The sequence below is a fragment of the Monodelphis domestica genome, chromosome 8, assembly GCF_027887165.1.
Source record: "Monodelphis domestica isolate mMonDom1 chromosome 8, mMonDom1.pri, whole genome shotgun sequence".
In the NCBI taxonomy this organism is placed as follows: Eukaryota; Metazoa; Chordata; class Mammalia; order Didelphimorphia; family Didelphidae; genus Monodelphis; species Monodelphis domestica.
The window spans coordinates 94,369,331-94,513,509 of record NC_077234.1 but is presented as its reverse complement, the minus strand read 5'-3'; the positions used below and the strand labels follow the sequence as shown (position 1 = coordinate 94,513,509).

Genomic DNA, 144,179 nt, shown 5'->3' with positions numbered 1-144,179 from the left:
CTTTTTGTTTTCCTGTTGTGGCAGGGTTTAAGGATTTTCTTTTGTTTTGTTTTGAGGGAATGGAAGGAGGCAGTGGGTGGACCTGGACTCTTGATTATATATGCATAGGGATCCTCTGGAATGGAAACTCCATTCATCAATAAAGATTAGCAACCCAACTGTAAACTATAATCTTTAAGAGCTGCCTGAGGCTCTGAGAAGCTGTAATTTGTTCATATCCACACAGCTAATATTTTTCAGAAACTAAAAGGGAACCTATTAGCAAGACTCTAGGCATTATGTTATGCTGTCTATATAAAGCGCTATAATTTGTGATGGAGGTGACTATATGGTATATCAAAGATGCAAAAAGATAATCACTGAAGGGAGTAAGCAGTTTTAAGGACTGTGACTCCTTGGCCAAGGGAGGAATGATAGCTACTGTAATAGAAGAATGAGAGGGGCAGAACAGGGGGAATGGAAGGAGAGAAAGGGAAATGGATGGGGTGAGGAGATTCTTCCCCTCTCTTTTCTGGGAGAAAGGTAGCCAAGTCTTGTCCCCCTGACAGAGGGAATATGTCTCCTCAGAGGATAGTTCTGGGAGATGGAGGACAAAGACCTGGAGAGATTAGCTTTGGTAAAATGACCCACTGCCTCCCCTTTGGACCCAGCTATTGTTGAGAGGCAGGATGAGTTCTTCTGCCTCTGGTCTCCTTAGGGACACCCACTGTCCCTTCCCTTCAGAAACCTGGGATCACCCTACTATCAAGAAGAGATGTTGTTCCTTGGGTTAGGCAGTTTGGATCACTGGGATCCTGAGCTAATCTTCCCTTTTTGGGGAAAGATGTGATTCTCCCCAAATTTTCTTCCCCCTTCCCAAGTATCAGAAATCAGTCAGACCTAATTCTAAAGTAGTAAACAACTGATTTGGGTTCACACAGGGAAGGAGAGGTAGGGGTGTCAGGCAAGGAAAGTGGGGGAGCAGGAAACCCTAACGCTTGTCCCCTCTGGCAGACTGCCAGAAACTGAGGTCCAAGAAATAGCAAAAGCAGTAAAAGACAAAACAAAAATAATGGTTTCAGAGAAGCCTAAAATCTTGTATGAACTGATGCAGAATGAACCCTAAGAACAATTTATAAAATAACAACTCTACAAAGACAAATAACTTTAAAAGACTTGGGAACTCAGATCAATGCAATAACTAACACTGATTCCATAGCACCAGTGGTTAAGCTTGCTATTCCCCTCCTGATGGAGGGGCAAATTCAAGTTGCAGAATAAGATATACATTTTCAGATACATACAATGAAGGAATTTGTTTTTCTTGACTATCATATTTGGTACAAAGGTTTTGTTTTTCTTTTTCTTAGTGTGAGGATGGAGGAGTAGGGACAGATAGAGGCTCAAGGGATAATGTTACCAAAACAAAAAAAGAAAGACAAGCAAAAAAGGGGGTCATTGAAGCACATTTTTTAAATGCACAGAAGAGAACAGAAGGAAGGTGAGAAGGAATTACAAAGAAGTGTGATAGCTTTGAAAGAAACACACTGAATTTATTTGTATTTTTTTAAAGCAAATTGTAGAGAAAGCAAGGTTAGTAGAGATTATCAGTTTCATGCTCATCCCTCACTGTCATACTGTGTATGAAGAAGTGCTCATTTTAATTGAAACTTGTTAAATTCTAAGTTTTTTTAATGGGGAAAAAAGAAGATAAATAGATAAGAGGAAATCGAATTCTCATAGTAACTAAACCAAGAAACTAAGAGTTTCTATGAGAATAATGGTTTCCCTACAAACTATGAATAAATGGCCCCTTTACTTTGTTTTCTTTGGGCTAAATACAATCATATCAATCTTTCTAATCAGTGTGACACCTTTGAAACCAAGGCCCCATATTTTTGGCCTTAGTCCTTCCCTGGATTGACTTCCTGTTTCTTACCACTGATCTGCACAGGCATCTATAGATTGGTCAGCCTTAATAACAATGGCCATGAAGAGCACAGAAGGAACTCCAAAACATCATGACTTGGAGCTAACCACAAAACATACTCCTCAAGGGCACTGTTCATAATGTAGTTGTGTTGCTCTCTTCCTGCCCCTCTCCAAATTCTGTACTTACATCTAAATCATGCATTGTAACAGTCAAATTGTGCCCTACATGGTCCCCTGGTGACTTCAAAGACTGGATGAAAATCCATGGCTTCATTCCTGTCCAAACCACTCAGTGAGGAATCCCTTTTAACAGATCAACTATCATCTGCTTAAATGTCTCCAGTGACAGAGAACTCACTTTTTCTTGGGGGAAGCCTGTTTCAATGTTGGAAAGTTCAACTGATCCTTTATGTTGAAGAAAAATCCATCGCTTTGAAATTGCCACCTCTTGGCCTACTGGAGCAATTGGAAATGTTTCTCCTTTAACATGAAAACCCTTCAGATATGAAGAGAGACATCCTGGGTCTCTTTAGTCTTCTATCCACTAGCCTAAACATATCTAGTTCTTTCCATAATGTTTTAGAAGTTAAGGTTTCCAGCCAATTCACCATCCTTGTTACTTTCTCTTGAGTACATTCCAGCTCTCTCCTTTGTTGGCCTCTCTGCCCCTTCATTGTCTTTGTTTTGGGGTCTCTTTCTACCTTTTTTGTATTTTTGACTGCTCTCTCCCTTCCTTCTATACCCTAACATAGGGCATACCTTATATGCCCCTCTTTTTTTGTTCCTCTCTATTTCTTTTGTTTGTTTGACATAATCCTTCAACTATTACAAGGCTGATAATCTCCAAATCAATATTTATTCCTCCAATCTCTTATTTAAGGTTCAGTATCACCCGGTCACTACAGCATACCTCTACTTGGTTATTCCATTGTCAGCCACATTTTGATGTGACCAAACTGAGTTTATCATGTTCTTTTTGCATACCCCAACTTCCCTGTTTCTTTCAATATTACTACTGTTCTCCCAGTCTCTCAAGCTAAAAGCATTATCAATTTTTTAATTTCCCCACCCTTTATCAAAAATTCTGTTGAGTTTATACCCCAAAGAGATAATAAGGAAAAAAGGCTTGTACAAGAATAGCTGTGCTCTTTGTGGTGACCAAAAATTGGAAAATGAGGGGGTGCCCTTCAATTGGGGAATGACTGAACAAATTGTGGTATATGTTGGTGATGGAATACTATTGTGCTAAAAGTAATAATAAAGTGGAGGAATTCCATGGAGACTGGAACAACCTCCAGGAAGTGATGCAGAGCGAGAGGAGCAGAACCAGGAGAATATTGTACACAGAGACAAACACACTGTGGTATAATCGAGCGTAATGGACTTCTCCATTAGTGGCGGTGTAGTGTCCCTGAACAATCTGCAGGGATCTAGGAGAAAAAACACTATCCACAAGCAGAGGACAAACTGTGGGAGTAGAAACACCGAGGAAAAGCAACTGCCTGACTACAGCAGTAGAGGGGACATGACAGAGGAGAGACGGAATGTTCCCAGGAGTTGGCAGTTTGAGCTGACAGGGGGAAGGGACTGCAAGTTACTCTCTTTCCCAGGAGGTTTGAACTGGCTGAAAGACTCTGGTGGGGCTGACTTGGTTTCTTGAGGTTCTCTGACTTTGGACAGTTGAAATTGACAAGAAGGAGAAACCTGACTGAAAGACCCTGGTGGAGGCTGGGTTTCTCTGACTTTGAACAGTTGAAGTTGACAAGGAGAAACTTGGTTTTTGAGTTGGTGGTCTATTTGAGAATTGAGCTGGCCAGGAGAAACTTAGAGACTGTGAACTTTTTTTTCTCTGGGGTTGAAGCTGAGAAAGGAGACAAGTCAGGCTGAAGAAGAAGCTTTTCTTGGTGGAGAAGAAAGAAGATTCAAACAGTTGTCCTCCATCTCCCTAACTGTCTTAGAGTCACGGTTTGTGAATGGAATATTTCCTCAAACTTTCCTAAAATTATCCCCATAGTTTAGGGAAATCTTCATCCCTCTTACCTCAGTTTCCCATCCTGTTATCCCCCCAAAAACCCTTAACTTGAAAAAGGAAAGGAAAAGAATATCTTTATAGTTTACTCAAGTGGGGAGGGGAGGAGCCAAAGGCTTCAAGAAGAACTGGGTGGAGAGGGTTGGTTAAGGGAGGGAGTGAGGGAGAAAGGAGGTTAGGAAATATACTGATCCATCAGCTGTCAGTAGGGATCAGTAGGCAAATCCCAGAGCAGATCCCAGAGCAGTCCCTGTGTACCAATATCCCTATGTGGCATCCCTCAGCATTTCTCATTTCTACCTCCATTACAAATAAGCAGCCTTAGGTTCCTGTAGCAGCCCTATAGTGACAGCCAGCCAGAGAACAGTTTATCCTCTTTATTTCAACAAGAAACAGTTTCCCTTCAGTTTACTTCTTCTATTTCACAATGGAACATATGCTCTTTAAGAGTAGACTAGTTTCCATTTTTGTATTTGTATCTTCAGTCCCTAGGACAGGGTCTTAGGAACTATAGGGTCTTAATCAATTGAATTGAATCCAAAACTTGCCTCAAAATATCCCCTCATTTAGAATAGTCTTCTGTCTCCTTTCTTCTTATCCATATCTCACCCATTTTTGGAGGCATACCTGAGTCACTTCCTACCTCCTCCACAAGACCTTCCTCTGTGTCCAGGACAAGTGAACTCTTCTCTGAGCTCTTAGAGCACTTTTAATCCATGCTGTTCACTCAGCTTTTATACATATGCTACTGGGCAGTGATGTTTAATTGTGGTATATCTGTATGTCATGTCTCTCTGTGACATTTGCCATCCCTTTATAGGTGGGGTTTTACAAGGTTAGCATTTATGAGGTTGCTTATTTCCCCCAAGGTATTTGCTCTTACAATAGGGAAATAATAACTGACATTTATGTAATAACTTGCAAGTTTGCAAAGGCCTTTATATCTAAAATCATATTTGATATTCAAAATAGCCCTGTGAGGTATGTAGCACCACTATTATTATATCAGTTTTACAGATTAAGAAACTGAGGTTCAAAGAGATTACATGAGTTGGTCAAGGACATAACTGGACATTGTGGGAGGTGAGATTTAAAACCAAGTCATTTTTGCCTGCAAAGCAGTATTCTGTCCACTAAGGCTTGTGTTTTGAATCCCTAGGCTTTCCAAAGAGTGGCTAACTAAGTCTTGCTTTTTATCATCAAGATCAATCTCTTGTGGTTCCCAGCGCTCTTCCTTAGTCATTAAGTTTAGCTAGGGGCCGTACTGAAAGGAAGACCTGGATCCTCTTTTCTAATAATAGCTAGTATTTATGTAGTACTTTAAGATTTACAAAGAGCACTTGAGAAGTGCTCTTTTGATCCACACAATAACCGCATAGGGTAGGTACTATCATTATCCCCATTTTACAGATGAAGAAAATGAAGTCCAAGTTCAGTGACTTGTCCTAGTTTGTCTACCTAGTAAATGTCTGAAGCAAGGTTTGACCTTAGATCTTCCCCCCTCCGAGATCAGTGCTGTAGAACTTATGTTGCCTAGCTATTCCTTCTTTATCTCTGCTCCAGTTGGCTAGTCATACCCATGACTGATTTCCTAAATAATACATAATTGATATTGTGTTTACTTTTTCAAGACAAGTATCATCCCTGTTGACTCACCTTCACCTTTTTATCCTAGTAAATCTCTAGATCTTGGTCGCCCTACTTCAGTACTGCCTTGAAGATGTTTGCATGTATTTAACCTCTCCTCTTTGATTTGTTCTTTAGTGACCTCTAAGGGCCTTGCCAGCTCTAAATCTCTGATTTTACCACTTCATTCCAGGTCAGACTGCATCAACTTCTCCAATCTGTTGGAGGTCTTGAGTTCTAATCCCATCCTCCTCCAACATTTTCAATACCACATTTTCCTCTCCTTTGTCATCAACTTAATGTAGTAGTGAGATCACTAACTTAAGCCAAATCATTTGAAGGCTTTGAGTTTGAAGTCAAAGAGTTTGAATGAGGGCTCTGTCAATTACCAGCTGGTAACCTTGGGCGGTCAGTCAATAAATATTGCATCTTGACTTGTGAGGAGTTCTAAGTTAGAGAAAGGAAGATGAGATAGAAGCATCAAGGTATTTATTTCCTCATCAGTTTGTGTTCTAGAAACTGTATAATTTTGTTTGTAGCTTTGTAATGCAAGCTCTGACAGAGTTTCAACTTGTTTTAATCCTAATCCAGTGTTTTCTAAGCCTTGTTTTTTGTTCAGGACTCCTGAATGCTGTTTGCCAATCTGTTTCCCCTTCTGTGAGATATTGATTCTCTACCCCATTTTGTGAAGTTATGGTTTGGTTTTCATTTGTGTAGAATGGTATTGTATCAGGTGATGTGGTCAGTGGTGTGCAATCTTCTGCATTTATGTCTGTGCCCCTTGTAGGATCACTTGTGTGTAAATTGTCTACTGATGGGTTTTTCTGGTTTCCTGTTACAGACTGTGACATAGCTGCTTCCTGATTTTGAATAAGCTCTTGGTTAGTTTTCTAGAGAAAGTATAACTGTTTGATCCTCTTTCTTTCCTCCCTTGCCAATCTCCCTGGAGTTTGTGGAAGTTGTTGTTTCATGGGAAAGCATGTCTTTTTGGTTTGGAGCTTGAACAATGCCCTCCCCTTCCCCTTTCTTTCTTTCAGTGGTCTCTTGTGTTGGTTTGAGACTACTGTCTGCCTACTGTTTTTACTTGAGGGTTGTAGATCAATTGTTGTTTTGGGAACAACTTTTGTTGTTTTAGGATTTAATTTTGCTTTTTTTTTTTTTGCTTTAGGATTTAATTTTGATTTTTGTTCAGTCTTTTGGTTCCCTCTGTGCAGAAGCTTGCCCTTGCTCTTTAGAAAGTGGGGGTATGGAATTTTGCATATTGTAACTCTGTTCTTTTCTTGAGTTGTCTCTTGCTTTTTGCATATTCCCTTCTTTTGGGGGTTTGGAGAATTAGTGAAATGTTTAGATTTGTTCATGTTTCTATTGTGATGCTGGATTTGACTTAAGGACTTGCTAGGAACTCCTGTGTTCCTTGTTTCCAACCCATATTTTCATATCAGGAAATTTTCTAGATCTTTTTTGATTTGCTCCTTATTTTTCCCGTTACTCTCTTCTGTGCCCCTGAATGTTTCAAATATTTTGTTTTTTATGTCTAATATGTCTTTTTGTATCTCACTCTCTTCCTTTACTTACTCCAACTGTTTTGGGTTTCTGTTTTTGAACTTTCTCCCCAGATTCTATCTCTTCCACTAAGAATTCTCTCAGTATCTTATGAGCAGTAGCCACAGAAGTACATCCCTGTACCCTTTTTGGTGAAATAGCCCTTGCTGTGCCTCCTAGCACCCCTTTTGAACTAAGTATGGCATATTCCTGACTATATTCATATTCATATTCATAAGGTATGCTGTGAATTTCCCTGAGACACTACAGGTGCATATTTAGGCTTTGTTCTATCACTGATTAGTCTTTGCATTGTTTTGAGATCTGGAACATTTTGATTTTTCAATTCACAGTGTTTGTAACACTTTGGTTTGTATGAATTGTAATATGTGTTTTCCCTGGGATTATTCCTGTAGCCTCTATTCTGGTTGTAATGGTTGTCTTGTGACCCCCTATTGTTCCCCTGCTCATATCATGACATCATGAGACAAAATTTGACTATGTGCCCTATTCTGTTGCAAAGGAAGCATCACCTAGCATCCCCCTGACCTCTCTGTTGGTATTGGGGTCTTTGTTGTGGGAAAGTGCTAATTGTTGCTAAATTTTTTACTTCTTCTATTTCCTTTTGTCTCAATGTCTCTTGTTTCCCCTAACTTTTCCTTTAAGTCCCTAATTTGGTCATCCTTCTCCCTTTGTTGTTCTGTGTTTGTGTCAAGCAAGTATGTTGCAGAATCATGCAATTCCTGTAGGCAAAGTGATTCGAACTGTAGGCAGTAATGTTTGTAGAAATTCTTGAACATGTTACTGCATCCCCATAAGAATTGCCTCTTGACATGAGGAATGGCTTGCTCGCTATCCTGAGGTTATCCCAAAATTGCCTCCACATTTTCCAGGAGCCTATCGAGGTATAATTGAGGGGTGCTCCTTGGGGTTCTGCCTAATCCTTTCAAATTTCCCCCATGCATTTCAGCAGACACAGAATGGTTTTATAGCTTTGAGGAGGTCTTCTTGAGCCTTTCTTAAATAACTTAAATTTTGTGGCCTAGAATATTCCACATCTCTGTGAAATTCTGGCCAGCTGGTTAAATTTTCATCCTCCTTTAAGGAATTGGGCCTGTTCTTGGGGGTTAAAAAGTTCCCCAAGTAAAAGTTCTACATCCTCAAAACTGGGTTCAAAGAGCCTAAAAGCACGGTTCAGCTCCCATAAACACTTGAAAGGCTTAGTGCAGAATGTGGGCATTCTTACAGAGTGTTTCCAAATCTTGTGCAGAGAAAGCTTTATGCATTTTCATATGGATGGCCCCCAAGTCAAGTATAATCTTTGCAAAATCTCTGAGAGGTATAATCTTTTGTGCCTCTGCAACTCCCTCAGCATGTATGGCTTCTGTATTAGTACACCTCTCCACCATTACTTTCTCTGGGAATAGCCCCACAGTCAAAGCTGTTGATGTCCGTTGCCCCACTGTCCTTATTCTTGTCTGTGCTAGGGTCAGTGTTTGTATTTGTATCTGTCATATTTTCCTTTCCCATCCCCAGTTTCTCCATCTTCGTCATGAAATCCTAGTATATATCTGTCATGGCTGCCATCTGGGAAAATACTTTGTCTAATTTGCTGTTCATGTTGTTACAGTCACCCTTACCCAAGATCACTTTGAGTCCCTTCCTCGTTGTTGAATAAAATTGCCGTATCATCACAACAGATCCATAGCTGATGGGAACATTGGCCATAAAGCTGTCGTTTCCATTTTCATTTGTTCCCAATACTTACTGCCTGCAGGAAATCATGGAATATGGTGGCAATTGCCCCAAAGAGTGAGAAATACCAATGGGCCAGTATCACTAGCACCAGGCTAACCCGCCTGGTACATTCTTTTGGTACATTCTGCTTCTCTCTGTACCCCACGTTCACCGCGATATCTGTCAAAGCATCCCCAAAGAAAAAAGTTGTCAGTCTAAATTTGCCTCCTAAGCTGGGCTCACAGAATTCTAATGTATAAGATGGCTGCCTCTCCTCCCAGGCACTCTCAACTGTCAGTAACTTCCAGTTCTAACTGCTCATGGTGGATTCTTTTTGTCCAGTTACCTGGGGTGCCACTGTAATAGAAGAAGTAAGAGGGGGTACAGGGGAAATGGAAGGAGAGAGAGGGAAATGGGGAGGGAGGGAGAGAGAGAGAGAGAAGAGGAGAGGAGAGGAGAGGAGAGGAGAGGAGAGGAGAGGAGAGGAGAGGAGAGGAGAGGAGAGGAGAGGAGAGGAGAGGAGAGGAGAGGAGAGGAGAGGAGAGGAGAGGAGAGGAGAGGAGAGGAGAGGAGAGGAGAGGAGAGGAGAGGAGAGGAGAGGAGAGGAGAGGAGAGGAGAGGAGAGAGAGAGAGAGAGAGAGAGAGAGAGAGAGAGAGAGAGAGAGAGAGAGAGAGAGAGAGAGAGAGAGAGAGAGAGAGAGAGAGAGAGAGAGAGAGAGAGAGAGAGAATTTTTCTTCCCCTCTTTTTTTCTGGGAGAGAGGCAGCCAAGTCTTGTCCCCCTGACAGAGGGAATATGTCTCCTCAGAGGATAGTTCTGGGAGATGGAGGACAAGACCTGCCTCCCCTTTGGACCCAGCTATTGTTGAGAGGCAGGATGGGTTCTTCTGCCTCTGGTCTCCTTAGGGACACCCACTGTCCCTTCCCTTCAGAAACCTGGGATCACCCTACTATCAAGGAGAGATGTTCCTTGGGTTAGGCAGTTTGGATCACTGGGATCCTGAGCTAATCTTCCCTTTTTGGGGAAAGATGTGATTCTCCCCAAATTTTCTTCCCCCTTCCCTAGTATCAGAAATCAGTCAGACCTAATTCTAAAGTAGTAAACAATTGATTTGGGTTCACACAGGGAAGGAGAGGTAGGGGTGTCAGGCAAGGAAAGTGGGGGAGCAGGAAACCCTAACGCTTGTCCCCTCTGGCAGACTGGTGCCCCAAGTTCTCAGGGTTCAAGGCTCAGAGCCTGGTGAAGGTATTTTGGGGTCCCAAAAGGAATAACAGGTCTCAAACTGATAGGCTCTTTCTCAGCTTCCAGGAAAACCACTTTCCTCCTTCACCTCCCAGGTTGGAAGATCGTTGACCATTGGCTTCAGAGCTCTAACCCCTTTAGAACTTCCAGGCTTCTCTTTCTGCCCCTCCTTCACTGCTCTTTAGCTGATCTCTCCTTCAGCCTGGCTTCTCCTTACAACCTCCTGGATCTCTCTTTCTTACATTACAGTACCTAGTATGTGCCAGGCACTGTGCTAAGAACTGGAGATAGGAAAAAAAGAAAAAGACAGCTCCTGCCCTCAAGGAGCTCACAGCTAAATGGGGAAGAAAAGACACAAAAATACTGTGTACAAACAAGCTAAATACAGGAAAAATTAGAAATAATCAACAGAGGACAGACATTAGAATTAAGGGAGATCAGGAAAGGTTTCCTGTAGAAGGTTGGATTTTATCTGAGACTTTAAGGGAAACCAAGTAAAAAACCAAGAAGAAATTAAGAGAGTGTACATTCCAGGTCTGGGGGGATAGTCAGTGAAAATGCCTGGAGTTAGAAGAGGGAGTTTTTTTGTTTGTTTCAGGAATAGCAAGGAAGCCGTATCACTGGATCAAAGAGAATGTGTGTTGGAGAATGAGCATATGGGGAATTAAGGAGTAAGAGGCATTAGAGTGCCTCATTTCCCAAAATATGGATAATATTTTTGGTGCTACTTACTGGGAAGTTTTGAGAAGAGCAATTTCCAAAGGTGAAAGCACTACATAAACATGAGACTTAATCACTGTCTATAGAAGAAACAAGGCTGCTTTCTAGTTCATTATATATGTCACTGAAGAAAGAAATACTATTAATTTAAACAAAGCAGCTCTTTTGTTATGATCTTGTTAAACTGATTAAATATTTCTTGTTAAAAATTTTACAGAAGAGGTTTTTGATATTTCATACAATCTTCTTTAATTTTCCTCTTTGTATATTAAAATGTTTGTATTTGTTGACAGTTGGTAAGTTCCTGCGAAAATTTTTTTTTCTTTTAAAGAAAAGTAATGCTAGACTTAGAAGTGGCCATGCCTTGATATTCCTTCCAAAGCTGGCCCTGAGTCTCTCTCTTTGAGTGTCACTCTTCAATTAATTCCACATCTATCTACTACTGTGCCTGTCATTTCTCGTTTATTTTCTTATCTTAGGGACACGTGCATGGTGAAGTACAAAACCCAAACCTCTCCTAAAATCAAGGTGGATTGTATGTGCTGCTTCTCCTAATCTTCCATGCTTGTCGCTCCATCACAAAAGGAAATTAGATTCATCTGCTAAGCTTTGTTTTTTTCTCAAAGCCATAGGTGTTTGCAAATTGATTTTTTGACTATTTGTTCCAGTGTTTTTCCAGGTATCCAGTGTTTTTCCAGCTTTCCCATCTGTGTAAAATGGGTAAATTACTTCTTATATTTTTGTCTTTTCCTTAGTCAGTGTTCATTCATAATCCTAATATTGCATTTCTATAGGGGATTTTTAGAAACTGTAAATCTCCATGGGGATATAGACATATCTGTGCCCAGACATACGCATGAACATATGTGCCTATACAAATTAGCAGCCTGTGTTTTCAGTGAGATACACAGAATTCTATGTAGCTGTATCTCAGGGGCTCGTAACTGCACCCAAATCTAAAAGCATATTGAAAACACCTGAATATTCTAGATATTGCCAATAAATTGGGTTTACAGATTTCCAGAAAGTGTTTATATAGTGAAAAATAAAGTGTGGCTTCAAATGAGAGAATTATTGGCTTCCAAGCCCACCCAAAAAAGTTGGAATATCTTATATTCAGTCTTCTTTGACTCAAAGACTGTCTGAAAACAATACCCTACAAAAGATGTAGCAAAATTTTAGCGTTGACATATCCCAGATCCCATTCACTTCAAACATTTTAAAACACAAGAGGAACCATTAAGATTCCTCATCTGTACAATGAGAGGCTTAGACTGTCAGGGAATCTCAGTTATTCTTCACACTCTTGAGAGCCTTTGACTCTTGAGAGAGATCCTGTCCTGGAACTCAACTCCTGATTCTCTTGACTCCACTCCTTTGTCCAAGGACTCCCAGTCCAAGTACCTTTCTCTCCGCCTCTCTCTTCAGCTGACCAACAGACATTTTAAACTCAACACGTCCCAAACCAAACTCGTCATCTTTGCTCCTAAACCCTCCCCAACATACTTTCCCTATTACCAAGGAGGACTTTATTCTCCAAGTCACTCAGGCTCAAGGTGTTATCCGTAACTCATGACCATCTCTCACCCTCCATATCCAATCTGTTGCCAAGACCTGTTGATTTCATCTTTGTAGTATCTTTCAAATATACCTCCTTCTCTTCTCTGGCACCACCACCACTCTGGTATAAGCCCTCATCACTTCACATCTGGACTGTTGCAATAGCCTGCTGGGGGACTTTGCCTGCCTCACATCTCTCCCCACTCCAATCCATTCTCCATTCAGCCGCCAAAATGTTTTTTTCCTTTCTTTCTTTATTTGATTTCCATCATGTTCATTTTTGTAAGAGAATACCCACATAAAGCCAGAACCCTAAAATAAAACTGTAAATAAACTAATGTGGAGGGTTGTATGCTTTGATCCTCACCTGATTCCAACAGTTCTTTTTCTGGAGGTGGATAGCATTCTTTATTTTAAGTCCCTCACAATTGTCCTGGATCATGTATTGGGGAGAGTAGCCAAGTCTATCACAGTTGATCATCTCATAATATTGCTGTTAACAAGATGATTTTCTTAAAGCACAGGTCCAGTAATGTCCCACATATCCCTCCATCTCCTACCACTCAATAAATTCTAGTGGCTTCCTACATCCTCCAAAGTCAATACAAAATCCTCTGTTTGGCATTCAAAACCCTTCATTGCGGAGCCCCACTCTTACTGCTCCAGCCTTCTTACACCACCTTACTTCTTGCTACATGCTTTTTGATGCAGTGACTCTAGTCTCCTCATTGTTTCCTGAACAAGATACTCCATCTTTTGACTCTGGGCATTTTCTCTAGGTGGTCCCCATGCCTGGAATAGTTCTCCCTCCTCATTTCCACCTACTGTGGTCCCTGGCTTTCTTTAAGTCTCAACTAAAATTCTATCCTTTATAGAAAGCCTTTCTCAATCTCTCTTAATTTTACAGCTTTAAAGTCTCTCCAGCCATAAGCGCATAATGCCTGGCCAAAAGAAAAAAAAAGTAGGCACTTAATACATGCTTACTGACCAACTAATATAATGTTGTTTTCCCTCGAAGAACGTAAGTTCATTCAGGGCAAGATTGTCCTGTCCCCCAAGGAAGTCACATTCTAAACTTGACTGAGTGGTAATAGGGACAAGGATGGTTGGAAATGGACTGGAAGCAGGAGACCTTGGTTCTAGTCCCAGCTCCACCACTTACTCTGCGTGCCCTTGAGTATGTTACAGTCTCTCCATGCCTCAGTCTCCTCATTTGTAAAATGAGGAAGAGCTCACAGACTTGATATGGGAAGAGCCCTTTGGAAACCTTATGGTGGTAAATAGACAGGAGTTCTTAGGGTATATAGCCAGTTTTCTTGGTGCCATCATAAGGATGGTCATTTTGGAACAGGTCTCCCACTTCAATGATAAATGAAATAAATTTTCATGGATAAATTATACCTGCAGAGTTTTAACCCCAATTGCCTAACCCTTACTGCTCTTCTGCCTTGGGACCAATAAGCACTATTGATTCCAGGATGGAAGGTAAGGGTTTAAAAAATAAATTTAATAATTATTAACAAACATAAAAATTTCAATATACAAAGAATAAAAAAAGGTTTATATAATAATCTATGGCAGTTCAGTGGTGTGGTGGATAGAGCACTAGGCTTGGAGTCAAGAAGACCTGAACTCAAATCTGATGTTAGACAATGACTAGCTGTAAGACCCTGGGCAAGACACTTAACCTTCTTTGTCTCAGTTTCCTCAATTGTATAATGAACTGGAGAAGGAAATGGCAGACCACTCTAGTGTCTTTGCCAGATAAAACACAAACGGGATCATGAAGAGTCAGACACAACTGAAATGACTGAACAACAACAATATAAAAATAATCTACAATCATCTGTTACATGCAAGTTTTGGGGTTCTCTTTGGAATTAAATTTATTTTCTTCATCCTGGTTTTTTTCCATTGGTATGTGGCAAAACAATCCTAATCTTACTTCCAGGTGACAGGCTATTTGACATCATGGTAGACAGTCTAGCTCCCAATTCCATATATTTCACAATCCCCCATACCTAAAATACACTCATTCCTCAACTCCAACTTATAGAATCATTAGTATCCTTTGAAACTCATTTAAGCCCACCCTACGAGATTGGATCCTGGATCTCCTAGTTGCTGATGCTCCCATCTTATACCGAATTTACATTGTGTCTATTACCTATGTGCATATGTGTTGTTTCCCCCAGTAGAATGTAAGCTCCTTGAGGGGAGGGACAATTTTGTGTTTGTCTTTGTGCTCCCAGCACCTAACACAGTGCCTTGCATACAGTAAATCCTTATGGATTTAGACAATTCCCAGCTCCATCTCCAGAACTATGAAGTGTAAATTCTGTAGCTTATAAAATAAACAATGAGAGAATTTAAGGAATAAGAAAATGTGTGGGGAAATACAGGGAAAAGATAGAAAATCTAATTTTTAAAAAGTCTTCCCTACCTTCATGTGCAGTTCCTGTTCTGAACCAATGGTAATGTGAAATAATGGACTTTTGATACCTCACATTCAGGGCTACTTTGAGGATCCAAAGAAGTTGTATAAGAAAAGTAGTTCGCAAATTATAAAGTACTATGCAAAAGCCAACTAGTTGTAGCAGTATTTTTGTAAACATTTGCTTTCTGTTGTAAAGATAATTTTAGGGTTGTGACTTAAAATCTAAATTAATTGGTCGCCAGGGAAAAATCCCAAATAAAATACCCAAGTCAGTCTGGAAATTTATGGTAATTTTAATTAATATAGAGGGAAGAATTTTAAGGAGAAAGAGGGAAGAGGGTATAGGATATCTCCCGCCCAGCTTATGCCAGGGGGAGTTCAAGATCTCCACCACTAGGTCTCTGAAGAAGATTAGAGGCTTCTAAGAGGATAAAGTTTGGAAAGTAAAGGAGGAAAACTCAGCCGGAAAACTTACCACCGAACCAGACAATAGCTGTAGCCATGCCAAGATGCCGAAGGGCCCAGCACGCTGCCACTAGCCATCTCTCTGCCGCCAAAGTGCCAGAGAGAGGAAGTGATACTCTTGTGTCCCCTCCTCTAAATTTTCACGTCTACCAATCACATCAGACATTTTTCTCCAGGACTGCCCATTCTTTAGTTCTCATCTTCTTTGGTTAGATTATATCTTTTGGAGGCTGGGAAGAACTAGTCTGAAGCAACCTAAATTCACAGAAAAACCGCTCTTATAACCCAGACCCCAGACCAAAAAGGAAAGGGAAATAAAACCACCAAAGGGATGGCTCACATGGCCCAAAATCAAGCCTCCAGGAAGAAAGGGAAAAAAGTGACTATTGAAAACTTTTATGGTGGAAGTACCCAAGGAAAAGAGGAGAATGAGGAGGAAATCCAAAAAAATTCAGAACACGCCTCCCAAAATGGAAACTATCAACAAGCTCTGGAAGATCTCAAACTGGAACTTATCCAAAAGATGGAAACCTTCTGGAAAGAAAAATGGGAGAAAGAGATTAGCTGTCTGACAGATAAGAATGCTCAATTGGAAAAAGAACTCGAAGCATCCAATAGAAGGGCAGACAAGGCTGAAAAGCAAATCCAGTCCCTAATGACCAGAATCAAGCACCTCGAAGAAAGTGAGATGATAAAACAGCAAGAATCAATAAGCAAACCCAAACAATTAATGAATTGGAAGAAAACATAAAATATCTCACTGAGAAGGTCACGGACCTGGAGAACAGAGGAAGACGAGAAAATCTCCGTATCATCGGTCTCCCAGAAAAACCAGAGGTAAACAACAAATTGGATTTTATTCTAGAGGAGATTATAAAAGAAAATTGCCCCCACGTTCTGGAGCAAGGGGGCAAAATAGAAATAGAAAGGATTCATAGAACACCTTCTATACTAAATCCCCAAAAGACAACGCCTAGGAATGTAATTGCCAAATTCAAGAGCTTCCAAGTAAAGGAGAAAATCCTACAAGAAGCCAAGAAGAAGAGCTTCAGATATAAGGGGGCTCCCATAAGGATCACACACGACTTAGCGGCTAACACACTAAGAGACAGCAAAGCATGGAACACGATATTTAGAAAGGCAAGAGAGCTGGGTCTCCAACCAAGAATCAACTACCCAGCAAAACTGACTATATACTTCCAGGGGAAAGTATGGGCATTCAACAAAATAGAAGATTTCCAAGCATTTGCTAAGAAAAGACCAGAGCTCTGTGGAAAGTTCGATATCCAAGCACAGAAAGCAAGAGAAACATGAAAAGGTAAATATGAAAGAAAGGGAAAAGGAGATAAATCTTATCTTTCTCTTTAAGTCAAACTCTCTTCTATAAGGACTACATTTACATCTAATTATATATATTAATATGTGGGGAAAATGTTTTGTGTAACTCTCATAAATTGTATCATCATAAGAGTAGTTAGAAGAAACATGCATAGGGAAAGATTGGGGAATCAAGAAGATTTGGGGAAAGTTGGGGCAAAAAAAGGAAAAGGGAGGGGGGAACCGTGATAATACTAAGATTAACTTCAAGAAATAGGGGGGGAATCAATAGAATAAACTTTCCCATATAAAGATACACATGGGAAGGGGAGGGGAAGAACTCTCATATGAGAAGGAGAGGAAGAGAGCGTGAAGTGGAAGTACTTAAACCTTACTCTCAGTGAAATCAAATCTGAGAGGGAAGAACATCTAGATCCAGTGGGATCCTGAATTCTATCTTATCCATTAGGGCAAGAAAGAAAGGAAAATTAAGGAGGGGGAGGGGGGAGGGAGTACAAAAAGGGAGGGAAGGAGAGGGGGGAGGGGAAGGGAGCATAAAAAGGGAGGGGCTAGAAAGGGAAGCATCTCAAGGGAGGGGACTAGGGGGACTGACCTAAAGTAAATCACTGGTTCAAAAGGAGAAAGCTAAAGAAGAAAGGTCAGAACTAGGGGAAGACATCAAAATGCCAGCGAATCCACAAATAACAATCATAACTTTGAACGTGAATGGGATGAACTCACCCATAAAACGCAGACAAATAGCAGATTGGATTAGAACACAAAACCCTACCATATGTTGTCTTCAAGAAACACATATGAGACGGGTTGACACTCACAAGGTTAGAATTAAAGGTTGGAGTAAGACCTTTTGGGCCTCAACCGATAGAAAGAAGGCAGGAGTTGCAATCATGATAGATTATATCTTTTGAGTTACTTAACACTTCTTTGTTAAGTTCACCCTTTGTTAGTTACTTAACCTTTTTGTGATTAATTTACTCTTTATAGTTACTTAACACCTTTTTGTAGTAAGATCTAAAAATAGATTGTAGCTTAAAGTTCTAGCTTCACTATAAAGTAAGAGCTAAGTACCTTCATTGTTCAATCAGGAGATTACAATTTTATCTTCACCATAAAGTAAGATCTAAGTATCTTCATTGTTATAATCAGGAGATAGCTAAAACCAATCTTTACATTGACTTAGTAAAAACTTTAATATAAAAGGGCAAGGACTAGGCAAATGGGGTTAAGTGACTTACCCAAGGTCATATAGCTCAGAAGTGTCTAAGTTCACATTTGAACCCAAGTCCTCCCAACTCCACACCTGACTCTAGTCACTGAGCCACATGATGTCCCTACAATATAGTATTGTTACTACATAATGGATAAGGTTTCTTCCGGCTCTAAAATTCTGTGAGTCTTCTGTGATTAGGAATAGGAAAAATGAAAATATGTTGGGAGATTTCTTCTATGGCCAAAAGATTCTTTATTTCTTTTTGTTTTGGTGTAGGTTCTTTGTGAAAACTTAGAGGCAATAAAGCATTGTGAAGAGTGCTAGGCTAGCTTGAAGTCAAGAAGACTTCTCTTCACGTGCCATCTCTGGCATTGACTAGCCTAGGAGTGATGTAAAGAATCACTTCTAACAATTTGAGCTGTATACAAGTAGAATGGAATGTGTCCGGAAGCCATGGTTTCCCCCTTTTGGACTATAGAACTTCAAGTAGAAGCAAGATGACAATTGGTGGGGTAGGCTATAAAAGGATTTCTTGTTCATGGATGGGTTAGTTTGCAGGGTTACTGATAGTCCTTCTAATTCTAGGATTTTGTGATTCTGTGAGTCGAGAAAAACAATGTTAAAGATATTCAACCAAGTCAACAAGTATTGATTAAATGGCAGGTATTTCTATTCACCCAGTGAGATAGAAATGACAAGGACAGATAGTAAAAAAGAACAGAGACAAGAGATGGAGTGTCCTGTCCTGGGTGAGGAACAGAAAGGCCAGTTTGACAAAATCACATAGTGTAGGGGGATGAGTAATGTCCATTAAAACTGGAAAGATAGGGGGCAGCTGGGTAGCTCAGTGGATTGAGAGCCAGGCCTAGAGATGGGAGGTCCTAGTTTCAATCTGTTCAATAGTTTAAATCTGGCCTCAGACACTTCCCAGGGTATGAACCTGGGCAAGTCACTTGACCACCATGGCCTAACCCTTACTACTCTTCTGCCTTGGAGTCAATACACAGTACTGATTCCAAGACAGAAGGTAAGAGTTTAAAAAAAAAAGACTAGAAAGATAGTTTGGGGCCAGCTTGTGTGGGGTTTAAAGCTAAACAGAATTTATATTTGGTCCTACATGCAGTAGGAAGCCACTAGAGTTGATTGAGAAGGGGAATCATATGGTGAGATCTGCATTTAAAGAAAAATTAAGGGAAAGTCTTTTTTCTCTTCCTTTCGTCCCTTCTTCCTTCCTTCCCTTTCTTCTTTCTTTCTTTCTTTCTTTCTTTCTTTCTTTCTTTCTTTCTTTCTTTCTTTCTTTCTTTCTTTCTTTCTTTCTTTCTTTCTTTCTTTCTTTCTTTCTTTCTTTCTTTCTTTCTTTCTTTCTTTCTTTCTTTCTTTCTTTCTTTCTTTCTTTCTTTCCTTCCTCTCTCCCTCCTTTCCTTACTTCTTTCTTTTTTCTTTGTTTCTTTCTTTCTCCTATGATTTCATTAGGATATCTGTCCTTATTTGTCTATCTGTCTTGTGTTCCCCTCCCCCGGCTCTCTCTCTGTCCTACCCTGCCCTTGTCCCTTCTGCAGACAGGAGGGAGCCACACTAGTCTCTTTCCCAAGCAAACATCATCTTCAAAATAGTTCTGCAAACCACTGAAGAACACCACTTCTATTCCACAGAGGGATGTTTCCTTATCTACCCCTTAGGGCTAGAGAAATCAGGCAGTAGTATGAGTGCTTCTGAGTCCTTACCTTCCCCCAATATCCTAAGTATCAGCTCACAGCCTGAGCATGAGGTCCTAGGAGTTTACCTTTCTCTCTACAAATGCCTCAACCAAGGAAAGCCAAGAGCCAGAGCTGGCCTTGAAGCTACTGCCACCACCTGTTTAAAGTCCTTTCTCTTCTGCAATTCAGCTCAGAACAAAAAGAAGGCCTTTTTGTAACCCTAGCTTAGGAAACTGGAGGCCCACACTGGGGCCGGCATTTGTTATGGATGGCCATGCCTGGGATTTTCTAAACAAACCCTCAGCTGATGTTGCATTTCACCAGAGACCATTTTGGTTTCATTCATGTAGCTTTGAAAGTTGCTGTGCTCTGGTCATTGGAGTTCTGATTTCCCCATTGGGCCCCAAGCTGTAGGCCAGGGGACATCAGGAGCCCATCTTATCTCCCTCCCTCCCTCCCTCGCTCCCTCCCTCCCTCCCTTCTTCCCTCCCTCTCTCTCTCTCTCTCTCTCTCTCTCTCTCTCTCTCTCTCTCTCTCTCTCTCTCTCTCTCTCTCTCTCTCTCTCTCTCTCTCTCTCTCTGTCTCTGTCTCTCTCTGTCTCTCTCTTACAGCTAGTATGTGTTAGAGGTGAAACTTGAACTTGGGTCTTTCTGACTCTGAGGCCTGTTTTCTATTCATGAAAACAGACTGCCCCAGGGCACCTAAGTGTCTCAGTGGATTTCCTACCTGTGTCACCCTGGGAAAGTCTCTTAACCCCAATATTTGCTTCTAAAACAGAAGGTAAGGGTTTTTTAAAAATTGCCTCTGTTGCCACACTTGTTATGGTTTTTTTTTTCTTTTGCCTAAATAAAGATAATTGTGTTCTCTCAGCTGCACTACAAAATGTTTTAATGTTAGTTGCTAGGTAAAGGGTGTCAGTTTGTCATTCATCAAATCCCTTTGGAATGTTCAAAAATGACTTTTGCTTTCTGATTACCTTAGAAATAAAAGACCATATTCTGCACAGAAGGCATCTTCATCATGAAACCAGTATCTTTTTTTCCACTTTCCTATCATTCTCTTCATCTCAAATTTCTTTAACATTATGCCCTGTTCTTACCTCCTTTCCCAAGTTCTTGATGAGGAGGTGGCCCTATTCCTTGCAAAGGCATTCTACTATATGTGCCTTTGATACCATTCCCACCTGTCTACTCAAACATTCGAAGGAATTCTCCCTCTCTTGATTTGCCAATCTCTCCCCATCAACTGGTTCCCTCTTGAACCTCTTCTTTTAAATACATCCAACTCTCTCCCATCCTTAAAAACCTTCACCTGACCCTACCAACCATTCAAACCATTAACTTTCCTTTAGTAGGCAAACTCCTTGAAAAAACTGCCTCCTCATCTAATTTATTTTTATCCCCTTGAATCTGGCCTCTGACTTGATCACTCGACTGAAATTACTCTTTAGCTAGCAATGATCTCTTCAGTGCCAAATCTGATGGTTGTTTCTCAGTCTGAATCCTTCTCAATCTATCTGTTATATTTGACATTGTTGACCAATCTTTCTTCCTAGATATTCTCTCCTCTCTAGGTTTTCATGATATTACTCTTCTGATTAGCTGACCACTACTTTTTCATCTCCTTTGCTGGCTTATCATATATGCCAAAGCCTGTAAGTATGTTGCTCCCCAAAGTTCTGTCCTAGACCCTCTTTGTTCTTGCTCTACACACTCTCTCAGTAACTTTATCAACTCCAGAGGGTTTCACTATCATCTATAAAGCTGACTTATTAATGCTAGCTTCTCCCCCAAGTTTCAGTCATATACTACCAGTTGCCTTTTGGGTATTTCAATCTGAATGTCAAACTCAACATATCCAGAACTGGACTGCTCTTTCCTTCTAAACTTTCATCTCTTCCAAACTTCCCTGTACCTGTAGGAGGTACATATATCTAGTATCCAGGGTTAGTAACCTCTGACATTATCCTGGACTCCTTACTCCCTTGACCCACATATTCAAATAAATCTTGTCACTTCTACCTTCACAACATCTCTTAACATTCAATCTCTTCTCTCCATTCACACAACCACTCTGAATTCAGTCCCTCATCATCTCTCTCCTAGATTATCTCAGCAGCATCCTGACTGGTCTCCCTGTCTCTAATCTTTCATTGATCCATTCTATTCTTCTCCAAATTGTGGCCAAAGTAAACTTACTTGACTCCTCTATGTAATCAACTCCAGTAGCTTTCTACTGCCTATAGGATGAAATATAAATTCCTCCATTCAGCTTTTAAAGCCCTATGCAAATAGTCCCAATATCTCTAGCCTCTTTGGACATTATGCTTCCTCCCTACACTCTGTGATCCAGTAAAACTAACCTAATCTCCTTTCTTCCCACTTGACACCCTATTTTCCAGCTCCATGCCTCTGTGTTGGCTCCCATGTTTAGTTTCAGGTCCAGAATTCATTCCCTCCTTGCCTTCACCTCGTAGAGGCTTTCTTTCTTAAGACACAGTTCAGGCATAATCTTTTACATGAAGTGTGTCACGATCCCCCAGCTGTGAAGGCCCTCCCTGTGAAATATTTTTTTACATAACTACTTTGTATATATTTGCATTTATTCATTTTATATTTATGCCATATGTAGTTTTGACTCAAACATTAGAATATAAGCTCTTTGCAAGTACAAATTGTTTCATTCTTTGAATTTGTATCCACAGCACCTAGTACAGTATCTGGCACATAGTAGGTATTTAATAAATACTTCTGATTGATTGACTGATTTAACAGTTGATTATTATCTAGATTTCAATGGAAGTTTTGGTGGCTTTCCTCCAATGTAATGGAGGTACTGGCCAATGAAGACTCAATCCTTAAGAGTATGCCCAATATGCTCTGCCTCCTTCTACCCCATACCAAAGTTTGGTGAGTTGGCTTCTGGGCGTGCATAACAGAGAGACCCCTCTTCCTACATCAGAGCACCAGGAAGTATCCTCTGACTATTTACTATCAGCTTACTGGGGTATAGCAAAAAGCTATTTAACTGGCAGCCAAACTAGAACTGAGTTATGTCTACAAAATGTTCTAGGAGACTACTCTCTTCTCTAGTGGCAAGAATTGCTATGACCTTCCAAATTGGGGAGCCACTATGCCACCAGGTAGCCATGACTGCATGGCAACATTGCTTCTTCTATCTCATGTCCTTATTCTTTCTTTATCTCAGGTAATCTGGTTGTGTCTTCCCATTTTTATTCCTCTGAACATGCCTGAAAGGATTTACAATGGACTCGTCCAAGGAGTAGCCTGATGAAGTTCAGAGAGACATCCCTAGAACATTCAGGATCACTATATAGCCATTTTGGTCACAGCTTACTCATAAAGTCATCTACTAAAAGGGTGGTAGGGATTCAAGTTGAATTTATAAGTATATACAATATGATGAAACCAAGGATCTTTGGAGGAACTGGACAATCTCTATTGTGACTTATGATCAAATCACTTCTCATGTTATAGCATTTGATTCTGATGACAACCTATAAGGTAGGCAGGGTTAGTATTTGGAGGAGGGAATTGTTTGTTTTATGTTTTTTGTTTGTAAGGAATTAAAATTTAGGGGCTTGACTAAATATGTGAGAATTCTAAAGTAATATGATGGTCACCAATTTAAAATATTATAGCTCAAGTCAAAATGACCTTTATAATAGCTTTTGTTTACAAAGGGGTGGAAAGAGTGAAAGTAGAGAAATACAAAAATAGGGTAGAGAAGATGTCTCCCCTATCACTAAATACTGCTCCAGTGCTCAGCTCAGCCTGGCAGGGCTTGTTAATCCTTGACCAGAGGACCTAGAGTTCCACCCACACAGCCTCCTCCAAGAAGGAAAGGCCTCTCCAAAACTAATCTCTCCAGAAGCCAGGAAAGGAAGGCCAGCTACTCACTCACCCAAGAGGCAGTCCAAGTCCCAAGTTACCTCCAAGAGGCAGGTCACCAGTCAAAGATGATTATCAAAGACTATCTCCAGAAGATTGCTTGCAGAAGAGCTCTCCAGCCAAAGAAGTTCAGGGCTTTTTATAGTTACTTCTTGTCCCTTCCCCTCTTCACAGGGGACAATTACAGCTTCCAAATTGCCTAGCACTGCCCAGGGGGGCAGTGTCTATGGGATCCATTTCTTACCTCTTAAGGTGTTAACTCTTATCATAAGCCTCTGAAGGTTCCAACCTTTTATCATAGACTTCTGAAGGCATCAACTTTTATCATAAGATTCACAAGTTTCTGTCTTATTGAGTTATTACCCACTTTAGCAAATGACTTTCAGAACACTTACTTAGTGTTAAGTAGGGGTGCTTTGAGTTCTGGAGTTATCGCTCATTTTAGTAAGTGACTTTCCAATTCTCTTACTTCTTCAAGTAAGTGACTTGTGAATTCTCTTACTTGATGGCTAACAAAATGTTAACTCAAATAAGCAAAATAAAGAATTCCCTTTCACATGTTGTTGTTCAGGACAATGATTTTATCTATCATCTACCAACAAAGAAGTGCACCTTCTTTGTGTGTAAATGAAATTATCTTCTTTTTTTTTAACTTAAATCAATCAAGAACTTGGAGTACCTCTCCTTTCACACTTAGTCAGTAAAGCACTTGAAGAACCTTTTACTAGAAAAGGAAGTTCACACCCTCAAAGACCAGAATAGCTCCCACAAGCAGTGCCCAGCCAAATTAAGGAACTATGATTGGTTCCTGAGATGTGATGTGAGAGAACTATTGGGTGGAGAAAAGTGCTTATAAGGTGAGACCCAACAGGATTTCTGGCATTCTGATTCCCATTTTGGACACTGATTTCAGATTCTCATTTCAGATGTGGCTTCTGATTTTGGCTTTCTGATTTGGACTTTGGGTTCTGATGGACTTTCAGATTTGGCTTGCTGTGTTGGCTACTTGGGCTAAAGAGGGATACTTACTCTGGTGAGACTCTTGCCTCCTTGGCATTAGAGACGGCCTTTTGAAGCTCAGCCTTTTTGGTGCGGGTCATTTGTTTGGTGATATGCTTGGCTGGAGATACTCTTGTGGACTGCTGAAATTCACATTTGATTTGCATGTGCAGTCTGGAGACATGCAGATCTGGACTTAGGGTATTTAGCTAGGCAATAATGTCTACCTCCTTCCTATATTTCCTCCTGTCATTTTCAGTTATGTCCAACTTTTTTTTTAAACCATTACCTTCCATCTTGGAATCAATACTGTGTATTGGTTCTAAAGCAGAGAAGAGAGGTAAGGACTAGGCAATGGGGGTTAAATGACTTGTTAGGAAGTGTCTGAAGTCACATTTGAACCCAGGACCTTCCATCTTTAGACCTGACTCTCAAATCATTGAGCCACCTAGTTGGTTGGGTCCAACTCTTTGTAATCCCATTTGGGATTTTCTTGGCAAAGATACTGAAGTAGTTTTGCCATTTCCATCTCCAGCTCATTTTAGAGATGAAGAAATTGAGGCAAACAGCATTAAGTGATTTCCTTAGCATCACGTAACTAGTATCTAAAGCCAAATATGAGTTTACAAAGATGAGTTCAGGCCTAGCACTTTATCCTCTGTACCACCTAGCTGCCTGAAGGAAATATAAGTCAGTTGCTACACATTTTTTTATCACTCACCTAGAGCAGTTAGAGAGCCCAAAAGATAGAGCACTGAACCTGCAGTTGTACAGACCTGAGTTCAAAGCCTCAGACACTAACTAGGACCCTAGATGAGTCATTTAACCTCTGTAAGTCTCACTTTTCTATTCTATAAAATGGAATAATAAATTCCTCCCTGCACATACCTCCCAGGATTGTTGTGGTGATTAAAAGAAATATTTAGAAAGAGCTTTGTACATTCTAAAGCACTGTGTAAATGCACTATTATTAATAGAAAGATTTCAATGCAAAAATTTAAAATATCTGAGTTTTGCTAACAATACTAAGGTGGCTGCCTACCCTCTAAGGATACCTATTTTAATATGTTTTTGTTTTTTAATCACACAGGGACATGGGGATTCCAAAGGCAATCATACCAACTCACGAGATGGGACAGTGACAAGGAGAATATTCTGTCATGTTAAGCAATGGAAACATAGAATTTATATGATCATAGAAACTGAGGCCTGAAAGAGACCCTCCAAGGTTTTTCTGCCTCCTAACCTGCTCCACTTAGGTCCCTCTGGTCAGATCCTAAAGATCTTTTTTTAAATGCCCTCCAGGAGATACGGCACCACCACTGCCCCCTTGGGAAACCAGTTTCAGCACTTAGCTACCCTCCTCAGTTCTTCCTATCTAACTTGAACCCTTCCTGCTGCACTTCTATGTGGAAGCTTCCACTCCTTAGCCAGCAGCATGAACACCGTGTTCCTGGAGGGAGGAAGCAACATGAATTTTTGAAGTTTGGCCAGACTAGTAAGAGAGCTGCATTTCTTTAACACTGCACAAAAAAGCTTTCTCTTTGTTGACACAAAGAACAGCTATTAATTCCCATGTGTCTAAAGCTGAATCTATGCTGGGCAACTATCCCATTTTCTTCACTGTTTGATCTTTTTTTTTCTTCCTCCTTAAGAAAAAGAAAACACATTGTACTTACAGGGCATCTATATTAGCCAAAGAGATTCGGTGTGTGATTCAAGTTCATGACAGCCAGTCAGTCATTCAAGGGTTTGGACCTGGTTTCCATTTCAGCAAGCAAAACTTGGCTCTGAGTCCATTCCTTATGCAGACATCTAAAACAATGGCCACAAGGCTTGGCTTTCCCAACCAGAACCAAATCTAAAAGAGATAGGCATCGTTCTTATCAAACCTTTTTGGGTAACACCACCTACCACTGTTGCCCAGGCATGGCAAGTAGATGTGTGGGGCTCACTGCCAGACTCAGGTCCTAAAACGGAGCCTGCTTACAGAAAGCAACTAGAGTGGACAGGATTCCTCAAGAGATTACTTGGATCAAATCTACTTAAAATAGCTCAGTAGGACTGCCGTCCCCCTGGGAGTTTCCTGTAAACAAGGTGATATCCCCCCTGAGATGGCTTCTTAAAGCCAGAACTATAAAAAGAAGAAAGCAGAGGATCATGGATCCTGTAAATTATGTTATGAGGATGTCTTGGATTCAGCCCCCACCTCAACATCGGAACCATTTTGGGTTGGGGAATCGGGGCTTAGAGAGCCCTAAGTGTATTGCTTTGACAATTTCAGTGTGGATTGCATGGTACTGACAGTACTAACACCTGTAATTTTTCTCATTTCCAATTCAGTTCATCTGTCTCCCCATCTCTTTTTCATACGACTTCATGAGACAGAGGAGACAGAGACAGAGAAAGATGCTATTCTGTTAGCACACCGAGTCTTCTAACCCAGAAGGCTGAAGAAACATCCAACCTGGATCCATCTGCATGTTCCATTCCAATTGGCTTCATGTCCCAGATAAAGTTATTGAAGATTCCATTTAAGAACTCCAGATGGGAATATTTCTTGTATCTAGTCAGTCAATGAGTCAACAATCATTTTATTTAAGTGCTAAGTGCTGGGGACACAAAAGAAAGGCAAAAACAGTCCCAGCCCTCAAAGAGCTTGCCTTCTAATAACAATGCAAATAACGAGGCATATATAAGAAATGTATAGAGTAGATGGAAGGGAATGAGAGTCAATGGTACTAGCATAGTGAAAGTCTTCATTTCTTCCAGCATAGACTATGATAAAGGCATCCTAACTAGTCTTCCCACCTCAAGGCTATTTCTTCTGCAATATCTGTCCTCCCAACTGTTATGCAAATAATCTTCCCAAGGCACTGCTATAACTAACACCTTGCATAAAAACCTGCTGTGGCTCCCTATTGCCTACCAAATAAAATACAAATGTATGTATTCCATATTAGATTAGGCATTGGGTGCAATCTACATCCTCTATCCAGTCAACAGATTTAGAATACTCCCATGTTATATCCCTTTTCAAGTCTGTTATGTCCATTCTCCATCTCTTCCTCTCATTTTCCTCTCTCCCATCTCTGTGGTGGTGTCCATGCTGTCCCTCCCATGCCTGGCCAGAATGGCCTCTTTCTTCTCTCCTATGCTTCAATCTCTGTTCTCCTTCAAGACCCTCCTCAGATGCCTTTCTCCATGATCCACTTATAGCTCCAGGGGAAATGGTCTCTTCTTCCTCAAATTGCTTTCCTTGGACTGCTGTTAGAAAGTGCTCTCTGCACTCCTCACTTTTACCATATTTGTGGACTTGTCTTTCTTCTCCCTGCTGTCACCTATTAGACTTGTAGATTCCCAGAGAGCAGGACCCATATTCCATCTTTTAATCTCCAGTGCCTCACATAGTATCTTGTGTGCATTACGTGTTTAATAAATATCTGTGGCATTGGAGTGATTGGAATTGGAAATGCTTCTTACTCCAGAAACATGAGTGGTCTGGTGAATAGGCTAAAATCCAGCTTCTTGAAAATGAATTTAGCTAATCTGGGGGGCGGAGTCAAGATGGCAGCTTAGCAAGCAGCAAAAGTTCAGACCTCGTGGAAGACCCTTCCTTACCGATACAGACTGAATACTCCTAGGGCACCGAAATTCAATCTGAACAACAGGACAGAAGCGGGGAACCCTCCTTCTGGACTCAAATCAAAAGGTACGCCCCCCAAAAGCTGGAATCCGAGAATACTCAGAGCTAAGGGGAAGGCAGAGCGACAGTCCCAGGACCCCTCCCCGACAACCCAGAGGGCTGAGCCCCCAGCAGCAGCAGGAACCTCTGAGCGGGCAAAGGTGCTGGTTTGCAGGGTCTACCTTGGGAGCAGCAGGTCGCCGGGCTCGGCGCATCCAGCTTGGACAGTGGGGAGGAAGCCAGGGAGAAACAGGCCTTGGCTGGGTCCCTCCATCTGGCTCCAGTCTCACCCTTGCCTTGGGCACATCCAGACCAATCCAGTTGAACTAATCCCATCAGAACTCCTCAGAGTTTAGGGAGGCGGGCAAAGGCACTTGCAGACAGTGGAGAAGCAGCTGGAGAGAACTGGAGAGAGCCTGTGAGGCCCAGCCTTCCAGGAGTCTTCAGAGCCTCAGTGCTTCATACCACATACAGCCCAACCCAATTGAACTCAATCCAATCAAAAGCCTCCAGAGGACAGGGAAGCTAACATTCCTCCCCTAGAGACTGTACCAAGAGATCTGACAAAGCTCCAAGAGGGGAGACTGACAGCCCCAAAACCAAAACAAAATGAGAGGAGCAAGAGCACAGCCAAATACGGGGAGCAAAGAAGGGATAAACTCGAGCAAACAACAGAAAAAGAAGAAAGAAATTACAATAGGCAGCTTCTGCACAGGTAATGAGCAAAGTGCAAATGAAACAGAGGGGGAGGACCCAGCAAAGGAAAAATCAGAAATCCCAGCGAATTGGATACAGGCTTTGGAAGAACTCAAAATGCAATTCAAACACAATTAAGAGAGGCTGAAGACAATTGGGAAAAGAACTTAAAAACTAAGATAAGTCATCTGGAAACAGAAAATAGTGTCTTGAAAGCCAAAATCAACCAGCTGGAAAATGAGGCAAAGGAGATGAAAGATGAGGCAAAGCAGATGAAAAATGAGGTGAAGAAGATGAAAGATGACCTCCAAAGAAAATCCGACCAAAAGGAAAAGGACGACCAAAAAATTAAGGATGAAATCCAGTCTTTAAGAAACAGAATACAACAACTTGAATCGAGCGACCTCACAAGGCAGCAAGACACTATAAAACAAAACCAAAAGAATGAAAAAATTGAGGAAAATATGAAGCATCTCATTCACAAAACAGAGGATTTAGAAAATCGTTCAAGGAGAGACAATTTAAGAATTATTGGCCTACCAGAAGACCATGACAAAAGAAAAAGCCTGGACATTATGTTACAGGAAATTATCCAGGAAAACTGCCCCAAAATCCTTGAACAAGAGGGAAAAGTAGAGATTGCTAGAATTCACAGATCACCTCCTGTACTTAATCCCCAACTGACAACACCCAGGAATGTTATAGCCAAATTCAAAAACTATCAGACCAAAGAAAAGATATTAGAAGCTGCCAAGAAGTCATTCAGATACCAAGGAACCACAGTGAGGATAACTCAGGATCTGGCTGCATCCACACTGAAAAAAAGAAAGGCATGGAATACGATATTCTGGAAAGCAAGGGAACTAGGTCTACAACCAAGAATCAACTATCCAGCAAAACTGACTATATTCTTACAGGGGAAAGTATGGTCATTCAACAAAATAGAAGAATTTCAAGAATTCGTAAAGAAAAGACCAGACCTGAACAGAAAACTTGATGTCCAAGCACAGAACTCAAGAGAATCATCAAAAGGTAATTAAAAAAGAGGGGAAAAAAGAAAAACAAAAAAAAAATTTTTAAGAGACTCAATAAGTTAAAATGATATGTATCCCTATAAGAAAAGAGGTCATTGGTAACTCTTAAAAACTGTTGTTATTAGCTGGGCAGCAAAAAGAAGTATACTTAGAGGGAACAGCAACAAACTGTATAGGATTAAAGGACAAGACATAAATAGGTATATAGATATATGCATGCAAAAATACATACACATGAGTATGCATATATATGTATATATGTATATATATAAAACTAGAGCTTAAAAATAGGTTAATATTAAAAGAAATGGGAAAAGAAACAAATGGGGGTAAATTTATATGTCATAAAGAAGCTCATGGTGGGAGGGGGGAGAACATCAATACACTGGAAGGGTAAAGAGGTCAGAGACAGGAAATACTCAACTTTTACGTGCTTTGAAAGTGACTCAAAGAGGGAAAAACAATCCAATCCATTGGGGGCAGAGAATAGATTTGCACCCTATAGGGGAGTAGAAGGGTAATAAATGGTCTGGTGGGGAGGGAAGCAGTACAAGAGAGGAAGGGAGTGGGGGATTAATTTTAGAAAGACTACAGGGAAAATAAGGGGAGGGATAAATAGGGAGGGGGGTAGAAAGGGAAGTAAAATAAGGGTGGGAACAAGGGGGACTGTTCAAAAGCAAACATTGGTGTAGAAGGAAATAGTGAAAGAAGAAAAGGCAGGTAAAGGAGCAGAAATCAAAATGCTGGGAAACGCACAGCTAGTAATCATAACTCTGAATGTGAATGGAATGAACTCACCCATAAAACGCAAGTGAATAGCAGAGTGGATTAGAGTCCAAAACCCTACCATATGCTGTCTACAAGAAACACATATAAGAAAGGTAAATACACATAGGGTGAAAGTAAGAGGGTGGAGCCAAATCTATTGGGCATCAATTGACAAAAAGAAGGCAGGAGCTGCAATCATGATATCCAACAAAGCCAAAGTAAAAATAAATCTAGTTAAAAGAGACAGGGAAGGTAATTACATCCTGATAAAATACAGTATAGACAGTGAGGAAATATCTGTACTCAACATGTATGCACCAAATGGCATAGCATCCAAATTTCTAAAGGAGAAACTAGAAGAAATCAAGGACAAAATAGATAGAAAAACTATACTAGTGGGAGATCTGAACCTTCCTCTATCCGAACTAGATAAATCAAACCAAAAAATAAATAAGAAAGAGGGAAGAGAAGTAAATGAAATCTTAGAAAAATTAGAGTTAGTAGACATGTGGAGAAAAATAAATAGGGACAAAAAGGAATATACCTTCTTTTCTGCAGCACATGGTACATTTACAAAAATTGACCATGTATTAGGGCATAAAAACATTGCAAACAAGTGCAAAAGAGCAGAAATAATAAATGCAACTTTCTCAGATCACAATGCAATGAAAATAATAATTAGTAAGGGAACATGGAGAGGTAAATTGAAATTAATTGGAAACTAAACAATACAATTCTCCAAAACCAGTTAGTTAAAGAACAAATCATAGAAACAATTAATAACTTCATTGAAGAAAATGACAATGGTGAGATATCCTTTCAAAACCTATGGGATGCAGCCAAAGCAGTACTCAGGGGGAAATTTATATCCTTGAGTTCATATATTAACAAATTAAGAAGGGCAAAGGTCAATGAATTGGGCATGCAAATTAAAAAATTAGAAAGTGAACAAATTAAAAATCCTCAGATGAAGACTAAGTTAGAGATCCTAAAACTCAAAGGAGAAATTAATAAAATTGAAAGTCAAAGAACTATTGATTTAATAAATAAGACTAGAAGCTGGTACTTTGAAAAAACAAATAAAATAGACAAAGTACTAGTCAGTCTAATCAAAAAAAGGAAAGAAATAAACCAAATTGACAGTATCCAAGATGAAAAAGGAGACCTCACCTCTAATGAAGAGGAAATTAAGGCAATCATTAAAAACATGGCAATCTAGGTGATATGGATGAATACTTACAAAAATATAAATTGCCTAGACTAAAAGAGGAAGAAATACATTACCTTAACAACCCCATTTCAGAAAAAGAAATTGAACAAGCCATCAAAGAACTCCCTAAGAAAAAATCCCCAGGTCCAGATAGATTCACAAATGAATTCTATCAAACATTCAAAGAACAACTAATCCCCATATTAAACAAACTATTTGACAGAATAGGCCAAGAAGGAGTTCTACCAAATTCATTCTACGACACAAACATGGTACTGATCCCAAAGCCAGGCAGGTCAAAAACAGAGAAAGAAAACTATAGACCAATCTCCCTAATGAATATAGACACAAAAATCCTAAATAGGATACTAGCAAAAAGACTCCAGCAAGTCATCACAAGGGTCATCCACTTTGACCAGGCAGGATTCATACCAGGAATGCAAGGATGGTTCAATATTAGGAAAACCATCCACATAATTGACCATATTAACAAGCAAACTGACAAAAATCACATGATTATCTCAATAGATGCAGAAAAAGCCTTTGATAAAATACAACAACCATTCCTATTGAAAACACTAGAAAGTATAGGAATAGAAGGGCCTTTCCTAAAAATAATAAACAGTATATATCTAAAACCATCAGCCAACATCATCTGCAATGGGGATAAACTAGAAGCCTTTCCAATAAGATCAGGAGTAAAACAAGGATGTCCATTATCACCTCTATTATTTAACATTGTACTAGAAACACTAGCATTAGTAATTAAAGAAAAAGAAATTGAAGGTATTAAAATTGGCAATGAGGAGACCAAGCTATCACTCTTTGCAGATGATATGATGGTTTACTCAAGGAATCCTAGAGAATCAACCAAAAAGTTACTCGAAATAATCAACAACTTTAGCAAAGTTGCAGTATACAAAATAAACCGGCATTAGTCATCAGCATTTCTATATATCTCTAACCCATTTCAGCAGCAAGAATTAGAAAGCGAAATACCTTTCAAAATCACCCTAGACAATATAAAATACTTAGGAATCTATCTGCTGAGACAAACACAGGAACTATATGAACACAACTACAAAACACTTTCCACACAACTAAAACTAGAACTAAACAATTGGAAAAACATTGATTGCTCATGGGTGGGACGAGCTAACATAATAAAAATGACAATCCGACCCAAATTAATTTACTTATTTAGTGCCATACCCATTGAACTACCAAAAAACTTCTTTACTGAATTAGAAAAAACCATAATTAAGTTCATTTGGAAGAACAAAAGATCAAGGATATCCAGGGAAATCATGAAAAAAAATGCAAAGGAAGGAGGACTTGCAGTCCCAGATCTCAAACTCTACTATAAAGCAGTGGTTATCAAAACAATTTGGTACTGGCTAAGAGACAGAAAGGAGGATCAGTGGAATAGACTTGGCATAAATGATCTCAGCAAGACAGTTTGTGACAAACCCAAAAACCTCAGCTTTTGGGACAAAAATCCATTATTTGATAAAAACTGCTGGGAAAATTGGAAGACAATGTGGGAGAGATTAGGTTTGGATCAACACCTCACATCCTACACCAAGATAAATTCAGAATGGGTGAATGACTTGAACATAAAGAAGGAAACTATAAGTAAATTAGGTAAACACAGAATAGTATACCTGTTAGACCTTTGGGAAGAGAAAGATTTTAAAACCAAGCAAGACTTAGAAAGAGTCACAAAATGTAAAATAAATAGTTTTGACTACATCAAATTAAAAAGTTTTTGTACAAACAAAACCAATGTAACTAAAATCAGAAGGGAAACAACAAATTGGGAAACAATCTTCATAAAAACCTCTGACAAAGGTTTAATTACTCAAATTTACAAAGAGCTAAATCAATTGTACAAAAAATCAAGCCATTCTCCAATTGATAAATGGGAAAGGGACATGAACAGGCAGTTCTCAACCAAAGAAATCAAAACTATTAATAAGCACATGAAAAACTGTTCTACATCTCTTATAATCAGAGAGATGCAAATCAAAACAACTCTGAGGTATCACCTCACACCTAGCAGATTGGCTAACATGACAGCAAAGGAAAGTAATGAATGCTGGAGGGGGTGTGGCAAAGTAGGGACATTAATTCATTGCTGGTGGAGTTGTGAACTGATCCAACCATTCTGGAGGGCAATTTGGAACTATGCCCAAAGGGTGATAAAAGACTGTCTGCCCTTTGATCCAGCCATAGCACTGCTGGGCTTGTACCCCAAAGAGATAATAAGGAAAAAGACTTGTACAAGAATATTCATGGCTGCGCTCTTTGTGGTGGCCAAAAATTGGAAAACGAGGGGATGCCCATCAATTGGGGAATGCCTGAACAAATTGTAGTATATGTTGGTGATGGAATACTATTGTGCTAAAAGGAATAATAAAGTGGAGGAATTCCATGGAGACTGGAACAACCTCGAGGAAGTGATGCAGAGCAAAAGGAGCAGAACCAGGAAAACATTGTACACAGGGACTGATACATTGTGGTACAATCGAAGGTGATGGACTTCTCCATTAGCGGCAATGCAGTGTCCCTGAACAATCTGCAGGAATCTAAAAAACACTATCCACAAGCAGAAGATAAACTGTGGGAGTAAAAATACCGATGAAAAGCAACTGCCTGACTACAGGGGTGGAGGTGATAGGACTGAGGAGAGACACTAAATGAACACTCTAATGCAAATACCAACAACATGGAAATGGGTTTGAATCAAGAACACATGTGATACCCAGTGGAATTGCGCGTGGGCTATGGGAGAGGTGGTGGGAGGGAGGGGAGGGAAGAAAAGAAAATGATCTTTGTTTCCAATGAATAATGTTTGGAAATGACCAAATAAAAAAGAAAGAAAGAAAGAAAGAAAGAAAGAAAGAAAGAAAGAAAGAAAGAAAGAAAGAAAGAAAGAAAGAAAGAAAGAAAGAAAGAAAGAAAGAAAGAAAGAAAGAAAGAAAGAAAGAAAGAAAATGAACTTAGCTAATCTGACCAGAAAGCCTGTCCTTGGGCAGGACAATGGTTGTGGGAATAGGCTAGAACTACTTTCTTGGCTGAAAAGCAGTTTTTGTATTGTCTGTGAAGTTATAATGTTATTCATGTTCTCTCTCGTCTCTCTTCTCATAGGCAGTCCTTTTCCTAACTTATTCATTCTTTCCCTATGAAATTTATATCTTATTTCAATTGTATCAGAAAACCTGAGGTCAGAAATCATATGTAATATATAATCCAGATCGAATTGCCTGCCAGTACTGGAAGGGGGAAAGGAAGGGAGAGAGGGAGATAAGTTCAATCGTATAACTTGGGGGAAATTGTGTGGAAATTTGTTATAACATGTAATGGGTAAAACAAAATTTAAAATAAAAAAAAAAACACATAAGCCAATATTCTATAGGCCACTTAGCATATTTAATATGTGCATTTTGAATAAAATTAAAATGACTTATTCATAGCAATGGGGATACTATCAGTGATGATGATCCTGGACTATCAGGATAACCTACTGCTTGGTCTCCCTTGCCACATGGTCTCTCCTGACCCCAGTCCATCCTCTACTCCTCTGTCAAAGTGATTGTCCTATATATAGCACAGGAGGGGCCATGTCACTCTTCTCAATAAATGTGTTCTTGGACTATGTGATTTAGGACATGAGTTCTGATTAAGAGGATGACTCTTCTGCTTAAGAGAAATTATATTGAAATAAATATTACATCTCATACTATAAAAAATTTTCCCCCTATTATTTCTAGGATCAAATATAAAATCCTGTTTGGCTTTTAAAGTCTTTTATAACCTAGCCCATTTTACCTTTCTATTCTTGTCATACTTCTCTTCACATGATCAGCAATCCAGTAACCCCAGCCTTGCTATTTCTCACACAAGGCATCTCCTGATTCCATGCATTTCATCGACTGTCCCTTTTAAGTGAAAAAGGAGTTGGACCATCCAAGTACGGCCAACTGGTACCCAGGAAAGGCTGAAAAAATTCAGGGGAAGATTTTTGATGTGTTGAGCATACTGGCTTTGGAGGATGTATGGGGGGGTATGGTAAGAATCACAAAGAGGCTAGCCTGGAATGCTCTTCTTGTGAGGCTGGTGATGGCCTCTCAGTATCTTCTGCCTTTTCTTATTTTCTTGAGAAGATCAGTGTGCTTTGAAGAAATCAAGTTCTGGGCAGACCACTGTGCTGAGGTGAGAGAAGTCCCTGCTCACAGGAAGGTCTGCAGTTTCAGCTAAAATCCAGTTTTTTCCAGCAGCCTTTAATGGTCCTCCTTAATGCCAGTGTGGTCCTTCTAGGACTACCTTCCTGCTATCTGATATGTACATAATGGCGCCATTAGAATGGGAACTCCTTATGAGCAAAGACTGATTTTCCCTTCCCTAGTATTTGTACTTAGCCAGGGTCTGGGGTATATAAAGAAGTGAGTAAATAATTGTGGATTGACTGATATCCATTTTGAGGTCCAGTGGTCCAAGATATGGAAATGAAGTACCTCCTCTAATTGCTAAAGCTGGCATTTCTAGCCAATATTTAAATAATAGTGGTGATAATGGGCATCCTTGCTTCACTCCTGATCTTATTAGGAAGGCTTCTAACTTATCCCCATTGCCGATGATTTAAAATAAATACTAGTTATTATTTTAAGACCCTTTTATTCTGATGCTTTGTAGTGTTAATAGGAATGGGTGTTGTGTTGGGAGTTTTTTTTTTTTACCGCATCTATTGAAATAATCATGTGGTTTCTGTTGGTTTGATTATTGATATGGTCAATTATGTTGATAGTTTTCCTAATATTAAACCAGCCTTGGATTCCTGGTATAAATCCCTCTGTTCATAGTGAATAATACTTGTGGCATATTGCTATAGTCTCTTTACTAGTATTTTATTTTAAGATTTTTGCATCAATGTTCACTAAGGAAATTGGTTATCTGTAATCTGCTTTCTCTGTTTCCTGGTTTAGGAATCAGCACCATATAAAAAGAATTTGGTAGAACTTCTTTGCTTATTTTGCCAAATAGTTTATATAGTGTTGGGATTAATTGTTCTTTAAGTGATAGAATTCACTTGTGAATCCATCTGGCTCTGGGGACTTTTTCTTGGGGAGTTAGTTCATTGATGGCTTGTTCAAGGCAAATGAGGTATCTATGATACGCTTCCTTAAGCAAGAGAATATACACTAAAAAAATTTTGGGACCTCAACTGACACTGACCCAGAAGTCTTTCAGGGCATCTTTTCCCTATTATTTATGTAGAAGGTGGCTTTTTATAATAGAAAGTAGCACTAGGAGGTCTGAGTTCAACTCCTGGTCTTGATACTTCCTTAATTATATGACTCTGGGTAACTCTTTGACTTTTCATGTACTTTTAAAACTCCAAAACATTCTATTATATTATCATTAGCATCATAGTCATTATTTATAATAACAGAGGCAGCAGAAGATACTGGAAAAAGCCCTAGATTTAGAATTGGAAGACTCACGTTCACATTCTGTTGCTCAGACATAATATATGAATGACCTTATACGAGTCACCATCTCAGTGGACATCAGATTCTTCATCTATAAAATGAAGAGGTTGGATTTGACAGCCTTTCAGTTCTTTTCCAACTCTAAGTCTATGATGCAATGATCATGTTTATTATAACCACACTCGAGTCCTACTTTGGTGGATCGAAGGTCCCATCTTTCCACTGGCATAGATTCCAATCCATTCTCACCTTCCTCACTCTTTGGGATTCTCGGCATGCACTTCAACATACATGCTCCAGAGTCTATCTACCCAACACATCATCAGAGTTCGTCCTCTGAGTTTTTCAGCTTTCTCTGTATGAATGGTGGCACTTGGGTTGTCCAACTGTTATGTTTCAGTCTTGCTGAATGCCTGCTGTGCCTCCTTCTCTGATCTTGAGCAAATCTTTCCTACCACTTCTCGTATGCCAGTCATCATTAGGCATACGCCACAGCCTATTAGAGATATAACAATGAGAACAATATAAGCCTATATACTGAATGAAGCTTTCTGGAATTTAGTAGAGAAACACTGACAAGGTTATTACAAAAACTAAATGATCCAGAAAGCAAAAACTTATTGTCAGTCTTATTTCACGAGAACAATTACACCCTTTCTTATCTCAATGATGGCTAGTATTTATACAGTACTGGGTGGTTTGCAAAACTATTATAAATGTGGCCATTCGAATTAGGGGAGGGAGCATCAGGATTTTGAAGTGAATCAAGGCCAATGATCTGAATAACTCTGGACAACCTCAGTGTTGATGATATACAAGGGAGGAAGAGTAGGGAGGTAGAAGAGATTGGGCAGGATGTATTGGGGTCCCAGGACATCCTATAGAAGTTACTTTTCTGGAATAGATTCCAGGTAGCAGGTTTTTTCTTTTATCACTTGCCTTTTGCTCCTAAAAGGAGAGTGCAGAGGAAAAAGTAAGGTCAAGTCCTCCATAAACAGCATAAGTAAGTTGAGTAAGTCTCCATTAGGTCATAAACATCTCTTACATCCAAGATTACCTCTCTCACCATTCTCAACATCAACATTACCTCTCTCACCTTCCAACATCCAGTCTTGCCCCACCTCATCCATATACCTCTGCCAGTAGAGAATTTCTGGATGTAAAAGAGGTCCCCCACCCCCATCTGTCATCTAGGTTAAGAGCCAGCAAATTCAACCATCTTATTGTACTACAAGGTATAATAGGAACTGAGCTCCTCTAATCCCACCACCATCTCCAGGGAAAAAAGTAAGGTAGCAAGGGAAGAAACTTCATGGGGAATGTGGGCGAAGAGGGCAGCAGCTGGACTGCCTGTATTGTAGGATAGGTGATTACTCTGCTTTTCTATTTATAAGTGATTGGTTTTGCTGCTGTTGCCCCTTCCCAGATAAGTCACATCCTTCCTGTCACAAATTCCTTCTAGCCCCTGCCTTCCCTTGAGAACACTTGTTTGACTGTTCAGATATCATAAAGGAATTGCCAGAATTTTTCCAACCAGTCTTTCTTTGGGGTCTAAAACTTCCTTTGTGTCAGAAGGCCCCAAGTCACTTGAAAAAATGAGTTGAGGTGCCTCACCACTAGTATATCTTCAGTTGTTTTATTTTTTTAAATAAAATTTATTGACCTTTTATTTAAACCTTTAGCTTCTATCTTAGAATCAATACTTAGCATAAATGCCAAGGCAGAAGACCAGCAAGGGCTAGGCAACTGGGGCTATGTGACTTGCCTATGGTCCTACAGATAGGAAGTGTCTGAGACCTGTCTCCAAGCCTGGATCTCTATCTGCAGAGCCACCTAGCCAATATCTTTTATTTTTACATCACAATTTCCAAAGCTATGGCTCCCCTCTCACCTTGTTTTTATTGATGGGGCTTGCCATTCCTCTAGCAATTGGGAATCTGGGGTACTTCTGACTCATGACAATGACTAGGCTGTCATCTTGAGAAGCTGAAAATGCATCCATGAGTGATCTGGGCTGCTGGATAACGACAGCTCCTGAAGATATTTCAGTAAACTGATTCACTCCATAGTTCTGCTTCTTGTGAGCCTAAGTTATTGTCTTTATTAGCATTTATCTGTCCCTTCGTAATATGCTGCAGCCTGAGGAAACAGTCTGTTATGATATAATCTATCAAATCTAATAGAATGAAAGCTTAATTCAAGCTCAAGTATTTTTGCTTTCTAAAACTAAAACTAAAGGAAATGCCACCTATGTAGCTTCTATCTAGTCTTATTCAGTTATGCTTAAATTCAGAATCTTCTCATTTTCCCCAATTCTTTTTTTTAAAATAGCATTTCTTAGAGATTTCTTAAGTTTATATTGATTGCTTTTTAAAATGACACCAGAAAAAAATCTTTAATTAAAAAAAAAATGACACCAGAGAATGTCCTCTCCCTCCAAACAATACAGAGTATATTTCCTTGTCCCATTTCTCTGAAGCCACCAAAAATAGTGTGAGTGCTAAGTTCTCACCTAATTTGAGGTCCTGGTATTTTTAGCTTTGATCCAGAAATCAGTTTTTAAAACTTTTCCCAAACTGGAAACAAGGAGTGAGGAACTTACAGTCCTATACAGGATGGATGGCTTGCAGTCAGTACTTTTCCCTTCCCTCCCATTATAGTATATATGATCTCAGTATGTTCCTGATAAAATAAATATAACACCAGTCGAAACACATTATGCTTTTAAAAACTTTATTTAAAGAACAGATTTATTTCCACTTTTCTCCTCTAATGTTTAACATTGACACACTCTAACATACCGCTGTAAACAGTGCTGACTGATAATTAGTTTGTTAAGTGTCTTCCTCTTCATTTTAAGGAGGCACTGAATAACTAAGACACTTGCTTCCCCAAGGCCACCAAAGATGCAGAGCAGAGCTCCCACAGTGAAACTGAGATGCAAAAGAGCCAGAGACTCCTTTGACTTTGAATTTTAAGAATATCAAAGATAAGTCTTGCTGTATTCCTCTATTTCAGGTTAGGTCAGGGGGCAAGGCCAGGCAATTGTCTCATGATGGATCTGGCTGCACAGGCAGAGTAAAATTTTAAAAGGATTCTCAGTTGGCTGTTGCCACTACACTGCCTTCTAAAGGAAATACATTTATCCTTTAGTAAAGCTAACTGAATAGAAGGCACTACAGAGAAAAAAAGTAACATAAATGTCCCTTAGCTAAAATGAATTACTGATCTGGGATGTGAGGATGGAGGTAAGGAAGTGGCTATCTCCTTTAAAATTTTATTTAATTAATCAGACATTCATGGGACCCCTTACTCCTTTATTGAGCAAATTAGGGGGAAAAAATCCAAACAATAAAGCTTCATTACATAGCTGCAAAGTCTAAGAAAGCAAATCCCCACACTGGTCATGTCAGAAAGTTCCTATTTCTTTCTGAATTGTGAGTTTGTCAGGAAGCGAATGTCATCTTTCACCTTTCTTCTGGATTCTTGAGTTTATCATTGTGTTGACAGGATTCTAAAGTCTTTCAAAGTTGTTTTTCTCTATCATGTTATCATGATTAAATTGTTTTCCTAGTTCTGCTCACTTTGTTCTGCCATCAGGTCAAAGAGATCTTCCTAGTTTCTGAAATTACGCATTTTATCAATTCTTAGGGCACATTAATTACATTCATATTTCATTATTTGTTAACCAATGGAATTTTTTATTTTTGTTTACCAAGAGCTGCTACAAATAATTTTGTATGTATAGATTTTGTTTCCTTCTTTCCTTGATTCCTTTGGGGTATAACTGAGTCAAGAGTAGGCACAATTCAGTAACTCTTTGGGAATGGTTATAAATTGCTTCCCCAAATCTCAAGATCAATTCACGCATGGTTCCACTAACAGTGTACATTTATTGCCCGTTTTCTAACAACTCATCCAACATTTGTTGATTTCTTCTTTTTATCGTCTTTGAGGTGATGAGGTAGAATGTTAAGTATTTTAAATTGGATTTCTCTAATTAATAGTGATTTACAGCATATTTATATGATTTGCTGATAACTTGTATTTCTTCCTTTGTAAACTTCCTGTTGGCATCTTTTGACTTTTTATATCTTAAGTCTTATAAATCTGAATCAGATCCTTATATATCTTAGTTATAAGATTTTTATTTAAAAAATGCACTGCAAATATTTTCCTGTAGTTACCTGTTTTCATTATAATTTTTACTAGTTTAGATTGGTTATATATAATTTCATATGATAAAAATATTTCTATCTTGTGTGATCCTTTCTATTGTTTAGCCATGAAAAATAAGTTTTTTCTTTGCTCCTCCAAGTTGTTTATTATTGAATTTTTATGTCTAATTAATGTATACATTTGGAATTTCTTGGTGTATGGTGTGATGTATTTCAGTCAGACTGCCATCTAGTTTCCCAGTATTTGTTTTTGTCAAATAATGAATCCTTCCCTTGGCAAATGAAGTTTGCAAAAGACTCAAACTAAGTCACTGTGTTACAACATGTTAATGTGTTTGCTCCCCTTAATCTGTTCCACCATTCTTTTTTTAAAAACAATTACCAAATGATTCCTTCTTTGTAGTATAATTTGAGATATGGTACACATAGTTTTTCTCTTCTTTCCCATTTTTATTTTCCATCTTTCATTACTGTTGAGATTCTTGACTTTCTGAATCTTCATACGAATATCATTATTATTTTTTCTAGACCTATAAAATATCTATTTGAGAGTTTGGTACAGCTCTGAATAAGTAAATTAATGTAATATTGTTATTTCTATTAAAATTGTCTCAACCTACTTGTGAGCTTCTAATTTTCTCTAACTACTTAGGTCTGGATTTCTGCAGAATATTTTATACTGAATAATGTATCCTTAAAGATACACTCCCAAATATTTCATAGCTTCTGTATTTACTCAAAATGGAATTTCTCTTTATAGATTTTCCTGGTTATATATGGGAATCTGAAGACTTAGGAATATTTATTTCATATCTTTAAACTTTGCTGAAATTATTTCAGCGATTTTTATCTGACTTTCTACTCAAGGTTCTCTCAGTATATCATCAAATCAAATGGCAGAAATTTTTCTCTTTCACTGTTTATTTCTTCATTTCTTTTTTCTTATTGTAGCTAGAATTTTTAGCACTATGTTAATAGCGATGGTAATAACAGGCATCTTTGTTTTACCTCTGATTCTATTAGAAAGGTCTTTATTTTTCACTGAATGTAGTATTTGTTTAAGTTTAGGTAAACACTACTTCATATGGTAAGGACAGATCCATACTTCCTATTATTTCTAGAGCTTTAAAAGAAACATATTAGCTTTTGTCAAAAGCTTTAATAATATCTATTGATATAATCATATGATTGCTATTATTAACATGGTAACATGGTTTAGTCTATTATCTTCTTTATGTTAAACTGACCTTTTTGTTCTTGGTATAAACCCAACCCAGTCTTGGCATATGCCTTTCTAATATATTGTTATAGCCTACTTGTTAATATTTTATTTAAAATTTTGCATCAAAGGTTCATTAGAGATGATGCTCTATAGTTTTCTATTTTGACTCTCACTAATTTAGATATTAATAATATATTAGTATTGTTCTTTTATTATTATTTTAGTCATTTGAGTAGTACTGGAATTAATTGCTCTTTCAGAGTTCATTTATATCTTGTTCAACTTTTTTTTTCTAATACTGCGTTACTTAGTTAATTTCTTTTGCTGCAATTCATCTGGGCATATTGTATTTTTGTAAGTATTTATCTACTTTGCCTAAATTATCAGTTTTGTAATATATACTTGGGCAAGAGTTGTTAGTAATGTTCTTTATTTCCTCTTCAAATGTTGAAGAGTTCTTTTTTTCCCCATTTTTGAAGAGAATAATTTGGTTTTCCTTTCCTAAAAAAAATTAGCTAGCTATTTCATTAGCTTTTATTGAACTCTTTATTTCAGTCTAATGTTGTGTTTAGTTTTATTTGTATTTTTTTATTTTATAAAATAAAATAAAATTATTTTGTTTGTATCTTTTTAATTTTCAGAATTTCAACTGTTATTTTCTTGAGAAAGTTTTTCAAGCTTTTTAACTTCCATATCCAATTCTTTGCGATTTATTTTTTTTACTCATAAAATTGCTTAGAAACACAAAATTTGCCTTCAGCTATTTTAATTAATATTGTATAGCTTTTGGTCTGTTATCTAATTATTTGATAAAGTTTTCTATTATGTCTACAAGCTGTTCTTTGACTCATTAAATTTTTATTTAGTCTCCAATTTTTTCTTGATTTGTGCTTTAAGGACCCTTTATCTAATAAAATTTTGTTGCATTACAATCAGCAAAATGTTTAGTATTTTTAAATACATTTTTGAGGTGTGTAGTCTTTATGATTTAATATTTGGCTACTTGGTAAGCTGCCATGTACATCTGAGTAGTCATCCTTTCTATTTTTATGCAGTAATAGCTAGTGTCAATTTGGAATCTGGAGACTCCAAGTTTATCCCTGTTCCCCCAAGATTCCAAGTTGACATAAGCAATCAATCATCTCAAATTTTTCTACAATTCTATTCAGGTTCTTCCTTTTTTACCTTTTGGTTAGATTTGTCTAGGTCTGAAAGGGGTGTATTATAGTCTTACTGTCTATTTCTCTCTCCATTTTGATTAACTCATCTTTTAAGTATTTAGATGCTATAATATGGCATAGCACATATACATATGATCAAAGGTACATACATATTAAATACTGATATTGAATCACAACCTATGCTGCCTTTAATGTATATTGTATACATAATGTAATTTTCCTGTTTATCTCTTCCTAATCTTAACCACATTCTCTCTGGCTTTATCTGAAATCTACCCCTGCCTTTTTAGTTCATTTGAAGCATAACAGATTTTGTTCCTGCTTCTCATTTTAACTCATTAATCTTTGTGTTTCAAGTGTGTATCTTGTAAACATCTCATTTTCGGGTTTTGCTGTCTAATCCATTCTGCTATCTTCTTACATTTTATGGCTGAATTCATCCCCTTTGCATTTATAATTGCTAATCGTATTATTTGCCTCCATTCTGTTCTCTTATATACTTTTTCTGAGAACATGCTACTAGGTCCAGTCTTTCTTTGTTCAGAGGGAAATTCAATCTAAATATTCAGGTAAAAACTAAAGGATGAAACACAATACTCCAGATGAAGCCTGATAAGGACAGATTACAGGAGTACCCTATTCCTGGAAAGTATGTATCTGGTAATGCAAAGGTTTGATGAGTTTTTTTGGCTAGCACTTCACACTGCTGACTTGTCAGCTTACAATCTACCATTTTATGTTTGTGAAATTGATTCTTTTATATCCAATTATAAAATATTATATTTATTTCTATTGAATTTTATCTTAGTTGTTAAATTCACTTCAGTTCTCTAGACTGTCATCTAGTATACTGAATATCCTTCTTAACTTTGTGTGATCTACATATTTGATATACACATCATCACATCAATTTTTATAGGATCATAGATTTGATTTGGGAAGGGATCTTGGACTCTAGTTCAATCCTCTTGTTTTTACCAATAAGAAACTAGAGACTAGATATATTAAGCAATTTTTCCAAGAACATTCAAATTAAGTAATAGGGTGGATTTGAACCACAGTCCTCTGACTCCAAATCTAGTACAATATTCTTTCTACTTACTACTTCCCTATCATTCTGTATCTCTTCTGTTCAGAGTCAAACTGCTAAAAAAAAAAAAGTTTATAATTACTGCCTTCCATTTCAGAGGTAGCTAGATGGTGTTCCAGTAGAATACTGGACCTGGCTTCAGGAAGGCTTGAGTTCAAACCCAGTCTCAGACAGTCACTGAACAATCTTGGGAAAGCAGATTATAAAATGGGGATGGATAATAATAACACCTACCTCACAAGGAAGACTTTGTAAACCTCAAAATGCCAACTACTATTATTGTTACAACATTCTGCAACCTTAAAGTAATAGTTAATAATATTAATGATAGCTAACATTTATATTAACATCTGCTATGTGCCAGGCACGATGTTAAGCACTTTACAACTATTATCTGATTTGATCCCTGTAGCAACCTTGGGAGGTAGATGCTATTATTATCATCCTCATTTTATAGATGGGGAAACTAAGGTAAACAGGCCAAATAATTTGCATAGGGTCACACAGCTAGTAAATGTCTGAGGTCAGATTTGAAGTCACGTTTTCCTAATTCTAGGCCTGGCACCTGAATCACTCACTACATCACCTAGTTGTTCCCATAAGCACTAAATAAATCTTATTATTATTAAAGCACTTTGCAAACCTTCAAGTGCTACATAAAAGTTAGCTATTATTATTATTATTTCTTTTGCTCTTTCTGCTTAGATTTGGAGCGACTTGTTAAACAATTATCAATTAAGTAATCTGTTAGAATAAAACTACTGCATAAGACAACATAAAACCAGACACGGCAAAGGAACTGAAGCATCTCAACACAAAGCAACTTAAAAATGGGACAGAGTCACTTTGGCATGACAAAGTTATTAACCACTACAGCTGAAAGTTCAGGGGTTTAATTTCCCACTGTAAAGTATTGGTAATTGCAAGAAATATTTTTAAACCTTCTTAACAAATTCTAGAGGTCAGGACTATGAAAAAGAATGGAAATAGAAGAAAATCAAAGATGAAGCAACTAAACTGAAGGTCCCTGACTCCAGAGTATAGGAAATACTAATATATCAAGAGCTAAAGATGAAGGATGCTCATGCTGGGATGTGAAAATCCCTATGACCCACGAAAAGGGAATCAAGAGAAGATACTTGTTTCACTCCAGGGGGAAATTGTTGAGACTTAGCAAAACACAGAGGTTCAGGAAGAGATGTCTACTTGGTGTCTTTATGAGAAGACTCAAAAAATGTCAATAAAATATGTATTTTATAGAATGTGGTATACTCCAGGGTGCAGCATATGGCAAGAGTGATAAAGAACAAAAATGGGATTTCATTCTTGATTCTGAAATTCCAGCCTGTTAAGCCTCTTTGTGAAAGGCTCAGTACCACAACAGAAATACAGCATAATTAATCTCTGTATTTATTCACATTATTTGCATTTTTTCCCCTTAGCTAATTTCTTCATCTGTACTTTTAGTTAACAGAAATATTTAACATATTAACAAATTGTCCCGGTCAGATCTGATTTGGAATACAAAATTTAATTCTGGCTGTCATATTTTAGAAAAGCCATTGGATTATAGATTTAAAACTGGAAGAGACCTGAGGCTATCTATAGTCCAATATCTTCATTTTATAGATACTGTATTTAAGATGTATTTTTTAGTTAAGTCTTTAAGTGTTCATTAAAATTAAGATTGTATTAAGATGTATTTAAGAAAGTGGGTGGCACTTTTCAATGTTTCCTGACATTGAAGCCCATCTTTTTATACTAGTATTCTCCCAGTGCTGTTCTAGTATCTCAAATGATAGAAAATCACCATTTCAGAGGAATCAAAATTACAGGTGGCCCAAAGAGCACTGAAGGCCTCCCCTTCCCCCCATGACAAGTGTACATTTGTGGTAGTACTTTAGCAGTGATAAACTTTGAACAAGAAATACTATAAAAGATATCCCTAGGCTTAAACACTTACTATGTGCCAGATAGCATACATGTGCTGAATGAGAATACAATGACTAAAATTAAGCCTTCCCTGCCCCCAAGGAGCTTATTATGATTGATCAGAGTAGACAACATGTTCATAAATCAATAAATACAAAATAAATACAAGGGGGAATGATCCAGGAAGTGGATTAGGGAAGGAACAAGCAACTGAAGGGGATGGGGAAAATGTTGCCTGAATGGAATTTTGATGAGAATACAGGTTTTTAAAATGGGCAGTGAAGTGAGAGTACATTTGAAGCATGAGGATTAGCCAGAGCCAAGGCATGGAGATAAGGGGTGTAGAGTTGTATTTGAGGAGCAGCAAGGACAGTTTGGAAAAATGAGGAAGAAAATAGCATGTATAGAGTGCTTATTATGTGCCAGGAACTGTGCTAATCAATTCACAAATATCTAATTTGATCCACACAGGTGTTGCTGAAACAGAGGTTAAATGACTTTTTGAACTCATGTCTTCCAGAAGTCAAGCCTTGCTCGAGGGAAGGAGGGAGGGAAGGAGGGAAGGAAGGAAGGAAGGAAGGAAGGAAGGGAGGGAAGGAGAAAGAAAGGAAGGGAGGGAGGGAGGCTAGGCCACATGTCAGTGCTCTCAAGATGTCATTATGGCTACTGTTGGAAAAAGTTGACAAAAGCATCCATCCAGACATCTTGCCTCAATGTTATCCACTACTGATTAATAAGACCCTAGAGTCAGGATCCTCTCAATCAGATGATGTAAAATGTGGTCAACACCTTAATCTTAGAAACAGAATGGTCTGTTGTGAGAATCAAATGAGATAAAAACTGGAAAGTACTTAGCATAGTGTCAGGTACATAGTAAATAAGTGTAATGTAGATGTTAATTATTATTATTTGACAACATATTAATCAGAGAGCAATATCACAGAGAACAAGAAGGTAAAAACAGATTAAATAACACAAATTATTGTGTTGGCAATCAGATATCCTTTAGGTTGTTTTTCTACAGAATGCAATGAATGTGAATACATTTCATTTGAATCCCCTCCAGTGTGATTAATATTTGCTTCTAACTTAAATTTTAGGTTGAAATTTTCCTGTGGTGTTTGTCAATACAGTAAATTTCATCTTTGAGGAAACCTCTAATGCAAAGCTACTGGAGTCAAGTTTGGGGAGTCCTTTAGGGGGTGAATAAATCAATCAATGAACAAGTATTTATTAAGATGTGATGTGCAGATACTGTATGAGTTGCCAGGAATGCCAGGTCAAATAAAGAGTCCCTTACTTCAGTGACCTCAATGACATCCTACTACTGAAGGAGACAAAATGTATATTATATATATACACATATAGATAAAATATATAGAGCAGGTACAAAATAACCTTTGTGGGAAAGCTCATATAGATGCTAACCAGGGATTCCAAGAAGGGGAAAGAGAACATTTCAAGCTTAGGGAACAGCTAGTGCAGAAACACTGAAAGAGAAGATGGGAGTATTATATTCAAAGAACCCCAAGAGGGCTGATGTTGCTAGATCTCAGGTGCTGGGGAGCAAGTTATAAGATGATTAGAAGGTAGGACAAGGTCAGGTAAAGGCCTCTGATGGGCATTCAAAGCCAAAGAGAGAATTTTATGCTTGATCCTGGAGGTGATAGGGAGCCATCAGGGTTTCCTGGGGGTGGCAAGGTCACAAGACCTATGCTTTCAAAAAAGATTGCACTGAAAGCTGAGTAAAAGATAGGCCAGATCAGCAAGAGACTTGGGGCAGGAAGACTCACCAGCAGGTAATGCCAGAAGTCCAGGTATGGGTAATGAGAGTCAGTAACAAGATTGAGGGCAGTGTCAGAGGAGAACAAAAACTCATAGAAGAGATGCTGTGATGGTAGAACTGACAGGGTTTAGAAAGAGATTGGATATGGGGGATAAGAAAGCAAGAAGTCAAGGATGACACCTACATTGTAAGCTTGGATGACAGAGAGGGTGGTGAGTTTCTACAGTGAAAGGGAAGTCAGGAAGAGGGGATGGTTTGGGGGGAAAGGGTAATCTGGATATGTTGAGTTTAAAGTGACTATGGGACATACAATTAGAGAAGTTCCATATGATCACAATGATACAAGGCTGGGTCAGAAGGAAAGTAAGCCTAGATGAACAGATCTAAGAATCATCAGAAGAAAGACAATAATTAAATACATGGGAGCTAATGAGATCACCAAGCAGAATACTATAGAAGAAGAGAAGCAATCCCAGGACAGAGCTTTGGGGGCCACTTATGGTTAGGAAGTGGCCTAGATGAAGATACAAATAAGGAGTGGTCAATTAGGTAGAGAACAATGTCACAAAAACCTAGGGAAAAAAAGTATCAAGGAAAGGGGGATGACTGACAGTATCAAAGACTGTAGTATGAAAGACGGTATCAAAGGCCAAGAAAGCGAAGGATTAAAAAAAGGCCAGAAGAAGGGTAACAGATTTATTTTTCTGGTCCTTTCTAACCTTACACTAAAGTGCAGTCATATATAATTAGTAAATGTGATGTAAAATTAAAAGCACACACAAACAAAAATCCCTGTTATTTTAAAAGGCAAAGGACTTCAATGGCTTTATTCAGAGAAGACATTTCTTTAAAATAAGGATAAAATTATTATCTTTAGGATGAACTAATTGAAACTTAGGACCTAAGCTTACATTATTTCACCAACATTGCTTTTTCTATAAAATGAGTTGAACCTCATTGAATATTAGACTTTACATGCTTTTTCACTAGAAAAAAACAATGGTCCAATCTTGAACAATAGCAAAGGACACTTCAGTTGAATCTACAGTATATAAATTGAGACCATGTCTACACAAGCATTGCATTTCCAAAGTGCAACATCTGATTGAGCACAACTGGATTTGAAAATATGTGCTTGGGACTAAAACAGGTCCATCTGAAGACCCTTTTACAGTATTAATTGAATCTCATAATTTTTTATTGTCACCATCATCAAAAGCCAAATAGCTATGTTCTCTCTGTGTGCAGCAACTGACAAAATCTACAATTGTCCTACGTGCCCCTCCATCTCCTACCTCTTGGTCTCTGCTTAAATGAATTATACATTTTAAATTCCATTAGCATAATGTCACCTGTGGGGTGTCTCTGAACTTCCCCAGACATCGAAAGTGTAAGTAAAAAAAAAAAATTCTGCCAGCAAACCTTGTACATCATGCTGACTGCATAAGCACAGATCCAAAGAGTCTGAGATCATATCTTACATGAGACTTATCACGCAGAATAAAAGTTGTCCCTTCTGTCTGCGCCTCCTTGTAGGAATGGCCTCCAAGATGCCATAGCGGAGACTTCTGATAGGTACATTCATGATTCTGAAACTTCAGACACCTGACGATTCTCAGTTTTTTCTAGTGGCTCTGCCTTGGAGTTAAGTCCAAAAAAGTCATTTTGGATGATGTATCGAACACACTGCAAAATCACATTTCTTTCATGCCTTATGTCTTGTGCTAAAAGCTGAAAACAAAAGAAAAGATTAGTCAGTGAATTAAAGATAAATGAAAAACAGTCCATTAACTCCAACCAACAGAATGAGTTATATATATGAGCTACAGGTAGAGTCTTTGAAAACAAACCTAAGTATATTATAGTTTTATTTACACCATGATTTATTCATTTATTCAACCATGAATTAGATGCTACTTTGGACTATTACTATTAAAATGAGTTTCTTTAACAGAAAGCAACGTAGTACATTATGGAAGTGAAACTTTCTGAATGGCTTTTGGGTATTTTGTCCCAAAGGAAGGACCCTAGTGATGTCACTTTTAGGCACATCATAAAATTTAAAGAGGACTAGATAGACACCACCTAGAATTTGGCATGACTACTTCATTTGAGGTGGAAACTGGAGTTTTGTGGAGACCACTCACTTTGTACCCAATGACTTAACTACCACTGGGAAGGCCCCTGAGTGATCTGTGAATGAGCCCTACCAGCTCTCAGTACTAAAGTTCTGAAGGAGGATATAATATAGTCTCTTAAAGTCTCTTGGAAACAAAACAGGCAAAAGAGATTGAGTTCACTTGAGATTCACTTGCCATGACAGAGAACTCATCCCTGGGAATCAATCAATGTTTTAAAAGAGTCTGATTTGGCTGGAAGTGGAGAACTGTCCCAACTATTAAATCACTCCAAGTAAGCTGTGAGGGTCCCCCAGGCTCTGGAGGCTCTTAGCACTCACTGACCCAGGTCTGCAAACTTGAAAGAAGAGAGCTAGAAAAATGAGAAAATGAGGAAGAATGGGAGAGGGGGAAAAAACCCAAGAAATCGGTCCTCTTTAAGGGGGGCAATTAAAAAATTAAAATGCAGAAATAGAATGAAGATGGAAGTATAACATATGTAGACCTCTAAATAACTAGATTTTAAGAAATCAGTGCTATCACTATCATTAATCTGGGATCATGACTGGAGAGGCTGAGAATTCCTGATGTTCAGAGAACTTTCCCTTCAAGAAGCACTAACTGCCTTCTTTAGCAAGAGGATGATCTACCATTTGAGCAAAGGAGGCACACTGGCTCTATCAAATCTCATTTCCAATGTTAAATAAAAGCAGGGAGACGTGATGATCTTTTAGTTACAAGAAATAGGGATTTAACTTGGTTATAGTAATTTAGGATACATCAAAAAATACCCTAGTTTTATGCTATAGTTTAAAATTATAAAGTAGACTAATATATATAGCACCTTTGTTCTACTCTTAAGTGGCAAAATTACATCTAAAAATATATTAATTGTATGCAGTAGTAAGGGCCATTCTGGCACTGGTAAGAGATTACTTGCCAAAGGAAACCCAGATTTTTCATAGACCAACAAATGAAGGAAGGTGAGAAACCTATTATATGCCTGGATCTATGTTAATGGCTCTTACAAATATTATCTCATCTAATCCTCAAAATAATCCTGGGATGCCCCATTTTATAAAAGAGGAAAACAAGAAAACCAAAGATTAAGTGACTTGCCCAGATAGACACAGTTAGAAAACATCTGAAGTCAAATCTGAACTCAGATCTTCCTGATTCCAGGCTCAGTGCCCCATCCATTGTGCCACTAGCTGCCCAAAATGATTGTTTTTTGGCTTCATGACAGAGATCTGGAAATGCGTTCCACCCTCCTCAAGTCAAGAGGACAATGTTCTTCCTAAGCAGTAGACAGATTGAATCAATGGTGACGTTCTTTCTCTCCAATTTCTGAAGATTCTGACACCATGCAAGGGACTGTTCACCACCAACAACTGGTGCCATAATAACAATATCTGGGCCATAATAAGGAATCCAGATAGAAAAAGGGCAGAAAGGACCCAGGAGTAGGAGTGAGGAGAGGGGATGCATATGAAGATAGCCTTCAAAGAAGACAAATTGCAATGGCTGAGGGGAGTTTTACTGATTTTCTTTTTGCAAAATGACTCTGGTTTGGTGGTGGTGGTTACCAGAATGTGGTATTGATCTCTCTTCTGTCTCTTGTCTGATTAAAGATATGTGTCTTCTTTTTTAGCTATCACTGCCTCAGTGAAATTTGTATTTCCCTTCCACTTGTCATGCCTAACTCTCATACTGCCGTCAGGCTCAGTTTAACTCTGATTATTTATTACTCTTTTAAAAAAGGTCAAGCCTTCTATCCAATATGGCAGACCATGAAGAGAAATCACTTACCATTTCTAGGAGATGTGGACGCCTTTTCTGTGGTTCTGATACTGGCTTCTTTCTGTAGAGGCCTCTCTTATACCTACAATTTTTTCTCATCCAATTTTTCCTTAAACTCTTGGTCTTGGCCACAGGGGAATTTCTTTCCTGTTTCTTGATATCCTCACTTTGATTCTGAGGGACATCACTGAGGATGACCTGGTTTTCTCCTGGAGGGTCTTCTTCTGTCTTGATGGGAGTTTCTAAAACATAAAGCAAAACAAAACTGACAAAATTTCAGGGGGGGGGGGGGGGGAAGAAATAGGCTCTGAGATCAATGAATTAAGAATTTCTTATTAATTTCAAAAAATAATCACTATACATAGATTTTATAAGGTTCTTTAATTGTTATCTAATTAAGGACTATGACAGATGGATGAATGGATGGAATGAAAGGAAAGGGCAGGGAGGGAGGAAGGAAACAATCATTTGATCACCAATTATGTGCCATGCACTGCACTAAATGCTTTACAATTATTATCTATTTTAATCTCATAACAACCCAAGTGGTTAGGTGCCATTATTACCTCCATTTTACAGTTGAGGAAAGTGAAGGAGACAGAGGGTTAAGTGATTCTCCTGGGGTCACACAGTTAGTAAGCATCTAAGATTTTAAGTCAGGTCTTACTAACTTCAGGACCAACACTCTATCAACTGTGTCATCTATGATGCAAAAAGTCATGGAAACCTAACACTTTTTGGCCCATAGCAGCTGGTTTATTTGTGACCATTCTGCATAGTTCTTTCCAAACTCTCTGGTCATGTCCTTCTCCCTCATGTGCATGTAATTCCAGATCTAACATCCTTTTCTCTCTCCCAAGTCATGGGATCATGGGTCTCTTGGTAAACAGCATACGCTGGCTGATCCCCTTTGCTCCATATAGAACCCCAAACAAGTGGGTAGAGCTGCAACCACAACTGGCCTATGAAGCAAACTTGAATGGAAGCAGGAGAAGCAGAGATTTGGGCACAATCTGCTACTAAGAATTCAAAAGCCAACCCCAGCTTGGCTGGAACAAAGGCATTCATTGAGGAAGGATGATGTAAGATTAGCCTTGGTTAAAGTCAAATTATGAAGGATTTTTAACTGCCAAAAAGAGGAACTTCTAATATATCCAAGAGCAGTTGGGACCACTGAAACTTCTACAGCAGTAGAGTGATGAGGTCAGCTCTTATAAACAGAAGAGACTGAGAGCAGGGAAACCAAGTTTACACTGCCTCTCCTCACTTCATCCAGACATCTCAGGCTGTTGTCTAATTTGAATGAAACTATGACCATATTGAGGATGGAGTTGGTGCCCAATCTCATCCCTGTCTACAAAGCTCTTTCTATATCTTAGGATACAGTCCAACACATAGTATGTGCTTAATAAATATTTACTGATTGATACCTATGTCAGTTAAAATTTAATGGCTATGTTTTCATGTTCCTCACAGGTCCCAAAGCAACTATCCATTTAGGGACAGAAGTAGAAATGCTTTTCTGGTACAAACAAGATCATTCTGGACATAAAACTCCCCTGTCTCTGTTGCTTTGTGCTCAGTTATGACAGAAAGGAAAAGAATAGGACAAAAATAGATGGAAGGATAGAAAGTGTGCTGATAGAATGATAGAAAATGGTTTCAGATTCACAAATGGAGGGTTGGAAAGGAAGAATTTCAGTCACCAAAGATTTGGGTCACTCAGTGCTTTGTATCATTCCCTACCTCTTCAAACACTGGTCTCATTCTTCTAAACCAGATGCATGGATAACAGACCAAAGCTTACTGCTGAATAATACTGAAGTGCATAAGACTACTAGGACCTCTATGCCTCTTTCTTGATTTTTGCATCACCTCCTACTCTAGTCATTTTCCTATCTGCCATTAATTCTTCCAATCCAATTTTATAGTTCTACGAGTTCCTTCCTTACCTTAATTACTTTTTGTTTATGCTTTTAACAGCAATGGCCTCAAATTGGCAACTTTGAATAGAGAGATACTAAAGACAATGTACAAGATAGAAGAAAGCATCCTATTAATAATACCCCTTGTTTTAATGGGGATTGGTAACCTTAGGGCCAGCTTTTTTTTACAATTATCCATCACAGGGCTGATAAAAAAAATCTAAGATATTATGTTTAAATAATCATTTCACTTTCACTTGGGCATATTGGATATAAGAGTAACAAAGCCTTTGTTCTTTAGGAAGTGAATAAGGAAACCAATCATCTAAAGGATCTTCTATTAGATTAAAAACAGGGTGGTCAAATTTCAACTGAACGAGTTGAAAATAATACAATTTTGCATGATTACAATACAATTAATATCAACCCCCCACCCCCTTTTCTTTTCTTTAACTAAACTATGCTTTCATCCACATAGGGAATTTTCTCTGCCAATTGGGGATGGGAACTTTCTCTGCAATTTATAGTTGTGAAAGGTTGGCTGACACCCTAAGAAATGAAGCACCCTTGGGCAAGGCGACAGAGTCATTAGATATCAGAGGTAGAACACAGGTCCTCTTGATTTCAATGTCAGCTTTCCATCCATTTGGCTGCTTTTCTAAATGTCTTCTTTTACAATGGAAGACTCCAGCTCATCTCCAAGTCCCAAAATTCTAAGCAAGAAGAGGTCTGAGCCCAGTCAACTCCAAAAATGCTGTGACTCTTCGAAAGTGAGGGATTTTGTCAAGGATCATTCTCAAATGGGTCTCAAAGTTTTCATCAACCTCGCCAACTACATTCAGACCCTCTTTTCATGATACAAACATGAATTTTCTTGTTCTAAGTTCTCATCCTTATTACAGCCCTCTTTTTGATTAAATAACCTTGCCGTAAGAAAAAACATATGAACCCTCTCAGTTACGTATTCATGGCCTCCACTACTGCAGGAAATCTCCCCTTGTGCTAAAATTCTCTCTAGTTATTCACATAGTATTTTTTTTCTTTTTTAAGCCCTGACCTGACCTTGTGTCTCAGACTTGATACTAAGTATTGGTTCCAAGGCAGAAGCATGATAAGGGCTAGGCAATGAGGCTTAAGTGACTTGGCCAGGGTCATACAGGTAAGAAGTGTCTGAAGCCAAATTTGAACACAGGACCTTCCATCTGCAGGCCTGGCTCTCAGTCCACTGAGTCCAATGACCCTCACATAGTATTCTCTCATAATTTACATCTACATGGACAGCAAAACTGTTATACTGGGTCAGTCCAATGGTTCATCCAGAGGATGGGAATAAGCATTTATATAGTAACTATTACTTGCCTAGCATTAACCTAAGTGCTTTACAAATATTAACTCACTTGATCCTCACAACAACCCTGGGAGGTATGTTCTGTTACTATCCTCATTTTACAGGTAAGGAAACTGAGACAAACAGGTTAAGTGACTCACCTTGAGGTGAGAGAGCTAGTAAGTAGCTGAGGTGGAATTTGAACTCAGATGCAGTGCTCTATCCACTGTGCCACCTCTAACACTGGCATTATAAGAGATTTGTTGCCAAGTTGTTTCAGCTATGTTCAACTTGCCATCCCATTTTGGAGTTTTCTTGGCAATGATACTAAAATGATCTGCCATTTCCTTCTCTAGCTCATTTGACAGATGAACTGAGGCAACCAGGGTTAAGTGACTTGCCAAGGATCACACAGCTAGTAAATGTCTTGGGCCAGATTTGAACTTAGGAAAATGAGTCTTCCTGCCTCTAGGCACAGTACTCTATCCTCTATGCCAACCTAGATGCCCATTATAGGAGGAAAAGTAGTTATTACCATGATGAAGTGTAAGAGAAGGAGAGAAAGAAGAGAAAGATGATGTTCACAACATTATATAGACAGAATGTCCCAAAAGTCTTAATAGAGTTATAGAGTTAATGTATTAAAAAGGCTCTAAGACTTTTGGATATTCTGAAGTCATCTTATATATAAGTAGCACTTTACAGTTTTTGAAATAATTTCACATACATTATTTCAGAGTTCCCTTCATGATCTCATCCCTAAAGGCTAAGAATTTATGCCTCATATCTCTGAGTCTTCTAGAATGACTCACTTCTAAATAAAAGATCACTCCCATTTCTGAGGGCATATGCTTTCCTAAAAATGAATGAAGCAAAGCCAAGTTTTCTTTAGTGGTTTCCACCACTCCAGCCTGCCAACCTTTGTAGGCCAATGTGAAAAATTCCTCTCCACCCATAAGAGGTGCTGTGCGTCTAAGGGGTCATTTAAGCTGAGTACCTTTCCAAGGGGATATGCAAAGGGAGTAGAGAAAATGATTCTTTACATTATTTTGCATTCCCTTCACATTCTTTTTATTCTTTGGCTATAATTTTTATCTGTCTACTCTCTTCTTTTTTCTTCCTTCTTTTTATCTAATATACACATCAGGCATCTAAGTGTGTTTATATCTGCATACAGAGATATAAATATAAGATCAGTCTCAGCTTCTTCAATCAGTCTCACTTTCATCCTCCCAGTCTGTTACCACAATCCCCCTTGCCTCCAGGCTTTCTCTTTCTCCCATGTTTAACTTTATCTCTCATGCCAAATTAAAGTGGAATTTTAAAGTCAAAATAAAGGATGTGAAGCCTGGATGCATAGTCCAATCTGAAAGGGATTTAATAAGTGGATTTCATACTGTAGAATTATATTTATTACAAGCAAAAAATCTGATGCAATTAAGCAGGAAGTACTCACCCTCTGGCTCACTCTCTGACCCCGACATGTTCCCATAGTTAGTCATCAACAAGCCCAGAGCTGATGTGACTTCCTTGGGTATGACGACATTTTCTGGCTTCTCTTCCTTGTCAGATTCTGAAAGAGAAGTAAAATAACCTGAGCATCTTGTTGCGATTACCATCAAACTACTAAAACATGAAGTCTAGCCTCCTTCAATGAATTCTGCTTTAGGAATACCATCTAAAATGATTTTAATCTAACCCAGCAGTCAGTGGAAGGCAATCCAGAGAAATTTCGCCTCTTTGAAGGACAAACTTCCAAAGAAGTAGCAATTTTCTCTATACTTGATGCTTTTTACCAAATGGAAGGGACAGAAAAGCAAATGGATATCACACACAGCTTAGGTACACCTCATATAAGGAGGATGTTATAGACTAATTATAGACTTTGCTATTAATCACAGGTCATACAAATGATATAAGAAATGTATTTAACATTATTGGAACAGGTCTTCTCTTCCCCTCCCTCCAGTTAAAAGCAAAAACACAATTCCTATCAAGGAATGCAAAAGTATTTCTATCTTAAAAAGATTTGTTTAGAAGAAACCATAATATTTAAACAATGCTTGGAGTAGAATCTTAGTCAAGGAATTATGTAGAAATGAAGACCTTTGAGACTTTCCATTTTCAGAACTTCTGAAGACTGAGCAAAAAAGCAAAACTTTTTCAAGGGGAAGCGACCAAATCTGGGAATTCGGTAAATATGCAGGCCTATATCAAAAGATGAAGCACTTGCATTGAGTCAAGCAGCAAGCTTGTTGGCCTGGGTCAATAATATCTATGTTCCTTGGCAACTCTGAATACATCTTATTAAGTTTATTCTGGATGACTAGCAAAAACTTGAAGGCTGACAAAAGATTTAAACATAATAACTCACTTCTCTAAGATGGTGCCAAAATCCACAAGAGACCCCAACACTCACTACAAGGGTGAACACCTAATGGGAAAACCCAACTACCTGAAGGAAGAGAAGGATTCCATGACATGAATGCAAATCACTGCCCTCTCCTGGATGGAAAAAAGCAGAACTGTTTGTCAGGTACAACTATTTCCTCCAGAATTTATGCTCAATACAAACTGTTCTCCTAATTCAATGAAAGGAAATAAAAGAAGAATCTGCTGTTTGGAACTTTAAAGAGATTCCACAGCTATGATATTTATATAGACAGTTCCAGGGAAAATAATCATGAGCATAGCTAAGATCCCAGATGATCCCAGATGGGAGAGAAACAAGTAAAGGTCAACCATCATTCCAGTGCATGACAGTGTCATGTCAGAGACAGGGTTTTAAAAATTCTCTATCTTCTCTTCTACTTCATTTACACTTATCAAGAAGTCCACCACAGATAACACTTTCCCCCCATTACACAAGTATATTTTATTTTACAAGTATATATTTAGGGGGCAGCCAGGTGGCTTAATGGATTGAGAACCAGACCTAGAAACAAGATGTCCTGGGTTCAAATATGGCCTCAGATACTTCCTTCCTAGCTGTGTGACCTTAGGCAAGTCACTTGAAAACCATAAGTAGCAAATAACATGCCTACCTGCAATAATTTCTCATCTGAGGGGTCCCAAAATCAATGAATTTACAATCTAGTCCTTATTCCCACATTTGAAAATTATAAACAGGAAAAACAAAACAAAAATAACAATAAACTTCTTCATACAATGTTGAAATACTGTAGATAGAGAAGACCAAGAGGCAAACCTAGGAGAAGGGACAACTTCACAATAAGTAAAAGAATATCAGGAAAAGACAATGGCTCAGCCACAAGGCCCAAAAATAGATATATGAAACAAGAGCAAAACCGGAAAAGTTAATTTTCTAAAAAAAATTTCAAAAATAGGAAACATGAACCAAACCACTTGTTTTTCTAATGAAAAGACTGAGGCCCAAGAAGGCTAGCTAAGTGACTTGTTCAGTCACATAGCTTGCAAATATCTGAGGGAGGATTCTAACCTGCATGTCAGTTGACTGACACGCAAATTAAGCAAGCTTAACTGGGAGGTACAAAGCAAACCAAAAATACAGTCCTGCCTCCAAGGAGATCACAATCTAATGGAGGAGATAGCACAGAAACAATTGTGTCCATCTAAGACAGAAACAATGTGAATGGAAGGCAATCTCAGAGAGAAGACAAAGTTTGTGCAGGGGACTGGGAAAGGTCTCTGGGAGAAGTAAGATTTAAGCTGAATCTTAAAGGAGTCCTGAGAAGTTAGGGTTGAAGAGGGAGAACATTGCAGGCACCAGAGGCAGACAATACAGCAACTGTCCTTGTGGTCAACTGTAGCGCCTACATAGAGGGCAAATGACTAATATGGAAGAAAAGTCTACAATCTATAGACACTTATGTACCATAGCCACAGATCCTCAATTCAACATTACTTTTCTTCTGAGTTGGACAGCATACTAATATATATGGATTGGATGGATAGATGGAGGGAGGGAGGGAGGGAGGGAGGTAGGAAGGAAGGAAGGAAGGAAGGAAGGAAGGAAGGAAGGAAGGAAGGAAGGAAGGAAGGAAGGAAGGAAGGAAGGAATGGAGGGAGGGAGGGTGGGAGGAAGGAAGGGAGGGAGGGTGGAAGGAAGGAAGGAAGGAAGGAAGGAAGGAAGGAAGGAAGGAAGGAAGGGAATTTTGGCACTGATCTAAAAAAATCTCCAAGGATTCTATGGAAAAGCTTAAAAAAGGAGATGAATATATGTAGACAAGTTAACCCTCTAAACTGCCCATGAGGAGGAGGTGAAGGTTTGGGTTGCCAGCAAACCCTATCCCCCATACCCTATCCAGCCCTCTGGACTTCTATGCCTACAGGGAGCAGAGTCCACACTCAGTTCAGAGGAGCTTGCCATGTTACCCAAGCTAAATCTACTTTTCCTTTCAAGTTGTTTGGACACTAAAATGTGAATATGCATGAGTGGGAATAAGGAAATCCACTTTAGGGTGATACTTGACCAAAGATATCACATATCATAATGAAAAACACTAAGCACTCTATTAGCAAAGAGATTTTGGCAGACTCTGGTACTGGTGCAGTAATTCTATAAAGTACCATCTAAGGACAGTAACTTCTAGATGATCCGCATGCTGGTCCAAACTGTGAGGATCAATGTTCTTAAAGCCTGGATAAAATTCTCAGTCAGACCAATTAGAAAAGAGCTTGAGGTAGGGAATGTCATGATTAAAATTCCTTGGAGGATTTATTATTAATTATTAGTAAAAATTAGAGAGAGAGGGAGAACGAGAAAGATCACTAGGCTGCCTTAACTAAAAAAACACTTACACACTTCCTCTACTCCAGCTCCCAGTCAATGCTCAAGCAAAATGTTAAATACTTAAGAAAATGGAGCAGGTCCCATGTCCAGTGTATGATTGAAAATCTGTTACCCTAAAAAAAGAACTACATATTCCAAGAGCCCACTGACTTCCTGTCATTATGTACTTCCTGTAGACAGAGGATAACGGGCGTGGGCTTTAGAGGCTCCTCCTCTCTGAGTAGAATCAGCAGTGACGGTGGTGAGTGGGGATGGCTAAAAATGGCTAACCAGCCATGGGCACATGGTCTTTATTTTGTAGCTTCTTTATTCCTTGATTTCTAATGATCATTAATAAATCTCTTAAAATATAATATTATTGAGATTTAATTTTAACTTTTACACCAACCAGAAAGAGTCTTGAGTGAAACACACCTTTTCATATGAGGTCAATAATGTCCCTCCTTCACACGGGGATAATGCCATCCCTTTCCAGAAATCAGAGCTCCAGGTACCCAGATGGCACTTTTAGTCACATGCCTCACTGGCATCCTGACTCAGGACACATGCATGGGGAAAGGGTACCTTTTGTATTGATGTCACAAAAGAGGAGATTTTCTCCTGGAGTGATTAAACTCTATACTGTGGTTTGAGAGCCCTGGGCAAAGTTAGCCTGACTGCAGCCACTGCCACCAACAATGGCACCAACTAAACAATACAATCACATCACACCATAGCATCATCTCATCATCTCTCTTGCCCTTGGATCTGGTGGGGGATAGAGGAGGAGTCCAGAACAAAGCCTCTTGGGTAGAATATAATTCTGGCAAAGCCAGGATTCCCTTTTCCTCTGCCTATATGCTCCAATGAAGAGTCTAGGTCCCTCCTTCACTCCTAATTTATCTATATTGCAAAGAATATGGATCAGGTCACAGAGTCTCTGGGTTAGAAAGAACCTTGAACACTGACTAGTTCAGTCTGGGCCAATGCATGAATGCTTTCTACCACAGGCCCCACAAATGACTGTCCAATGTCAGCTTTGCTAGATTGCTGTTCCATCTATAGTTATGGAGAACTTATTCTTTCACAGAGCAACTGAATTCCATTTTTTTTTTGTTTTCTGGACAGTTTTACTTGTCTTCTTAATACTGAATTTAAAATGTGCCCTCCCTCACTGTTGTGTTTATACCTCAAAGAGATAATAAGGAAAAAGACTTGTACAAGAATATTCATAGCGGCGATCTTTGTGGTGGCAAAAAATTGGAAAATGAGGGGATTCCCTTCAATTGGGAAATGGCTGAACAAATTGTGGTATATGTTGGTGATGGAATACTATTGTGCCCAAAAGAATAATGAAATGGAGGAATTCCATGTGAACTGGAATGACCTCCAGGAATAAATGCAGAGTGAAAGGAGCAGAACCAGAAGAACATTGTACACAGAGACTGATACACTGTGGTACAATTGAATGTAATGGACTTCTCTACTAGTAGCAATGATCCAGGACAATTCTGAGGGACTTATGAGACACTAGCCACATTCAGAGAAAGAACTGTGGAAGTAGAAACAGAAGAAAAATAACTGCTTTATCACATGGGTCAATGGGGATATGATTGGGGATGTAGATTCTAAATGATCACCCTGGTGCAAACATCAACAACATGGAAATAGGTTCTGATCAAGGACACATGTAAAACCCAGTGGAATTGTGGAATTATGTGTCAGCTATGGGAAGTGTGGGGGGAGGGGAGGGAAGGAACATGATTCTTGTAACCAGGGGAAAATGTTCTAATTTGACTAATTAAATGAAAAAAAATGTTTTTAAAGTGCTCTCCCTGAAACTTCCATCTCCTGGATCCCAATTGCATCTTCTGGAGCTGAGTTTAATAAACCAAATCCTTTAGCACTTCAAATATTTGGGACAAGATTCTTGGATCTGTCCAAGTCTCCTAGAATCCCCCAGGGTACCCCTGACAGATATTTCCCTTGCCTTCCAGTGAACAATTTTATAGGATTTAGAGCCGAAAGGGTCCCTGAAGATCATCATTGAGTCTAAACTGCTCCTTTCACAGATGAGTAAACTAAGATAGTAAGTAGTATGTTTCCCTTAAGTCTTCTCTTCTCCAAGTTAAGTATTCCTAATTTGGCTAACTAATCCTCACTACAAATGGTTTTGCTTCTCTTCATACCCAATAGTTCCCCTTAGTTTGCAAACATCTCCCTTAAATGTGACATGCAAAAATGAGTATAATGCTCTGGCTATGGGAGACCGCCATTCTTGTTCCAGATAGTATGCTTCCATTGACAAACTTTTAACCTATCCATTCTTATCTCCCCATATTCTTCTTTACCACCTACCCTTTCACCAAATTGGATAACTCTCTGTCCTCCAAATGGAGAGTAAGAACAACAAACTTAAAGGTTTGTAAAGTACTTTTATATTTATCATCCATTTGATCCTCACAACTACCCTGAGATAATCATTTTACAGCAGAGAAAACTGAGGCATGAAGAGAGGTTAAGTAATATGCTCAGGATTACACGGCTACTAAGTGTCTAAGGAGTTAAACTTGGGTCTTTCTAAATTCTAGAAGCCACCTCGTCCCACCACCTCATTATTATAAATGAAGAAACTGTGGTTCTGAAGGATTGCAGTGCCAAAGGTCACACAGGTGGTACTCATCAAAGGTACTCATCAAAGTTCTCATCCGAGAACTCTGTCCACCAGACTTCACTGTCCTCCTAAGTTCTTGAGCCTTTGTTTACTTGGTTCCATGTCTATAAACCTAGAGTCAGCCTCACTGTCTTCCTGGGCTCTCTGCATTAGGATGCTGTCTCAATCCTCTCAGAAGGTGAGCAGAGAGCCAGGGAGCCCAGCCATGAACAGCCATCAGGGTATCCACTAGAGAACATGGGGAAGGGGGGGGGGGTTCCCCTCAACTCAAACCAAAACTACCCGTTTCTTGGGATCATGTAAAGGGCAGAAATTCCAACAGGAATACAAAACTAGATCTTAAGGCTTCCATGTCAGAGCCTCGATGAAAGGTTCACAGATTTAGAACTAAAAGAACCTTGGGTCATCTAGTCCAATGCCCTCGTTTTATAAATGATGAAATCGGAGGTCTGTAGAGTCGGGGACTGACCCACAGACACAAAGAGAATGGGGATTCAAACTCAGATCTACTAACTCCAAATCCTGAGATGTTTCCCACTATATCACAAGGTCTAGTTTCACACACTAAATAAATATGAAAGAATAGTTCTGTTAGGTGGCAAACAAGACAGAGAACTAAAATTGGGGGTCAAGGAGAACTGAGTTCCAATCCTGCCTCAGATACTTTTGAACTATTGTGGACGAGAGAGGTACAGACTACACAACAAGGACTTGATTTACAAGGAAACCTCATGCAGGAAGGAAATGGAACTTTGGCTGACAATGGGGGATCGGGCTAGAACCTCCAGCCAAGAAAAGCATATGGACAATTGCAAAAGAGTTCTTTTCCCTTCTGAACTGAGAGGGGGAAGAGCAACCTCGCTGAGCTTAACCTGCTGTGATCCTTCATTGATCTAAAGACATTAGATTAGCCATCTTTCCTCAAAACTGGTGGATAGAGACTTTTTCCCTTTGGGGAAGATAAGAGACTATCCACTGTAATAGATGGTATTTTGAGGGTGTATAATGAGGGCATACTAAATAACTAATGGATCAAGTTTTGCCTGCCCTCCTCCCTATTCCTCCCTTTTCAGAAGCCTTTCAGCTTCCCTACCCCCACCCCCCTTCTTCTGTGAACCATGAGATTTCAGAGGAAATACCCCTTTCTCTTCTTTTCTCAAGTAAGGGTTTATTTGGGGAAGACAGGACAAGGGTAGAGGATAAGGTAAGAGGGGTAAAATTTCCCTATTCTAGAAGGACAACTGTCTTTCTTCTTCCTCCTCCTTCAAATCAACCAGCCAGCAAAAGCCAAAAGCCCTTCAGCTTCAGCCACCATCATCAGCCAAAAGCCTCCTAAACAGTCACCGTTGGCTTGGCTCCAAACTGCTTTTCCCTGTCACATTCCAAATGGAATATTCATTTGACTGACAGATGCTCCATCCTCAGCTTTCTGTCTCTTGCATGCATTTTCTTATAATTTCTCTCTTCCACACCACCCAGAAGATTTTCCATTGATATCTTCAAAAGCTATATCTCTCTATATTAAGAAATTACACCAGCCTGACTCCACAACTTCATCAGGGTCTCAGGTCCCCAGACCTAAGCCCTCAACCCCTGAAGGGAATTTAGGTTGAAATAGAAATAAGAACTTCCTAATTTTTCCCTCTTCCCTAAACCTACCAATCCTGAATCTCCAAACAATAAATAGATCTTATAAATTACAGAGGAACTAGATATCTCATTCTTTAAATGTACTAAGTGTTGGTTTACAAGTTCTCTCAGTTTCTCTCCATGCCTCTACCACATAAGGAGATCAAGATAATATCCACCCAGGGAAGAAAACTGAAACCAAAGACTGAAGGGGATTTCCTCTTTACCTTTCAGCTTTAGACATAGATCCAACTTCACCTTCTCCAGGGCAGCTCTGCCTAAGAAAGGAAGTGGTGCTTCTCTTTATCTATTCCCTCCCTCTCTGAGACCTGTCAAGCTTTGGTTCCTGATCCCCAGCTAGTACACTGTGTGTCTCTGGGCAAGTCCGTCAATACCCTCTGAGTCTCAAGTTTCCTTATCTGTAAAATAGAGATAACAGCACCTACCTCTTTAAGGTTGTTGTGAAGATCATGAGATAGCACATATAAAACTCTTTGCAAACCTTAGAGCCCTATGTAAATGCTAGCTGTGATTATCATCAACCTTAATCCACTAGCTTAACAACCCACCCCCCAGGGGTGATGACATTCTCCTGGTCCTCCAAGATGTCCCTGTAACTGACATCTACCTAGCCTTTTAGAGAATGATTTAATAGGATTTAGAGCTGACAAGGCACCAAGAGATTCTCTGGTCCAAACTCTCATGGCACAGATGAGTAAATGGAAGACTTGTGAACTTAAAAGTATTCTGAAAAGGGCTCACAGGCTTCCCTAGACTGATTGCCAAAGGGGTCCAAGACCCACAAGAAGATCAAGAAGCCCAGATTTACCCTGGGGTTTCTGAGAACTGGAATAGACTACTGAGTGGGCCCAGTATACATTGTCTTTTGAAACTGATCACCTTTAAACTCATATGCGGTTTTCAATTAAAAACAAAAACTAGCATAATTTGGTCCAGCAGCAAAATAAGCAATGGAATAAAAGCCAGAAAGTAAAAATAACCCAAATCCTTTTTATATGTAACTTGAAATACAGAGTGACTCTAAACAAGAGTTAGAGATGGTTTTGGACAGGACAGCCTAAAACACATAATTCAACAAAAAGGGCATTAAACCCAGGGTCAGCAGTCTGGTCAGGGTCAGCAGTCAGAAACTGGCTGTCTGACCTGATACCAGTCTGCAAAATGAAGGAGGTGGATAAATTACCTCTGATAAATGATCCCTAAGATCCCCTCTAACTCCAGAATCATACTATTTACATCTTAAATGTCAACTGACAACTTTCTTCTGCTCAGAATATTTTAGAGAGGGATGCCTAATGACAACTCCTGGCAACACATTCTTTCCAAGAGCTGCACCCTTCTGCCTTGAACACAGCAGCTGGACTCACGCTGTGTGAGCATGGGCAGCTGCCTTGTCCTCTCTGTTCCTCAGATCTGTAAAATGGAGAGTAGACTTGAGCTCTACCTAGACTCATGATCCTGTGTGCAGCAAGGACAAGCAAGGTGAGGACTCAAGGGGTCCTCCCCAACTGGTGAATGGTTGAACCAGCTCTAGCATACTAACATAAAAGAATGTTACTATGCAATAAGAAATGATAAGAGAACCTGGTGAATATGGCCTGATGAGGAATGAAGGGTGGGGAAAACCAAGGAAATTCTTTCTACAATGACAATGAATTGGAAAGACTAAAGAATACTCCATTCAAAGCAATGACCAAGGACAATTCCAGAGGCCCTAATCATGAGTCAGGTTCCCTGTCTCCTGATGAGGTGCAAGACCCACAACCATCTGACAAGGGGCAGGAAGTATGCAGATGGCACTGAGGTGCTCCCGCATTTACCCTCTGACTACTCACCAGCCTCACTATCAGCCAGCATGCCCAGGGGATCAACGTCTTTCTGGTAGACTTCCGTCTGGGCCACAAGTGGCTCAGGTGCTTGGGAATGGTCTGGAGGAGGGCCTATGGTCATGTTTTCATGCATTTCTGGCATTTTCCGGCCGCCATGCCATTTCTGCCACTTCTGCCACTTCCTGTGCTTCCCATACGGCTGCTTTCCAGCCACGTCACTGTGCGGCTGTTTCCACTTCCTCTGCATCTTTCTGTAGATAAGAAATAAGAAACTTCTTAATAGCCAGAATTTTGTTTTCTAATTCTCTAAAATGAAGAAATGCAATACAGAGCAATGGGTCCATGTGGCATCTGATGCCCCACTCCCTGAAAGACTGTAAACCTTTTTAAGAGGAGGGACCTTAACTCACCTCACCTCACCTCAACACGGTGCATGGCACAGAATTTGATTTACTAAAGGCACACTGATCATCTCAGGAACATATGAAGGGCAGAAGATGCACAATGCTGGCTTATTTTAAAGTAACTGTTTTTTAAACACCAGTAAGACAGATTAGTGAAATCCAGTGTAATAAACATTAAGTATTTACTGTAGGAGGTATGTACCAGGCCAGGAGGTAGGAAGTTTAGATATGATACAATACATCCTTACAAATTTTAGAGTGCACTGAAAAAAATAAGCTTTTGCTTTGGACTCCCCTTAGGAGCAATGCCTAGTTTACTGAAATAGGCCAACAAAAATAACCCCCAAACAAAGGGATCTATGAAGAACTTGTAAACAATCTAAAGTCACAAAGTGTTACAAGCAAAGTTTTGTTTTGTTTTTTAAACAAATATCCATTACAAATATTTTCTATAATGAAAAAGTGGCACAGATTTGCAATAAGGCCTAAGGATACCTGTGCAATTTTGTAGTAGTATCCAATGAGGAACCTTTCATCCTTAATACTAATGAGTATCTGATGCACCTTTTTTTTAAACTGTCACCTATCTATAAGTCTTCCTTTTATGAACCCCAACCATTCATCGATCCTATGGTATTTCCTTGTCTCCAGACAGTCACAAGAAGCAAGGAAAGGGCAAAGCACCAGCAGAGAAAGCGAAAAGCCTGCTCTCTATCCTAGGAGAAGCAACCTCTAAACAAGCAGGGTAGGAAACAGGCCCTATTCGCAGCCTGATCCACCTGACATGCTAAGAACAGCTTCTAAGATTGGTCTATCAGGGAGACCTACAGTCTCACTGAGTCTTGTAACCTTCCCCAACTGCCTTGGACATCCTGCCTGAATGCTGGACACCTGAAGCTCACTTCAGTCGTGGCTGTTCCTGTCATGACCTCAGACTCTGGGATCGGCTCACATCCCCTGGAACTGAGGAGCTGCTCCTGCTACAGAAGCAGAGTAAGGACCTCCTCAGGAGCTACATCACCCAGCCATGGCTTTGCTGAGGCCAACATGCCCTGTTAGAGGACACAGAGAGCCCCTGGGATGCTTTCCTCCTGATCTTGGTCTATATATATTGACTTTGAGCTTCTCTGGGATAAAAGATAGTCAAATGGTTAGCACGGTCATCACTGGACACCAGTCCAGGGGGCTCAGGTGGCTGAGGCTCTAAATGGTTCACCCTGAGCTCAGCACATAGCCTGGATCATAACCCAAATGCAGTAAGGCCCCAAGGATCTTACCCAGCTTCCTCTTTGATGAACATGCCATCACCTGGTGAGGCCCACCCACCAAATTCTAAGACTACCATCTCCAACCCTATCCTACAACCACTGGATCTAACAAGATGCAGCATCTATTACTGTTGTAGCTGAGTCACGTCGGACTCTTTAAGACCCCATGTGGGGTTTTCTTGACCAAGATACTGTAGGAGTTTGTCATTTCTTTCTCCAGCTCATTTTTACAGATGAGGAAATGGAGGCCAACAGAATTAAGTGATTTGCCCTAGGTCACAAAAGGTAATACCTCCCTGAGACTGGTTTTGAATCCAGGAAGAGGAGTCTTCCTGACTCCAGGTTGAGCACTCTATCCCACTGTGTCACCTAACTGCCCTAAAATATGATGAGCAATTCACTATATAGAACGATAAAAACATAGGATAAATTTTATCCTATCCTACTCATCAGTAAATAAAGCTGCTAAATAAGTATAGTAAACGGCTAAATTCTCCAAGTGCAGAATCTTCATTTTTTTCTCCATAACCTAAGCAAAAATCAAAATCTGATGAAAATGCCAGGTTGAATTCATAGTGCTGCCAAGAGATAAAGATGGGATCCTACATGCCTAAAATTGTCACACTAACCAAGGCTAAAAATCTATCACCACACATACAAGCACATCTATCACCACTGTATCTTATTTTAAAAAATCATACTTTGAAATTCAACATTTCAAACATTTTACAATAAAGAAAACTGGATCTAAGGAATTTTCTAAATGACTTGCCCACAGATACACAGATGAAACAGGTTGGATCTGAAGTCAGAGGACAGGGCTAGCTAAGTGACTCAGTGGACTGAAAGTAAAGCCCAGAGATGAGAGGTCCTAAGTTCACATCTGGCCTCAGACACTTCCTAGTTATGTGACCCTGGACAAGTCACTTAACCCCCACTACTTAGCCCTTATTTCTCTTCTGCTTTGGAACCAATACAAAGTATTAAATAAAAGACAGAAAATAAAACAAAACAAACCGAAGTCCAAGAGCCTAGATTCATTTCTACTCTAATCATTACTATTTAACTCCAAATAATAATAATAATAACCATAAATATTGGCAAAGCACTTTAAGGCCTATGAAGTTTTTCAGAACAATTATCTCATTTGATCTTCGCATCAACTCTGGGTGATAGTTGCTATTATTACCATCCCCATTTTACAGATGAATAATCTGAGGCAGGAAGAAATTAAACTACTTAAGTGCCTAAGGGCACATTAGAACTCAAGTCTTTACGATTCCAATCCCGTGCTCTATGCACTGAGCCCTCTGCTACCTATCACTTAGGTAAAACATCCCAGTAAAACAAAGGACTAGATGTTTCCCCTGAAAGTCCTTTTAGATTACGAATGGAAATAGTCTGCCTGGTATAGTGGATAGAGCTGAACTTGGAGGCAAGAAGGCATGAGTTCCAATCCTTGGCCTTTATGAGTTATCTAACCATGGGGAAGTAACCTAACTTCTCTAGGCTTCATGATCTTTCTCTATAAAATGGCAATCAGGTATAGAGTGGAGTACCTCCTTCACAGAGCTGTTATGAAATTCAAAGGAGATAATGTAAAGCCCTCTGCACAGCTTAAAGTATACCTGATGTTATGATCATACATGGTCACTTTAGGACACACAGCATGGCATTGAACAGAGAGCAGGCCTTAGATTTAGGAAGAGCTGAGTTCAGGTCCTGCCTCTGGCTCTAACTTGGTTGGTTAGCCTTCCCTAAGCTGCTGACCTGTATTAGGGGAGGGATTTTCCGCACATGAAAGCAAAGATCTAGACCAGTTTTTAAAGTAATTTAAAATTCTACAATCTAAAAATACATACATATCTCATAATCCTTATGCTTTCTACCAATGACCAAGTAAGATGGACTAGGGTCCATCTAAGGGACAGAGATGACTTGCATTTACCTAACTGGGTTATGCTAGTTGAAAAACTTACTTTTTTTAAAACAATAAATTAAGAATAAGATCTCCGTAGTTTCAAGAAAGATGTTCTAATAAGCTGAATGGCAAAGGTAGGTTTTTGATACCATTAATTCAGCAAACAGGACCCTTACCTGGCAATAAGGTTCCCTTACTCCATAAACATTAACTTTTTAAAATGAAGGACGTTCCAGGAAGTCTTCTGGCATCCAAATCCAATGTTCTTGCCAAGAATGAAGATGTAACCACTTTTGAGTCAGTAAGGAAAGTTCCAAGAGCAAGGACCAGAGAGCTCCTGGCGCCCGAAAATGTTATGCTTACTGTTTATAAATACATTCTGTTAAAATAAGCCACAAAAGAATACAAGGAAGTAAAAGGAGTTGAACGTCTAGGCTCACCAGAAGAAAACTTACCCAAACTGTTTGGTTGTCAATACTTCTCCCCTCTGCTCTTTCTCCTCCTGCAACATTTTCTTCTTTTCAATATTCGCCCGGGTTGGAAAGTTTCTACAAAAGAATTCAAATTATTTCTAAAAGATGCCTAGTAATTCCAGTTAAGCCACTAAGAAATTTCTTAATTTAATTATCATTTATTTCAATCAGAGGGAGACAACTAAGTCATAGGCTTTCCTTTCTCTTTAGGAAGAAATGGAAAGCCTATGACTTAGTTGTAAAAAAAGAAGAGTGAGAAGGCTATGTTCTACACATAATATTCTCTTCTCTGATAGACAAGCTTCTCAAACAAGGAGGAACTGAAAAGTATGGCTTTGTGAACTTAGCTTCTTTACCTGCAATAATTTTGGGGAAAGGACTTCTAAAATCAACTCAGTAGCATCTTTAGGACACAGTGCTGTTAAAAAGAAAATAAATCTTGCCTGAATAACTAACCTGCCATGATAAAGGGCAGAGCTGATGGATCAACAAGAGAGATAGTAAGATTGATATTGACTTTTGGCAAAGTGCCACACAAGTCAAACTAGACAAATGTGAACTGGAGCACAGAACCATGGATGGAGTGAGGGCATAACTGGTTATATGACAAGGTTATCAATAACTAGGCATATATCTAAAGACAGACCCACCAAGCATTGTCCCTAAAGATGTGGTCTTGAGTCTAGGTTAATTAGAATGATGAAACATCAAAATATATTCTTTATAGAAAAAAATTGAGGCCATTCATATAAGTACTCCCTTCTACCATCCTTTTTATCTCCCAAACCAATGACTTCATCTCCCATTTTCCCCTTTCACCTAGACTCTGATGAAGAGGTGGCTTGTCTCCTTGTGGAATCCAAGCTCTGTAGATGCACACTCGATCGAATCTCCTCCTTTTTTCCCCAGCAGGGCATATCCTGAATTAGTGGCTTTTTCTTATCAATCTTCAACTTTTCTTTCTCTACTGGTTCCTTCCCTACAGCCTTTAAGCATGACCAAGTTCTCCTATCCTTAGAAAAATTACCCTAAACCCTATCTATCACCCTTTTAAGCTCTCCTCCCTTTCTCAGCTAAACTCCCAGAAAAAGCTGTCTATACTTGCTACTTTCACTTCCCGTCCTCTCACTCCTGAACCCTCTGCTTCTCCCCCTCTCTTTCCCCAAAGTGATCAACAGCCTCCCATATCTGACAGTCTTTCCTCAACCTTCCCTACCTGTCTGCTACAACTGATGCTGAGGATGGCCCTTTCTTGTTAGCACATGCTCTTCCTGCTGAGTTCTCTGAAGCTGCTCTCCCTTGTTTCTCCACCTACCTGTCTAGCCCCCAATTTGCTGGATAATCATTTGGAATGCAGCCCCTAACTTGTGGGGGATTCTCAAGGTGTGTCTTAGCCCCTCTTCTTCTTCTCTCTTCCCCCCCCCAAACGCTTATTGTCTTCTCCATACCAACTCTTAAGACAGAAGGGCAAAGGTTAGGTAAATGGGGTTAAATGACCTGCCTAGGGTCATGAAACTAGGAAGTACCCAAGGCCAAATTTGAACTCAAATCCTCCTGACTCCAGGCCTGCTGTTCTGTCCACTGTGCCACCAAGCTATCCCCACATTCTCTCTTGGTGGCCTTGTCTCTCATGGGTATAATTATCACCTCTACAACTCACAGATATTGAAAGACAGAAATGTTAAATGATATATAGATGAGAGGCATATAAATAGATGGATAGGCAGGCAAATGGACAAGTGATATAGAGATAGATGATAGGTAGAGATGGATATGTGCTAAATGGCAGATAATCACTGGATAACAGAGTGAGAGTCAGTGAGTGAGAGGGAAGGAGAGAGAAAGAGAGGGACAGAGAGAGAGAAGGAGAGGGAGAGACACAGAGAAAGAGGGAGGGGGAGAGAGGAGGAGAGAGAGAAAGTGAGAAACTTAGAGGGAGAGAGATGGGGAGAGAAAAGAGGAGAGAGAGCAAGGGAGGGAGGGAAAAAGGGAGGAGAGGGGAGGGAGACAGAGAGAAAGGGGAGGAGAGAGGGAAGGGAGAGAGAGGGAAATGGAGGAGGGGACAAAGGAAGAGGAAGAAAGGGAGAGGGAGGGAGGAGAATAAGAAGAGAGAGAGGGAGAGGGAGGGGAAAAGAGAGGGAGAGGGAAAGAGAGAGGGATGGAGAGAGACAAAAAAGAGAGACAGAGATAGAAGAGACAAATAAATGACTCAAGCACCATATTCTACAAGAAGTCTTTCCCAGGCCCCCAACTAATGACTTCCCTCCCAAACAACCTTATATTTAACTTCTTTGTAGATATTTGTGTATATGAATTTTCAACTTATACTGCACATATGTATGCACTTGCTGTCACCTCCATGAGAATGTAAGCTTCTTGAGAGTAGGGATTATCTCACCTTATCATTTCTATAACTATAGCATTTAGCATACAGTAGGTGCTTACTAAATGCCTGCTTACTTGATTGATTCTTCAAATTTGCAGATGACAAGAATCTAGGTGTTGTGTGCCTGGGCCCTGGGACAGAAGATTAGAAAGTGAACCTGATAATTGGGAAATGGTCGGAGACCACAAATATAAATACATTTCAATAGGGAAACTTATCTGGGTCAAAATTATATATACCTATGCAACATGGAGATTACAGATCGAGCATCCAAAGAGGTCTCAGAGCCACCCAAACTCAGTCATTTATTTCACAGAGGAGGAAACTTTGGAAGCTAAGTAGTAGTGACTGGCCATGGTCACAAGAGCAGTAAGGATTAAAAGGCAGAGCATGAATGCAGATTCACTGGCTTTAGTGCTAGTGCTATCCACTACACCACACTGTCACTCTAGGGGTTGGCTGGTAGAAACAAGGAGAGAAAATGATCTTGGGGTCAGGATAGCAAGATGCCCATGAAACTACATGGCCAGGGCTTTTGAAAAACAAGCGTGACTCAAGCAATCCCCAACTTACACTATCATCTGGTGGTGTTCAAGCTAGTTTTTAAGCCCGTTTGTTGGAAACCTAGAACATGCTTTCTTACAGAAGCAATTTCATACATGAGATTAGGTTCTGAGACCAGCTTAGTAAAATAGAGAAAAGACGAAAAAGAAAGGAATCCATTTATCACATTAATAACTGAAGTACAATCCTTACTAACATTATTACAGATCTCAGCTATCACATGTAACAGGACTTGTACAGAAGAATGTACTTGTAGTTCCAACTTGGGGGGATACCAGAGAATCAATTTGTCTGTCTCCTCTCTCTTCTCCCTCGGACTCTTTCTTCTCCACCCCCTTGTCTCTCTCTTTTTCTCTCTTCCTCTATCTCTGTCTGTCTGTTGAAGTGGGATCAGAGGAGTTGTCCTCTTCAGCTCCCTCACCTGCCATTGTGCACGCAGGAACTGCCCCCACTCTATGCCCTGCCAAAGGTGCCAATGTTCAGAGACTGAAGGACAGCGAGAGGTCAAGCACAAGGTCTCCATGAGCCTATGGGGCTATGAAGCTAGATGGAACAAGGCCCTCCTGTCCATGTCAGTCCCAGGTGACAGTTGTCAGTCCAGGCCAGTTCATCTGGCCACAGCCATCACCTGTTGCTTCTGCTCCTGACTGCTCTCATTTTCTGGCTTCCTGCCCAAAAGAAAGCAATCCGCTCGCTTGGTATTAACCCCTGAAGCAAGCACACAGAGCTTTTAAAGATTTCTAAGACTTTCTAATGCTGCTAAGAATAGGGAAATATGATAAAATAAAAAAGATGTCATATTCCCACCCTTTTTTCCACTTAGATCCTGTAGGGAAAGATGGTCTCATTCAGGGACAATGTTGGGTGGCTAAATTACAAAGAACTAACATGTGTTTATCTACCTAACAGAGAAAAGGCAAGCTTTAGAACCAAAGTCCAATATGCTTAAGACAGGGCCTTGTCAGCACTTGCTAATGGGAACTCAAGCAACTCAGGCTTTGTAAGCCATGAGGTGCTGGGCCTGGGACAATTCAAGGGCTGAAAACTAAGGCCGATGAAGAAAGGTCAAGGGAACTGAAATTTATTCAGCCTGTGAAAGGAGGGGCTACAAAGTGATACCAAAGACGCTTTTTTTATAGAGAGGACAATCACCAGCTGTTCTCCATCTGAATACAAACTGTGCAGGAAGAGACTGATGAAGGGAGATGAGAACTTCCTGCTGGCCCCACTCTGTCTAGGCACATAAATCCAGGACTACTCACCTCAATGCCCATCCAGAAATGCATTCAGCTTTTTATGTCCATTCCTATAAGTCGCTTATCCACATGAAGGTAACAACTTTTACTGTCTATCTGTGTGCTTCCAGTATCTGTAGGCTGCTGCCTGTGCCCTTTACGTGAAGATCATAGGATTAAAGATTTAGAATTGGAATGGTTCTTAATGACCATCTAGATCAAACCCCTCATTTTAGAAAGGAGGAGTCAAATGCATAGAAGTGAAGTGATTTGGTGAGATTTGAACCGAGGGGCACAATTCCCCTCTACTATATCTCATTTCTTCCATGTTGGCCTCCTACACATCCTCTGGGGTTCAGTGGCCCTGGCCTTTATCTCCCAACTATGTACATTTCTCTGGTTGACCCCCTGGAATGTTCTCCCTCCTCACCTTGGCCTCCCAGCTTTTCTCGCTTTTTTTGAGTCCCAGCTAAAAATTCTGGATTCCACCTGCAGCATGTGCAGCAATTTGAGCATTCAGTCTCTAAAAGGTTCACCATCTCTGTTCTAGGGTGTTCCTTCTGTGGACATCTCCAATGAATTTTGTACTTAAGCCATTTGCACATTGCCTCCTCTCCTGACTCTGAGCTTCCTGAGAGTTCCTGAACTGTCTTCTGCTATTTCTTACATTCCCAAGACTTCCCAGTGCCTAACAGTGCCTGGCACACAGTAGACACTTAATAAATGCTGACTTACTAATACTGCCTCTCTCTCTCTAATACAGAGCAAATGTTATTATATTGTACCAGCAAACAGAATTATTAATTACTGGCAAGTGATTCTGGATGATAATGGCAATAGACAAAAACTGCAATGACAAGATGATGAAAGGAGTCCCACAATAGCATTAGAAAAAAACCAGCAACAAGGGGTGGGAGAGTAGCAGGGAATTCTCCTTTTCTAGATGTTTTTCCTAGCAAGGCATAAGTATGATCATGCTGAAGGTCAAGAGGACCTTAAAAAGTCCCCTCCACAGTCCTAAAGGAGTCTATAATTAGGGAATTAGTTCATATTTCCTTCCAAGTTCTATCCTCTTCTAAAATGCCCAGATAAGAGATATTAAACTAGGAAAAAAGAGAGAAATCAAGGATACTTAAAAAGCAAAGCCACATCAAGAGGAAAATAATATTACAGTTAATTGAAAAAAAAAATCAGGGTGTTAATTTAGCTGTCTCCAAAACATGCTAAGCTCTAACAAACAATCCAGAACCCACCTCACCAACATAAAATATCTAATGCTTTTTCCCTCCACCCTCCAGGAAGCCTGAGCTGTGAGAAGAAGGAAAAGCCACCCACCCTCTTAAACAGTAGGGCTCTTTGATACAGGATACAGTTTAAGTTCCTGAAGTACACTTGGAATAACAAACCCAGAAAAAACCAAGGAAAGGAAAATAATTTATTCCTTGTTCCTACAATTATTTAAGATCAAAATCTGTAAAGAATTTCTCCCCTTAGTTAGAATAGCCTTAATTAAGCTCTCCAAATCTGTGCCAACTGCTGTTTTCAGGAATTGGTTTTTAAGCACCTACAATGTGCCAGGCACTGTTCTAAGCATCCGCGATATAATGGTAAAAGTCTTATGCTACTGCATCACCCAGTATCATTCCACTTTGCCTAAACTTGAGTTCCAAAAAAATCTACTTAGTATATTTTGGGAAAGAGGTGAACAGTTCATATTTCACACTTAAGAGTAGAAAAAAATCTGGAGATTTCAGTGGACTGCAAGCTCACTATGTATTAAGCACAGAAAGAAGCAAAAGGCTTAGAACAAAGAACCATTCACTGGTCAGGTTGCATCTGAAGTACTAGTCAATTCTGAGAGCACAACTTAAGAAAGACAGAGCCAAAACTGAGCCTGTCTAGAGGATCATTGGGATGATGAGAGGGCTAAAGAACATTCTATAAGATCTGAAAAAACTAAGAATATCTGGCCTGGAGAAATGAAGTGATGACTTGGGAGATGTGTAATGTGTCTATAATTCCTTAAAGTTCTACTACAAAGAAGAAATATTAGAATTGTTCTCCTTGGTCCCTGAGGGGAGAATTAAGAGTGATGGGATACAGAGAGGCAGATTTAGGCTTGATAGAAGGAAACAATTAGAAGTGAGCAAAATTAGAAAGGTCTTTCTTAGACAGTACTGGGTTCCCACTCCCTGGAGGTCTGCAAATAGAGGCAGGATAACCAACTTGTACAAGTCATTCTTGTTCAGACTTGGATTGGTTATAAGAAAGCTTCTGAGGATCCCTTCAACTCAGATGATATGATTTCTGCAAATCTGTCAGTGCTGCTCAGGGCTACACATATTACACCTGTGTGGATAGAATTTGCTCCCCAAGACTCTTACATAGTTCATGCTGCGTGCAAACACAAACAGGAGTCCTGGGGAGCAAATTCTATCCACACACACCTCTATTTTAGTATATTAAAAAACATGTTTTAAAATGCGAATTAAATGTTAAAAAAAATGTTAAGAACACAAAGACAAGATGCTTAAGTTGGGGATCAGCTGTATTAGTTTATGGAAGCTGGAATGAAACTTGTTCAAGTCTGCTGGACCAGGAGTTAGAGGATCTCACTTCAAATCCTAACTCTGCCCTATATTACCTACGTAACCTTGAGCAACTCCTTTTACCTTTTTAAGCCTGCTTCCTTAACTATAAAAAGAAGGGGTTGAATTAGATGACCTTCATAGTTCCTTCCAGCTCTGGAACCCTAAGCCTATGCATTTAAGTGTGAAGTAGTCCTCTCATTAGACTCAACACTTGTTAGAAGCTTCCTAAGGAAGCTGGCTCAGTCATGTCAAATATTGCCCCAACCTTCTGAACTTGTCTTGATGGTATTCTGAATGAATGTTCAAGGCATGCCATTAGAGTCTCTCACATGTCATTAAATAGTTTCTCTCACAAAGTTAGCTACTAAAATAAACCATATAACTACACCATCTAGTGGACTTCCACTCAGACTGGAGCTCTATTTTTCTCCTTTTAAATCCCACACGTTAACAGTAAATCTTGATCATTTATTTTGCTTATCCCAAATCCCAAAGCATGGAGAGGTCATACTAGATCTACAGAGATACAGAGAGATATTTAAAAAAAGCCATACCTTCCACTTTCCTAAACAATCAAGGCAGAATAAAATACTAAAGAAAAAAAAAGCCTCTCATATGAAATCCTAATACTAACAATTCATTCTAAAATTAGTTTTTAATTAAGCACACCTCCCTTCCTTAGTTCACTTGAAAAGGACAGGGCTTACTTTCTTCAGCAGTAAGGAAATAATATACAAAATGAATCTTTTTTTGAAAAATTCCCCACCCCCTAAATTCCAAATTTTTTCTGAATAATTCTGAACAATCTTACATGAACCCATGGCCAGTTACCTACCAAGCATGAGCAAGAACAATAGCATGAGCAAGAATAATATGCCTACCAAGCATGAGCAAGAACAAGTTTTAGGAAGAGCTATAAATGTAATGAAAAAGAGAGATTGTTCATTTTCTAACATAAAGGTGGATTAGATTTTGGAGGTAATCTAAATCAAGGAGGCAGGTTCACCATTCTGACCCTGCTACTAAATACTGTCTGGCATTTGGCAAGGTGTGTGACCTCTCTGGGTGTCAGTTTCCTTATCTGTGAAATGAGTAGGTTGGAAAAGATCATTTCTAAGACTCCTTTCAAGTTCTAAAATTATGATACAGTGAAATATTGAGAAAAATTTACATTTCACCAGATCCTCCAATGTGAACCCTGATACTTAGGTAATTTCATTTTTTTTTAAACCCTTACTTTCCATCTTAGAATCCAGTGTGTATTGGTTCTAAGGCAAAAGAGAGGTAAGGATTAGGCAATGGGGTTAAGTGACTTGCCCAGGGTCATATAGCTAGGAAGTGTCTGAGGCCACATTTGAATCCAGGATCTCCTATCTCTGGGCCTGGCTCTCAATCCACTGAGCCACATAGCTTCCCCCAACTTAGTGATTTCAATGTGAAGTTAAGGCCCAATGAAAAAAATATTCTGATAGAAGACTGTCAAATTATTTAGTTTTTGAGGACAATTGCCATTTAAAAATAATTAAGATAGACTGAAACTAAGAAGTAAAAAATATGGCTTTACAAAATAACTAACACAAAGGTTTGGGATATAGCCATTAAAATATATTTTTGAGAAAATGAAGCAATATGAAGCAATGTTCAAAAAATTTCTATCAAACACATGTATGAGAAACTAAGCACATGAGAATGTTTATTATTAAGTGCCTCAGAAATGATGGATAATGGAAATACTCTGAAGATCTTCAAAGGGTGTCAGATGGATAACTATTTGGTTTTTAAGACCTCAATGGGAAGAGTCTTTACAACTTACCTTGGTAATTAGAACTAGTTCTAAGTACTTGAAAATTCTAACTGAAAACAAGTTTAAAATATTTCTACCTAAGAAACTTTTATGGTTTATATATTAGGAAATCCAGATATATTTGGCACACTGGTGGAGAACACAAGGCTGAAGTAGGACTTGGAAGGGCTTGTGTAAGAAAAAAAAAGAATGAATATTTTTTTCTCCTGTCCTTGCAGAGCTAAAACAATTTAATTGAATTAATAAAAAATGACTGAAGACAAAGCAATTTATCAACAAGTGTGAATTACATTTGAGCCTATACTTTTATCCTTTCTCAAACACCCATTTCTAGTTTCCAGCACTAGCCTTCAGACCAAGTTGTCTTGAGACCTTGGGGTCACCTTTTAATTGAATTTAAATTAATCCAGCATATGAGCAACTTGCTGGTGAATCTGCCAGAACACTGGACACTGGTCTAATTCTGACATTCACAATCTGTTTCATAGCCAATCACTTCATGCTCTAAGTGAAGACTACTTTCACAAGGTCCAATCTAACAGTAAGAGCTAACATATATAGATGGCACTTTAAGTTTTGCTTTTACATAAACTACCTCATTCTATCCTTATAATGACACTATGAGGTAGGCGTTTTTATTATCATCATTTTACATAGGAGGAAACTGAGGCTGACAAAGCCTGATAACTCAACCAGGGTCACAAATCTAGTAAGTAGGGAGGAGACAGGATTTCTTCATGGGTCTTTCAGACTCCCAAGTGCAATATTCCAGTCACAATATCACCTAGCTCTGATTTTGTGAACTTACACTGAATTCAGTACAGTAGGAAGAGGACTATAACTGGAGTCAAGGAACTTAAGGTCCAATTCCAACTTTGCATTTATCCTCTAGGTCTCAGTTTACATACTATAAAATAAAGAGACTACAAGATCTTTAAAATCCTCTTCCAGCTCCAAATCTTCCTTTGATCAAAGTTTAGATTGACTCCTGGCTCAGAAGTTTACAGTGACTCCCAAAGGCCACTCATTTAACATCTAAACTTCCAATCCCAGATCTTAAAGCTCTCCACCAATTTTCTGCCCCCATGTTCTTTATAATCTTTCCTCCAATTTATACCTACCTGTAAAACCAAGCTGCAAATGCATGAATGAAAAACTTAAGTCTTCAAAATGTCTATCACTATCACTTAAAAAGTGAATTTGATTTCCAATAGTACTTGTTGCACAAAACCACAAGGGGGCAAAGTCTGCATTAAAATGAAAGAAGTAACTTCAATAAACAATGTTTTAGAATGTAGCTTCATTTGGCTTCTTTTTTTCTCTGTGGTTGTGTGTCATGTAATGAGAACTGTGTTTAAAAAGTGACAGAGGTGTTATTAGTTATTGTATTGAGCATAATGAGTCGTGTAAAAAAGGAGAGACAAATAATTCTTATTCTTAGCTAAGTCTCCAACAAATTACAACTTAACCCATTTATACACAAATTCAAACAGACATATAAGGAAAATATTTTCTAAATCTAGACTAACAGTCTTGAGTGTCTACTATCCAACAAAACTCTAAGAGCTAGAAACTACAGAAACAATGACATATAAGACAGGTCAAAGGTGGCCTCCAGAAATTTAAAATCTAATTGAATAATAACATCATATACATGAAGAAATACATATAATATTCTAAAGAGTTTCATATGAGAGTTACTGACAATTAGCATTATATTCCATAGTTTTGGGCCCAAAGGGTTAACTATGTAATAAGTATCTGTTTCAGGCAATTCTCAGAGGAAGAAATTAAAACTATAGTCATGAAAAAATGCTCCAAATCACTGACTAGAGAAATACAAATTAAAACTCTTAGAACCTATCTCACATTTATCAGATTAGCAAATGTGACTGAAAAGGAAAATGATAAATGTTGGAGATGTGGGAAAATTGGGACACTTTTGGTGGAACCATGAACTGATATAACCATTCTGGAGAACGACATGGAATCAGGCTCAAAGCACCATAAAACTATGTATATATGCCTTTGACCTGGGAATATAACTACTGGGTCTATATGCCAAAGAGATCAGAGTAAGAGAAAAGGTCCAGTCTATACAGAAAAAATCCTAGTGGTTCTTTTAGTAGTGGCAAAGAATTGGAAACTGAAGGGTCATCTATCACTTGGGGAATGGATGACCAAATTATGGTATATGGTTGTAATGGAATACTATTGACCCATAAGAAATGAAAAACAGGATTAGTTCAGAAAAACCTGGAAAGATTTATATGAACTGATGCAAAGTGAAGTAAGCAGAACCATGGAAACAGTGTATATATACAGTAACAGAATTATTATATGAAGATCAATTGTGAAAGACTTTACTATTATCAGCAAAGCAAGTCCATAAAATATTCACAAGGAATCCAGGATGAAAAATGTTATCCATAGCCAAAGAAGGAACTGTTGGAATCTGACTGAAGATCAAAGCTTATCATCTTCCACTTTATTTCCTGTATGAGTTTTTTATTGTATGTGTGATGTGTCTTCTATCACAGCATGAGCAATATGGAAATATATATTGCATTAAAGATATATCTTATATTAGACTATTTACCATCTTGGGAGGAGGGAGAAAATCTGAATCCTAAAATGTCAGAAAACAATTGTTAAAAATTGTTTCTACATGTAACTGAATGTTAAAAAATAAACAAAACAATTTAAAAAATTTTACATTAAAAAATAAAAAGTTGGTGTCTCCCCACCAAAAAAGATGTGCCTGTTCCCCTCTCCCTACGGAATATCATTTATCCCTTTAAAAGCCAATTCAAATTCAGTCTCTTTCAGGAAAACTTCCCAAATGTCTTTCTCCACCCATCACCCCCTCAGTAATGATCCCCCCCTTCTTCTTTCAGGCTCTAATATGTTGCTTTGTAACTCTTTAACCCTTTCATGATTGTGTGAAAAGAATCCTCTCCTAGGATCACACATGGGGTCTTGCCTACATCCCTGCACTCCTGAAGCTACATCATTTATGTCACCTAGGCTGAGCACCTAGTTATGTCACGTAGTGTGGATCACAGAACTGTGGCCTATGCACTTGTTAATGCAGATGTTAAAAGTGTTTGCTCTCTATCTCTGGTGACTAGCCTAGGGGAGCTGCTGCTGTGATCAGGTTGAGACCACCCACATGGTAGTTTAGATTAGACTATTTTACTTTTATCCTTCTACCTATTTCTGATCTTTTACCTATCCAAGTGATTCTAATAAACTTTATAAAATTCTAAGGACCACTCTCTGAAATTTAATTCTTACATTATGTAACATTGTAAATCCCTGATAGGCAAGAATTTCATAATATCTAAATCTGTTCACAGAAGAGACACTTTAAGAAATGTCTACTGTTTTTAAATAAATTGAAGTTATTAAAAACAGATTGAGCACCTACGTGGCACAATGAATAGAATGCCCAGCTCTGAGTTCAAATCAAGCTTCACTTACTACCTATGTGACCCTGGGAAAATCACTTAAACTATCTGACTCCATTTCCTCAAGTGTGAAAATGTGAATAACCTCACAGGGTAGTTGTGAGAATCAGACTTATAAAGGATTTAGCACAGTGGCTGGCATATAGGAGCTACCACATTTCTGGGGCTAGGTTGTAACTCAGGTCTTTCAGACTCCAAGTCTAGCATTCTATCCACTGTGCTACCTAGCTGTTCATCTAAATCTCTAATTCTGCATAAAGTTTCCCAACCCCCTCTGAAGAGATGATATAACTTTACCCTAAAGTCTCTTTAATAAAGTAAGCAGATATTGATGGCCATGTTTCCCCTCAATCACCAAAAACAGTAAGACTAAAGATAACAAAAAATTCTTAAATCTCTGAACAGGAAAGAAATCCAGGTCTCTCAAAGACCTTGCTTCACCACTTCACTGTACATGTGATCACTCTGATACAGCTATTCCTTACAATGGGGTAGAACAGAAACTCCCCTATGCATTCTTTTCTGAGGCTTCCCACAACCCCCATCCCTCCCCCCCAAATAGCTATACAATGCTCTGGGGGCTTTTGATGACTTTCAACATGTGTTTCCAACATTCTCATTTCCTTTGACAATGCATCTCTCTCTCTCTCTCCCCCTCCCTCCCTCTGTTTCTCTCTCTCTCTCTCTCTCTCTCTCTCTCTCTCTCTCTCTCTCTCTCTCTCTCTCTCTCTCTCTCTCTCTCTCTCTCTCTCTCTCTCTCTCTCTCTTCTCTGTGTGTGTATAAAGATAAATACATATAATTAGATCCCTATAGGTATTGCTCTAGATCTATCTAGATCTCTATATGTATCCATAGAGATTAGATTATGTAGATATATAAGGTATAGACAAATATATTTATAGGTACACACACACAAATATATATATATATATATTTCAATTAGCAAAATCTGCCTTCTTTCTCTCCCAGCCCATTCCTCTTAACTGAGAACAAAAGGGAAGGAAGGAACTGTTAAAAGCATATAAAGCCAAGAAAAACAAATGTCTGCACTGGCCAAATCCAAAAGTATGGCTGTCTCATTCTGCACTCTTTTTCACCCCTCTCAGGAAGAGAGTAGAATGTGTCTTATCATTAGTTATGTGTCAGGCACTGTACTAAGCACCTAAAAAGTTATTATCCTCATTTGAGGAAAACAGAGGTTAAGTGACTTGCCCAAAGTCACACAGTCTGAGGTTGGAATTTAACTCAAGTCTCTCTGACTAGTCCAGCTCTATCCACTATGTCACTGGCTGCCTAGAAGTTTTAGAATCATCCTCTTTTCCTGGTTTTATGTCTTAAACATCCCTATCAACATAATAGCTTTTTATAGTGGTACTTTTTAAAATGTATTCATTCTTCCTGCCTACTTCCTCATTTCACACTTCAATGATACAGTAAGGCTCTGTACATTTCTGGAGGGATGGTCTAGGCCCACATTGGCAAGCCCATGGTACATGTGCCTCTGTTGCTCTGTTCCACTTTTCCACAGAGCTTAAGGACATTTTTCACCATGACCTGCCCCTCTACCCAGTAGCACAATAGGAGTACTTCCTCCCTCCCGTCTGGGGTGGGGTGGAGGGGGGAGTTGGGCACGCCATCTCAAAAGGTTCATCATTACTGGTCTAGGCTGATCTTGTTGCTGTTTTCTTGGGATATGGAGCATAGTGTTATTCCAGAATGTCATGAACAACTAAGAATAGCAAGTCTTCTGAACTCCAAAGTGGTTTGATTCAAAGCAAAGTCTGACTGTTGCTCCCCTTTGCCTAAGTTCCACAAGACCTGGTTTTGGGTCTAAGCCAGAGCAAACATGCTGACCTTAGCCCTTATCAGCCAGATGGGGAGCTTGGCTGGTTCTGAGGCATAGAACTGAAGGTTTTCCTTTGGTAATCCCTGACCTATTTCTCTGCAGGTTTCAGGTTGAGTTAAATGGTAAAACTCTGACCTTGCCCTGCTCCTGAGATTGCCAGACCCCATCACCAGGGTCCAGTTTTCTCTGTTTCCCCATGCTGTCATTAAGTGGAAAATTTTTATTGGATTTCACCATCAGGATTCAATTTGGTACATTTTCTAGATCTGTTTGAATGAGTTTTGAGGAAGATCTTACTGGACTGTTTTTTTCTGATATTATGGAGACTTGGCTCCACTTCCAACAATGAAACCTTTCTCCAATGTTTTATCTTTTACATAATTTCTTTTACTCAAGTCATTGTTTCCCACCATGTCTCGTTACTCTGAGTCATTATAATTTTGATTCTTTGAAGACTGTGGTATTCTATAATTTGGGGTCACAGAAAAATGCCTTAAGAATACTATGAAAAATATAAGCTTTTTTCTTTTGTCAATAGCAACTTGGGATTGGTGAAACCATGGCATAATATCCCATACAAAAATCTTGCCTATCCTCTTCCTTTCATTTATTTCTTACCTCAACCTACTATACATGGACAGAGTTTGTACAAGGTGGAAATAGGCATTCTTTTAAAAAAAAAATTTCCCACGTTGTTTGTTAGTTCAACCTTTTTTAAGTAGTCATGGATCACACACTGATACCCTACAGTCTTCTGGGGCTGTCTGCAATCAGCAAAAATCATAACCCAGAAGCACTCCCTCTTTAAACTGGACTCTACATGGGACACTCTCTATGAGAATGGTTAATAGTTTGGGTGAGCTTATGTCTCTCCATTTTATGCTTCCTTTGATAGTGATTATCAAAGGAGGTTCAACAAGGCTACCTCTGTTTCAAGAAATATTTTATGTTCTCAATCTTCCACTTCCTTTACTTTTAAGTCAACGTTCCTGTGCAGATGGGGTGTGCTATAGAAAATCATTTGTAAAAGCCTCTGTTCCCTTCTCATATTTTTATCATGGACACCCTTGACACATATAGCTTATCCTCATAAAAATTTTATAAAGGTAAGAAAAAAGGCATCTGGGTTGGTAGTTGCTAATATCCTGTTTATATTCTTTTTTTTTGGAAAGCTTTAAAAAAATATATGTCAATCTCCTCCCCCCACAAAAAAGTTATTTTCTTTGTGTCCTTGGTCTGAGTCAATGAATCCTTCCACATTCTCCTTGAAGAGGCAAATAAAGACATTAGCAAAGTTGGCTCCACTTTTGCTCAAGGGCAACAAAGGAACATGAGGGGAAAAGTGGAGGCCTCCTTTTGCCATATTTATGATGAACATAAGCAAAAAAACTACCCTGAAGATAAATGCAGCTCATGGCCAATATTTGTTACTAAGAATGAAGAGAAAGCAAAATTCTATCTTAACAAGATCCTCCAAACCAAGTCAAAATAGACATTTAGATTTTTAGTGACATAAACAGGAAGGGAGCTAGATCATAATGGAAAATATGATTCAAAAGGCATAGTCGGATTTGGTTAATGGACTGGTTAATTTTGATGAATTGCTTTTTTCTCCTCTTTCTTGTGTTATACTTTATTACAAAGGATAGTCCATTTGGTAAGGGAGGGAAAAGGAATGAATGTTTATGTATGTACCTGCACATATATATCTACGTTTTTATATATAGTTACAGGTAGACCTCTATAGCTATGTTTATGTACATAAGTCCCCTACATTTTTAAACATGTCTCAGATGTGATGAACATAGTGAATCCTGATCACTATCATAAAAATGGAATAGGTCTTATCTAAAGAGAGAAGAAAATCCTGGCAGTCAATGTGGAAGATAATTCTCAATTACAGTCTATGTAGTTGCTTATTAGAGCAAAGGTCAAAATCAACATCAATTTAGTCCCAAAACAAGACAAATATAGTATAATTACAAGAACTTCAACCTGACCTACTCAAACAAGATATGATACCAGAGAATGGAAAACAGGTACAGGAAAAGATATCAATACAGACTATCAACATTTCCTAAAGAATTTAAATTGATTAAATATAAGGAGTTAAGAAAGCCCCAAAATGAATGTGGCTTAATCTCTTTGTCAATAAGAGACACAGAAGCCAAGGACAATATTGGTTTGAAATACAAACAAAAAGGATTACTAAGAATGTGGGAGGCAAATTTTCCTTTTTTAAATGTATTACACACTAGAAAAATCCCATTAAGATACTACATATACAGACTCTGACAAAAACTCACAGAACTAAAAGGAATATCAGATGCCACCTAGTCTAACCCCCTCATTTCAAAGACAAAAGGTTAAATTATTTGCCTGAGATTACACAGGTAATTATAGTCAAGACCAGATCCCAGATCTCTAATCCCTAGTCCAGTGCTCTTTTTAATCCCCAAGAGTGGTATATGTCATTATTTTGCAAATACCTAAGAAGGGGGAAAAAAGGTAACATAGTGAACAGGGCCTGGAGTCAAGAGGACCTGGATTTAAATCTGGCCTCAGATACTTTCTGTGTGATCCTGGGTATGTCACTTAACCCCATCTGCCTGGCCCTTTCCCTTCTGTCTTAAGATTTGTTACTAGGACCGAAAGTAAGGGTTTTAAAATAAGAAAAACCTAAGAAGTATTCTGGTATAATACATATATTTAATTCATAATAGAAGAGATTTGGAATTAGATTTGAATTTGAGCACATGGTTTGATACTAGGTATCACTCTGAGGAATCTAACTGAAACCTTTGTTTTTTTACTTATAAGTGGAAGCAATATTTACACCACTTACCACATAAGGCTGTGACAATGAAAAGTCACTATAAGGTTAAAAATGCTACATAAATGTAGCAGACGGACTAGTATTACAACCAGTAATAAAAATAATACAATATAAAGCTGAATAACTCCTCCTCCCAAATCTAGTAAATACATGCAATAGCTATTCAGTCGTTTCAGACTCTTTGTAATCCCATTTGGGGTCTTTTTGGCAAAGACACTGGAGTGGTTTGTGTAGTGAAAAATATCACCTTTGAAGGTTGTTATAATATTAAAACTATGGCCACCAAGGAATTTACTTGTTAAATTCCTAAAATGAAACACTCAGGTCAGAATGGAATTTATGGTGGTTTAATCACAATGGGAGTAAGAGAAAGGAGAGGGAGAGAAGGAGAGAGGAGAAAAGGGAAAGGGGTTACTCAACCTCTGGCAGGGAGTCAGAGGGAGTTTAGGCCAAGGTAGAGAAGGAATCAGTCCTTGACTCACGTGACCGATTGACCGATCTGAAGGGAAGCCGTCTGCGGGCCTCCACCTTGCTCAAGCTTCTAGCACGAACTGGTGTCTAGCTCTGTCCACAGGAAGTGAGCGAATTCCAGAGGCTGCTTTCTCCGTCACTTCCTGTGCCTCACAAGTGCCAATGGTGGCTCAAGCTTAGCTTAGGACAGCCCAAGTGGGCAGTTAGTTATTTCTGATTTGTCATTGACTAGCACATGCCCATGTAGTGTGGGTGTGCACAATTTTGGGTGCTAGACCAAGCAAGATGGAGATTTTAAAATTCACATTTGTGACTTCCTTCTCTTCATTTTACTGATAAGAAAACTGAGGCAAGTGAGGTTAAGTGACTTGCTCAGGATTACACAGTTTCTGAGGACAGATTTTAACTTGGGAAGATAAGACTTCCTGACTTCAGCTTAGGTACTCTATCCATTGTGCCACCTCACTGTCTACATATAGTACCACTGTAATAAAACCTATGGATTTTGTCTTCCAATATTAGCCTCCCTCGCCTTCTGATTGCTTTTTTTGGCCTTAGTTATCAAGGATTAAAATTCCTGGGTTCTAAAAATGATACATTAGGCCCATTAAGTCTAGTGAAATTAATCAATCTGAGGCATATGGCCTTAACAGCAATACATTTAACCAATTACTCACTTTCTTCTCTCTTCCCTCCATTTTTCAATCTCCTCTGGAGTATCTAATTTTATCCGTTTGGCACCAGGACCATGCATCTAAGAGAAAAAAGAATGTTTTCCATGTTAAAATGAGTCTGCCTTGGGGGCAGCTGGGAGGCTCAGTGGATTGAGAACCAGTCCTAGAGACGGGAGGTCCTAGGTTCAAATCTGGCCTCAGCCACTTCCCAACTGTGTGACCCTGGGCAAGCACTTGACCCCCATTGCCTAGCCCTTACCACTCTTCTGCCTTGGAGCCAATACACAGTATTGACTCCAAGACAGAAGGTAAGGGTTTAAAAAAAAAAATGGGTCTGCCTTTAATTACCAGAAATTTGAATGCATAGGAGCAATGGGGTCTTCATATAGAAAACCAAGTTCAGTACCACACACAATAATAAAGCTACTAAATGAGCAGCTTTTAGTTATTTTCACATTGTGATTTCCCCTAATGAGTTGTTATTGGTCGTGATTAATCCAATGCTGCTTTATAAGGAGAGATCTTGGCTAGTAATGAGGTACTTTACCAAAGTCATATGCATGCATTCCATTACTGATGAACATTAAGCACCCTATGCATCTTCTTAATTTGACAAAGAGAGTAGCTGAAGACTAAAAATTTAAGTATAAATCTGATCTGTCCCTATGTCATAATTACTGAAGAGTTAGCAAACAACTGAAAAAAAAGAGGTCTAACCATAAACATAAGAAATATAACTTACATTTTTCCAATGAATCTGAACAATCTTCTCATGAGCACTAAAACTGCAACCATCAACAGAGCACTGCAGTAATTAAAAAACAATTGTTACTTTTCATATAAATGTATCCTGCCATAAAACAAATACTGCCTATATCCAGTTTGTTCTTAGTCAAAGAAGCTATTCAAGGTAAACCTTGTTATCTTTCATTGTTTCAGTCAAGGGCAAAAGAACTACCATTCCAAAGTAGAGATGTTCAGAAAAGTATCCATATACTGAAAATAGATATCAAGTATAGAAAGAAATTTCTTTCTCTGTCTGAGTGCCAGGATCATCTCAGAAGGAACATAAAAAAAAATTTAGAATGGAACTTAACCCCTCAGTCAAAAGGGATGGCCTAAAGTGCCATTTAAAGGGAGTTTGTCTAAAACAACTAAAATTTTCTCTTGCCTTCTTACACATGGTGACAGGATTAGATTGAAGTTTCACATAATAAAGTATTTTGGGGTAGGAGTCACACATAAGATTTTGTGGTGACCTATGGTTATATTGTAGATGGGATATCATCCATGGCAAATCACCCAATGTAAAACATTAGCAATTTTTCTTTTGGCTTTAGGCAAAATCAAAGATAGCCATGGCAGGGGGAAAGAATGTACCAAAGCACATTATAGAGCCTGATTGAAGAATCAGGCCCACCCCAAGGCATTTTGGACATAGAAATGAATATAACAACTAGTTAATAATAGATAGCGTTCACACGATGCTCTAAGTTTTACAAACTGTTCTAATTTGATCCTCACAACAACCTTGGGAGGTAATATGTATATATGAAGAGCTAGATTCTTTTTTTAACCCCTATCTTTTCAGTAGCAATGAAAAGACAGGAGAATAGCAAAGGCCAACCAATCAGGATTTGCCCAGGGTCGTAAAACTAGGTAATGTATGAAAGTACATATGAACCCAGGTCTTCCTGATTATAGGCCTAGAGCTCTATTCACTGTGCTATGAAACTGCATTCTTTTTAGAAACACAAAAACAATCATGTATAATCCAGATTGAATTGCTTGCCAGTTCTGGGAGAGAAGAAGAGAGGGAGACAATTTGGATCAACTTTGGGAACACTTATGTGGAAATGTTATTAAAATAAAAAATAAATAAAATTTTTTAAAGAACACAAAAACAAAAAGTCCATCCACCAAGTTCTTACCTACCCAGTACACCATCTACCTGGTCCCTAAAGAAATGAGGCTCTCCAAAATAGGGGGCATGGCCAAAATCATGCTCTCAATTTTTCAAACTTTGTGACAGCTTGACATTAGATTACTCGGCTAATTGTTTAGAAATACTAGCAGAGTATATTTATCAAAATTATCAAACTTGTAGAAGTAAAATTTGAAACTTTAAAAGGTACAAAAATAGAAAACTACTCTGAAAATTAGGGGTCAATCAGTAAAGAAAACTTACTGTTCTATGCTGAGAAATGTGCTCATCATATTTTTCTTGGTTTTTAAAGCCACGATCACAAGTATCACAATAATGGGTATAAACTGGCTCCTTATTTTTCTGTCAGTTAAAAAAATAAAATAATTGTTACAATATTTATCATTCCTTAAAAAGAAAACCTCTAATAAACAGCCATCAAAAGACTTTCAACTTCAGAACATGAATAACAACTAGAAAAAAAAGAATCAGAAAAATAATTATTTTGATAAATGCTATTAATATTTAGAAAATGTTTTTTTCCCTACTTTAGTGCCTACCTATCCCAAACTAACCTGTATTTATTTTGTCTATATGCTGTATATATTTGCATGCATACATACTCTCATTAGAGTATGAGCTCCTTGAGGACAGGCTCTGTTTCCAATTTTTCTCTGTATCCTTGGCACCTAGCAAAGTGCCTCACACATAGTAGATAATAAATACGTGTTGATTTAAAAATAAATTCTAAACATGGTTAGAATTTTGAAAGAAAGATGTTAAGGAACAAGATAAACCTTAAAATTTACAAATTCATTTAAACCAAATTACTATGTTTTAAATAACCATAAAAAATAAACATTGGACCCCTTGTAATAGGCCTAAAAGAAATCCATTTCAGTTGAAGAGAAGTCAATTACATGGTAATAAAGAAGTCTGTAATCACATTAAAATGCCTTCTGAATTTCTATGCCCTCTTGATATACAGAGAATCTGTGGTTCTAGGAACACAAAGGAAAAGGGGAGAATGATACTGGCAAAATGAGACTTTAATGCATAATTTGTAGGTCATTCAATTATGTGTAGGAGTAGCTCAAGATTACAATCAGTATATTCTCTCAGACAATACTAACAACAATAAAATTGAGGTGAGAAAAATATTCCCTCCCTTTTTCCCAAGAGTTACACTGTACAACTTAGAAAAGACAGAGAATGAAGCAAGTCCCAATTTGGACTAAACCTTGGATTTCATTGGTGAAGGGAATTCCAGTGAGGAAACTACCCTCTAACAATGAAGGTTAGCAAACACTCTGCCTGGAGTGTGGTGTCCAAGGTCATAATGTGTCTGAGGAGGGACCTGAATTCTGATCTTCCAGATTCCAGGCTCATCTTTCTTGCCACTAATCCAAAACAAAAGGAATCCCTCGGTGAAGATTAACTGCTTTCATATTTTACCATCTATAACTAAATTAAGGAAATTACATAGCTGAAACATGTTTTAAAATAAGGCTTCCAATAATTCAACAGTAGAATTGTTGCAAGTGAATACATTTAGAATTTATATTAAATTCATTTATATAACATTTTATGTCATTTAATATAGGCCTTCAAACTAAAAATTATGAAAATTGTACAATGTACTAAGTACACAATTAATTCCTAATTTGAAAGTTTCTGTTTAATAGTACCTCAAGGATATAAGGTGTATTATACAGATTGGATAGACTGAAACTTTACATAGCATTCACTAAAGGAGCTTAGTTAAAAAAAAAACAAAAACCTTAAAACTCTGCCCCACAAAAGACATACTCTGTCCACCCTGCAGTTGTCTGATCAACATTTACTTAGTGTTTAAGGGGATAAACACCAAGGTTGGTAGAAGAAATCCAATCCATGTTTAAAACAAAACTAAATTTTACCCAGGCAACAAAATGCCTCTCTCTGAAGACTTATCTTTAATACCTTTTGCTTCTGTTTTCCACTCTGTTGATTTTTGAAATTTCTATTTGATCTGTCATGGTTTTTCTTGGGGAAATGATAGTTTCTGCCTACAAAACAAAATAAGAACCGTAATTACTTCTAATTATTTCTAAATTACATATCACAGGGTATCTGTTGAGAAGCAGAGATTGTAAAATAGAGTAGAGAAGTTAGACATAATATAAATACACAAGTATTCCTCCTTCAGGAGTATATTAGTTAGGTGAGATGGTATTTCCACAAAAAACAACAACAACAACAAAAAAAAAAAACACCTTTAAATTCAAACCACAGTTAGAACTCCCCCATCCCCTCTTCATCCTTTGAGACCCTTGTTCATGCCCATCTAGCAATCTTCTGAAGATCTACCTGATAAAAAGAAGCCTTCTTCTCTCTTAGTCCTCCATAGATATCAGGGCTCAACTCAACTCTGCTAAGTCCTTTTAAGTCATCAATAATTTTGAAACTTTAAAAACAACAGTAGCAATTGATGTATAAAACCTGACACTTCCTGATTTGCTGTCCTAGAATATAACTAAATGACTATTACGAGTCTCTAAGGAAGTGAATTGCTTGAGTTCACTGAAAAGTGTAATTTCTCAAATGTGTCCCAACCTGCTTGTTTCACCTTTTTAATACTATTATCAGCCCCTTGTCCATCGACAGTGCCCATGCAAGATTGATATATTTATTAACTAGCTTCCAAAACCTTAGCTAATGGATATACTTCAAGCATACATAACTGTTGTCTCATAAAATCAGAACTGTTGAATCTAATAAATGAGAGCAATAGGAAAAATATTTTCAGTGTTAATGACTACCTAAAACATAGGATGGTTATGACAAAAGGGCTCTTCAACTATATGTGAGTTACTCTTATCATTATTAACATTATGTTTTAAAAAAACAAAACCTTACCTTACAAATGATACTAAGAATTGTCTCCAAGGCAGAAGAACAGTAAGGGATAGGCAACTGGAGTTAAGAGCCTTGCCAAGGATCACCCAGATAGGAAGTGTCTAAGGCCTGATTTAAATCCAGACTCTACCATCTCTAGGCCTGGCTCTCAATTCACTAAACCACCTAGCTACTCCATTAATATATTTCCACTTGGTTGATCTTCACTGGAGGCTGCTGATGGTGCAGTGACACTGAACTTGGAGTCAAGAATATCTGAGTTCAAATCCAGCCTCAGTCACTTATTGACTGTATGACTCTGGGCAAGTCTTAACCTCTCTTGGCATGTTTTCTCATCTATAAAATGAGGATAACAACAATACTCATTTCATAGGTTGTTGTGAGAATAAAATGAGTTAAAATATGTAATATGCTTTGCCAGTCTTAAAAGTACTACATAAATGCTAGCTACTTAGTTATTATTGTTATCTTATGAAATTTTCTATTTCAGAAGTAATCTTTCATCTATAGGAAACTATATCTCTTTCCTTTAAGAAGACTATCTGTGAAACCATGACTCTCTACCATGCACAATTGCCCCTCCCTTTAAAAACATAAAGGAATTTTTCATTTTGTTATTAATTCCTCCTCACCACCATTTCCCCAATGATCCAATGCTAAAATACTTTGCTTTCTCCATCACATAACTGGGGCAATGAGAAGCTGACTTGCACAAGGTTAAATAACTACTGTCCCTTGGCTTTTTAGTTTAGTTTTTTCTTCTGTAAAATGAGGATTAACAGCAACCATTTTCCAGGGTTGTGAGAATCAAATAAGAAAACATTTGTAAAGCACTTAGCATATAGTAGGTCCTATAGAAATGCTTATTCCCTTCCCCCTTCAACTAAACAACTCATTTGAATAGATGTGGGGTTCACTTTGACTGCAGTCACAGTTAAGTTCAGCAAAGTTTGGACAAGTAGAGGCAGGAAACAGGGAAACTTTCCTGCAGAAAATCAAATGAGAAATTATTTGTAAAATATTTAGCACAGTGTCTGGCACATAGTAGGTATTATACAGATGCGAGCTAGCTATTATTACTGTCATTATTATTATTATATCAGTCCTTGGGCTTGAGGTATGTAATAGTGGGGAAGATGACTTAAGGGACCTGATAAAGTCTCTTTGGAAGCTTTGGTTATGATATAAGAAAGACACCCCTAAAATGAAAAGGACCATGTGATAACTCAGTCAGTCACTAATGAGACACTGCATTCTTTGTGGATTTTAAATGATGAGTGCTATTATTTTAGCTTGTATAAAAGATAATTCCACTGAGGGCAGTGAGGTGGCTCAGTGGAAAGAGAGCCAGGTGTAGAAAAGGGAGATCCTGGGTTCATATCAGACATCAGATACTTCCTAGCTGTGTGACCCTGGGCCCTACCACTCTTCTACCTTAGAACCAATACACAGTATTGACTGAGACAGAAGTTAAAAAAAAAAAAGATAATTCCATGATTGTAATTTAGATAATCCTATCACCTTCTGCCCAAGTGACATCTGTTACTGGATAATTACTACAGATACAGTCATCCTGCATCCTCTTTATCCTAAGAAATTCTATTAAACTGGAAGGTTTTTTTTCCACTAAGCCTTCTTTACTATATCATATTTGCTATCATAGCAACTACTTAACTTTTAATATACCATTTAAGATCTGACCCATGAATTTTATGTCCAGCTGAGTTGTTTAATTAAAGATTTAATAATTTTTAAAGAACACTTACATTTTTTTGTTTCATTTGTACGAAATTACTATTCTCTCATAAAAATATTTAGTAGAGTAGCACTTAACTCTACAATTAAAAAACTGCTTCACTGAACCAAAGATAATCAGGGTTAAAGCTAAAGGGGACAAGAGAACTTTTGATTTAAAGGATGAGGAAATAATCCAATCCCCTTTTTTAAAAGATAAGGAAACCATGTCCTAGAGGAAGGGAAATGACTTGTCAAAGGTCACACAGAGAGTAAGAATAGACCTAATTCTACATAAAATGATGTTTCCACTACAGCAGTACTGTCACACAAGCTATGCCCAGCCAAAGCTTATCTTCTCAAGGGTCTTACAAATAACATTTCATAAAAAACAAACAAACAAACAACAACAAAAAAAAACACCATGGCAGCTTAAGAGTCACCTACATTTAAACTTTCTTCCCACTCATTTTTCCCTCCCACCACTACTACCATAACTTAGGAGGACAGAATGAAGTTTATTTTGGGTTTCCATCTTCTACGACTTAGATAAACTTTCCCTGGGCAAGTGAAGGATGCCTTGGTTAGTAAATAGACATTAAGCCAACAGAGGGAGCACACTAATGTAAATGAGCACTAGATTTACAATAAGAGGTCAGGGATCTGTATCCAGACCAAATCACTCTGTTCTTCAGTTCCCTCATCTGTTAAATGAAAAGATGGTTCTAAATGATGTCTAAAACATTCTAAATTCTATGGTCTACAAATAATAAAGACTTTCTAGATAAATGCAATGAAAATAAGTGGAAGACTAAAAATGTAAATAGGGAAGATTGCTAATCTTCAAATCAAAAGGGAGAATTCTGGATTTCAATTGAAAAATGGCATTAATTCCTAATAGTTTTGTCTATCCAAAAAAAAAAGCAAAAATTACTGTGATTTTTTTTTTTTAATCACAGACTTAAAGCAGGAAGGAATCTTGGAGGTCATGAGTCCAACTCCCTCATTTTGTGGATGAAGAAAATGAGGTCCAGAAAAACTGAAGCAACTTGCTTAGGGTCACACATTAAGTGTCTCAGGTGAGAATAAGAACCTTGGTCTTCCTGATTCTGTCGCCAACACTCTATCCACTTACATCATAATGCTTTTACCTCAAACAGACTTTGAGAGAGTCATAACAACTGTGAATGAAGTTCCTGTCACAGCAACACTTCATACTAGGTGAGAAACTACGAAATGTACCCTTTGTTAGGCAGCACGGTGGGTGCATGTTGGCTTTGGAGTCCAAAGACTTAGATTCAAATCCATTTCTGAAACTTACTACAGTGTGGTCGTCTCTGTAACCCTGGATGTGAGACACTTAAGTGCCTCATCTATAAAATGGAAGCATTGGACTAGTGAGAGAGAGTTAGGTGGCACAAGTGATAGAACACAGGACTTGGAATCAGGAAGCCAGAGTTCAAACCCTACTGCATACACCTGAGCAAGTTACTTAACACGTTTGTCTCGTTTTCTGCAACTGCAAAATGGGGATAATAACCTCGCAGGATTAAATATGATAAAATGTGTAAAACGTTTGGCACAGCGTAGGCGTTATATGTTTATTCCGTCCCCTCTACATGACCTCTAAGGCCTTTATGATTTTAGCTGACCCAAACTAGCCCCTCTCCCAATTAATCCAAAACTGGGAGAGGGGAATGGCTTGTCAGCGAGAATGGCGTAGTTTCCAAGTTAATAAAACACGCAAGAAATTGAGGATGGGTTGGGAATGGAAGGGGGAGGCAAAATCCATCTTGGGGATTGGGGGTTAGGGAGAACGGGGAATGCAAGTAAGAAAGTAGCATCACTATAGAGTTAAAAGCATATGGTTTACCTGGCTGTTGGTACCAGTGTCCCTGCTGAGGGTCGAAACCATCGTAGCCTTGAGCCGGAGCCCAGGACCAGTCCCGGGCCGGCTGGAAGTCCCAGGAGTTCTCTGATGAAGGGGGGAGGGGAGGCGGCGGGGGCGGCGGAGGAGGAAGCACCCAAGATGTCCAATCTGCAGACCTATCAGTCTCAAACCCTGGGAGCGTTAGCACCGGGGGCGGCCCAGGAGGGGGGTACCAACCAAACGGGTCCATGAAACCAGGGAGGACGTTTCAGTCAAGAAATTGTAGAAAGAGCGTCACTCCGCAGGCAGCTCGCAGCACGTGGGCTATTCTTGGTGGCGGCCACATTATGCGTCACTTCCTCTCTGGACGTAAACACACCTCGGGACCAATGGCCTGTTGTGACGTCATTTCTCCGGCGCCGGAAAAATTCTCCAAAGTCCTCCTCGGATTGGGAGACCTAGGGGGTCTCAGCGCTTGCGTGGTGTTTGGTGTGTGTATGTGTGTATGTGTGTGTGTTGTGTGTGTTGTGTGTACTATTGATTGGGCGGAGAGGTTGGGCTGCCCTCCCCACCCCCACAGCCCCCACACTCCCAGCCCTGGGCAATGATGGCCAGGGACCTGATAGGCCCCGTGCTGCCCCCGGGTTTCAAAGCTCGAGCGACTGCGGAGGAAGAGCCAGACCTGAGTCCAGGTAAACTTGGGAAGGGAGGGAAGAACCAACCGCGAGCCAGCCCCGGTACCTCTCGGAGGGAGTAGGCCTGTTGTGTGCGGGGCGTCTGGCGTGGAGCTGGAGAGACCAATAAGAAAACGAAACTGGCCCTGCCTTCGTGGGGTTTCCCTTACAGATGCACCGAGAAACTTGTGATAGATGGAAAATCTGAGTAATTTTTTTAGGGGGTGGGGGTGGGGAGGTCAGGAAAAGCCTGCTGGACAGAACTGGGCTTTGAAAGTAGCAAGGGATTCTTCCCTGGGAGGTAGGTGCTAGCTATTCTGGTCCTCATTTTACAGGTAGGGAAACTGAGATAGATTAAATGACCTGCCCAGAGTCACACAGGTAGGAAGCAAGCTGCTGAGGCCGATTTGAACTTTCTCCTGACACTCGATCTAGAACTCTCTCCAACTCCAGGCCCCTCTCCTTCTACCTCCATAAGAGACTCCTTGTTTAAATACAAGAACGCAGAGGACACTTCTATGCTCCTAAGAAGTCAGTTTAGCTGGATCAGAGAGCCTGTCATCCTGGAAGGTAGATTGTCAGTCAACTAGCATTCAAGGCAGCAGCTAATGCTAGACATGGAGATAGGAAGGCTTGAGGTCAAATTCCACTTATCTGACCCTGGGCAAATCGCCTAACCTCTGTCAGCTTTAGTTTCAACTGTGAAATGGAGATAATAATAAATGATATAAAGATGCTTCCAAATTCCTTTCAAATACATTGTAAAGCAAAGAGTAGGCCTATATATACATTGAAAACATTTTGCTGACTTTCGTAGTTCTGCGTTTTACCAGGTTGACAATAACTAATGATAGCTAGCATTTGTACAGCTCTCTAAGGTTTTCAAAGAACTTTACAAACCTCTCATTTTATCCACTTGAATGAGTTCTTTTCTGTTATTCCTAGGTTGTTAATGCCTCCCCTCAGAAATTTGTACCCCCAGCACCAGCACAATGCCAGGCACATAGCTTATCAATAGAATAAATGCTTGTCAGCTGACTAGGTACAAAGACTTATTAGTCATGTTTACACAGTAAACATTTAACAAATTAAGGCCAGACAAGAAAAAAGTTTGGAGAGTCTCCCTATTCTGAAGAAACTTAATGATTTTTTTATAGTAATAATTCCATTTGGACATCTACCCTAATATTGGTAACACTAGTCCCTCTACCCCTCAGATACTCTCTTGGCTCTCACACTTGCTCAGGCTCCACTTCCAGACTACCCTATAGTTCACTAGTTCAATTCAAGATTTTGCCCACAATCCATCTCTTTCACACATACTCAGCTGTTCTAATATTGTTATTCTGTAGACCTTCTTGAACAAAGCTGTGAGAAGAACTACAGATTTCTTATGTATTTCAACTGGGACCTCACTGTACCATAAAACCTGAACTCTTGGGTTTGAAAGAGATTTTAATATGATGTAACTAGTTTCACTGTAGGATGCATAGCCATGCAGCGTATATGGCAAAATGAATGACTATATTAAATGTAAAAAATTAACTTAAGGGACTAGTATAAGTTGAAGAGTAATTTTATTTATAGTAGTTGTATAGTTATAGAGATTATAAAATAAATATTTTAAATCTGTGCCATTGTGAATTACTTTTTTTTTTTTAAACTTCCCTAATTGACTCTCTGTCCCACTTTCCACAGTAGCTATTCCAAGCCTCTTACTACATACAGCCTCCCCTTCACAGTCTCTGGTCTATTCATACCCCATACTGGCTTTCTTTCTATTCCTTATACAATACACTGTACTGACTGACCTCCTTGCCTGAAATATACAGCCTTCTGACTTCCACTTCATGGAGTTCTTATAATCAATTTAAGTACCATGTTCTACTTGGAGCTTTTCCTTGCCTGTCTTCCCCAGCTGCTCATTCTTCCCTCTCCTCACTTCCTCCACATTCATTATCTTGTGTTTATTTTAGGGTTTTTTGTGCATATTCCCCCCAAATAGTAGACAAGTTTCTTGAGGGCATGTACCACATGTCTTTGTGTCTTTGACTTCCTAATCCAGCACAGTGCTTAGCACAAAGAAGTCACTTAATCAATGTCTGTTGTCTTTACTATTCCTTGTTAGTATGAGAACTTTGAGACAATGACTAATCTCAAGCTGCTACTACTAGAGGTCTTGACTTTGACTTTTATTTAATCTCTTTTACTTCCCTAGCACCTAGTACGGTGCTCTGCACATAAGCACTTAGTAAATGTTACTGAATGAGTGAGTGATAAATCAATGGGTTTTTAGAGCTGTGACAAAGAAAAACTTTCTAAAAATATAAAGCTAGCAACCTTCTCCCACCTTTGTTATCACTAGTGGCAAATCAATTTGACTTGTTACTGCTATCTCATATTGTGGTTCTATCCTGTTACATAATGGTTATTTCCTTTGATACATAAAAACAAAATCAAATTCATTCATGTGCACTATAGAACTGACTTTACACTTTAGTATTCCTCCAATTTTTTTGTAACACCATTTAGTATTCCTTGAGTATTAGCCTCATATGTTAAAAGTATTTAACAATGGCACAGATTTAAAGGCTTAGTTTTACAATCTCTAACTGTACAATTACTATAAATGAAATTACTCATCAACCTTTACTATTTCCTTAAAAGTTAATTGTTTACATTTAATATAGTCATTCATTTTGCAATATACTCTGTGCTATGCATCCTACAGTAAAACTACTTACATCATATTAAAATCTCTTCCAAACCCAGTTGAAAAACAGCATGGTTCAATGATGAGAAACCTGACCTCCAAACCATGAAAACCTGCATTCAAGTCCTGCCTCTGACATTTCCTGGCTATGTGATCCTAGTCATACCACTTGCTTTGGACAAACTCTGTGACTATAAGTTGTAGAGAAAGTGTTAACCTGCATGCCTAATGAAAGTTCTTCTTTGGGAATTCCCTATACCAGTGAAAATGACAAGTCAAGACTAAATCCAAGTATCCATACTACACTAACCAATTTCGAATTAGCCTATTTTCCTGAGGTCCTAGGTGATAGCAAAGGCAGAATATTGCTAACAAGTAGTACCTAAGGCCATGTGTTTCAGTGTAAGTGAAAAGGGAAAAGAAAAAATTGAAGATGCATTAGGAACACAAATTTTGTAAACCAGGGAAAAGATTCATTCTACTTTTATTGACTCAGAAAACTTAGGCAGCAAAAAAAAAAAATCAAAATAATTCAATCTAAAATAATTTATCTTGATTCTTAATCTTTCCTCTTTCTAGGCATTTCCCAAGGTATTCATTAAACATTAAAGGCCTACTGTGTGCAAGGATCATGCTAAGTGCTAGGAATATAAAAATGACAGTCTAGTAAATTAAGGAATTTACATTCTACTGAATTTTAGGATAGAATAAAAAAATAAAAGATTAAGGGAAATTCTGTCATATTTTTGAAGATAGCAAAAGGAGATAAACTTTCATGTTCATTCTGTTAAGTATTTAGTGAGAAGTACAACTACACTGCTAAGTAGATTTTGGCATATTGTCATCAGTGGATTGTGCATAAAAAAAAAGAAAAGAAATTGTAAAAGACACATGGAAAGAAAGTAGGCTGCTCACTTTGTGAGAGAAAGGGAAAATAAATGGCTAACCTGAATGTCGTATTCGGTAATCACAAAATATTAACAGATGTAGATCTTCTGTTCTTTGGAAAGATCTCATTGAATACTTCGGGGATTTGGAATTTCATCAATGTGTTCACTTCACTGGTGCTGATTGCAACCCTAGTATTATTTAGAAAAGCTGATTTGACAAAAAAAAAAAATTTGACTAACTTGCAGACATTCTGGTGATAAAATTTCCTGTAATCAGCTTGGCTTGTCCTTGAACAGCCTTGGAGCCTTACTCCAAGCCTTTCCAGCTTGGCAGAGCCTGTCATGAGTTTACACTCCTATGGCATAATTTTGGAATCTCCATCTGTGTGTCACTATAAACATCACAGGAAGATATCAGTGAAGGTCCTTCTATAAGGGACCTCATTAACAGGTTTAAGAAAGAACAAAAAACAAGAACCACAGAAGATGAGGCCCTTTCTGGAAAGTATGCCCACATGGATGAAATCTCATTTCCACCAAAATATAACCACTCTTAGGTGCTGAGAACACAAAAGGATGTGGTTCTTGTCCTCTTAAGAGTTTACACTTTAATTGGGGCTGCAATTCGAATGTATATATGACAGTAAACAATACCAGATCATATTTGTCAAATGCCAAAATGAATGATAGACAGAAAGCATTATGTGAGGGAATGAGAGAGCTCATAATGGTTAAGAAAGCTTTCATGAAGGTTACAGCATCCCTAGCAAATCTTCTTTAGTTGCAGGACCAGCACTGCCACCCAACTATAAGAGCAGTAGTTCAGATTCATCATCCAGTGATGAAGACAGTGATTCACCTTTGCCACACCAAGGGGGAAAGGAAGATTCTGAAGAGGAACATGACACTGGTCCAACCCCAAGGTCAGTCATTTTGTTCATGAGTTATCATTTAAACCAAGGTTTTTGTCTATAGAATTGTCAGTAGTAGAGCAGTAGAATGTAAAGACATTTGGGAAAAGGACCCTACATCTGATTTATAACTGCTTCCCTTGACTACTTTTCCTGTTCCAGTCCTATCTGCTTTAGTCCCACCTCTAAATGGAGCCACCCTAAACTCTAAAATTATTTCCATTCATTCACACCCAAGTATAATTGTGCCTTAGATCATTTGAGTACTTGAAACTGTTGTCTGTAAGATCTTGAATTCTACAATTTCCCCCCAGAGCATGATTTCCTGCCCCTTTTCTAGTTCTCACAACTTGACTACATCTGAATCAGTTCGGTCATTCTCATTTCATCTTCTAATCCCTTAATCCCTCATGTTGTCAGTGATGATATCTGTTTTGGCTTTGTTTCCCTCCTGTTCTGGGCTTGAGCCATTTCTATCTCCCTTCACTGCTTGTCCTATTCTGGCCCTTTAAATCCCCCCACCAGCTCTCTTCTTCACTCCTATTACAAACTATTTCTGTAGGAACTCAGGAAAACTTCTGATTCACTCCATGATAGATTCATGCTGTCTGACCTCCTTCACTTGCTCCTCCCTCTCTGCCAGCTCCCACATTATAATCATTTTTACTAATTTTCTGATTGATTACATATCATGCTTTCCATTGGTGCTGTTCCATATCTCCTTCTCTGTCTTCAGATCTCCAGTTTGACCGTTTCTCTCATTCTCCCCACCCCCAGTCACTTTTCTCATCTCTCAGGAAGTGATTTTACTTCATACTAAGAAAATGAAAGCCATTAGTTATGACCTTTATTTTCTATCTTAACATAATTTACATGTCCTCATCCATACTATCTTTCCTATGGTGTCAGAACTGCAGCTGCCCTGTTCCTTGCACACAAATCCAGTGTTACCCTTGATTTCATTTCTTCTACTTCCTCTTGGACACTGACCAATCCCTTTTTCTTTTCCTCTTTAGTCTTTATCTATCAGCCATCTCTTTCTTGCTGCCTATAAGCATGCTAAACCCCTCCTCCCCCTCCATCCTAAAAAAAAAAAATAAAGCCATATCCTATATCCATTCCTATGTCCCTCAAGCTATCTTCCCATATGTCCTCTCTTCTCTGCTAATCTTCTGGAGAAAATAGCTATGCTTAATGCCTCTATTCCCCTACCAGCCTATCAGTTCCTCAGCACTCATTGCTAATCTCACAACTAATGAAACCAATCCTTCAGGTGTCACTAGTGACCCAGTTGTTAGATCTAATGGTCTCTTCTTAGTCTTTGTTCTCTGTGATTCTTTTGTAATATTTGACACTATGACTCCTACTTTTTAGTTGAATCATTTTCCCTCCTGTGGGGTCCTGTGACACTGCTATCCCTGGTTCTTTTACTACTTGACTCACCATTTCTTCTCTGTTTCTCTTATCCTTTCACCTAAGTATCATCTTCTTTCCCACCAAATCATTGGTCCTCTTTTTTTTTCCCCTATAATTTCAATTCAACAAGCATTTTGTAAATGCCTAATTATGTGCCCAGAACTGTGGCAGTCACTGGGGTACAAATTCCTTTTATTAAAGAGAGTCTTACTTAGAGGGAAACAACACATGCACAGAGGAATAATGTAAGATGTGTTCTAGATAAATAAAAAGCAGTTTAGGGAGCAAGGTATGGAATGACATTCTTCCCCCTTGACAGTTTCTTTCATTCCCATAACTTCAGTCATGAAGGAAATGCCTTACAAATCTATGTAACTAGTCCAGGTTTCTCCCTTCACACATCTCCAGCTGCTTGCTGAACTATTGGCTTCTTTGGAACCACAAACTTAACATTTCATTTGAATTAATGAAGCTCCCTGCAGTTTCTGCTTCTAGGACAAATGACAAATTCCTTAAAGCATTTAATGCTTTTCACAATCTGGTTCAGCTTCATTTCACACTAAGTTTCCTTGACACTCTCTATTCCAGCTAAATTAGACTACCTGGCTGGTCCCTGTTGTCTACTATCTATTTATTCTTGCAGCCTATGACTACAATGCATTTTGCTTAATCTCTGCCTATTGAAATCCTTCTCTTCATGGCCCTCTCAGGACAAACTCTTCCATAAGGCCTTTTGTACTCTGTCAGATGAAAATTAGCTCTCCTTAAATATTCCTAAAGTTTTCATTGGCATAAATCTCTTCTTGGTGTCTCTATCACATTCTACTATGTACCATACCTAAATTTGTGAATGTGTCATACCTCCCTTATTATGATTTACGTTTTAAGGGCAGAAACTGTAGTTTTTACATTTTTGTTTCCTCAGTGCCCAACCCAATGCCTTCTGTACTTTGTTTTTCATAGATGCACACATTCCCCTTTGTGGGAGGAATGAAATAGCAAGCAGAAGAAGCACTAGACTTGAAATTAGTAAACCTGAATCTAGTTTGGTCTTTGCCAGTTAGGCTATGTGATATTGGGACAATCATTCAACTTTTGGGGACCTTAATTTTCCTGGGTCCCCTCCAGCCTTGAAACTCTGAGTCTCCCTGAAAGAAATAGGAGAATAAAAGAACTCTTAAATTGTTTTATTATATACTATAGTATTATTATTACTGGCTCAGCATGAAATGCTCATAATGTTGAACTCTGAAAAACAGAGTTTGCCTTCCTTCTAACTATCAGGTGAGGATCTCACCTTTGAATGAAAAAAAAAAGAGGCCATTCAAAGAAAGATCTCTCTCATTCTAATAACCTCAAAATCCTTGATATTATCCCTCACTCTTGCTCCTTTTCTCCAGTCTCTAACTCTTGTCCTGTTCTTCTCCATGTGTGATCAAAAACCTTTCTCTTTCTCTTTCTCTTTCTCTCTCTCTCTCTCTCTCTCTCTCTCTCTCTCTCTCTCTCTCTCTCTCTCTCTCTCTCTCTCTCTCTCTCTCTCTCTCTCTCTCTCTCTCTCTCTCTCTCTCCCTCTCCACCTCTCTCCCCCTCTCCCCTGCTTTCACTTCCTCTCCTCTTACTTCTTAACCCTCACAGTCTGAGTTTCAGTAGTAACACGCAACCAAAATAGGTTTCTTCAAAATTATCAGCAGTCTCTTAATTGACGTGTCTGATAGTCATTTTTGGCCCTTATACTTCCCATTTCTTGCATTTGATGCTGTTGGCTACTCTTTCTTCCTGGATAATCTCTCCTCAGGGCTCTTATGATACCCCTCTCTTCCTGGTTCTCCTCCATTTTCTTTGCTGGCTTAGCATCCATATCATACCCTGTAACTTTAGGTATTTCCCAAGACTGTCCTATGTTTTCTTCCTCTCCATTCTCTCTTTTGGAAATCCTACCAGCTTCCATAGGTTTAATTATCATTTTTATGCAGATTAACATGAATACGCCTAAATAGATGTATATAATGATATCTGTAGATAGTGATCTACTGATATCTGTTTTTATGTCTAGCTAGCCCCAGCTTCTACATCGAGCATCAGTTCCATGTTACCATTTGCCTTATTGGACCCTTGTATCTTAAACTCAAACTGTCTAAATTTGAACTCTTTATCTTTTCCCAAAAACTATCCCTTCCAAACATTCTTATTTCTCTAGAAAGCATCACTGTCCTTCAAGTCTCCTATCTCTGTTCCCTCCCTCTCTGTTGTTCTTGTTGTGTAATTTTTTAGCACAGGAACGCATATAAGAGAATAAAATTCTCCAAGCCAAAAAGAAATAGGTTTATTGGGAGAGGGCTGGTCTCACAATAAAGGCAGACTTCTGGTCAAGACCAAAAGACCCCAAGCCTTGTGAGAGGACTTCTTTTTTGCCCCAAGAATATCACAACTTCTTTACCAGTATAGAAATAATCCAAGACAGTGATAAAAATAGAGAGATGTGGATTGGTTGAAGTAATCAGGAAATACTTCTCATTGGTAGAAGTCACTTGATAGGCAGGGGAGCCTGAACCCTATTTTCTAAGCCTGATGATGTCAAGGAAATGTATACTAAGATGACCAGGGTAAGGAGAAGGTGCCAGGCTCACAAGCGGGGCAAAACCCTGATGATGTATACTAGGGTATATACAAAGGTGAAGGAATGTCACCAGGGTTCTAACAGAGGCAAAAGCCTCTGTGTTAATGAAGTCCAAATCACAAGCTCAAGACCATAATTGCTAAGAGTGCATGATATAGCAAGTTACAGGCTAAGGCTGAAACTGAGGTCTATTCTAACAATAAACTATCCTAAAGCATTTCTTTACTTTGGTCTTTACTAAAATACTTACAAAAAGCCTACTAAAATCATTGCTTATGCTAACATTATTTAACTATCTTAGAATTACAATTATGATTAACTCAATACTACTGCTAACATTAAAAATCTAATCCCCATATGAGAGGTAGGGAATTTTTCACTCATTCTAAATAAATAGCCTAGAGCTAAATGATACCTTTTCACCTATATAATTTATTTCTCATCAAACTTCTCTGTGTTAACTCAGTTGACCTTAGCTTCAGGCCCTCAATCACCTCTTATTTATATTATTTCATTCATTCAGTAGATATTAAGTATTTACTATGTGCTCTAAGAATTAGAGATACAAAAAGAGATTGATATTATTGATATTAATGGTTGATGTTACTTTGACAGCCTTTTATTTAATTAGTCAATTTAGAATATTTTTCCATGGTTACAAGAATCAGTGTTCTTTCCCTAACCCTACCCCAACCCCCTCCTGTAGCCGACACACAATTCCACTGGTTTTTTTTTTACATGTGTCTTTGATCAAAACCTATTTCCTTATTATTGATGTTTGCCCTAGGGTGATCATTTAGAGTCTATATCCTCAATCATATCCCCATCAACCTATGTGATCAAGCAGTTTTTTTTTTCTTCTGTGTTTCTATTCCCACAATTTTTCCTCTGAATGTAGATAGTATTCTTTCTCGTAAATTCCTCTGAATTGTTCTAGATCATTTCATTACTACTAATAGCAAAATCCATTACATTTGCGTGTACCACAGTGTATCGGTCTCTGTGTATAATGTTCTCCTAGTTCTGCTCCTTTCACTCTGCATTAGTTCCTGGAGGTTGTTCCAGTCTCCATGGAATTCCTCCAGTTCATTATTCCTTTGGGTACAATAGTATTCCATCACCAACATATACCACAATTTGTTCAACCATTCCCCAACTGAGGGGCATCCACTCATTTTCCAATTTTTGGCCACAACAAGAACACAGCTATGAATATTCACTTTGACAGCCTTTTAACTGGTCTTTCTGATATGTCTTCTGGAAGTCTAGTCTATCCTCTACACTGCTTTCAGAGTAATTTTCCTTAAGCAAAGATATGATACCTCTGAGATGAACTATACCTCTCTAGTTTTTCAGCCTTCCTTTCCAGTCTCATTTCGGCTTAAGTATCAACAGATCAGTGTAAAAATTGATGTCTATAGCAAGGGTTTCTTCTGCCTCTGAGAAAATAAGAGACAGTCCAATCTCTTAACTCTTTCTTAAATATTCCTTTTGTCTTCTTGCACATCCTTTTCTGTCTTAGTAACAACTGTGAGACAAAAGGTTAGGCAAGACCTAGACCAGGGGTCTCCAAATCAAGGCCCACATGCGGCCCCCTGAGGCCATTTATTTGGCTCCCACCGCACTTCTGGAAGGGGCACCTCTTTCATTGGTGGTCAGTGAGAGAAGCACTGGATGTGGTGGCACCACAAAGCATGGCATCGCTCACATATAGTACTACTTCTGGTGACGTAATACTTTGCATGGTACCTTGTTCTGAGAATAACTGATTGAGAACGAGGTGCTGCACAAAGGATTCTGTGGCTACACAATGGAAGACATCAGCATGGTAAGCGGTGATCTGGGGAAGGGGATTCTGCACTGCGTATTGTGGTGGTGGTGATGGGCCTGTGCAGGGTGTGGCAGGCTCATCGTAGCCAGCACTGCAGCCTCCACTATCCCAGACAATGGTATACACATATGTGTTCATAGTTTGTTTTTTTAATAGTCCAGGCCTCCAATGGTCTGAGGGACAGTGAACTGGCCCCCTGTGTAAAAAGTTTGGGGACCCCTGGCCTAGACAGAGTTAAGTGACTTGTCCAGGGTCGCACAGCTAGGAATTGCCTGATGCCAGATTGGAATCCAGGTCCTCCCAACTCCAGTCCTGGCATTCTATCTACTGTGCCACCTAGCTGCCCCTCAGATTGTTCTTAAGAGTAGAATCAATAACTTAGTTTTGTTTAAATGAGCCCCACTCGTGGACTTAGGACATCTTTATAAAAAACATTTCAGATGTAGTTGATCTATTGCTATTATGAAGAAGAATCAAATTTCTTACTGAGGCAAGGAAAAGACTTCAAAAAAAAAGTTACATTAAAAATTAATGTGCTATGTGAAATTACTGCATTCTCTTTGGTGACTTCTATTTTTTTAGCCTGGTATTTTGTCTTAATCAGTTGAGCCTATGATTTCACATAAAATGAGAGTTTTCATGAAAATTTTTCCTGAAATAATTTTTGGTTGCATTTCTCTCATGTATAAATAAAGTGAAATTGCTTCCTTTTCAGAAAACAGAGACGAAATCAAGATGATGATGAGGATGAGGATGGCGGTTTTTTTGGACCAGCTCTTCCTCCAGGATTTAAAAAGCAAGATGATTCTCCACAGAGGTAACTAATATGAAATAATAATACAAGTTACTCTTTTTCAAGTACAATTCTTCCAGTTAAAATATACCATATGTCCTAGTTCTTTACACTATAGAACCAACAAACTTGCGTTAAAGCCTAACTTTTGACACATACGGACTGTGTCACTAGGAAAGCCACTTAACCCCTCAATGCTCCAGGCTACTCTGACACTAAAAGTTGAATTGGTAAAGGGAGTTTCCTGCTCATAAGTGCTCTATTCCAGTAGAATTACAAATTTAGTCTCTGTCCTCTTAATTTCCTAAAGACTCTTTTTCTAATATAGTATCTCCCTTTTGTGGCAAAACTCCTTGAGATGGCCATGCCTTCATTTCCTCTCCTCTCTCTCTGTTCTTTGTTTTTAATTTTAAAATCCTTAATATCGGTTCTAAGGCAGAAATACAGCAAGGACTATGCAAGTAAAGTAAAGTGACTTGCCCAGGGTCACAGGGCTAGGAAATCTGATTTGAACTCCAGGCCTGAAGCTCTGTCCACTGTGCTACTAGCTGCCCCCTCTTACTCTTTTCTAAACCCTTTGCACTCTGACTTTCTACCTCATTTTTGAAATATAACTGCCCTCTCCAAAGTGGCCAGTTATTTTCTAATGGCCTTTTCTTAGACCTCATCCTTCTTGACCCATGGCAGCCTTTGGCACTATATTACACTCTCTTCTCCTACTTACTGTCTTCATGACATGGTTCTCTCTTGGTTCTATTCCTTTGACTGACCACTTCTCAGTCTCTTTTGTTCTATTTCCATCCAGGTCAAGACAATTAGCTATGGGTGTCACCCAAGGGTCCATCCTGGGCCCTCTTCCATTCTCCCTCTACATTATCTTGCTTGGTGATCTCATCATTTCATGTTGGCATTTCTGCACAGATGACTCTCAGATCTATTTATCCAACTTCTCTCCTGACTTCTAATCAGGTATCACCAATAACCTGTTGGGCATTTTTAATGTGACTTCCTATAGGCATTTCAAACTCAGCATTCTCAAAACAGAACTAAGCCTTTGCTCTCCACACCCTCCTCTCTGCCATATTTCCCCCTTACTGCCAGTGGCAGAACCATACTCCCAGTTGCCCAAGCTCAGAGTCCAGATGTCATCCTTGACTCGTCACTTATATTCACCCCACTCATCTAATCTCATGCAAAGGCATATTGTTCATACCTTCACCATATATACCTGGTATGGTCCTGTCTCTCTTCTCACATAGCCACCATTGCAGTATGAGCCCCTATTACCTTGTGTATGGATGATAGTCTTCTGGCTGAGCTCTCTGCCTCAAGTCCCTTCCCACTCCCAGCCTTCCTTCATCAAGCCACCAAAGTGACATGTCTAGCCATGTCATTCCCTCCCTTCTTCCTCTGCCCCCCACTTAGTAAACTCCAGTGGTTCTCTCTTTATCTCTAGAATCAGTTAAAGAAATATTAAGTTCCTGCTATGTTTTGCTAAGCACAAAGAATACACATAAAGGCACAAGAGGCCCTGATGAGGTCGTGTAGTAGGGGTAGAGGATGATTTGAAGATGTGTGAATCTTCAAGGAGATTTCATCTGGAGGATAAATGTCTGGAAAGGATGAGATCCAGGGGAATTGCTGGGTGGGAAATAATAAGGAGAATCCTGGGATGTCCTCTTTAAAACAGTGGAGGATCTGGGGAGAGTTCCCCATTGTCCCTCTACCACCCTTTTCTGTCAGAGCAAGGTTGGGACCCCAGGAAAGGAGGTGCAAATACAGAATGAGTGGCCTGTCATTAAAAGCCCTTTACATTCTTGTCTTGTTCATCCTAACACTTTATTTTCTTCCACTACTTTATGATTCAGTGAGACTGGTTTTCTTGCTATTCCTCACACACAACATTGTGTCTCCTGGTTTGTGTCTCTTCACTGGCTATCCCTTATGTCTGGAATTTTCTCCACCTCCATGGCCCCCATCTTCCATCAGGGAGTTCCTTCTAGGGGGTGGTCCCAGGCTGGGCATGCTTCATCTCTCTCTCAGCTGTGCTTCTGACTCTTGGGACTTCACTACTCCTACCTACCTACCTTCTCACCTTGGAACTTCCCTCTGGCTTAGGAATCTTCCTGCCCTGAGAAATCCCTTTCCCGTGCTCCCTTGAGAAGGAACTCACCAATGGGAGAAAGAGGGGCCTCTAGCTATGCTTCCAGTGGTGTGCTTCCCTGAGCTTCACTACAATGACCCCATTTTCCCCTTCCCCTCCCACTTTTAACTCCTTTTTAACATATCATTTTCTCCTGGTAAAATGTAAACTCTTTGAGGGCAGGGATTGTCTTTCTTTTTTGCTTGTCTTTGTATACCCAGCACTTAGCACAATGCCTACTGCATAGTAATAACTTAATAAATGCTTGTGGCCTCCCCATCTGCCCTTTCCCTCACCTTTGCTTCCTGTCTTTTCTGGCTTCCTTCAAGATAATACCTTAAATATGTATAGCACCTTACAGTTTGCATTCTCACATATTGTCTCATTTGATTCTTAATATAACTGTGAGTCATGTAGGACAGATACTGAGGTCATGTTTTTTTGCAGTTTAGGAAACCAAGGCTCAGGTTGGTAAAGTAATTGATCATTTACTTTTTGTCAGAGACCAAGGAATGGCAGAGCTGGGAGTAGGCTTCTTAGGCTTCAGATTTTTTTGACCAGAGCTCTTTCCACTACATTATGCTGCCTCATTGAGGACAGTAAGTTGCCAGAAAATAGTGCCTGACATAGATCAGCAGTACCTTGAGATTTGGAGGAAAATGTGAAGAATCTATGACAAGCCAGCAAAGTGGTGTAAAGTTTCCTTTCTTATCTTCCTATAATTTCTTCTTCCTATTTGAAGGTCAAAAGACTTAAAGTAGAACCAAGCTAGAGTCTGTGCTAGGCTCCAGCAGCAATTGTCTCAGAGAGCATCATTGTGGTTTCCACCCAACCCAAGTGTTTGTTTCTATGCCTGTTGAAAAAATAATTTAGCTACCATTGTGATTGTCACTTATTATTGCAGTACCTGTTCACCTGTTGCCATCTCCTGTTAGCTCTGCTTCATAGAAATTAAATCTCTGATCCTTGCCAGAGCCAAATTTGTCCTTAAGTAGTAACTGCTTCTAACCTTAATGACTCTTAAGATAGATTTCAATATTAGTATCACACAATCACCATCTTCCCCCTTAATCTTTTGTGGAGATGGTCTAAATCTATGAATGGAGAAATAGTCATTCCCCTACATCAGTAGCCCTGCCTCTAAACCACTTCTTGTACCATCATTACAAGGGGAGCAGAGCACTTAGCATAGTTATTAAGCTCTTAACCTAAATTTTTTTAATTTTTAATTTTTTAAATAATTTTTTAAATTTTTATTCACTAGAAAGTTGCTGCCAAAATTGAGGGCTAAGGTATTCCTAGGCACATAGTAGAACAGATTTCCCCATATTAAATATATAGTATTCTCCACTAAGCTAATGGCTCAGAATTCTCCTCAGTATGGGAATGCCTGGCAACCATTGAACAGTGCAAGCTCTGATTCTGTTCCATGTTCCCCACTAAATCCTCCATAAAGGATCTGTCCAACTCACTGAAAGCCTTTCTCTTTAAAAATTTTAAGTTATTATAGATATGAGCACACTATTTCAATTATCCATCTCATCCGTAGTTGTGTGAGAATAAATATCACTAAAAAATAATTCAATGTGAAGATTTTCCAATTTTGTTAATGTTCAAAATACATATGTATTATACAGCTCTTAGAAAAGTTGACACATCAGTGCCCTCAAAGGTTGAGAATCATTGAAAGAAAAATCTAATTGTTGTCTAACAGAAAACTAAAATGAAATGGTTTTCTTTCTGATTTCTAGTAGAAGAACATTAGCATTCCTTTTCAAAGTAATATTGGAGTAATTTGAATTTTTTTTCAGTGTATCTGATTTTTTATTAGTCTGGTTTTGTATGCTTTTATGTTGAATGTATAAACAACCATAAACTTGACTTTTATTTTTAGGCCAATTATAGGTCCTGCATTACCACCTGGTTTTAATAACCGAGCACAGAAAACTGGAGAAAACAGAGATGATCCAGGACTACTCGTATCATCATCTTTCAACTCAGAGGTTTGGAAATTTTGAATTTTAAAAATTAAGATGAACAGAACATTTTTTTTGTCCCTTCTATTAAAATTTCACATCATACTTTCCTTCTTTCTGCCCACATTTCACTTTTCCTGCTAAGCCTTTAATCACCATGAGATAAGGGCCCAGGTCAAGGCCATTTTTGAGTGCCCAAATGTTTATTTTATGCTTGGTTTTTAAATAAGCAAAGAACCGTAACACAGAAGATGATGTTCAACAATTTTCCATTTCCACTAAGAATAGAACAAACCCTACTAGATCTACTGTATATTTAACCAGGAAGGATTTAGGTTAAAGATAAGATAGAATTTCCAATTAGATTGATAAATACTAAAAATGGGTTACAAAGGAGACCATAAAATTTCTTTCCCTATCTTTAAATATAGGCTGAAGACCTATATCAAATAAAAGCAAAGAAAAAAAAACCCTAAACTAAAGAATTATCTCTGCCCTTAAAGGCCTTATATTTAAGCTAGAGAATTGAAAAGATGTGAAAAGTGTAGATTTGTATAATACAAGAGGTGGTGTCCTTGAACTAGGTAAGAGGAGCCAAATTCATGGCCACAAAATTCCTGGTGCTGTCTGAACTGGATGAAAATGTAATTGGGAAATGTTCAACAAAAATCAACTAAAAAAATAATACAACATAATGTTAATTTGTAGTTTTTTTAAGTATTCGCCCCCTAGGATGCATTTCTGTTTGAATTTGACACCAGGAAACTAGATTATTCTTGGAAATAACAAGATAGTCATTTTCATGAGTACCTAAAATTGTCCATCGGTAACTAAGTTCTGAATGGCCAGCCAAGGATGAGTAAGGGTTGCCTACAAACAATATCAGAGTGGTTAACCCATATCACAACAAGAAAACGGCCCTCATCCTTCTTGTCCCTTTCATCCCAAGGTAGGAAGTCAGTTCCTAGAGAGGAGACAATTTGCTAGACTTTTAGTTATTCCTCTCAAGTTTTGTAACCTGGAACATGGATACTGATGAGTGAAGATGCCCCAACTCTGTAGTAATATCAAAACTAGAAGAGAAGGAAAGGAAAAGGGGGAGAGGGGAGGAACAGAGGGAGAGAAAGAGATGGGAGAGAGTACCCTTATTAAGTATTTTGTGTGGATTGTACAAATGCAGGTAAGATAGAGGGAGGTCTCCTTTGTATGTGGAAAACCCCACAGAGTTGGGAGAAAGTATAAGGATGGGCACGCAGCAAAGTAGCATAACATGGGGACTGCTGAGAAGCAGTATGGGAAACAGGTTCCTGGGCAAGATACAGTGAAAACTTACCCATCAGAGACTGGTGTCCCTGGAGCCAGAGTCGATTCTTGACGGAAGAAGCTGAGAGTGCTGGCCTGAGCACCAACATCATGGTCTGGAAATGGCCCCAAAGTCCTTGCTGTTTTCACTGTGTTTACCAGCCCTTAATGATACCCACTTAGATTGGTGGAAAGAGGATCATGCTTAGCCAGGCAAATAAATGTAAAAGCATGTCCCTATTCCTCCTAGTCTTCAATGTCATTTCTTTGATTTGGTAATATCTTTAAGGAACTACATAGGGGATCTCTTGGTGGTATCTATTGTCTCATTTTGAACAGCGTTACTTGGTCAGTTCTTGACTGAATGGCCAACCTGCACTGGAGATCACCAGATTCTGGCAGTGCTAAGCATATAACTGGTCAATTTAATTCTTGATCCATCAGTGTACTTACTATTTAAATTCACCACATCCCCAGTACTTCTATGCCCTGATCCTTTAAACATAACATGAGGTAGTGTGACCATTCTAATATATACAACATAGAAGAATGACTATACTTTCTTTTTTTTTAATATAACAAAAGGATCTAATATACCTTTCCAAAGTTGAATTGTTGTTTTTCTAATGTCTGATTTTTCTCTCCTCTTTTCTTACTTTCTGCTTTTTGGAGAATTTCATTTCAATATTTGTAAATATTTCTACTAGCTGCTGCTATTTTTTGGGGGGGAGGAAGAGGTGAAAGGGAAAGTATTAGTGTCAGTTATTTGTATAATTTACAACCCCACAACCAAATACAAATTCCTACTCTAAATATATGAATTTTACCAGTGTCATGAAAGTTTAGCAAGAAAGTCTATTGACTACAGTAGGATTTAGAAAAAATAATGAGACTGTGCTAATCATTTTAGGCTTTCTTTGGTGGGTGATTTTTGACAATAGATTCATTTTTCCACCTCCTATGTTATATTGTGTCAGGGTTTCCACAAAGAATGATGCTGTGACATCTTATTGTACTTGGTGGCAGTATTGCTAATTAGTAAAGAATGATCAGTTATCTTCTTAATGAAAAATTCTTGGTTCATTCAAATATTTATTTAGTATCTCCTACATGCATGATTGTGAGCACTGTGAAAATCAGGTTGTCAATATGCTTTATAAAAGAAAATGCCTCCAGCTATTATTCATTAAGGACTATAGAGCAAATTGAAAGAAAATGGTTCCTATTGGGAAACAAATTTGCTACAGGAATTTTAAAGTAATTTTACTTTCAATAGAGTCAGTCAACATTTATCTTTATTTTGTGTGACTCACTGTGGTCCATGCTGTGGGGAGACCTAAAATAGTTAAAAGACATGGTTGCAGGCCACATTATAAAACTGTTTGCATTTCACTTTTCCCCCCCTCTAAATGTGAAGGTAATCTTTTTTTTTTTTCCTATAGGTGCAGAATCCTGCTTTAAGATGGAATTTTGAATAGTCAGCATGACTTTGTTTTCAAAATAGTTCTGGAAAATATGCCCCATAAAATTGCAGGGGTTTTTGTCAATTTGTTGCTTTTGTGACCTTTAATGAATTTCACTAAATGTGGCTCTTCTGAAATGCTTGTTTAATTTTAGCAATACATAGACTTTCCTTGTATTTGGATCCCCCTTCTCCACATGCTCAACCAAGCCAATGTTACATAAAGAACTGGGCCTGCCTATCATTTGAAAGAAGTCAGCTTTTTCTGTGGCCTTTTTCTTTGATTTGGGGAAGTAATTGAATGTGTTGCTGCAAAGATGGTGTTTATATATTCTTAATCTATAGGAAGGAAAATGAGTAGCATTAATAAACCTTGGAAAGGGACAGTATAGATTTTCTGCCTTTAGGGGAATTTTTGGCAACTAAAACATTTTAATTTAACCTTCATGGTTGCATATCCCTAAAACATATTCATGGGTTTAGAACTTACTAGATGATATGTATGCCAATTGATCTTTTTAATCTGTTCTCGAGTAGCCTTCTTCAGAATCATAGGTTAGGAGAAAAATCACCTCATTGCTCTATGGTGTCTTTTCTTTTGTCTCTAAGTGACAAGTGTCTTCAATGGTTATTAGTGTGTATATGTTTCCCATAAGGCAAAGGAGACCGCCTTGACAATATTCCTATATGTATACATTTTGGAAGAGATAGAACCAGAAACTACATATTAATGTGGTTCAGGTGTATTATAGGCCACATGTTTGACACCTCTGGTCTAACTTTCATTTTACAGATAAGGAAACTGAATCTGATATGGCTTAAGTAACTTGTCCAGAGTTATAATATATAGCCAATGTAACCTTAATGGCAGTGTGGACTAAAATTTAAGTCTTCTAACTCCCAATGCAGTGACCTTTCTACTAGATGCAATTATAATTTCCTAAAAGAATTTTATCACTCCATCTAGATACTAGTAGCAGTTCTCTTTCACCTTCCCAAATCATTCCTTTCTCAAGGAGTTTTGTACCTGACTAAAAGTGCCTTCTCCAACTTAAACTCCTGTTCTTATGCAGAAAATCTTAACATGTATCTTATGCAGATACATGTTAATGACCTCCTAAACTCTCTTAACATCCCAGTTCCTCCGTGTCCTCAGCTCTTATGTCCTAGTCTCACATCATTCACTTGGGTTCCACTTGAAGAATCAAAAACACTAAAATCCCTGATACTATAAAAAAAGGCAGTAAACCCTGCCATCATCTTGATCTAACATCCTTTATTTCTCCTCCCTTTGCTTTCCTTTTACTCACTTTTTAGTTTTTGGAAGTCTGTCTTCTGACCTTATACATCAGCTGACATTGCTCTTGCCAGATCAGATGGCTTTCTCAACCCTCTGCCTTCTCCATTTCTCTCTAGCATTTGATATTATTGAATATTTTCTCCTAGAGACTCTCATCTCTATCCATTTTCATGTCATGCCCCCTCTCTTGGTTCTTCTTTTGCCTGTTAGACCACTCATTTTCATTCTCCTTTTCCGGATCATCATCCATAACATTCCCCCCTAACTGCAGATGTTCCCAAAGGCTTTGTCCTCTGTTCTCTTTCTCTGTACTTTGCACCTTGCTGAATTCAGTCAGCTCCCATGGGTTTAATTATCTCTATGCAAATGACTGCCAATTCTCTATACCCATTTCTAGCCTCTTTCCTGTGTTCGCTTATCTGCTCCTCCTGCCTATTGGATATTCCAGACAGGATGTGTATTTAGGTATCTCCAACTCTACATGTCCAGTATTCATCTTTCCCAAAAACCTTATCCTTCTTCCAAACTTGATTCTTTTTTTAATGGTGTTACCATTCTTCCAGGCACTCTTAGGATTATAATCTTGTTATTTTCCATGACTACTCATTCTTCTTCACCTGATCAGTTGCCTGATGTTGGCATTCCTGCTTCCAGAAGGTATTTTTTGCAACTGTTCCCTTCTCTCCATCAACCCTATACATCCCTCATTTCTCACCTGGACTGTTGTAGTGGCCTGCTAATTGGTTTGCCTGCCTGATGTTTGCTTTCTCTCCAGTCTCACCTCCTCACAACAACTAACTGATTTTATTAAAGCACTGATAGGACTATGTCACTCCCCTACTCACTTAATTCCAGTAACTTCCTATTGCATCTAAAATTAGGTATAAATTCTTCTCTTTATTTTTTAAAAGTCCTTCACAACCAATCCTCAGCTTATCTTTTCAGTCATATTATTCATGATTCCCTTTCACACATGAAGTGATTCACACAAACTAGCCACCTTGCTATTCCTCATTTATGACATTCTGTCTGTTCTGCACCTTGATACCATTGATGATTCCCCTCTCTAGAATACTCATCCTTCCCACTTCAAAAAAAAAACTACCTTGTAGATACTATCTTCCCCCAATAGAGTGTAAGTTCCTTGTAGGTGATAGCTGCTTGATTTTTGGTTTTGATTCACATCACTTAGCAGGGGCTAGTGTATAGTAGGTTCTTAATAAATGCTTCATGCTTGATTTTTTTAGGGGAAGGAAGAGAAGGAATAAAGAAGACATGGTCTGGATCATGTCAGAAATTGCATTCCAAGTGGTCTCGTAAATGCCTTTTGTTATTTAATCTTTACTTGGGGTTGTGAAATGGAGTGTGTTTTTCACACAAGCCTAGAAATTTATTGTTAGGTAAAAAGAAGCAAACAGTTTTTAAATGAAAGATAGAGATATCTACAAAATTACTCTGATACTTGGTACAGTGTGTTATAGTATTGCATTGTTTATTTTCATTTTTAGAATTCTTTTAAAATAAGATTAGCAGTAGGGAATATTATTGTCCTAAGGAGAATAGAAAATAAAGTTTAGAAACTACTTTCAGAGGGAAAAATTAGGAGCTGAATTTTAGATACATTCAACTTAAAACTAACATTAGGATTTCAGAGACTTTAGAAATGAAGTGAGATATCAAAGACATAAATATATAAATTGGTAGTTGTACCAATGATGGTTGTTGGTCAGTCATTTTCAGTTGTGACCAACTCTTCCAGACTCTATTTGGGGTTTTCTTGGCAGAAACACTAGAGTAGTTTGCCACTTCTTTCCCTGACTCATTTTACAAATAAGGATGGATTAAATCCCAAGAAAGAGAATGTTGAAAAAAGTTGGAGTCCAAGAACAAAACTTGGAGACTACTCATATTTAAGGGGAAAAGAAAAAGAAAAGCTAGTGAAAGTGGCAGAATTTGGTCCCAATGCTAGGAGAACTGAAATACTAGAACTATAAATTTTTATAGCTGAAATGGATCTTAGAGATAATGTAGTCCAACTCCTTTGTTTTAGAAATGAAGAGATAAGCTCAGTGACATAGCATAACTTGCAAAGGTCACATGTCTGTTGATGGCTTTCAGAATTAGAACCAAAGTCTTCTAACTATAGCCAAGACTTTATCAACTATACCCTATATGCCCTGTACCTGATTATATTCTAGCATCATGAAAGCCAAGAAAGTTAGTTACCATATAGATATGAAGGAGAATGAGGACTGAGTAGAGGCTGTTGGTCATTGTTAACAAAAAAGAGTGCAGTTTTCAGTAGACTATAGAAGACCAAAGCCAAATTCAGAGTAGAGTGGGTAGTGAGAAGATGGAAAATACAGTTATAGGCTACTTGTACAAGAGTGTTAGCAGGGGCTTTCTAGGGAAACAGCAGAATGAGAAGGAGCTAAGGAACCACCTCCACAAAAATCCTAACTTACCAGTACACTTAGTGAAAACTCAAGAGACTAAGCAATTGTCTCTTTTGAATACTACTTGCTACCTTGGGGCAGTTAAAAGAAGAGGGAAGCAGTGTCACTTTGTTTTGTATACAGAACTCAAAACAGCAGCATCTTAGTGCCAGCTTGTTCAACTCTCTCATTTTACAGATGAGTGTAATGGCCCAGAGAGTTTTGAGTTCCTACTATATATTGTAGGTTAGTTAGGTACAGATCTAGATGACTTAACTGGGATTTTTCTGTTCCTAATATAATGCTCTTTCCACAATCCCATAGTTGTTATAAGTGACTCATCATACTTGTGAGGACTCTCTCCAAAACTTGTTCATTGAAGGCAAATTGGGTTCAGTCATAAAAATACATAGACTCTATTAGGACATACATTACACCCTTTTGAAGTTTTGGAAAGCTGCATTAACTTTGAGGTCTTTAGTTTCCATTAACTCTGTTACCTATCTCTTGTTTTCACTAACTATACTGAATTGTGCTCCTAATGACCCATAAAAGAATAATGCTGCTTCCCAGAACCTGGGCAGCATAGAATATAGCTAAAGACCTTTTACATGCTAATAATTAGGATAACTATTATTACTTATATAACACTTTACATACATATCTCATTCTAAAAGGCAGGTGTGAACTTATCCTATGGCATTTAGCTCAACATCACAGTTATGTGATTGATAAACGTTTTTCAATAATACTTACAATGTATAAGTAAAACTGTATAATGTTTTAGGAATTTCATTTGTTTTTAATTCTGTTGGTCTCTCCGATTCCTTTGTTTAATGCAATAGTTGTATTTTGTTTTAAAAGGGAACAGACAGTAGTGAAGATGAAGAGGACATTGTTGGACCAATGCCTGCAAAAGGACCAGTTGACTATAGTGTAACTAAAGAATTTGAACAGAGAGCTCAAAGAATGAAAGAAAAACTCACTAAAGGAGATGATGTAAGTGTTTTAAATATTTCTTTGGTGCCTAAGTAATGTAAATTTAGTAAATTCCTGATTGAATATTAACCGACAGCAACCTTGTCAAAAGCATCAGTTGAAAAATATAGTGATTGATATAAAATGTTATACATATCCTCCTCAAATTTTTTTAATTAAATATCTAATGAAGGATAGCTCCAGACCAGTTACAAGAGAGTCATGGATGACTGAGCTTCCTCCAGAACTGAAAGGCTTTGGACTTGGCCCAAGAACTTTCAAGAGAAGAGCTGATGACAAATCTGGCGATCGATCTGTTTGGACAGATACTCCAGCTGACAGAGAAAGGAAAGCTAAAGTAAGCATAATTTCATTTACTCCTGGATATTTACATTTTCTGTATAATAAGATATAAGAAGAAATTTTATCATAGCTATCATAGAAAGCTATCATAGAAAAAGACCAAATACAGTATAGTATTCATTTATATGAATATCTAGTAATCTGTAGTGATCTTCCCAAGATATGGGTCTGGCCAGGTCATTCCCCAGCTGAAAAGCTTCCATTATCTCCCTACTGCTTCTGTGAATAGATGCAAACTCCTCTGCCCAATATTTAAGGCTTTCTGTGGTCTTCCTGCAATTACCTTTTCAGTTTTGTTTGACATTACTCTTGTGTTTTAGCCAAATTCTTCATTGTTCCCCAGGCCATCTATTCACCACGTCTAGAACATCCTTCTTTTCTCTCTACCTCCTTCCCTCTGGCTGCTTTGCTTCTCTGCAGCCTTCCACATGTCGTGGTGTTTTCTCAGCTTTCCTAGAGTATTTTGGGCAATCTTTTTTGTCCTCTTATAGCTTTTCATATATTTTTATGCACACAGGGCTGGACCTGTGATTTCATAGGAATGTAAAGCTTCTGGAGGACAGTAAATGTTTGACTTAGATTTTTTTCATCCTTAGTGTGCAGTATAAGTACTTAGTAAACATTTCTTGAATTGGTTAACCAAAAAAATAGTGAAGTGAGAAGGAAGGATATTAGTTATTTGGGAAGGATAATATGCTTAGTCTTTAAGCAAGTTGAGTTAAAGGCCTAATGGAACAGCTAAGGAGAGAGGCCTCGTGGCAGGTGGAGGTGAAGAGTAGAGTGTTTTGAGAGTGTCTAGGAGAAAGAGATTGAGAAGTGCCCTGCACAGAAGCCATGGAGCCTGAGTCATTTATTAAAGAAAAGGTTATAGAAAGAAAAAGGTCAAAATGCTAAGATGAGATCCTGGAAATGCCTCCTTAGGCCTCTGGACTGTAAGGGGAGACAGAAGAAGCCATTAAGAGAGGTAGGAAGTGTAGGACTAGGTAAATCTAAGTAGGAAAAAATAGTGTCTTCAAAACCCTTGCTTGAGGAATTAAGTATTTAAAGAGGTGCCTGATGTTGCCTGTGGCCTCAATCTCATAAGCAGAGAGAGAGACCTAGCTTCTTGTTGGTCTAGCATCAATCTGTGAACAGAGCTTATAACTTGAATTCACTCAGGCTTTGAGAGGTTTGGTAACATAGCCAATATGTTTCAGAGGCAGGACTTTAATTGAGATTTTTCTGGATCCAGAGCCAGCTCTCAATCTTTTATCCCCTCTATAAAAATACTCAATAATCCATAGCTATCCTGAGGTGGGGGGGGGGGGGGGTCCCAGTTTGTCAGTTATTCAAGAAATCTTTGACCATCAGTGTGGGTATTCCCTACCAACAATGCCAGTGACCAACTCATCCATTTGTGTCTTTTTATCCTATACTGTTCTTATCTATGTTCTCCCATAAATCTGCCGCAGCAATCCATTGGATGAGTTTGGGTCCCTCTCCTAAATTCATTGAGATTATTACTTAGGAATTTAACATCATTTATCTCTCCGACTTGCTACAGGATCAGTACACATCTCTTTCATTTCTTCAATACTGTTTCTTATGAACAGTTCTTCTTGGGTAACATACCATAGTATATTCATATGCACCATGCACTTCTCCCTGATCTTTTGGGTGATTCATGATGTTTATTCTTCAGAGACTGTGCTATTCCATTATTCATACTGAAAGAATATTGGTATTAAAAATATGGCCTTTTGTTTCAGGAAGAAGCTCATTAAAAGTACTGTCATTTCAGTACTTTGTATAGTATAATTTAATTGTATAATACAATGGCAGGTCATTAAAAGTACTACACAATTACCCAAATACAATCCATCCCACTCTTCCTTCTATTCAATTCTCAGCTCTCTATTCACTGTGTCTGTTCAAGATTTATTTTGATGGGGCAACCCTCTTGCATTTGAGTTGCATATCATAGTTGGGACAATATGCATTTTTTCTACCCACTTGGCTTTTCCCTTGTTTGTAGAGAGTCAGGCCGAACTCTTGAGTGACAATGGATCTTATTTAGGAGGTTCTACAATATACTAGTGGCATGGGACCTTGCACCCCCAAATTATAGAAGTGCCTCAGATCAAACTATAAGCTGGAAAATTCCTTTGCTTCCTTGCATTCTTGTTAATACTAACCTTAAACATCAAAACTCATGATAAGGCCCTGGACATCAAAGGGAAAGACCCTTGGATTCTCCCCTAGGTTTTGAGATGAACACAGAGATAGACCTCCAGGCTATTCTTTGATAACATCGAGTTGTATCTAAGACATCTACTTGTCCCCTAAACTATGAGGGTCACCCCCTATGTCTCCAGGACATAAGACACTGGTGACCAACTCCCCACTTTTACCTTGTCATCTTGAATCTGAAGACCCCAATTTTTCCCCTATCGCCTGAGAACTCACATCAAAGAAGTCTCAGGTTCACCCATTTCAGACCGAACAATAAACCTTAATAATCTTGATGATCCCAGCTTAGGTGGGGCTAGCAGACATAATCAAATGTTTAGAAATTTCCCCCATTGTATCAGACATCCATTCCCAAGAAGACCAACACCTGTGCAGGAACCATCTTTTTAGTATCCACGGTAAGTAGGCCACTCCCTGATACCGCAGTCTCTGACTACAGCCTCTTTCCCAAGCCTGCTTACAATCTGTCAGTGTAGGTTTGATATCATGAGTTCCCCAAAGGGTATAAAATATCCCTGGCTTCTATTGTTCTTTGGAGAATCATCTCCAGTGGTGCATTCTCCCAGGGTTACTGTCCCCAGAGCCCCAGGGTTTTGACTCTGTGTATTTTTTGATGCTTGGCTCTGTGATAGCAACCAATTATATTGGACCTATCTCTTTCCTGATTAAAGACTTGGTTTTTCTGGCTACTTTAGTAGTTCTGTGTTTTTCCAAGTTGACAGTGTGAATTCATACCCTCCTCCAGTCACATTTCACTTGCTATAGAGTATAAAAGATGAAGAACACATCCCCTCTAGGAGGCAACTTTCCATATATGCTGTCCTCCCAGCCAAATTCAACATGAATACTAAATTAATAAATTTGTCTTTTATTTCTAAGCTAAGTTATAGAGTCTTGCATTCTTGCAGAAGGTACCCATCCCAAACTCCAGGAGTTCAATTCAGACCCCCCACAACACTGGTGCTTAATGCAACCAACATAGTCATCTACAAACAGAAAGTTCAGGAGGATTTCATCATCTAGAGGGACTCCCTCTTCAATTTGGACTCTTTGGTGAACTCTCTCCATGAGAAAAGCAGCACCTTTGTCAAGAATACATATCCCTATTTTACATTCCCAGTTTTGAGTTATTTGACAGAATAATTTTTTGAGGAGTCATATGATCTTTAATATATATATACATATATATATATATGCGTGTGTGTGTGTGTGTGTGTGTGTGTGTGTGTGTGTGTGTGTGTGTGTGAATGAAAGAAGCCTTACTGAAGGAGAGGATTTTAGGCGGTGATGTTTTGTTCTACCAAATCAAGAACTTTTTCAGGAGCAGAATGTAAGCATAACAGAAAATAAGTATCTCTCAGTGGATGTGTGACCATAAAGATATGGTCTTCTGTCCAATACTGTTTATTAAAATCTGCCTATCTCCCTTTCATACCTTCAGCCAAGTTGTCTTCGGTATATTTGTTGATTATTCTTTTAAAGGTTTTGTAGAAATGAAACAGCAAACATATAAGTTAGTGGTATTTATCAGTTGCCTTTTCTGGGTTGTACAAGCATAAATGATTTTCCCCCTGAAATATTTGAAATCCTCTTTATTTTTTATATAAAATACTCAACACCTTCAAAATTGTGTTGCCTCCACCACAGACCTCCTCTCTGTATTCTTTTTCTGGCCCAGCTGCTCTTCCTGTCTTTGCTTTCCTCAATTCTATGTCTACCTCCTCCCTTTATAGTCATGATTAAAATGGAGTCTATATATGGTGACTCTGCTGTCATTGATGGAGAAAATAGTTTATTTAAAGAAATCTTAACATGTCTTTATCATTTTTTTGTCATCCTTCCAATCTTAGATATTCTCAGGATGATCTTGCATAATTTTTTTCTATAAAAATATTTTATGCTATTACCCATTTTCAAAAATTGGGGAAAATTGGGACATCTTGAAATAAATGTTAATTATTTAGTTCTTGTACTGTTTCTGACCCTTCACCTGCAGCCATTATCCACCAACCCATATAGAGAAAGGATCTAGCAGCTAGATGCCTTTCCTGACCTAAAAATTGTGAAGGACCCCTCAGGCCTTTCCATCTGGCTTGCAAATGAAACTTCTCCATCATCTCTTCCTTTGGAATGCTAACACAGAAGGGGGTTAATGCTAGTCTGCTGGGAGCCATCAAAGAGCACATCAAAGACTACACTGTTTGACATGGTCCATGTGGAAACCAGGGACTGAAAAGCAGCCCCCAGGAAGGATGGAAACACCCACTGAAACCCCCCTAAGTGACTTTCATTATTAACATCCCTTTATTATTGGAATTGCTATGATTATTATTCTTACTTAGTCCCAGAAAAAATAGATGAGAGCAATATGCTTGCAGGGTTAATACAGATGTCCCACTCTGTCCCCCTAGAACAAAATTAAACCTAAGGATTCTTATATATCCACTTAGATAGGACCCGCTTTTCTAGGCATAAAAACTTCTGGCAAATCTGTGCTCTGAATTCTCCAACCTATATCTGGGTCATGTTGATTCTACCCTCTGACTCTGCACTTAGCAACAATATTTTGTTGACTGTCTCCTTAGACTTCATATCTGTTGTTAGGTTCTATGGAAACATGTATGTTGAGAATGAAACTTGTGTGCCAAGTAGATGTGTGATCATGAGGGTATAAAATAAAGACAGGCCTCAGCCAAGGTAGAGCAGTTTATCCTGTGAAACCTGTGCTGCGGGTTGAATGCGGAAAACTGTGTCTCATCCATCATTTCATCGACACCGTCCCACCTCCAAGACTCCATCCCCTGTGGGAGGCTGACCCACCCCACAGCAATGGGCACCCAAACAGGGAATGATTTAGTGCAATCCCCTCATTTCCTAGATAAGGAGGCTGAGATTATCATCGCAGATAATGTGTCTCATATTACCAGAATCTAAAAGATAATCAGTGCTAGTAAAATTACAAAGGCCTTATAAACAAAACACTGAATTTAAAAACAAAAACTCATCTCTCTTGTTTCATCAAAGTCATTCAGTCCTATTACATTAATACTAAGAACTTAAAATCCTAACTTTGCCCATCTGCTTTATATCTAGCAGAATCATCAGCATGACTAATGAGAAGGAATTCCATGACACTGGCTTAATTCAGCATTTTGTTGTAATTTAGTATTGATTTGTTTGTTTTTGCTTTTATGATTTCATAATACTCCACCTATTTTTCATTCACCAGGAAGCCCAGGAAGCAAAGAAGCTAACCGGTAAGAGTGATGAAGAACGCATATTATCAGGAAGGGACAAAAGATTGGCCGAACAGGTGTCTTCATACAATGTGAGTGATAAAGCAAAATGCTCTTCCCCTTTCTTTTAACTTCTCTTTTTCTGTGTCTTCTACCCACCCTTATTCTAACCTCTTTTCCCCCTTCAAACACATACACATGCACACGCACACACATATGCCTGTCTCTTTCCCTGCTTCCCTCTCTCTGCGGCTCTCTTGAAAAATACCCAGCTCTGTTGGTTTCCATGGCAATATCACTATAGCATTTTTTTAAAACTGCCACTGAGAACAGTGTCAGACTTTAAAAAAAAATAGACCCCTTTATGTGAGATCTTTTTTATGTGTTCTCATAAAATATTTTCAATTTATTTTTTACTTAAGTGACATATCTCAGAACTTCCATTATTAGGGATAGACAACCTTTTTTTTTTTTCCCAGAAATTAAGAGCCTCCCAAAGTTATGTAGATCTTCATCAAGTGAACAAGAGCTTAAAGGAGAAATCAGTTTGGAATGTTTGTTGTAAAAGCCTAAACCCAGAGCAGTGTAAAGGAATCACACAGTTAACAGAATGATGGCGTCATTGTCTTTTTGCTATTATAGCCTCTGGTATTTGTAAGAAATGCTTTCCAGCTTCAAGAAATAAATACAAATCATTGAGATAATTGAAACTCAAAACATTTTTAATTTTTTTTTTATGGAAAGTCCCTCACTCTTCATCGATTCATTTCTTTCTTTCTTTTTTTAAACCCTTACCTTCAGTTTTAGAATTAATACTAAGTACTGGTTCCAAGGCAGAAGAGGAATAAGGGCTAGGTAATTGGGGTTAAGTGACTTGCCCCATGTCACAGTTCTAGGAAGCGTCTGAGGCCAGATTTGATCCCAGGTCCCCCCAACTCTAGGCCTGATGCTGTCTACCTAGCTACCCCCTTATTGATTCATTTCAGTGGTGGTAACAAAAATCTTCCAGCCATCATAACATGGTCAAACTTGCCCCTTGCTTGCTACTTCTGCAGCATTATTGATAAGCATCTTCCTGGATAGCCTTCTGGTACTCCAGTTCACATAGGCATAATAGCTCTAGCAGAAGGAGCATCCCACTCTGTTCTTTGTTATTACTGAAGCACCAAAGGGAAAAAAGACAAGAGACATTTTAATCATTGGCCAGTTGTTAATGGCCACAGCTTTATTTCACGATTTCCTCTCTATTTAATACCCCATCAAGGAAACTTTGGCTTAAACTATTGTTAAAAATGAATCTTCCTGGAGTTTTCTCTGTCCAGCTTTCTGATTATTGAATTTGTGGTTTATCTAAAGCAATCCCATCCTATGCCATTGGCCAGATGCTAGGCTACCAGTCAGAGCAAAGCTGAGTAGAATTAGGGATAACTTTATTTGAGGATGTATGCTTCATATTGAGTCTTGTTTCTATGACTACACGCCAAAGCCAAATAAGATCTTTTTAGAAACATCTATTATTTACAACTATCCTGCCTCCTTCCTCCATTTGTATTATTATTGAGAACTGATATATATTTAGCATCTTGGTTAATCTTACCTGCTTTCCCAAGTCTATTCTTTCCTTTATTGACACATAGAACTGTCAAGGACCTTTCTCTGTTCCGTTAATGATTATAGAAATAGGCCTGCTAATTAAGAAACTGAAAGGAAGGAGCTTTTATGTTCACAATACAACACCTGAAAGAGTCTTTTCCATCAGGTACAAGAGACACTCTTTCCACTTTTACATTAAGTTTTTCAAAACTCCAACAAATGACAACTCACCAAAAGACCTTTTTATCTAGACATTTATGGTCCTCCATTAGGTTCCTATTCTTTTCTTAACTTATAGAATTTAGAACACCAACAGAGACATTAGAGAGTATTGTTTTATGCACAAATACATAAGCTTAGTAGAATTATTCTTACATGGAAAATAAAAACTTTTTGTTTTTTCCTTATTTTCTAAATTGTCTTCCTTTTTTGTTTTTTTTCCCCCAGATTATGTGCAGTTCAGTTTTCAATGATTGTTTTCTTTCTTTCTTTTGTTTTTAACCCTTTGCCTTCCATCTTTGAATCAGTACTATATATTAGTTCTAAGGCAGAAGAGTGGTAAGGGCTAGGCCAGTGATGGAAAGCCTTTTATAGCTCATGTACCATGCCCCAGTGCACTGCACTGCTCTTTACTCACACAAGGGAAGGAGGAAGCACTCCCATTGGGCTTCAGGACAGAGAGGCAGGTGATATGAAAAAAATGTCAGGTGCAGTGAAAAAGGGGAGGGGAGCAACTCCACCCGAGTCCCTCTGCCTTTCTAGTAATGAACTGGGGGGGGGGCGGGGGGGGGGAGATGAGTGACTCTACCTGACATCTTTGGCACCTATGCTGTAGGTTCACCATCCCTGGGCTAGGCAATGAGTATTAAGTGACTTGCCCAAGGTCACATGGCTAGGAAGTGTCTGAGGTCAGTTTTAAATTTAGTCTGTAGCCCTGGCTCTCTATCCACTGAACCACCTAGCTTCCCCCTCAGTAATGGTTTTCTGACATTTTTCAGAACCTGTTCTCTTCCCTTCTCCACTTCCCCCCATAACAGTTCCCCAAGATGGCAGATGATATGATATAGGTTGTACATACATTATTATACAATACAAATACAATGCATGTTCATCACATTGTGAAAAAAGAAAACACACAGCTTAACTCGCCTGAGTTTGTGCTTCTTGGGATGTTTTTACTCCCCACCCCCAAAATTTAGCACCCTTTGGTCATATAGATGTCATAGCCTAGAAATGAAGCTAAATTTTGATATGTTAACTTTGGTAAAGTAATAGTACAATAGAAAAATGCTTAGATTTGGAGTTACAGAGTCCACATTTGGTTTACCACATCCAACTCTCAACGACACAGCTAACCTTTAGAGGCCTCAGTCTCCTCATCTGTAAAATGAGGCCATTGGACTAGATGACCTTCAAGGTCCTTTCCAGGTCATAAATAACTTAATTTTGAATATACATACACATAAATACTTGATTGACCTATCTTGAATATATTCTTCTTTCTCTTCATATGCTTAATTGTTACTCTGGCTTCATGTGTGATTAGAGTTCTTATCTTTCTTTGGACATCTTGTTTTCCTGCTTCTTATTATTAGAGTTTAAATGACTACTGAAAAGGCCAAAGCTCCATAAATTGATACTAAAACTACAATCTTTTATAGTAAAATAATAATAATAATTTGGCTTTTTTTTCTTATTTTTCACCTTTCCCATATTTTCCCCATATGTGATAGCATAAAAATGGCTGTCCTATTAATATTATTAAGGATTATATACTATCTAAATTCATCATTATTTGATTTGTGTTTTGAGATTTAAAAAGTAAGTTTTTTTTTCTTTTTTAGTATCTTCATAGTATGTTATTGGTCTTTTCAACTCTGCACAATGGAATATTAAAATGTTTCTAGTGTTCCCTGGAGCTTTTCTTCTCAGTGCTTATAGCTAATGTAGATCCCATGTTTTATCTAATTTACATTTATCTTTATCCAGTAGATTCCACTGTCTTTGGGTTTTGAAAAGTCAGCAAGGAGTAGAATACTGCTCTCTTTGATGCTATTATCTAATACCTACACTTCATCTTCAAATTTTGTCATTATAATGTTCATGCTAAGATTTTCATTTCCTCCTTACATACCGCTTTTTATCCTACCCCAGGATTCAAAAAGATCAGAATCTCTTATGGACATACATCACAAAAAATTAAAGAATAAGACAGCAGAAGATAAAAATAAGCCCCAAGAGAGAAGGCCATTCGACCGTGATCAGGATCTCAAAGTCAACAGGTTTGATGAAGCACAGAAGAAAGCACTGATTAAGAAATCTAGAGAACTAAACAGCCGTTTTTCACATGGCAAAGGCAACATGTTTTTATGATGTGAGTAATCCCACTCTTTAGAGTAAGGTATATTTTCATGCTTCTGTATTTTGAAGTTATGTCATTTACTTGCTATGTAAATATTCTTTTATTTGTATGGGAAAATGTATTTTATTTTAAGAGAGCCATTATAATACTGCCTGTATAAATAAAAATCTTTGGCTTTAGAAACTCAACCTTGAAGAGAAAATGTAATTTAATGACAGCATACTCTTACATTGAGATTAACAGGCAAAAAGAAAACATTGCTATTAGAAATGTTAAAGAAAAATTAAATATAGTTATAAGGGGCTAAGTTGACATAAAATTATAGTTTCAAGATCTAGGTAAAGGTTAGAGAAAGGAAACTTGTCAGCAATCTTTTTAGAAATATGCATTTTCTTGCATTTAATTTAAACCAAAAACACCATTAAAAAGTAGTTTTCATTGCCTCAACAGTTGTTTGTTTTGCTTTTTGAACCTTTACCTTCTCTCTTAGTATCAGTTCTAAGACAGAAGAGTGTCAGGGACTAGACAAGCCAAATTGAGTTGCCCAAGATCACATATTTAAGAAGTGTCTGAGACTAGATTTGAACCCAAGTCCTCCCAATTTGAAGCCTGGCACTTTGTCCACTGTGCTACCTAGTTGCCTCTGCCTTTACAGTTCTTAAAGACTTACAGTTCCCAAAGGCCAAGATGCTTGCCTTTTTATATTCATTCTGTAGCTCTACTTGCCATGTATCAATAACATAAGGACTAAGATGATGAAAAAGCTGGCATTTCTTTCTTGAAAATTATTATCTTTATAATCTGTTCATTCCCTTAAAGTAAAAAAACCTATTGAAACAGTAGCATTTATTTTACTGAACAGTTGGGGGTGGGGCAGTTAAAACTAGCTATAGATGAATACATTAAACCTTTTTTTTTTCTGTCTTATGGGAGGTGGGTGGGGTGGGGAAGAGTTGTATGATTCCATATAGTAATAGTAAGTGGATTATCTCTTTGTTCTACCCTTTCTCTTTTTGATTAATCTTTTTAAGTCCATTCTGTCTAATTCAAGTAAACCTACACATCATACCAGCATAAATTATCTCACATGGCCTTTAAAATGTGAAAGCAGAAGAGAGTAATGGTTCATCTCTTGAATACAATACAGCATCTGACTTCTTCAGCTTCTTTGACTACATAGGCTTTTCCAAAAAGGAATTATTGTGAACTTTTCATCTCATTACTTTATTATGCCACAAAAGTTTAACAAACACAGGACATTGCTTTGAAATCTGGGAAAGTTTAAACTTGCACTAAGACTCTTGGGAGAGACAGTTGAATCTCTTCTGACTGCTTGGTCCACAAATTGCCCCTCCCTGATCCAGTATAACAGAAACATTTGCAGTAAGTCCTCTAACCTAAAATTTATTGGTATTTCTCTTTAAACAGCTGCTTATGCAAGCAATCACTTCAAAGTAAAATTATTATTCTTCTTAAAAATAGAAATCAGATCTGTAATATTTGCTTGGAGGTCAGGAAAACAATTTTTTGTTCAGGTCTTACAACAAAGCTATTTTAATCTTTAGGGTTTGTTATGGGGTTCCTAGTTTGCTCATTAGCATTTAAAATTTTGAAGATAATTTTTTCTGGTAGCTGTTGTAGAGCAATCATGAATGCCATTTTATTTACAGATGGCTAAATCCCCTGAATAGGAGAAACATAAATGGAAAATTCATGCAGCTTTTCATTTCAACTGCCCAGATGAAGGTATTAAAAAACTTGCTAATGCTTTAAGCAATTCTTCTTAATATGTTAGATATAAAACTCTAATATCAGATGCAAATACCATTACTCACATTCTTTTAACAAATTAATCACATTTGTTCTACTGCTTCTCCTGGTTTGGAAAAAGCATATGGGGCTAACATCAGTAATGAGAAAATTAATTTTTATTGAAAGTTCAGTTTTGCCTCTTCATCATCCTATGTCAGTTGAATGAACTGTTAGGTTGCATCATTGCACAAATATGTTGTCTTTCCTAACACTTACCAAAGAAGATGAAAAGATGAATTTGTCACCTTCTGAAACAGAGTGAACAGTCACTGAAATGTCATTAAAATTGACAAAAATGAAGAGTGTAACATTTTCTTCTCACATCTCCTAAACCACAAAGGCTTCCTTGGTCTTCCTGTAGTTCCCTTTAAAAATATTTTGCCAAATTATTGTAACCAAGGAATAATGTTCTAAATTGACTAAATAAACTAATTCAAATGGGGAAAACATATTTTACCAAGAGAAGCCAAAAAAAATTTTAATGACTTTCCTAATATCCACTTGTCTTTTTTATAAATACTTAAGTTCTTCATGAAATTTTAACTTTTTATTATTGTTTGAAACCAAAATTTTATCTTTAAGTATTTTGTTATTTCTTTAAACGAAATATTCTTTACTAGCAAAAGAATTGAGTTCAAAGTCAAGATTCCCATTTGAGTCACTTAAATAACTTTTTAACAGTTTGTTTATTTAAAATAGATTTAATGTGATTGATAAAATAGTTTAGATTTTAAGTTGATATATCTGCACAAAGCGCTTTTTTATTGTTCTCTCCATCTTGGGGAGCTCTCATTTCCTTTCCCAGAAAACATGTGTCTCTCTTATTTGCATCCTACTTTTGTGTGTTTGAAATGTTCATTTACATGGGCACACTGGATCTAATAAGTTGTTTTGTACCACCCTTAATGACAGCTTAAGAGCATAGGATCAACTGCCAGACTAGAGCTTTTTCTCTGAGCCTTCAGAGATCTAGGATTTCCTTAGGGTAGGTGCACCCGCCATTAAGGTAGATGGCCATTCTCTTGCTCTTTAGGAGTTCCTATGGTCAGCCTAATGTGGAACTAGCTTCCCTAAACTTAGCTAAGCTGATCCTCGGATAAAAGTTGCACAGGTGAATTGAGCCAGGCCAACAGACAAGAGTTTCTGGGTTCAAATCTGGCCTCAGACACTTCCTAGGTTTGTGGCCCTGGGCAAATCACTTAACCCCTATTGGCTAGACTTTCCCATTCTTCTGCCTTGGAACCAATATACAGTATTGATTCTAAGATGGAAGGAGGGAGGGACAGAGAGAAAAGGAGAGGGAAAGAGAAAAGAAAGATGAACCCTGCAGAAAGCTTTTTGAAATACAGTCTCTCATATCATTAAAAGATTTGGGCTCATCTGCACACTAGAAGTTGAGTTTAGGTGACTTTCAACTTAAAAAGATCTTGAGGTAATGAAATGTAGAGGAAGCATTTTATTATTCTCTGTTGTTGAATTGGATTCTCTCCGGTTAACATTGTCCCAGGGAACATCTGACCTTGTCCATAAAGCTATCTATAAACTGTGGACAAAACTGATAAGTCATTGTTCCAGCAATTCATATTGATATCTAGGATATTGGTTATAGGTAAGTAAAGGGTTGTGTGTGTATAAACTTTTCTCTGGACTAAAAAACATGTCAGTAGAGATGATAATTCTGTTTTTGCTAGATAAACTGAACCTTTGTATGTTTTATGCTCATACATTTGGACTGGTCCTTTTCCTCCAAATACCCATCTCACTTTATATTTTTGATCCTGTTCAGCTTTTATGGTTGTCATATTATAGTGTTTTTCAAATTGCTATACGGATTTTGTCAAGATTAGTTGATAGAAGTTTACCCATTACTAATACCACAGGGTATCAGAATTTATTGGTAGTTCCTTTTTGAGCCATTTAACTGTAAAAATGTTACAATATTATGCAGCCGTATTATTTCCCTAAACAAAGCTGCTAATTGTCATGAATAATATTTTTGACAGATTTAAGAACCTAAGACCTGGGGGTGGGGAAAGCAGCTAGGTCACTCATTAGATTGAGAGCCAGGCCAAGAGTTAGGAGGTCCTGAGTTCAAATCTGGACTCAGATACTTCCTAGCTGTATGACCCTAGGCTTTCACTTAACCCCAGTTTCCTAGCTTTCACTATTCTTCTACCTGGGAACCAGTACACAGTGTTGATTCTAAAATGGAAGGTAACGGTTTAAAAATCAAAAAATCTAGGACCTTGGAAGATGAACGGTCATTGCCTACTGAAATTGAAGACTACTCTTCAAACTACTGTTATCTCTTCCTTTTTTGTCTTGTTGGGTGTTCATATATTTTGCTAGGAGAAATCATCTCCATTGAGTCATTCCTAATGTGAAGAATTATCATGGAGCAAAAGGATAGGCATTCTCGCCCACTGAACGGAAACAACTGATGATATCTGCTCCTCATCACTTTATTAAGAACTTGCCCTTGATGGCATCATGGAATTTAAAACTCAAATCAAAAGTGATTATGTTTCTTTCTGCAGGAAAGGTTAATTTTTTTTAACTCAAAATCACTTTAAATTTACCCCTGGTGTGAAGTATGAATATGGGAAAAAAACATGTGCTATACTATCCAATCTTGTTGTTATGAACTTTACAATTAAAAAACTGTTTTAGAAAAAAATACTGTTTCCAAGATGTGATACTTAACCTGGAAATAAAGGATTGTTTAATATTGCAAAGCAGTTTTTTTAAAAATTCAGAGCATTTCTGGCACAAGCAGTTCTCACAAAGGAGTTATTTTCTTCAACTATAATCATTTGAGCTGTTGTAAGAAAACACATACTTCTCTCCCCTATCACACTAAGGGTGATGGTAATTTTGGGGTTGTCTATTAGCTCATTGTCAAGGTGTGCTTGAGTAATATATAACCCTGGCAAGGAGAGCCACAATGAAGACATCCCTCTGCTTTCCTATTTGGGAGGATTGGAAACTTAAGTTCAAATTCAACTAGCCCACTTATATTTAGGAACCTCAGGCCAGACCATGCTTCATATCTCAGCCAGCCACCCTACCAGCTCAATCTCGCCGTGTCCCTTCTCTTACTCTGGACACAATAATCCAACCAATCCTACCATTATTAAACCTTTTGATTGGCTGTTCTATGGATCAAGACAGCATCCCTGTGAATCTTGAGATACTCCTTTCTCTGGCCACCACCCCCTGATGTGTTGTTGACTCTCCCTTTCAGAATATAAACTTCTTGAGGTCAGAGAGACTTTCACTCTTATTTTTGTATCCTCAACGCTTCCATCAATGTCTGACATAGTAAACACTTAATAAATATTTGTTTTATCAAGAAAAGCTTCCTGTAGGAGGTGGAGCCTGAGTACAATCTTAAAGGAAACCAGAAACTTCTTTAAGGTTCAGGGTGTGCAATTTGTAATGGGTAGGACCCCCTCCTTTAAGCAGAACCAGGTGACATCTGATTTGAAGAATTTGAGGAAAGCACAGGAGGTTGTGATTGCACATGGGGAGCTATTGAAGAGGCTGGTGGATAACTTGAATTTAAGAATGCTGAGTTGTAGTACACCTAAGCCAATCAGCAGTTAAGTCAGGCCTTGAGTGGCTATGATACTTCCAGCCTAGGTTGGACAGGGAGTCCCAGACTAATGAGTTTTGAAGTGAAAGAGTAAAAAAAACCCAACATTTTCAATAGGCATTTCATATATGTGGTTATTTAAAAGATGTGGTCTCCCAAGGCACATAGGAATCCTGAATATTATAAGGAAACTGGAACTATCAGAAAGGAAAAGAGTAGTTGAGATGAAAATGAAATATTTGACCCTGGGCTCAATAGAAGACCAGTGATTTATTGAATAAGGGAATGACACACTTTAGGAAAATCATTTTGGCATTTATGTGGAAGATAGCTATTGCCATGACCCACTTAGGAAGTAATGAACTAGACTTTGTAAGAGGACAGAAGGAAATGAGGGCTTGAGATATGTGGGATGCAAGTCAGCAAGGAGTCAAAGATGGCCATTATGAACCTGGGTGGCAGGAAAGATGGTGGTGCCTTTGACAGTAATGGGGAAGTTTGGAAGAAGGAAGGGGGGGAGTATAATGTACTGAAATGTGTGATGTAAATAGTATCCTTCCAGGCTTGCTCATCTTGTATATCTTACTCTGTCTCACCCAAAATGAAGAGGAAGGCAGGCTGGAATCTTACTCTGATTACTACTATAGAGCACAGAGCATCGAGTATTCTCCATGAAGTCCTCCAGTGGAATACCTACTGCAACCATGAAGAAATCTAGGTTGTGAGAGGAGGAAGAATGGTAAATGTTATCACTGGCGCCTGTGCAGTTGCTGTTAGGTCACATAACTACTGCCCTGAGGGACTGACTCTCACGTGCAATTTGGAAATTTATATGGTAGAGGGAGGAGTGGCTATTAAGTCGCTATTAAGGTTATTCAGTTATATTGGAGACAAGTCCCATTATTGGGTATTGTGAATTTTAGATTTTCTCCATTTTGCTTAGTGTTAGAAATTCTAGCAACCAGGAATGTATACACCCCCACTTAAGGATTAACTGTGTGGAGGATGGCCTATAACCGACACGTGCTAGCAAGTGACAAATCAGAAACAACTGACAGACCCCCTAGGCTGTCCTAAGTCAAGCTTAAGCTACCATTGGTACATGTGAGATGCAAGAAGTGATATAAAGAACTACCTATATATTTCATGTAACTTCCTCTCTCTGGGCTCTCTCACTCTCTCGCTCACGGAGATGGGCTCTGTCGGCATTGTGGGGAGTACTGGGCAGCGTCCCCGTTTGGCATGCTTTCAGCTCTTGTCGGAGTTTGGCATTTGCAGCTTGCTGGTGAGATGACTGGAGAAGTTCTTAGCGTGCTTGGTGAGTGGTTTAGGCTGATTCCTTTTTCCTTTACCTCCTAAAATACTATCCTCCTAAGAGACCCCTCATCTCAGAGGAAGCCTTGTGGCTGGTAGCTGAGCTAGTTTGAGAAGGCCCCTTGGCCAAGGCCTCTGAACTCCTGCCTGGCTCAGCCCGGGCTGGAACCATCCAATTTCCCTTTCCTCTCTTTCTTCTTAATTTCTTCCTTCTATTATAATTAAAATCACCATAAAAATCCCAAACTGACAAGTATTTTATTGGGATTTAATTAATCCCTGGCAACCACTAGTACAATATATTCAGTCAATAACCCCTAATTTTACCCCTTTCTGTATAATGGGGAGGGAGAATGTGTCCCACCTTCTGATTGGCTCATTACACACCTATTAGAGTCATGCCACATCCCCCCAATGGATACTAGTCTCCACTCTGTAAACTACTGGTCTAGCTAAGACCCCCATTTTTACAGAAAAAACAAATTGTGGCAGAGCTGAGAAGAGAATTCCTTTAGGTCTCCTGACTGAGCCCAGTGATATTTTCATGAACTTTGCTATCTCTGTTTCTAATAAAGTATAATTTTACATGAACTTGCTGTTGTGTGCTGTAATGTACTATACAGTGACAGTGGCCAGTAGAGAATCTGAAGAAGTCATTCCCCCTTCCTGTTCCCTCTACCTGCTGGAGGGAATAGGTGTGGGGAGGGTAAAGCAAAAATTCTGGGGTCCTGATTTTGCTGCTACTCCAGAAACCCAGACTTTCAGACCCCTTCTACTCTTGATGGACCCACTAGCTCCCTCAACTCTCATTCCTCTTCCCCATGCCCATTCCTGTTTTCAAGGACATAGGTATTTTTTTTTCTGTAGTCTCCAGCCCCATTCCCATCCAGCCCTGCTCTCACTGACAAATTCCCTTTCCTGGCATCCAAATCCTGCCAGTCCCCTGTTCTCTGAATCTTTAGCGCACTCAAGGGTGGGCTTCATTATAATATCAGCTTTCACTGCCAAGCCTCTGTCCCAGCAAAAACTCAGCTGTCCACTCCTCTTAGTAGCCAGTTATCCTTCTTCCATGCTACACTCTAATTCTGGCTTATGGCACCTACTCCAAAGTGTTATACAATCCTAATTCTTATTCATCAGCTGGGAAGGTGTTCAGGTTGTCTTTTAATTCTAATGTATACCCCTTCCAAAGAGGCTGACATCAGTGGGTTCCCACTCCTTAGCCCTTTCTTAACGACTATGTCCCAAAATGTCCTCAGAAGGGGTTGTAGTTAGAAGGGCAGTTCCTCCCAATTTCCCTGTTCTTTCTAGGGCTTGATTTTGAGAAAAGAATCTGGAGTTTGATTCTCTCCATTTTCTGGTTTTCCCATTGCAGAGTTTCTATCCAATATGGTATTAGGGGTTACCTTAGAAGGGATAGAGAGGGACCAATGAGGTTGATATGCCTTACATCTGCACCATTCCCAAATAAACCCATAAGAACACCCCCAACTAATAAGCCCCTCCACTCAGTTCCTGGGAGTGAGTCTTCCACTATCTCCTATATTCTCATCTGTAAAGATCAACCACCACTTCACTGAGACTTCATTTATTGCCATGGACTCTAAATAACCCAACATCACACACACACACACACACACAAATGTATATTTCAGATCTAAGAAGAAGGAAGGTGCCTCCTTGTAGACCTCTGGATAACAACAAATTCTGGAATTTGAGACTTGAACAGTCTAGGGACAAAGTCAAACTCACCTTATACCCCCATTTCATTACTGCTTTGTCTATTTTGCTTCAAATAGTTTTTTTAAAAGAGGCTAACCCTTACTTATTAATCCTGGTTTACTGTTGAATACTTCATCCATAATACCTTAAGCATATTGACTCTGCTTAGTTTACCAGACAAACTTTCTTGAAGAGGTGAGGATCATAGTCCAACTGAATCAAAAAGTCCCCCCTCCCCAAGTACAATTTGGAATCGTGCCCAGAGCTATAAAACTGCATACCCTTTTATAATACCACTATTAGGTCTGTATCCCAAAGGGATAATAAAAAAGGAAGAAAGACCTACTTATACAAAAATGTAATACCAGGAGGACATTGTATACAGTAACAACCATATTATGGAATGGTCAAATGTGATAAGACTTTGCTCCTAAAAGCAATACAATGATCCAGGACAATTCTGAGGGGCTTGTGCAGAAGAATGCTATCCCTCCTCCAGAGAAAGAACTATTGAAGTAAAAATGCAGATGAAAACAAATGACTCATCACTTCTTTATTTGGTTTGATTTTATAAGATTGTTCACTTACAAAAATGAATAATATGGAAATAAGTTTTGCGTGATGATGCAAATTAAATCATGAGACTACTAGTAGCTTTAGTAGCTTTATTACATCAAAGTAGTGATAGTAAAGAGAGGGAAATGTAGGAAAGAGGTAGAGAGTTGCCTAGCCTACCACCCCATGTGCCGTTCTGAGAAATGAAGCTCATGTCACAGAGGTTCCCTCACTTCCAGCCAGAAGAGTGTGAGAGTCCTGGTATCATCTTATAAGTATTTTTTTCCACCCACTAGCTTTCCCATGGCACATCTCAGGAACCAATCATAGTTCCTTAATTTGTCTGGCACCACTCAGGGGGGCAGTGCCTGTGGCATCAGTTTCTATCTTGTTGGTTTCAACTTCCTTTCTCTGAGGGCCTGTCTATCCCTGCATATCTCAATGGTAAATAACCTCCAGGTCACTGATTGATTACATCAAAACAAAGTAACATAACGAGGGGAGGAATTCCCTTCCCACATGTATAATCCCAATCAAATTGCTTGTCAGCTCCAAAAGTAAGGAAGGAAGTAGGGAGAGAGACTGGATCATATAACTTCAGGAAATATATGTGGAAATATTTTAAAAATAAATGCTTAAGTAAAATTTACCTGCTTGTCATTTCTAACAGGGTAGTAGTATTCCATCACAATCATATACCACGACTGGTTCAACCATTCTCCAATAGATGGGCAACCCTTTAATTTCCAGTTCTTTGCCACTTGGGGGGGAACTTTTTTTAAAAATATTTTTATTTTCCCTGTTACATGTAATTATAATTTTCAACATACATTTTCTGAAATTATAAGATCCAGATTGTCTGTCTCCCTTGTTCCCCCCCCCTCTCCCTTCCTCCTCTCTCTCTTCCCATAGATGGTAAGCAATTTGATCTGGGTTACACATGTATTATTATGCAAAACATATTTCCATATTGGTCATTGTTGTTAGAGAATACTCATAAAATCCAAACCCTAAAATAAAACCATAAATAAAATGTGAAAAATTATATGCTTTGATCTGACTCCAACAGTTCTTTCTCTGGAGTTGGATTTAGTAGCATTCTTTGTCATAAATCCAGAATTGTCCTGATTCATTGTATTGCTGTTAGTAGCAAAGTCAATCACATGTGATTGTTCCACAATATTGCACTTACTGATATATTCTCCTGATTCTGCTTATTTCACTCTGCACCAGTTCATGTGGGTCTTTCCAGCTCTTTCTGAAATCATCCTGCTCATCATTTCTTATAGCACAATAATATTCCAACACCATCATACACCACCATTTGTTCAGCTATTCCCCAATGAGGGACATCCCTTTAGTTTCCAGTTTTTTGCCACCACAAAAAGAGCAGCTATGAATATTCTTGTACAAATAGGTCCTTTCCCATTTTTTTAACTTCTCTTTGGGATACAGACCTAGTAGTGGTATTAGTGGATCAAAAAGGTATGCATTCTTTTATAGCCTGCTGGGCATAGTTCCAAATTGCCCTCCAGAAGAGTTGGATCAGTTCACAACTCCATCAGCAATTCATTAGAGTCCATATTTTGCCATATTCCCTCCAACATGTATCATTTTCCTTTACTGTCATATTGGCCAATCCGATAGGTGTGAGGTGGTACCCCAGAGTTGTTTTGATTTGCATTTCTCTAATCAAGGGGGATTTAGAACATTTTTTCATATGATTATTGATAGTTTTGATATCTTCATGTGAAAACTGCCTATTCATATTCTCTAACAGTTTATCAATTGGGGAATGACTTGGATTCTTATAAAAGCAGGTTCATTTTAGGAAAACAGTCCTACATGAAGAGTGGACCAATTAAGTTTAGAAAAACATGGCCCCCTTACGAAGAGTGAAACAAGCAGAACAAAGAGAACATTATATACAATAGAAAAAAATTTTAAGAAAAACTGGGAATGTCCACCTCCAGAGAAAGAACTGATAAATAGAAACATATAAGATATAACAAATATACATATGCACATACAATTTTTCAGATTATACTTTCTTTAGTGTAGGGCGGAGAGGAAGGGAGGAGATACCTGGGAACTTTAACAAGCAAATAATGAATTGTAGAAAATTCATGGGGGGGTTACAGTGGAGTCAAGTGGCCACTTAGAAGTAGCAAAAGTCCAGTCCAGACCTCTGTGAAAACCCTTCCACACCAATCAAAAACAAAGTGCTTCAAGAGGATAGAAAACCAAATCTAACAGCAGGACAGAGCTGGGAGACCTTCCTGCTCAATTGAACCTAAAAGGTGTTCAGAAAAGGCTGAATTCTCAGGTTTAAGGGGAAGGAAGAAGGAAAGTCCTTCCCCCACCTATTGTGCTGAATCTCTATCAGTTGCTGGAATAGGGAATGCCTTGCTGCAAGAGCTGGGCCAGGCTCTGGGCCCTGACCACAGCCTGTGGCAGCTAGAGGAGAGGTGCAGAGAGGAGGGCAACTTAGCCACAGCCACCACTCTTCCATCTTGGGCCTCTAGTTCTCCACATTTGGGCCTCAGGGCACATCCAGCTCCCCAAAGATCAACTCTGCCCTGGCTTAATCTAGTCTATCTCTAGGGCATTGCTGGGGTGGCCTAGCTTAATAGCATACTATGCAGAGTACTGAATGAGAGCCAAAAGACCTAAACTCTAGGCTTGAGTGCCACCATCTGTCCTTTGGTGGTCAAAAGAAAGCCTTCTTTTTCCTGGACTCAGTTTCCTCATTTATGTATGAGTGAAGCTTACCCGGACTCTGCATTAAGTTAATCAATTAAATTAAAGAATAGGTTGTAAAGAAGAAGGAAAAAACACCCCCCCTCCCCCCAGGCTTGGAAGAGAACCTGTCCTTTTTGCATCTTTCCAAGGAGGAGAAGGAACCATAGTAGATTGTCACTCCCAGAAACTGTCTTATGGCTTGACATAGGAACCCTTCCTGACATGTTAATGGAAATGGGACCATTGTCCCACTATGATTAGAGAGGGTTTACTAAGCATAAACACAGCTGGTGTGTAGGAACAATAAGGAGTGTGTGTGTGTGTGTGTGTGTGTGTGTGTGTGTGTGTGTATCTGGGACAGTTATGTGTAGCTTGTAACACTGCATAATTAAGCCCTGCATTTTCCAAAAAAGCTGCTTCAAACAGCTTCTAAATTTAAGGATTCTTTATTTTAATTCTGAAATCAGTGTGAATTTCTGATAAAATGTTTCCTATTCCTAATAAATTAATCAAATAGAAGCTCCAAAGGGGCAAAGGTCATTGGACTATAAATTATCTAAACTTTCTAACTCAATCAATACCAGCACCGTGATCTTTACATGCTTAATAAACTTTTGAAGAATTAAATTAGTATTCAATCATTTCTTCACTCAATAATTTTTTAAGGCCCTACTAGGTGCATAGTTTGAAAGCCATCTTTTGCTCCAGTGCCCTCCCTGAGCAGATAAGGAAACAGAAGACAAAAGAGATGAAGATATTTGTTCAAAATCATAGAGGAAATATAGCAAAGGTGAGATTTGAATTCAGATCATTTGACTATAAATCCAATGCTATTCCCTACCTACTATTTTGTCAGAGTAGCAACACATAGGGAAGAGGGGTGGAAAGAGGATAAAAAAAAAGAGTAATATTTCTTTCTCTATATTCATGACAACACATATAATGGATTCTTAATGAATACTGCTGGTTAATTATGACTGACAAATAAATCACCATATTTATCACTTAGGACCAAGTGTTTAAGAATTTCTTATTTTCATTCTATCTGTCCTTCAAACTGACATTCTAAAGTTTTTATATTCTGGAGCTTTTTACTGCTTCGTTGGATGCTTTATAAAAGCTATAATTACTCAGCCTGAAAGTGACATTGCCTCTCACTTACTTTTTAATCCCTTACCTTCCATATTAGAATCAATAGTATTGATTCTATAGATGGAAGAGTGGTAAGACCTAGGCAATGGGGGTTAAGTGACTTGCCCAGGGTCACACAGCTAGGAAGCATCTGAGGTCCTATTTAAGACCCAGGCCTGGCTCTCAATTCACTGAGTCACCTTGCTGACCTCCATTACCTCTGAGAAAATTGGCATACTTAATGAACTTTACAAGACCAAAAAATAAAGAATATTGCCTTTCTTCATCCAGGCTGACTAACTCTAAGTGTGCCATAGGGCCCTCTTCTCCTTTGATCCTACTTCTCTTGGTGATCTCATCCAGGCCCATGGATTTAATGATTCTTTCTATGATGATAATTCTCAAAACTACCTCTCCTGTCCCAACCTCTCCGCTGACCTCCAGTCTTGCATTTCCAGTTGCCTTTTAGACATCTCAGAGTAGATGTCCAGTAGAGATCTTAAACTCAATTATGTCCAAAATGGAACTCATTATCTTTCCTCCAAACTCTTCCTCTTCCTACCTTCCCTATTGTTGTAGATGGCAACCGTGTTCTCCCTGTCCCTCAGGCTCAAAACCAGGGAGTCATCCTGGACTCCGCTATCTCTCACTGCCCCCCACCAAGATCTAACTCGTTGCCAAGGGCTGTCGATCTCTTTCAAATACAACCCCCTTTCTCCTCTCATACCACCATCACTCTAGTGCATGCCTTCATCACTTCACACCTGGATTATTGCCAGAGCCTACTGGTGGGTTGTCCAGCTTCAAGTCTCTCCATTTAGCCACTAAAGTGATTTTCATAATGTGCTGGTCTGACTGTGTCCCTCCCTCTCCCAATAAACTCCAGTGGCTCCCCATCACCCCCAGGTGTCCCTCCCTCTCCCAATAAACTCCAGTGGCTCC

General features: G+C 38.7%; 2 protein-coding genes across 4 annotated transcripts; one reads left to right on the top strand and one right to left on the bottom strand.

Annotated features, from left to right (window-relative positions):
- Positions 1 to 42,417: 42,417 nt before the first annotated feature.
- NUFIP1 (nuclear FMR1 interacting protein 1) lies at positions 42,418 to 97,504 on the bottom strand. The gene is made up of 10 exons (XM_001369892.4): positions 97,146 to 97,504; positions 92,603 to 92,688; positions 90,905 to 91,003; positions 89,459 to 89,521; positions 88,720 to 88,796; positions 70,821 to 70,913; positions 66,779 to 67,023; positions 57,323 to 57,439; positions 52,624 to 52,856; positions 42,418 to 50,428 (listed from the first exon to the last, which is right to left on the bottom strand). The coding sequence occupies exons 1-10, from the start codon at positions 97,390 to 97,392 to the stop codon at positions 50,279 to 50,281; spliced, it is 1,410 nt and encodes a 469-aa protein (XP_001369929.1). The 5' UTR covers positions 97,393 to 97,504; the 3' UTR covers positions 42,418 to 50,278.
- GPALPP1 (GPALPP motifs containing 1) lies at positions 96,438 to 134,855 on the top strand. 3 transcript variants are annotated; one of them, XM_007501568.2, is made up of 9 exons: positions 97,556 to 97,834; positions 102,201 to 102,342; positions 108,910 to 109,011; positions 113,025 to 113,133; positions 120,470 to 120,604; positions 120,777 to 120,941; positions 126,405 to 126,503; positions 130,159 to 130,378; positions 132,037 to 134,855. In XM_007501568.2, exons 1-8 carry the CDS (start codon positions 97,747 to 97,749, stop codon positions 130,375 to 130,377), a joined length of 1,059 nt encoding a protein of 352 aa, XP_007501630.2. In that variant the 5' UTR covers positions 97,556 to 97,746; the 3' UTR covers position 130,378; positions 132,037 to 134,855. The 3 variants fall into 3 exon arrangements, with proteins under 3 accessions (XP_016280523.2, XP_003341885.3, XP_007501630.2); XM_016425037.2 differs by lacking the exon at positions 97,556 to 97,834 and adding an exon at positions 96,438 to 96,493 and having other exon boundaries at positions 130,159 to 134,855; XM_003341837.3 differs by having other exon boundaries at positions 97,536 to 97,834; positions 130,159 to 134,855.
- The last annotated feature ends 9,324 nt before the right edge of the window (positions 134,856 to 144,179 follow it).

Excerpts from the sequence above, each read along its gene's own strand:
- NUFIP1 (XM_001369892.4), bottom strand. The coding sequence starts at position 97,392 with ATGGACCCGTTTGGTTGGTACCCCCCTCCTGGGCCGCCCCCGGTGCTA. Across the intron at positions 92,689-97,145 it reads ACACTGGTACCAACAGCCAG|GCAGAAACTATCATTTCCCC; the intron begins GTAAACCATATG and ends TTTGTTTTGTAG. Across the intron at positions 91,004-92,602 it reads GTGGAAAACAGAAGCAAAAG|AAAAATAAGGAGCCAGTTTA; the intron begins GTATTAAAGATA and ends TTTAACTGACAG.
- GPALPP1 (XM_003341837.3), top strand. The coding sequence starts at position 97,747 with ATGATGGCCAGGGACCTGATAGGCCCCGTGCTGCCCCCGGGTTTCAAA. Across the intron at positions 109,012-113,024 it reads CAAGATGATTCTCCACAGAG|GCCAATTATAGGTCCTGCAT; the intron begins GTAACTAATATG and ends TTTTATTTTTAG. Across the intron at positions 113,134-120,469 it reads CATCATCTTTCAACTCAGAG|GGAACAGACAGTAGTGAAGA; the intron begins GTTTGGAAATTT and ends TTGTTTTAAAAG.